Source organism: Meles meles, chromosome 2 (genome assembly GCF_922984935.1).
Source record: "Meles meles chromosome 2, mMelMel3.1 paternal haplotype, whole genome shotgun sequence".
NCBI lineage: Eukaryota > Metazoa > Chordata > Mammalia > Carnivora > Mustelidae > Meles > Meles meles.
The window spans coordinates 35,513,911-35,635,806 of NC_060067.1; the positions used below are offsets into that span (position 1 = coordinate 35,513,911).

General features: G+C 37.1%; 1 protein-coding gene across 9 annotated transcripts; it reads right to left on the reverse strand.

The window, feature by feature from the left end:
* Positions 1-15,979: 15,979 nt before the first annotated feature.
* N4BP2 (NEDD4 binding protein 2) lies at positions 15,980-105,202 on the reverse strand. Of its 9 annotated transcripts, XM_045997222.1 has the most exons (19): positions 105,068-105,202; positions 91,837-91,933; positions 70,408-70,747; positions 66,800-66,894; positions 65,748-65,896; positions 65,041-65,165; positions 58,729-58,817; positions 54,192-54,268; positions 49,540-49,695; positions 45,403-47,777; positions 44,704-44,789; positions 44,152-44,197; positions 42,696-42,892; positions 39,354-39,472; positions 33,861-33,999; positions 26,835-27,023; positions 25,622-25,790; positions 18,988-19,111; positions 15,980-17,766 (listed from the first exon to the last, which is right to left on the reverse strand). In XM_045997222.1, exons 3-19 carry the CDS (start codon positions 70,631-70,633, stop codon positions 17,721-17,723), a joined length of 4,407 nt encoding a protein of 1,468 aa, XP_045853178.1. In that variant the 5' UTR covers positions 70,634-70,747; positions 91,837-91,933; positions 105,068-105,202; the 3' UTR covers positions 15,980-17,720. The 9 variants fall into 9 exon arrangements, 8 of the variants coding, with proteins under 8 accessions (XP_045853178.1, XP_045853174.1, XP_045853170.1 ...); XM_045997218.1 differs by lacking the exon at positions 70,408-70,747 and adding an exon at positions 68,632-68,724 and having other exon boundaries at positions 65,748-66,894; XM_045997214.1 differs by having other exon boundaries at positions 65,748-66,894.
* Between the last annotated feature and the right edge of the window lie 16,694 nt (positions 105,203-121,896).

Below are 121,896 nucleotides of genomic sequence, written 5' to 3' on the forward strand. Positions count from 1 at the left end.
TTTTCTTACCCTCTGGTTCATAAGGGGTTATGGGGGGGGGGGTGCTTTTGATTTATTTATCTTTCTTTTCTAATGTCCTTTATGGTTCTTTTTCTAATTTATTAAGATGAACGCTGAATTCTTGTATTTTTAATCTCTGTCTGCATACAACTTTTTTTTTTTTTTAAGTAGACTCCACACCCAGCGTGGAGCTTGAAGTCACAACCCTGAGATCATGACCTGACCTGAGTTCAAGAGTTGGACGCTTAACCAACTGAGCCACCCAGGCATCCCTGCATACAACTTTCTTTGGGTCTTGTAGGTTTGGTTATGGTGGGTTTTCCTTTTTTACTTTAAAAAGTTTACTATTTCGGGGCGCCTGGGTGGCTCAGTGGGTTAAGCCGCTGCCTTCGGCTCAGGTCATGATCTCAGGGTCCTGGGATCGAGTCCCGCATCGGGCTCTCTGCTCAGCAGGAAGCCTGCTTCCCTCTCTCTCTCTCTGCCTGCCTCTCTATCTACTTGTGATCTCTCTCTGTCAAATAAATAAATAAAATCTTAAAAAAAAAAAGTTTACTATTTCAACATATACACAATGGAGTATTATGCCTCCATCAGAAAGGATGAATACCCAACTTTTGTAGCAACATGGACGGGACTGGAAGAGATTATGCTGAGCGAAATAAGTCAAGCAGAGAGAGTCAAGTATCATATGGTCTCACTTATTTGTGGAGCATAACAAATAACATGGAGGACATGGGGAGATGGAGAGGAGAGGGAGTTCAGGGAAACTGGAAGGGGAGATGAACCATGAGAGACTATGGACTCTGAAAAACAACCAGAGGGTTTTGAAGGGGCGGGGGGGTGGGAGGTTGAGGAACCAGGTGGTAGGTAATAGGGAGGGCACGTACTGCATGGAGCACTGGGTGTGATGCCAAAACAATGAACACTGTTATGCTGTAAATAAACAAATAAAAAATAAAAAAAATAAAATTAAAAATTAAAAAAAAAAAGTTTACCATTTCAATCTTAGTTTCTAATTTGATCCAAGAAATTATTTAGGAGGGTGGATAGTCTTAAGTTTCAAATAAGTGGTTAAACTAACTTTTAAAAATTTATTTCTAATTTCATAAAATTTCTAATTTCATCAGATAATGTAAACTGTAGAAGTCTCTGCTTTAAAATTTCTTATTTTTTTTTTGTGGAAAAGTTTATGATCAGTTTTGTAGATAGTCAATGGCCACTTGGAAATATATATGTAATCTTTATTTAAAGAATGTAAGATTCTGAAAAAACAATAAGATTCCATATATATTTATTAAAGTATATGTGTTGATTAGATGCCTTGGTATCATGTAATTTTTTTTTTTTTGGTCTACTAGGTCCATCTATTTCTGAACACAGTATAGTACAAATCCACTCTAATTTCATGTTTATGAAATTATCTTTACATTACTAATAATATTTTGGCTTACATATGTTTAGCTATTATGTTGTTTGATGCATATACTCATTATGTTATCCCCTTCATGGCAAATGTTCTTCTTCCTCGTGCTCATCAGCCACTTGGCTGATGTTAATACTGCCTCTTCTAGTTTTGTTTGCTTGCATTTGTGTGGTATTGTTTTTCCAATCTCTGTATTTTAGAATATTTCTTTACTATGTTAAGTGTTTTCTATGGACAACGTATAGCTGGGCTTGCTTTTAATCTAATGTGACATCTCTGTCTTTGGATGGGAAAACCAAGTTCATTTACATTTAATATAATCTCTGATACTCTTGATTTTATTCTTTCCCTCTTGTTTTTGCTTACTATTGAACATACTTTATCCTCCTATTTCCTTTAATTTATATTTACTAGTATGATCAAGTTGTAATTTATTCCATGTCCCCCCTTATTAATTTCTAAATTATATACTCTCCCATTCCATTAATGGTTATCTTCCTTTTTACTTTCTGGAAAGATGTGTTTCCCCTACATATTAGTCTATTTCCTGATACTTTCCCTCCACCTCAGTAAGATAATACTTCTAGAATGCTTTTACTTCCACTCCCCTTCTACCAACCCCGCCTTTTGGGTTTTGCTGAGAAATTTTGCAACTTTTACTTCCAGGCTCTCATTAGTAGAGTCACATTTATCTTAAGAGTCTTTATTTAACACATGTAGTACATATTCTCAGTCATTCCATTATTATCCACATATATTACAAGGCTCACTATTCACTCATCACCTTTCCCCTTCTACTTCACCTTCTCCTTCCTGAGATCTCTATTCTTATTAATTCATTGTTAGTTACAGCCCTCTTTTCACAGTTTTCTTGGATGGGGTATGAGTGATATATTCTTGGAATCCTTACATTTCTGCAGTCCTTTCCTCCTGGCAGGTGAATGATGTTAGGTTGGAAAGAGACCTACCTCTTGGGTTACATTCCTTTTCTCCAAATAGGGATAGACATTATTCCACTGTCTCATGCCAGTCTGATTCTTGTCTCTTTGTAAATTATTTATTCTGTCTAGAAACTTAAAAGGTTTTTCTCTTCAACCTTGGTACTCAGGAATGCTGTCAGAATATGTTTAAAGTGTGTGCCTTTTCTCATCAACTCTGCCTAAGACTTAGGGCACTTCCAATTGCAAATACAAGTTTTCATTTAGCTCAGGAAAATCTGCATCTATTACATTTGTTCTTCCCTTGTAATTCACTCTGGAACTCCTATTACCTACACATGAGATCTCTGGATTTGTCCTCTTTCTTCTAGCATGAAAGTATCCATTTAAGAATTTGAAAAGATATATTAATGTTTTTCGTGATAATACTGGATCATCACCAACATCTGCTAAATTATCTGGTTATAATATTTTGCTACTGATGAAGTTCTAGAACCTAGGTGAGGTTCGGTGGGCTGAGGTCCGGAGCCGATAACTAAGAAGGAATTCTCGAGACATCTTTGGTGCAAAATGGTGGTTTATTAAAACACGGGGACAGGACCCATGGGCAGAAAAAGCTGCTGCCCCATTATCCTGAGGAGTGGTTGATTATATACACAGGAGTTGGGTAGGTGAGAACAAAGGGGATGATGTTAGTCTCTAAGGAATTTTGGAAGCAAGGGCTCCAGGACCTTGAAGGGCTAGCTGTTGTCTGCGGAAAAGGTTATTCATTACCAATAACAAAAATCTTCTTGTGAGACCCTTTAGATGTATATCAGTGGGCCATATGCTTGGGAATGATTCTCAACACTATCTTGGAGATCTAGAGATAAAGTTTCACATTTCTCCTATCAAGTGTCCTTATTAGTGAGATTTGGGTTTAGAAGAAATTTAACTTTATTTAGGGCTTGAGGAACTGAGTTATTTGCCTCCGGAAATTGTGCTATTGTTAGGATAGCTTCTTTGTTGTAAATCTCCAGGACATTGGTAAACCAAAGGAGACTCCTATCTTGCAGGATTGTAATCTCTGCAAGTTAACTATTTGTTTCTCTTTTATGGTGGTCAGGGGTGCCTGAGGAATGTCACACATATTACCGAGGGGAGCGGGTGGAGAGGGGGTGCAAGGTGCCAGCTTTTGCTTTGTCCTCAGCCAGCCTCCTGCTCCCTCATCACTACTACACTGTAGCCTCAAGTGAAATATAATAATATGCATATCATTTGCATACTAGATAACTCACTCTATCAAGGTTGGCTTTTGGGGCGCCTGGGTGGCTCAGTTGGTTAAGCTTCTGCCTTCGGCTCAAGTCATGATCTCAGGGCCCTGGGATGGAGTCCCACATCAGATATGGGCCCTCTGCTCAGCAGGAAGCTCTCTGCTTCCCCCTCTCTCTCTGTCTGTGTGTGATAGCTCTCTCTCTCTCATCAAGTAAATAAATAAATAAAAATCTTTACAGTTGGCTTTTTTCACTATATTTTAAAATGTACATCTATTAATTTAATTGTCTATTTTTTAAAAATATATATTTAAAGCAATATACACACAGTCTTTTTAAAAATTTGTTCAGATAATGAAAGTAAAATCTTCCTCTCCTACCTCTGACTCCCCAGGCCCACTCATAAGGTAACCTGCTCTTCACAGTTTCTTACAAAACCTTTCAGAAATTCTTCATGTATAACAAAAATTATTACTATAGAAGTAGCCATACTTTTTTCCATCCTCCTACCTACTAACAAAACATTTCGCCATTTGCACCCTGATCCCTTCCCACCTCCTACATTCCTATCTCCCACTGCCTTATTATGTGGATGGGACAAACAGGAGTGGAGGACTTAAAAATAAAGAAGCAAAGAAGTCCAGGGAGGAGATTTATATCCAAAAAGCCCAGGCCTACTCACTACAGGGAGGAGGGGAAAAAAAAAAAACAGAAAAGAAATGGAAAGAAAGGTAGGGGGTGACAGACGAGGACTTGTACTAGCAGAGCTATCAGGGAGGGTTTTGGCAAAAGACGGGCTTTGGGGTGTGTATTGGATATGAGAGAGTGAGAGACAGAAAGATCATGTGGATATGCAGACTTAAAGAAGTGTTCATGCAAGTTATGTTTTATATAACTTGTGCTGTATAAAACACAAGTGTTTCAAATTCAGTTTTTGAGGAATACAAAGATTAGAATTACTTTCACTATCTTATAAGCACAAGACCCGCTGAGGTTGTCATTTGAGGCCGAAGATCTATTCCATTCATTCTATCTGTGGGTTTGCATTCATGTATGTATGTGTATATATAGGTATGTGTGTGTTCAGAAAGAGATGTATAGTATATAAATAGATTTATCTACAAATATCCTTTTTAAAAATTTTTATTATTATTTCTTAAGTAAGCTCTACATCCAACGTGGGCCTTGAACTCACAACTCTGAGATTAAGAGTCACATGCTCCATTGAGCCAGCCAGATGCCCCCCACATATATCCTTTCTTAAAAAAAAAAAAAAAAACACAAATGTGTAAATATACTTTTGCACCTTGTTTCTTTTCCCCTTAGACATATAGATTGATTGATTTCTATCCTGCCTACTTCCTAAAAAAATCTGAGTTCGTTTACAATAAAATCATAGGCAAATTTTTAATATGACTCCAAGGACAAAGACCAAAAAGTAAAAGGGCCAAGGGAGAAACTACATTCAGAAATTCTAGCCAATAGTTTCATTTCATGAATGTAATAAAAAGTTAATAAGGTACTTTAAAAATAGATTCCTAAGTAACCAAATGCCAAACATTATTTTTGATGGGAAGAAATTAATTCTACCTAAGAAAAGACCGAACAGTGAAAAGAAAACCTTAGCCCAGAGCTTAAGAAGACAGTGAGAGTTCCATTCACGTCAGAATCTTAGCAAAGAAATTCAGGAGAGTGCCATCAGTTCTCGATTGTTTATACAAGCAGAGAAACCAAGATAAACCAAACTAGTGGGTCATTTTTAAAGTATATTTTATTCTTTCATATATCCAGATGGATAAATGATCAGTAAATAAGTGTGCAAACAGAACAACGAAAGGTCCTGCTGCAAAGAACTGTTCCAGAAAGATCTGGGAAACTGTTCATTTCCCACAATCCTCTCAGTGACTGCATCCATTTCATCCCTCCAGTACATGCAAAACATTAGATTAAAGCAGGATAATCCTTATAAATCTTTCCTCAAAATGGAGCTGTGTTGAGTCAGATCCTATCAGTGTGAAGGATGGGGGCCACACAAATAAAGAAAACATGTTTTAATCCATCCATACTTTGGGCAGATGGCTTTCAATCTTCCCCTTCCACTTCATTGCTTGTCACCTTCCTGTGGAATACATACCTCAAATGGATGATCTAGGTATCTGATATCACTTCTGTGACCTTCTCCACTCTGATAACCTTCATCTCCATGCTCAGCCACAAATCAAACTATGTTGGGAACAAATATCCACAGTCCCAATATCTTGAACTCAGATATTCTCTCCCTTCCTACAACCTCCTTCTACCTTCTCTCTCTCTCTCCTCGACACTTTCTGAATCAGTTCTTTACCTCCACAACATCTTCACCTCCACTCCCCAATTCTACCAGCCCCCTCTACATTCTGACAATCACTAACCTTACTTAACCCAACTGATGTCTGTTTCTCCTCCCTTCTCAAAACTGGAGAAAAATCACTTAATTGATACAATAAGCAAGTACCAGGTATTGAGGATTGAGCTCTCAATCCAAATCCTGGTTCTGCCATTTATTAGCTGGTAAAGTTTGGGCAAGCAACATAATCTCCCTGAACATCTGTATCCTTGTCTGCAAAATGGGGTATTATCCATTAAGACACTTGCAGCTGTAATAGAAAATCCAAGCGAAAGTAGCTTATTGTCTCTCCTAATAAAGTGGTTAGGAATCAGTACCAGGGTTAATTCAGTGGCTCTGTGATGTCATCAAGAACAAAGATTCTTTCCTCTTTATGCTCCACCATCCTCACTACATTGACTGGGGGACTTAGGCATATCTCTTCCTGTTACTACGTTGGCGACTGTGCTACCAAGTGTCTCATACAGACCCCAAGTCCTGCTGAAGAAGACTGTACTTCCTCCCATGTGTCTCTCCGAATTAGTGAAGGAAACCTTTCCTAGAATTCTCCTTAGGTCCCTTTGGCTTGGTCAAATATTCACCCTTGAGCCAAGCACTGGCAAAAGGAAATGGGATTGCCATAATGGCCTTTTCAACCAATCATAACTCCCTTTTTGGGGCTAGAGAGCATTCAATACCACCAGATACCTAAACAAAAAAAGGCTGTGATAATAAGAATATCTGTTGTGTATGCCAACAACCTCTGCCATTTGGGCAATAACACCTGCTCCACAAGATGGCTGTAAAGATGATACTGGATACATTTGCAAAGTATCTGGGGATGCCCGGCACATGGCAGACATCATGGTTTTTAAAGACGTCCACACACTCTTGAACATTCTTTCAAAAAGTAGAGCTAATTCCCCTACCCTTGAATGCAGGCTATACTTAGTGACTGGGTTCTAATAGAATTTGGCAAAAATAATGGGTGTGAATTTCCAACACTAGGTTACAAAAGGCACCGCAGCTTCTGTTTTTCCTCTCCTGAGTGGCCCACTCTGGAGAAAGCTGCCATGTTGTAAGGACACTCAAGCAGCCTGTGGAGAAGCCCACACAGGGAGAAATTAAAGATTACCACCAACAATCAGCACCAATCTACAAGCCACGCAAATGAGCCATTGCCAATCTACAAGCCATGCAAAAAGGCTGGAAGTGAATTTCTCAACCCCAGTCAAGCCTTCAATGGACAGACGCACCAAGCCACATCTTGGATGCAACCTCATGAAAGACTCCGACCCGGAATGATCCCAGCTAAGCCACTCCAAGAATTCTGGGAACCGGAGAATACTAATTTTTATTGTATTAAGCCACTAAGTTTTGAAATTATTTTTTTTACACAGCAATAGATAACTAATATAGATTTTGGTACCAAATGAGGGTTCTGCTATAACAAAAACTTTAAAATGCAAGAGTAGCTTTGTAACATGACAGTAGACAGAAGCTGGGAGAACTTTGAGGAGAAATTTAGTGAAGACTTAAAGGGCCTTGAAGAGACTGCCAGTGAGGGAGGGAAGGTTCATGGATTTAACTATGACAGACCAGGTAAAAATGTATCTTGCTGGGATGCCTGGGTGGCTCAGTTGGTTAAGCGGCTGCCTTCGGCTCAGGTCATGATCTTAGTGTCCTGGGATCAAGTCCCATATCGGGCTCCTTGCTCGGCAGGGAGCCTGCTTCTCCCTCTGCCTCTGCCTACCTCTCTGCCTACTTGTGATCTTTCGCTCTCTGTCTCTCTCTCTCTCTGACAAATAAATAAATAAAATCTTTTAAAAAAATGTATCTTGCTTTTCTCCTCCATAAATTTTAATTCTGACCATTGCTGAGAGGTAAATCACATGCATCACAGATAAATGCACAGGCTTTGGAGTCTGCCTTGGTTTGAATCCTGGCTCCATCACCTTTTATCTATGTAATATTAGGCAAGTTGCTTAACCTCTTTATGCCTCAGTTTCCCTCAGGGGATTTTTATGAGGATTAAATAAGTTGCTGCATATCAACTATAAATAAATAAATAAACAAACAAACCAGGGTTTCTTTCTGTATCCCATGGCAGAGTTGATTATGGTTGAGGACCAGCAAACCAGAATTGGGGTTGAAGCCAAGGAACATTACCTTGACTAGCCAAAAAAAGAACAAAATCTTTGTGATGGGCTATCCCAACTAGGGTAGCATTTCTTAAGGTGTTGCCCTACCTGCATTAGAACCATTGGGGGTATTTATTTAAAAGTTGGGGCCCTACCACCTGAGATTGATTCAGGAAGTCTAAAGGAGGGCAAAAAGCTGGATTTTAACTGAAACTTTTGTGGATGATTCTTGTGTCCACTAAAGTTTGAATATCATTGTCCTAGGGAAAGGAGTCCAGGTAAATAGCCCAAAGATTAATCTCTTTGAACCCTACTGTTTTACCTTAAAAATGAAGGCAAAATTGCCCGTTCTTCTCCACAATTTATCCGTTTTTGTTTTACTGTACAAATAAGGTATATTAAATAATAATGCACATAATTTGCCATTAAGTGAAATTAATGTTCCTGAAAGATCTGCTACCTTTATCCAGGGCTTGTGGTAGACCCCGGCATACATCTACACACCCCAGTTGACATACAAGCTTTTGTGATTAACTGTATCAATCCATTTTTAGTATCTGATTTGACAAGTACCATCAGTATTGTAAATATGGACATTTGATAATTCGCCCTCTGCTCCACTTCCTTCTAATGAGCCTTTTTGTACCAGAGAGACTGAGAAGTTTAAAATTACATTTCCTAGACTCCTGTGGCAGGTAAAAACCTGGATATAAAAGAGCGTCCACCCATTAGATACAGTATTATGAGATGTGGGAGGTAGAAGTAAGTTGAAGGCACTCTGTCTACTGCTATGTCTCACTCCGATAAAATGTCAAGTTATAGAGAGGTCAGGGTTTTCGGCAACAGTTGTCTGTTACCAACTTTGGGTACACTGAGAGCAGGTATGGCAACGGTGCCATGGTGGCCTCTTCATTAGGGCAGAGGTGGCAGTAGGTTAATTCTGCAGTGTTTGGAAAGTCATTCTCTGAGCCAAGTCTAGAATTTACTCCTCTAGCTCTTCTACCAACTTTTTAAAAAAGTTTTTATTATAGTTTTGAATATATTCAGAAGTAGAACCAAAAACTAATAAAACCCCAGCTTCAACATTTACCAACTTAGGCCAATCTTATTTTATTTTTTAAGTACCCCTACCCACCCACTTCATCTTATTTTCAAATAAATCCCAGACATCATATAATTTTATATATTTTAGCATGTATCTCTTTTCTAAAAAGTAGACTAAAAAATGTGATCTCTGAGCTAATAGAACATATTGGTCTCTTGCCCCTAGTTCCTGGCACAGAACTCCTGAAACCCTTGTAGTAATTTCCAAAGTGATAAAAACACTAGGTGATCTCTTACTGTATTTGTCCTTGACCCCATCCCTGCCCGACATACAGCTCCTAAAACCCATTTCTAAGTGATTAGAGCACTAGAAGCATCTTTTATTCTATTGAGGTGACTCTAGTGAGGGCTCCTGGTTAGAGGCTGGTCACCATAAAGACCATGCATGATCAGAATCTCAATTTTCAGTCCCAGCCCTCATCCTGAGACAGGAAAGGGGCTGGAAATGGGAGTTAATAACTGCACGCCTATGTGAGGAAGCTTCCATAAAATTCCAGTACTATGGAGTTTGGAGAGCTTCCAGATAGATGAATACATCCAAATAGGAAGGGTGATGCACCCCAACTCCAAGAGACAGAAGCCCCTGCACTAGAGACCCTCCCAGATCCCAGGCCTCACCCGGTATCTCTTCATCAGGCTGTCCATTTGTGCCCTTTATCGTATCCTTTAATAATCTAGTATATGTAAGGTAATGTTACCCTGAGTTCTGTGAGCCACTCTAGCAAATTTTCAAACCATGAGGAGAGGGTTGTGGGAACCCCCGATTTATAGCCAAGATGGACAGTTGTGGGTAACCTGGGGACCTACTTACTACTTGCAACCAGCATCTGAGATGGGGTGGGCAGTCTTGTGGGACTGAACCCTTAACTTGTGGATGTTATCTCCAGGTAGATCGTGTAAGAACTGAGCTGAATTGTAGACACCCAACTTATGTCAAGAGAATTGCTTGGTGTGGGGGGGAAACTCCACACATTTGGTGGCCAGAGGAAGGTGTTTTGTGTGAGCAATAAAGAGACACAGAAAAGAAACACACAGGGGGAAGGATTGGGTTTTCCCTACAAAAGAGAGAAAGAGGAGGGGGGGGGAAACTGTATTTTTCCTAATATGACTACAGTATCATCATCCCTAAAATAAATAGATAGATAAATGGATAAATAAATAGATCTTTAATATAATTAAGTGTCCAGTCAATGTTCACATTGCCAGTTCTCGTTATTGTCATAAAAAAAACTCAAGTTTTTGCTGAACAAATAAAGTCCATAAATTGTAATTGGTTGATATGCCTCTTCCATCTTAATGTATAGGTTCCCTTTCCATCTCTGTGTGTTTTGTTTTTTTTTCCTTTTGTAATTTATTTGAAGAAAATTGTTGTTAGAGCATCCCACAGTCTGTATTTTGGTGGTCACATCCCATGGTGTTGATATATTCCTCTGTCCTCTGTAATTCATATAAACTGGTTGTTAGAGCTATAGGCTTGATCAGATTTAGGCTTTGTTTCCACTGATTTTTGAGTCCCCAGTTGTGTATTAGATACCTTTCTGGGATAGTAGAAGCTACCAAAAAAAAAAAAAAAAAAAAAAAAACAAAACAAAAAAACAAAACAAAAAGCATAATACTGTGCATTCAATCATACGGACAACCACAAGGCATACATAACTCATTTCACTGCTTTTGCTGTATTGCAGTTCACAGATACTGCATTTTTACAAAATGAAGGTCTATGGCGACCCTGTATCACGCAAGTCTATTAGTGCCACTTTTCCAACAGCATTTGCTCATTTTTATCTCTTTGTTGTTTTTTTGGTAATTCTCAAAATATTTCAAGCTTTTTCATTATTATATTTGTTATGGTGATCTGTGAGCAGTGTCTTAATGTTACCACTGTCACTGTCTTGGGGCGGGGAGCACAAACCATGTGCATATAAGATGGTAAACTCAGTTAGTAAATGTTGCATGTGTTCTGACCTCCATCATTGGCTGCGCCCCCATTTCTCTCCTTCTCCTTGGGTCTCCCTATTCCCTGAGACACAGTAATACTGAAATTAGGCCAATTAATAACACTATAATTGCCTCTATGTGTTCAAGTGAAAGGAAGAGTCACACGTCCCTCACTTTAAATCAAAAACTAAAAATGATTAAGCTTAGTGAGGAAGACCTGTTGAAAGCCAAGACGGGCCAAAAGCGAGATCTCCTATACCAGTTGGACAAGCAGTAAATGCAAAGGGAAAGTTGTCGAAAGGAAATTAAGAGTACTACTTCAGTGACTCCATGAGGAAGAGAGTGAAACAGCCTTACTGCTGGTATGGAGGAAGTTCTGGGGGTCTGGATAGATCAAACTAGCCACATAACTCCCTTGAGCCAAAGCCCAATCCAGACTCTCTCCAGTTCTGTGAAGGCTGAGAGAGGTGAGGAAGCTGCAGAAGACAAGTCTGCAGAAAACAAATAAACCAGCAGAAGCTGGTTCATGAGGTTAAAGGAGAGAAGCAAGTAAAGCAAGTGCTGATGGAGAAGCCGCAGCAGCTTCCCCGGAGGATCTAGTTCAGGTCATGAGCAAAGGTGGCCACATGACACAGACTTTTTTTTTTTTTTTTTAATATTTTATTTATTTGACATGACACAGACTTCTGATGTAGATGAAACAGCCTTCTAACAGCTAATGCAGCCAGAGTCTTTAAGTTGAGGCTTCCACTCACAGTTCCAAAAACCAAGGGCCCTTGACAATTACGCTAAGTCTACTCTCCCTGTGCTGCATAAACAGAACCAAGCCTGGCTGACAGCCCATCTGTTAAAACACGGTTTATGAAGATTTTAAGCCCACAGTTGAAACCTACTGCTCAGGGAAAAAAAGATTCCTTTCAAAATAGGACTACTCATCAACAACGGCACCTGGTCACCCAAGAACTCTGACGGAAATGTAGGAGATTACTGTTGTTTTCAGGCCTGCTAACATAACATCCATTCTGCCGTCCATTGATGGAGGAGTCATTTTGACTTTCAAATCTTATTATTTTAAGAAACGTGTTTCATAAGGCTATCCCTGTCATAGATAGTAATTCCTCAGATGGACCTGAAAGTCTTCTGGAAAGGATTCACCATTCTCAATGCCATTGAGAACATTCCTGATTCATGGCAAGAGGTCAAAATGTCAACATTAATGGGAGTTTGAGAGGTGATTCCAACCCGCATGGATGACCTGGAGGGATTCAAGACCTCAGTGGGGAAAAAAACTGTAGCTATAATGCAAACAGCAGGAGAACTAGAACGAGAAGTGGAGTCTGCAGATGCGACTGGACTGCTGTAATCTCATAAAACTCTAACAGATGAGAAGTTGCTTCTTCTGGATGAGCAGAGAAAGTGGTTTCTTGAGATGGAATCTACTCCAGGTGAAGATGTTGTGAAGACTGTTGAAATGACAACAAAGGATTTAGACTATCAAAAAAACGTCATGGATAAAGTAGTGACAGGGTTCAAGAGGACTGACTCTCAATTCTGAGAGGTCAGCTGTGGGCAAAGTGCCATCCAACACCATCTCATGCTACAAAGAAACCATCATAAAAAGAAGAGTCAATCAATGCAGCAAACTTTGTTGTCTTATTTTATGAAAATGCTACAACCAGCTTAAACATTCAGGAAACACCACCCTAATCAGCCACGTTGGTTAGTAATATTATTTGAATATTGAAGTTAAAATAAACTGTGATTTCCTTTTTTATTATTCCTAGCACAGGGTAATCGTCAACAAAGATGTTGACAGAACGCATCAAGAACTGATTTTCACATTATTTGCAACCAATGGTCAAAAATGATGTGGCAGAAACTGCCATGAATTCCCCTAATACGCATTCTCTTTCCTCCAAGAGAATGCCCAAATTTTAGCTGAATGTATAGTAAACTGAAATAAAGACAATTTCCCAGCCTCTCTTGCAGCTAGATATGACCACATGACTAAGTTCTGGCCAATAAGATGTAAGTGGAAGCATCGCATGGCAACTTCCAAAATTCTACAAAAGATCGCTGGCCCCTGCCCACTGCTCCTTTCTTCTTTGTCCTTCCTCCAACAGAATGCAGATATGATTATTAGAGCTCGAGGTACCCACCACCCTGGTTTATGAATCGATGACCACACCTGGGGTAAGAGTGGTGAGCTAAAATAAAAGGATCCTAGATCTCCAAAAACTTGGTGGAGAAGAGCACACCCATTGGTCCTGCAGTCCCTGCTCTGGAATTTTATATGAAGAGATAAATAAACTTTTATGTTTGTTATTGGGAAAAACCCACAATACCAGCTTCCTCTGTATAAGGGAGGAAGGCAGATTTATAAGCAGCAGTTTTGCAAACACATGTACTGTGTAGCCACATCTCTCTTAGTTGGGGATAATAGGATATTCTTTCTTTCCAAGTAATTATTTTTATTCTTATGAAAAATGTAACTCCTCTACAGTTGGAGTTAGAGAACCCAGGTTCAAGTCTTACCTCTGCCCTTAATGAGCCAATGAGTCACCTTCTCTAAGATTTTGTAAGATACAATGTAGTAAGATTCTCTTGAGCCTTAAAATATAATATATACGGAAGTGTTTCACAGTATAAGTAACTACACATGGATAGTTGACTACAATTATAAGATACCTGTGGGGAGAATCTGTCTCTGACTGTATCTCCAGTAACAAGTGCTCAATAAGTATTTGTTGAATAGATATTTTGAAGTCCTTGGTAAATGCGTGAATTGTTCTGCTTTGGAGTGAATAATGTTCTCAGGTCTTTGAATATTAATTTAAGTATTACTTGAGTTTCTTAGAGCCAATTCTTAATTTTGCTATCAATCAAAAGATACAAAGTTGTGAAAAAAACAAACCCAGCTAATGGACCCCAATTTGCTATAGCGAAATAATTTAAGAACAGAAGCTGTGGTACAGAAATAAAATTTTATGACCCTTTTCTTTCCCTTGAAATTATAAAGTTACACATAAAGACATATTTTAATATTTAAACCACTAACCCTACCACAGCAAATGAAGGATTTCCTCACACTGCACTGTGGCTGAAGTATTTTATTAAATTAAGTATGTAATTTGCAAATGGTTTCATAAGAAATTTTAAAAGCAAAGTTATAAAACATTTTCAATAAAAAAGTACAGAGTTAACAGCAAAATTACATTTTCTTTATAGTACAAATAAAAACATTTCATTTCTGATACACTATCTGAAAATCTTATAATATATTCTCCAACTGATAGCTGCAATATTATATTTTAATGAGAAGTTTCACCATTAATTCAATCATTTGCTAGTAACAGGTTCATCATTTGGACCATAAAAGTCAACTGCTCAACTTTAAGGAAAATAATAAAATTTGTCATTAGATAATGTTAAGTTACAAAAGGCTCTCCAGAATATACATGTATGCCAGCCTTGTTTCTCTACTAAATTCTGTAGAGGCATTAAGTAATATGTAAACTTCAATTACATTTTAAAAATAAGCACCATTAACATACATTCTACATAAATTTACTTTACCTTTTAAATGACACTTTTTTTGGCCACACAAACATTTAAATCTGTTTTCTTTACCATTAAATAAAAATACACAATATTTAACCACTCCACAGAAAATTACCAAACTTCACCTCATTGCACAATGGAAAAGCACTTGGAAAAAACACTTGGAAAAAAACAGCACACGTTATTTTTGTGTCTTTTTTATAGATTTTGTCATTTTCTTAAATTGAGAGCAGTTAAAACATTGTCAGAGCAATTTCCTGAGTCTCAGAGTTTCTAATTTCCAGCTCAGAAATAACCAATCTTGCTATTATACATGTTCTTTTTCTAAGAACACACACAAAATACTTGAATTTTAAAAAAGAAAGACCAAAATAAGGACTGGAAACAATCCAACAGAAGAATTGTTTAGCTTTTCTTTTCAAAATGTGTTATAATATGCAAGACACTTTAAAGTATAAGACACTATAAAGTAAAAAGATTTTCTACTATATAATATGTCCTATATTTAAAGGCCATAGAATTGCAAATAGTATAGAAACACTAATAAAGTGATGAAACCTCAACTTGAAAATAACACAGAACTATATGAACAGCCAATAAATCTAAGACAACATGCTTCCAAGTCTTATGTTGAAGTAAGGAAGTGGATGAATTGAAAATACTGTTAAAGAGTTTCCTCAGTCCAACCTACTTCCCCTGTGGTTTCCACATTAGCTCTCTTTTTTTCTCCTGGTAGATACAAGTGAGAGACTACTGAAAAGAATTAATTGTTACTAACACCTTCCAAACTACAGAAGTGTTATACTTTTACAAGATCGATACACTTGCAAAGAGCCATTTTAATGAGTCCTGTATTAGCAAAAATACACCAATACCTGAAAACTTCGTTAATCCCCACACTGTCTTTACTTTTGACACACAGGATTTGGAAAACAGGGGAAGAATTTGATAAGCCCCGAACCTTTGGCATGCGGGATTTAGAAACGGGCAAAACAAGAAAAGAGAAACTATAAAATTTTCTTTCATAATTATGTTGTTTAAACTATGCTAGACAGTGGGGTGGGAGGCCATTCAGAATTAAACAACTTCATAAAAACACAGGATGCTCAAAATTTGCCTAAATACTTATAAATGATGATTAAGAAAAATACCCTAGATCTACCAAAATAAAGCCTAAAGTTGAGGCTGGTACAGCAGAAAACGTAACCTCTTTCATTTGGTTTCTGCCCACAAAATACCTCACCCCTTGTTCTTTATGATTGCTCCCATGTTAATCGTAATTACAATAACACAAATAAATTTGTGCACAAAATTTATTTTTGTGCACAAAAGCGACACTTTTTTAAATAGGGTGAGGAACTATAAAAACATGGAAAGCTAGTACGCAGCTGCACACACTCGAGTAACTCCAGGTTTTAGCATTGTTATTCACATTTCCTAAATCATATTAATTTATACATAGAAATATTTCATTAACAACTGTAGTTTCATAATAAGTTCTTGAAATGAATTGCTTTATTTTTAATGTATGCAACTCTTCTAGATGTTACAAAAAATATGCTAAACTGTTGGTTTTTTTTAAACAAATTATTATCAAACATAAGAATAATATTTCAATACCACTCACTAACCACTTCTAAATAATAAATTTACTTTTATTTTTGTGGAAATAAATTTAATGATATAGCTCTTTTAAAAGCATGCTTTCGTGATATATAAAAACATGTTTTTGAGTTTTATTTTCATTAAAATGTCTGTTCTTTTGGGAAACCATTCTGTAAAATGGATTCTTTCAGGAGGAGCTCGACCCTGTAATTCCTGATCCAAATGATTTTTAAGTTTATCAAAAAGCAACACAACCATTTGTTAAATTACATATGTTGGAAACAGTCTCCATATCCAAAGTCAATAAGCCACTATTTCATGTTGGAAAATTATACTTTACCACATTAAACTTGTGGAAATGAAATTATAATTGACATACTAACAGGAGTTTTCAGCTCACACACACAAGAAGTCAATTAAAGTTTCCCTTCAAAAAGTTGGCTCATTTTAAAAACAAGGGTAAAAAACTTTCAAATTGTAAAGATTCCTTTTAAGATTATATCAAAAATGTTTTCTCTATTTGCTTTAAATAGAGGACTTTAACCTACTGCACTTTAGAAATCATATGCTTCAAATATAAAATATAGCTCTTTAGTACCGTCTTAAATACCATTTACACAGACAGCTCTAGAAGCAGTTCTATAAGACACCACTACTTGGTAGATTAACCATTTCTCCTTCTCTAAAAACTTTTCTGCCTACAGAAGTATAAAACTGTAATATAATCTGAGGCTCCAACTTTCCTCCTAGAAAATGCACACACACAGAACAAAAGGTAAGAGATCAAGATCATATACAAGACAGAGGAAAGTACAAACGGCATGACTTCCTTCCTGTAAGATATGGCAAAATGAAACTTTTTTTTGTATTTATTTTGAAATCAAAAAGTATTCAAGTGTTTTTGTTAGATTTTCTTTTCTTCGTTACTACTACTACTACTACTACTACTTCTCTTTCTACTTCTCCTTCTACTTCTTCTTCTCCTTTTACTACAAGGCTTTGATGGGCATGAACCAGGTCTCAAAGCACTTTAAAATACCTTTCAAAGATGCCTTTAGGATTTTACTAAATGTTAAACAATTAATACAAAGGTAACATTTTTTTCTCTGAGAAAGAGTCAGAGCACTTCAAAACTTCGAAACAGCAGCTAATACTTTTCTTAGACATTTTATAATCAATAAAAATTCTCTTTAATATAACAGACAACATATTTGGCATTTGATTCAGTAAAAAACTATTTTTTTGAGTTCTGAAAAACATCATCATAATGTTTTTATTATAACTGGACATTTCTAATAAACACATGTTTACAGTAAAAATGACTAAATTTACCGCAAATAAAACTAAGTTTAACCTACAAACCTTCACACGGCTAAGTCAAGGACGTTTATCTTACTTTAGCATGACTTTCAAGCACCCTGGTTTAATTTCAGAGAACCTACAGAAATGAGAAAAGACTTATTTTAGGTAAAAATTTCAAACTGGTTAAGGAATATATCATGCATGTAATCAACTCCAGGTGTCTATGCCAAATATAATATTTACTATCAAAGTATTCTCCTTTATTAAATCAATCATCCAGGACCAATATCTACGCTTATGTATCCTTCAATTCATTGTAAAAATAACGAATCCTAAGGCTAGGGGTTACTCCTAACTTAGTAGTTATTTAAGATTTTCAAAACTCTCGAGCCTGAATTTGACCTTCATGAAGAAGAGCATGCTGTCGGAAGGATAAGATGATGTCTGCATTACATTATTTCTACGCATTGAGTACTAAAAAGAAATATCTAACATAATCATAAGTCTGATTCATCAGGCCGTGAAATGCTTCCAAGCCCTTAATGTGAAATTTAAAAAACATTAGTCTCTACGATAGCCCATGAATCCCAACATGATAATGTTCTAGTCCAACTACTTTTTAACAGACACTCTGAAATGTCACCTGTTCGCATGCTCAGAATTAATGTTACCATTTCCTATAATGTAGCCAAACAACATTTTATTACATGGCATAAACACATAAAACTAGAAGTAGGGGGAGGTTGGTACCTAATGATAAACATCCTCAGGGAATCTATCCATCAACAGATCTTATTCTTAGACTTTTCTTGTCATTTCCTGTTATTGAATAATAATCACTTAATGAAAAAGGACATGTCATGTTTGTTAGTTAAGATCATTAACAACACTTGATTTACGAAGATGTATAAATCCATAGTGACTGGATGCTTCTGCTAAAGTTTAAACAAATCCAAATTATAATCATATTTTAGTAGAAACCCCCAACTCCTTCCAAAATCTATGAACGCATAAATAGTAATTTTAAACTATGATATGTATAATCTCACTATCTTGGATAATACATTATCAAAAAAAACACAATTATACTTACTTTCTGTTAGATTTTAAAGTTATGATAGAAATAGTTTTGACAAGTGATTGCTTCAACAAGAAACACATTTGTCTTTCATTTCTGGTTTTCTGAACATCATATATCCAGCAGGGAATGTTGTATCATAATTTAAGCTAAACTTTTGGCTAATACCAGATGGTTAAATTTAGTTAACTATTTTAATAAACCATCTGAGCATATTACTAGTGTTTACTATCTGCATATGGGCAATTGCCATTATCAATAACAGAAATCTATACTCACCTGAAGCTATGGCTTGTGAGGTATTTAATGACAGCTGGTTTGATGCGAGCAACTCCTCCTTGGCTGTGGTTTCCTCTCCCCGTAATCACAGACAGATAGGACTTCCCACCATTCTGCTTAAATTCTGTTACAACAGGAATTGGAACACTTAAAATTCATTTATCTTACATTCTCAACAGAAAACAAACCTGAACTACTCAAACACATATGAAATTACTTTCATGGGGATTTAGATATTTATAAATTCAGAAAGTCCCCAAATTGAGGTTTTTAAATCCATGTTTCATCTACACTGTTTAAGTACAGAAGCCTCAAAGCAACTCATCCACCTAAACACAAGTGAAAGTTCTTCCCCTGTGGGGAAGGAGATTTCTGTGTTCTACCAGAATTTCTTTCTAAAATAATGATAATGACAATAACAATATTAATGATATCTAACTATTATTACATACTTGGAGTGAGGCGCTGCTTTAAGCAACTTAATTTATTAACTAAGAATCTTCACAATGACCCTTTTAATTAAATATTCTGAAGCCAGCCAGCTTTGGTCTGATTAACAGCTCTAGCACCAAATGGCTGGATGGTACGACCATGGACAAGTTATTTAGCCTATCTGTGCCTGTTTCCTTATCAGGAAAATGGGATACAGTCTTACTGTTAATTGTTAAGAAACTCTTCTAAAGGCAACCTGGCTGGCTCAAGTTGGAAGAAGATGTGACTCTTGATCTCAGGGTTGTGAGTTCGAGCCCTATGTTGAATATAGAGATTACAAAAAGCAAAAAAAAACAAAAAAAAACCTTAAAGAAACTCTTCTAAAGAGAAATTTTTCAAATATTAAATGAGCCTAGGCCTCTTGTAAGAATACAGCTCCTGCTCTGGATATGACCAGGTGAAAATCAAATGTATAAATCCAAAAAGTAAATAACAACTACAGTAAAATAAACAGTGTTAAGTAAGAGTTGACTTAATGAATTTAATAAATATGTTCCTCAGTCATAAACAGCACAAATTTTACCTTTAGCATAAAATATACATAATATATATATTCTATATTCTGCTCATTAAGTTGCCCTAAGACTCCAGCAGATCCACAGTTTTTCAAGTCTCCTATCTCCAAGGCAATATTTAGCCTAGAATTTTAAGAGGGTATGTTGCCCTTGCATTTCTAATTCCTTCTTTGCTTAAGATCTCCATTTCTTTCTTTCTTTCCATTTTTTTTATTTTTTTATTTTTTTTGTTTATTTACAGCATAACAGTGTTCATTGTTTTGTCTTTCTTTCCATTTTTAAAAAGACATCATTTATTTATTTGAGTGAGAGAGAGTATAAGCAGGGCAGGGAGAGGCAGAAGCAGACTCCCTGCTGAGCAGGAAGCGAAACACAGGGCTCAATACCAGGGCCCTGAGATCATGACCTGAGCCAAAGGCAGACACTTAACCAACTGAGCCACCTACGCGCCCCAAGATCCCCATTTCTACTCTAGCCCATACCCATTACTTCAAGCAATATTTTGTTCAAAATTCAACTCTTCCTGGGTGCTACATACACAGAGTACTCACTTTGTAAAGAGTTTTTATGCTATACAACTACTACTTGTGCACTGTTCTTCATAGATGTGATATTACGAAGTTTACTTGAAAAAAAACCTCAACTCTCATAACTATCCATAATTCCCTCTCATCACTCCTTCACTGCTGCTCCCCTTATCAGTTAGGGCAGTCATTTATACCACCTCATTTTTAAATTCACTGCTCTGAAAATGTTCCACAGTTAAATTGCATGCTTCAGATAAAAGTAGGCATTAAAGGATGGCTACTGAATGAATTAATGTGTATGTTTAAAGGTCCCCAAATTTCACGCTATTCCTAACATTTATCACCTTAAAAAAAAAACTATTTAACTCATTTTTAAGCCCAGCTCAGATTTCTTATCATTTCATTTGTAAATATTTCTGTGTATATTTCAAAAAGGACTCTTAAAAACACATACACACACACAATAGCACCACCATATCTTATAAATAGCTCCTTAATATCATGCTTCTAAAAATGGCTAAAAGTTTCCCTCAAGAAAATGTTTTTACAGTGGTTTGCTTAAGTCACAGTTGAAACAGGTCCATACATTGCATTTGATTGATATATTTCTGAAGTAAATTTTAATCAAAATGTTCTCCCTCCTCCTGGGTTGTTCTTTACAATTTGTTGAAAGACTTGGTTTATTTATGGGACACCTGGGTGGCTCAGTCGGTTAAATGGCTGCCTTTGGCTCAGGTAATGATCCCAGGGTCCTGGGATTAAGTCCTGCCTTGGGCTCCCTACTCGGCAGGGAGCCTGCTTTTCTCTCTGCCTGCCACTCTGCCTGCTTGTGCGCTCTCTCTCTGACAAATAACTAAATAAAATCTTAAAAACAAAACAAAACAAAACAAAAAAAACCCTTGGTTTATTTATCCTAGATTTTCACAGCATGAATACTGTTGATTGTATCCTCATGGTACCATTTAACCTGTTCCTCTGTTCCCTGTAAATCCCTATAAAGTAGTAAAAACTTCATGGGTGCTGGTGATGCGTAGTCCAACCAGAAGGCACATAAAGGTCAGATACTTTTTTTGTTGTTCACTCCCAAGTTTGACAATCCCCTTTTATTACTAAAAGCAATGGAGGGCAGAGCCACAGATTGTCCCTTGGATGTATTTCTGTTCAACAATACTACCATCTGGTGGTGACTCGCTGCAACTACAGACTACCACAGGTGGCAACATGCACAAGGATAGGCCTGGCTTCAGAAAGGGTTTGTATCTTGGGTCTGACCAAGTATCACCTTACACAAGTTATTTAACTTTTTTTCTTGTAATCTTTTTTACTGAGATACAATTAATATAACATAAAGCTCATTATTTTAAAAATGTACAATTCAGTGGCTTTTAGTATAATATTGTACAACCATAAACACTAATTCCAGAACATTCCATCATCTCAGAAAGAAATTCTGTACTTGTTGAGCAGTCACTCCCAATCCATACTTTTTAGTCCCAGCAACCACTAATGTACGTTCTGTTTCTATTGGTTTGTCTATTCTGAACATTTCATATGAATGGTATTCATATAAAAAGGGGCCCTTGTGTACCTGGCTTCTTTCACAAAGCATGTTTACAAGCTCATCCATGTTGCAGCATGTATCACTACTTGATTTCTTTTTGTGGCTGAATAATATTCCATTGAATAGATACACCAAATGTTGTTTGCCCTTTTATCAGCTGATAGACATTTAGTTGTTTCTACTTTTTGGCTATTGTGAACATTCATGTACAAGTTTGTGTGTGAATGAATTGTGCTTTCAGTTCTCTTGTGTATATAACCAGGAGCAGAACCTGCTGGTTCATACGATAACTCTAGGTTAAACTTTTTGAGGAATGCCAACCTTTTCCACAGTGGCTACACCATTTAACATCCCCACTAGCAACATAAAGGTGTTAAGGGATGCCTGGGTAGCTCAGTTGCTTAACTGTCTGCCTTCAGCACAGGTCATGATTCCAGGGTCCTTGCTGCAGAAAGCTACTAGTTAATTACAAAGAAAAGGTACATTTACATAGAGAAACCTAGCAGAGTCCCACATTAGCTAAGAAATCAAACTTAACATCACCAATAATGGGCCAAAATGATCACATTATGTCTTTTGATGTATTCATCACGGATAATTCAACATCACCTATGTAGTATTTTTGCCAAAAAAAAAAAAATACTCTGAATCTGATCAGGAGGAAAGAATCAGAAAAAATTGTAGGTCAATCTACCAAAAGGTAGGAGTCTTCAAAATGTCAACACAGAAGACAAAAAACAGGCAGCGTAACTATTCCTATTTTTTCTTGAGTTATCTCTAAGCCCAAAACGGAGCTCGAACTCATGACCCTGTGATCAAGAGTCACATGCTCCATTTACTGAGCTAGCCAGGTGCCCCAAACTATTTCTATATTACTGCAGGCTACAGACACAGGGCAATCAGCTGGAACGTATAATGTCTGACTGGATCCTGGCTTAAGGGGGAAAAAAATGGCAGAGCTGTAAAAGACATTTCCATAGAGCTGGAGAAAAATGGATGTGGCCTGTATATTAGACAATATTATTAAAATAATGTTAAATATCTTAAAAGTAACAATGGTACTGTGATTCTGTAGGAGGATGCATTTGTTCTCAAGAGATAAACATGCTAAGGTATTTGGAAGTAAGGTACCACAGTGGTTAACAACTTATTTTCAAATAGGTCAGCAAAAAGCAGTTTTAAAGATTAAGCAAATGTGGCCAAAGGTTAACAACTGATCGATCTGGGTAAAAGATATACAGATGTCTATTATACAATTATTTCAACTTCTCTATGGGTTCTTAATTTTTCACCATAAAAAGCCAGGAAAAGGGGCTCCTGGGTGGCTCAGTGGGTTAAGCCTCTGCCTTGAGCTCAGGTCTTGATCTCAGGGTCCTGGGATCGAGCCCCGCATCAGGCTCTCTAAGCAGCGGGGAGCCTGCTTTCCCCCCTCTCTCTGCCTGCTTCTGCCTACTTGTGATCTCTCTCTCTCTGTCAAATAAATAAATAAAATCTAAAAAAAAAAAAGCCAGGAAAAAATATAGCAGTAAGAGTAACATGTTGATATGCAAAGTAAAGCTCACTGTGACATAATAATTAAATGTGAGTAGAGGAATGGATACATTACGATGCACTCAGAATACCATACAGCGGTTACAATAAAAAAATGATACTATCGGGCGCCTGGGTGGCTCAGTGGGTTAAAGCCTCTGCCTTCAGCTCAGGTCATGATCCCAGGGTCCTGGGATCGAGCCCCACGTGGGGCTTTCTGCTCAGCAGGGGGCCTGCTTCCCTTCTTCTCTCTCTGTCTGCCTCTCTGCCTACCTGTGATCTCTGTCTGTCAAAATAAATAAATAAAATTTTTAAAAAAATGATACTATCAACATGAGTATATCTTGAAAACTATGCTGAGTGAAAATAAACAGTTTGGTTGAAGGCAGTGTGAAACCATGTACATTCATTTCTTAAAATTCACAAAAGAAATACTACAGAATGATTATTGATGAATGTACATATAGTAAAGGTATTTTAAAAACTAGACAGGAACCAAACTGAACGATGTTGATTTCCACCAGAAAGAGAAGGAAGAAAGAAAAAATGATTGGGAAGAACAGAGGCACCTGACTGGCTCAGTCAGTAGAGTATGCCGACTCTTGACCTCAGGGTTACGGGTTCAAGCCCCACATTGGGTGTAAAGATTACTTAAAAAAAAAAATCTTAAAAATACCTGTAAAGAATACAAAGGGAAGAGTAAAAATAAGATGTAAAGCATACATGGTAAAATGTTATCACTTGTTACTTGGATTCATGGGGACACGGGTGTTTTATTATATTACTGTAAGCTTTTCAACATGGTTTTTATGGTAAACAGATGAATTTCCAACCTCTATATTAATCACATTTCATCAAGTATTTAGTTAATTACAAATGATACATGTTGAATTGATAAACCTGCATAAAGTACAAAGCCTCCCTACACATATTATATATGTAATATCATATACACATAAGTTAACAAGAATAATATAGCTATCAGAGACAAGGCAGGGTTATAAAGCTATGAGGTCATACCTGGGGCATGGACTCCCATGTCTCCACAATAAAACAGAAGATAAAGAAAAAGCCAAACTGAGAATTCAAAAATACTCTAGTAGTGGTAAATACTCTAGTATTGGAGTCTGGAGTAACTAAACTAGATGGAAAAAAATCCTCATCCAAACCCCTCGGAAGAGGTAGAACTTAGAGAAGAGGCAGGTAGTGGCCTTTCCTGAACCTGCAAAGACAAAATACAAGCAGAAAGGGAGAAAGGGAGCACCTGCATAATGCAAACACTCCGAAAGCCTGCCTTCTGTGATAGTTCTGTAAAAATCCTATCATCTTATTTATTTCCGCATTTTATTGAACACCTATTGAACAACTGGCATCTAATAAACATTTATTAGCTTTCATAAATGTCTACTGAACAAAGATGTCTGATACTCCTGAAAGGTCCCATTTATAAGTCACAGAGGATTCTCAGATTATACCATGCCCCCCCTTTAATAAATATAGCAAAGGAATACAAATAAAACTGAAGTAGGGAGTTACCTAACAAGAATTAAAATAAAAACTTGAAACAAAAAAGTATGAAATATGGAAACAAAAAGAAAATGTTAATGACTATGCCAATGAGGATTCTTTTCCAAGAAGGTCCCCTTGAAGCATGAACCTAAATACAAACATCTATAAATGTGACACAGATACCCTCAGCTGGTGAACTGAGAATCTCCTGAATTGGCAAGTTTACCAACATAAGCAAAAACATATTTTCTATTTTACTTTTTTTTTAAGATTTTATTTTTCCATATGACAGAGAGAGAGAGAGAGACAGCAAGAGAGAGAGCATAAGCAGGGAGAGTGGGAGAGAGAGAGAAGCAGGCTCCCCGCTGAGCAGGGAGCCCGATGCGGGGCTCGATCCCAGGACTCTGGAATCATGACCTGAGTCGAAGGCAGATGCTTAATGACGGAGCCACCCAGGTGCCCCATATTTTCCATTTTAAATTTGTCATTACAAGTCCTACCTTCAGTTTTCTGCTGTAAAACTGTCATCAAGTGTTCTATAGCTTCATCCACATGCAGCCCATGGAGGTCTAAAACATTCTGTGGCAGCAGGGAGGCATTGACTTTCTCAAAAATCTCCACAGCAGCAAGGTGATTAGCTTCTTTCATCTTCTGCTCATGGAGACTACCCTTTTATTTTAAACAGACCACCAGTAAACACTTTTGCTATTTGCTACTTAGAAGGCAAATGAGGAAATAAACAGTGCCCCCAAATAAAAGGTAAGACAAAAGAGGGAACAACAAATCTAAAATTTTAAATCATGCAATGGCCTATGCAAGAAGGCACCAAAGTTTAGGTGAATTTCGGTGAATCTATAACATAGTTCTTAAAATATTCATTCATCATTTCTAACAGATTTCCTAGTCCAAAAACCACAGAGGAGGAAGACTTAAATAAACATCGCCCATCTCAAGAGGGACTCCACTAGTCATCCTTCGATAATCCTGATCTCATTCAACATCTAGTGGTTACTCCTGAAGCCATCCCTCAAGGTATGTTATTGGGGCTCAAGAGGTTATACCAGTTTGATATCTTTCTCCACTCAATCACAAAAGGCAATCCATACTGGAACCACAAAGCTAAAAAGGAAATCAGATAGGTTTCTTATAATACTATGTCCAATAAGCCTGAGTCAAAATTTTACTTCCCTGAAAGATACTAATGCAACTTTCTTTTTCTGGCCATAAAAGTGATATATTACTAAAAATTCAAACATGCTAGAAAGCACAAGTCCCCTGTAATCCCATCCTGACATGGTCAATATTAACATTCTGTTGTCTTTCCTTCAGAAAACCTGTTTCTGTTTAGAAGTCGTGCTAAACGACAGATTTTATCCTAAAAGAAAATATGGACTGACAGAATAAACTGTAATTCATGTAAGCCATAAATGCAAAAGCAACCATAGAAACTGAGCATTTCAAAGGAGAGGTAATTCTCAGAACCATACATTTCTTATATATTAGGATATCTTATGTCATTTACATAATCTACATTCCCCAGAATAACTTAATCTAGTCACAATGAGAGTATTATCTGCTTTAAGATTATTCAGATATTGAATACTGTTACTCTGAAAAAATTAAAAAATAAAAAAATAAAGAGAGCAAAAAAAAAAAAAAGATTATTCAGATATCATAAATGACAAAGAAATAATAATCAGTTTTCCTCTTTACCTGTTGGGCATAAAATGTGGCAACGTGTTTTTTCCCCATCCGATAAGCTTCTTTTGCTTTGCTGTAGCATTCAATCCTCTTCTGTTGGTGCAGGAAAGCCTCTGCTCTGTAGTCGTTATACTCCGGGTACTCAAAATCCTGGAAAGATGGTTCACTTGGTATATCTTCAGTCTCTTTTGATTTCTTTGCCTACAAGATGTTAGACAATAAATAAAACACAAAAAGAGTAGAAAAATATGGGCTTTTCCTTCAGAAGATGTATTCGAAAACTGAGATCCACTATTTTTTGCCTTTTCTTTTAAAAGATTTTATTTATTTATTTGATAGAGAGAGAAAGCAAGAGAGCACAAGCAGGGGTTGTGTCAGAGGGAGAGGGAGAAGCAGACTCCCCACTGAACAGGGAGCCCAATGTTGGGTTCAATCCCAGGACCCTGATATCATGACCTGACCCAAAGGCAGCTTAACCCACTGAGCCACTTGGGCATCCCTATTTTTTAACACTTCTTCTCAGGAAAGGAGACTCTCCCTAGAGTCGACCTAGTAAGTCATGTATTTAGCAACTACATTAACTTTTTCATGGTAAAAGGTACCTCTTCTTTAACCACTCTTATCTTAAAAGATGTTGCAAAGTACTCTAAAATTATCAAAATATAATTAGGTCACAAAACCAAACCAAAAAAGAAAACACAAGATATTCAAAGAATAAAACTCATATAGCTAACGCAAAATTTTTCAAATTTTAGTTGTAAACCCAGAGAGTCCAGTCATTGAAGGTAGTAATGGCATATTTCAATTTTTATTAAAAAAAAAAAAAAATCAACAAAATAATTAAATAAATTCTCTTTGCAGGGACTCCTGAATGGCTGTCAGTTAAGCATCTGCCTTTGGCTCTGGTCATGATCCCAAGGTCCTAGGATCAAATCCACATCAGGATCCTTGCTCAGCAGGGAGTCTGCTTCTCCCTCTGCCTGCCACTCCCCCTGCTTGTGGTCTCTCTCTCTCAATGACAAATAAAATATTTCAAAAAAAATAAAAAAATAAAGCAGAAGGACATATGGAATGTCCACAGCTATTAGTTAGTAAAAATTATAGGTAGGTTTCAATTTTTCAATTGCAGTTTTTCAATCAGCTAACTACTACCAACTAGCCACTATGGTAGTGCTGACTTCTGAGCTTTCTAAAAAACCATCAATCAAGTAACTGTTATCCAAAATGGACCTTAAACAAGCAAAAGTAACTCTAAGACACAAAGTAATGAAAATAATAATTATGCTCTACGTTCCAATACTCCCCACTGAACAGAAAACTGCATGTTTCTGAAGATGTCTCTAAAATATCAAAAGTCAGTGTTTAAAAACCAGCAAAATATAGAGACTTCTACATCCAATTTGGTTTTCCTAAAGAGCTACTTGCAGAAAACTGCTTGCAAACAGCAATCTGATATATTTCTTAGCATGTCACTAGGGGGTGGGAGTGGGTATTAATTATTATGATTTAAGTGGATTTTCTTAAAAGCTTAAAAATAATTCCAAGAGGGCCCTGAGTGGCTCAGTGGGGTAAGCCTCTGACTTCAGCTAAGGTCATGATCTCAGGGTCCTGGGATCAAGCCCTGCATAGGGATCTCTGCTCAGCAGAGGGCTTGTTGCCTCTACCTCCCCCTCCCCCTCTGCCTGCCTCTCTGCCTACTTGTGATCTCTCTCTCTCTGTCAAATAAATTAATAAAACCTTTAAAGAAATAAATAAAAATAAAAAATAAAAGAATTCCAAGTATCAGGTGCCATACCAAGTAATTTAATGAACATTTTATGAAAACTCAATCCCAAAATTCCTCCAAAAATATAATTTTTAACTTCTTAAATAAATCCTACTTTTCTGATACAATTAATTCAAAGTAAATTAAATAGTGTAGGCTATTAAATTCCTAAAAGCTGAAAACTGTCATTAAACTGGAAATATTACCAAAGACTATAATTATAATGTATTCTACAATACAATCTTTAATAAAATGCCACTTTAATTTTTTATATATTAAATATTACATTAAAATTTTATGTATATATTATATAATACATACATTACTAATTGATCATTTTTTCAAATTGCTCACCTGTGAATTGAGTTCCGAAGTCACAAAAGGTTGGTTAAAAATACTGGTCAAGATGGGATTGGGAGGGAGACAAACCATAAGTGACTCTTAATCTCACAAAACAAACTGAGGGTTGCTGGGGGGAGGCGGGGGTTGGGAGAGGGGGAGGGGGATTATGGACATTGGGAAGGGTATGTGCTATGGTGAGTGCTGTGAAGTGTGTAAACCTGGCAATTCACAGACCTGTACCCCTGGGGATAAAAATACATTATATGCTTATAAAAAAATAAATAAAAAAAAAAATTTTTAATACTGGTCTAATATATAATAGTTGATTGTATTATCTTTTTACTCATTACATTACCCCTAGAATTCTAGAGGTTTAAAACAAGTTAAAGAATAAAATAAAGGTATCACCATATTCCTGACTCAAATTAAAGTCAAACAATTTATAAATAGGGTCACCTGGGTGGCTCAGTCAGTTAAATGGCTGACTCCAGCTCAGGTCATGATCTCAGAGTCCTGGAATTGAGCCCCAAGGCAGGCTCTGCACTCAGTGGAGAGTCTGCTTTACTCTCTCCCTCTGACCCTCACCCGCTCATGCTCTCTCTCTCTTTCTCTCTCAAATAAATAAATCTTAAGGGGCGCCTGGGTGGCTCAGTGGGTTAAGCTTCTGCCTTCAGCTCAGGTCATAATCTCGGGGTCCTGGGATCAAACCCCGCATCGGGCTCTCTGCTCAGCAGGGAGCCTGCTTCCCTCCCCCTCTCTCTGCCTGTGTACTTGTGACCTCTCTCTCTCTCTGTGTGAAATAAATAAATAAATAAATAAGATGTTTTTTAAAAATTTTTAATAAATAAATAAATAAATCTTTTTAAAAAAATTGTCTGTACAGTTGATTTACTTTCGCAACAAATAGCCAACCTATTTAATGAAAGAATACAAAGCTCTCTCTCACCTAAGAATATTCATAGACCCTCTGTCACTCTCACCAGTACTTAATCACAAGCTTGCTTCATATTAATGTTTAAATATTCTATGAGTATATGGTTTGCATCTGATAAAAATCGAAGATTTGGAAGGAGAGAATAATAAAAATGCTTTCTATGACTTTTGAAAAGCCACGGTGCTTAACAGTATGAACATAAATAATTTCATAGCATCAGAGTCTCTGTTGGTGTTCATACTTAAAAAATGCAAATCATATTTGGTTCTCTGGGAAAAGACCCTTCATTTCTTATTCTTAAAAAAGAAAAAAAACAGTATGCAATGAGAAATGCTTTCCCAAATAGCTATTCTCTTTCAAAATAAAACCAAGATTTATTTTTATAACCATTTCAAAGGGATGTGGTTTATTACTATAACCCCATTAACAAGGGCCAAGCGAAGCATGCTTGCTAAGAATTCTCCTCATTAATGCCACCCACTTACTCTCTTGAAAGTATAATGTCCTATAATACCAAAACCATTTCCCATGGTAACAAGCTTGTAAAATTCATTAAAGGCTAAAGGGGAAAATAGTAGTATTAACAAAACAACAGTTTTAAATGCTAGTTTCTTGAAAAGAGACAAATCAACATATTACTGGTTCCATGATACCCCTGTTTAATATCTGTGGTCCTTTAGGGTCCTAGGATATCAAAGACAGAGTATTCTGCTCAAAAATCTGAAAATATTTTTTATCAGTGTTATGATACCTGCCTATATTTTGTTCAAAAAGCTAAGAATAATGTCCAGAATAACTTAAAAGGTCTACATTTTGGCCAATGTTTACATAACTCATAAAATCCCCTTTTCTTATTCAAACATCTTCCAATCATCTCCCATTACCTTCTCTACCACCATAATGACCCACAGTGCTTCGCTCTATTATCAGAATAGAGAAGAAATAACCTTCATTCCTAAGTTGGTCTTGATGGTCTCATCATCATCTTGTATCCTCTCTGCATCTTATGAAATATTACAATACACTGATCTATCCATGATGAACAGAGGCATGGACAGCACTAACAGATCACATAAATACAAAAATGAACTGAGTCCTATATGTAAACAAAATGGTGAAATATTCAAAGAAAAAAGGGAGTACACAAGTTATTCCTGGTGGTCTCAATTAATAAGTAAGAAGAGCAGGATAATGAAGGTCTGTGGGGAAAAAAAAAAGCCTAAAGGTAATACAAAATTGATACATAAAATCAATTATATTTCTATGCATTTGCAATTTCAATCCAAAAATAAAACAATTTCATTTACGAAAGCATCAAAAAGAATAAAGTAACTCAGGAATAAATTTAACAAAAGACATGCAAAACTTACATTCAAAACTACAACATAACTCTTGAAGAAATTAAGACCTAACTAAACTGAAATTCATGAACTGGAAGGCAATAATGTTAAGATGGCAATACATCTCAAGTTGATCTACAGACTCAACACACACCACATAAAAATTCCAGCTGGGTGGCTCAGTGGGTTAAAGCCTCTGCCTTTGGCTCAGGTCATGATCCCAGGGTCCTGGGATCGAGCCCCGCATAGGGCTCTCTGCTCAAGAGTGAGCCTGCTTCCTCCTCTCTCTCTGCCTGCCTCTCTGCCTACTTGTGATCTCTCCCTCTGTCAAATAAAGAAATAAAATCTTTAAAAAAAAAAAAAATTCCAGCTGGCTCTGAAGCATCTGGCTAGCTCAGTCAGAAGAGCATGCAACTCTTGATCCTGGGGTTGTGGTTCGGAGCTCGAGTCCCATGTTACGTGTAGAGATTATTAAAATAAATAAATAAACTTGAAAAAAAAAATCCCAGCTGGCTTCTCTACAGAAATTGGCAAGCTGATCCTAAATTCACATGGAACTGCAAAGAAGGAAAACAATCTTGAAAAAAAAAGAACATAGTTGGAAGCTCATACTTCCCAATTCCAAAACTTACTACAAAGCTACAATAATCAAGGCAATGTGGTACTGGGATGATGACAAACATACAGATCAATGGAACAGAACTGACAGTCTAGCAATATACAGTCAATTCATTTTCGACAAAGGTGCTAAGAAAATTCAGTGGGGCAAGAACCGTCTTTGCAATTAAGTAGTTCTGTGACAGCTGGATATCCACATGCAAAAAAAATGAACTTGGACCCTTATCTCACACCCTATGGACGAATTAACTCAAAATGGATCAAAGATGGAACTTACAAAGAAATGTAAGTACAATGTAAGTACTAAAATTATAAAATTTTAGAAGAAAACATAAAAACAAAACCCAAAAAATAACTAAATATACAACATAAAAAACAAAAAAATAACCTCATGACCTGGATTAGGTAATGGTTTCTTAACTAGGACACCAAAAGTACAAGCAGCAAAAAAGATAAATTGTACATCATTAAAATTAAAACTTTGTACTTCAAATGAAAGACAACATCAAAAGAGTAACAAGACAACCCTCAGAATGGGAGAAAATTTTGCGACTCACATGTCTGATAAGGGACTTGTAACTAGAATATAAAAAGAAATCCTATGACTCAAGAATAAACATTTTAAGGGGCACCTGGGTGGCTCAGTCAGCTGAGCATCAAACTCTCGGTTTAGGCTCAGGTCATGATCTCAGGGTCATGAGATAGACCCCATTCATGTAAGGTTCCACACTCAGTGGGGAATCTGCTTGAGATTCTTTCCCTCTGCCCCTCCCCTTTTTCCTGTTCACATACATACACACTCTCTTTCAAATAAATAAATCTTAAAAAAAAAAAAAACAAGAATAAAAAAAATTTCTTAATGGGCAAAGAATACAAATAGACATTTCTTCAAAGAAGATACACAAATGACCAATAAGCACATGAAAAAGTGCTCACCATCAACAGTCATCAGGGAAGTGCAAATCAAAATGACAGTGAGATAACCACTTCTTCATTAACCGTTTATTTCCTGTTTCCTGATGCTTTGACATCTGGGTCCCTTGCTAACCCCTGGAGATAAAGTATCCCCAGCCCTGGGGCTGGCTAATTCCTAGAGATAGCAAACAACTCATTTGCTAGCATACCTTGCAGAAATAAACCAATCTCAAGCCCATATTCCCAAACATTTCCTTCATGGGGTTCTCACCCTCAGGGCCATCATCCACGTTGCCTAATCACATACACCAGAGAAGACAAAACCAGGGACAGTTCCTACGCTCCAGAGCCTGCCGCAACTGTTCAAACTGGCCTGTCCTAAACGTGTTGGCCCTGCCTCACCCACTCCTCTCCACAGAAACCACAGAAAAGGCTCTTGCTCATGTTTCCCCTCTGCTCAGTCTCCTAACTCTGGTGTGTCTCCATGTGGCCCTGGGTGGCAAGCCATATCTCCTGTTTCTAGAGATCTGTGAGTATAATAAACTTCTTCCTTCACAACATGCCATGACTGGGTATCTTATCATACCTGATTAAAACAAATCCCAGGTACCCTTAAGACAACTTTACACGCACCAGGATGGCTATAATCAAAATGACAGATACTAACAAGTGTCAGAGACAATGTGGATAAATTATAATCCTGATACATTACTGGTGGGAACATAAAATGGTACAGCCACTTGGGAAAAAAAGTTCGGCAGTTTCTCAAATGGTTAAAAATTTCTGCCCACGTATTCAACATACTTACACCTAAAACCCACCATATCATCACCCCCCTGCTATTCAATTACGCCTCATACTCTACTATATACAGATAAAGTATCTATAAAGAAAAAGTTAGACATTCAAGTGCTTGCCATACATAATGACATTGAAGAAAAAAAACAATCAGCTATAAATTCATTATTTTGAGCAAACAGATATCCTAAATCAAATATACTGCTGGTGGTTAAATTTCTAACGTAGGTAAACTGTTTGAGAAATAATCACTAAATTATATCAACAAACAATTACATTTCCATATACAATCATTTACCATTATAGTAAAATAAATAACTCCATACCTTTTTCTCCTTAGACTTCTGTGTAGTATGAGAAGGGACATTCTCATTTTGGTGAACAAACTCTTGTGCTACAACTGTTTTCACAGGGTCTCCTTCAAGGACACAGTTTAGAAACTGAACTGTGTGTTCTAATGAATAACTGTAGAGAGTTACAAACATAATGTTACTTTAAAAAGCAAAAGTTATATGAAAACAGTAACACAAGCAAACCTTCAAACATTTTAGAAGAATACGAAAAATTGGTTTACTTCTGAATTTTAAACATTGACACAATATGCTCATTACATATCTCAGAGACTCAAGAGCAACCAGAAGGAAACTATTAAATAATAAGCTCTCAAAAACTAATTTTTGTAAATGAAGACCAAAAGGTAACATACTGATAATTAATTCATTTTCTGATTTTTTTTTTTTCCAGGTAGATCATGCACAACAAATCTTACTTTCATCTTACCACCTTCTCAGGTCCCTTGTTGGGTTCACACATGGTTTCAGTTTCCTCCAAACATCAAACACAGACAATATATCTTCAAACTGACATTTTTATTGTGTGAAATTTCACTTTTTACTTAAACCATAAGGTTCTAATCAAACAAATTCTAAGTAGGGACACAGAAAGGAAAATAAAACACTGTCTTACCTCTCACCCCTAATTATTTAGGCATATTTCCATTGGTGATTCTATATTTTATGTAATATCAAATTTTACAAATTGACATAGACTTGAAATACTCATGTTCCAATTCCTAAAGAAACTCACTCCAAAGCAAATGATTTTATACTGCTATTATTTCAGGCTATTTATGCTTCTGATCGCTTCCAGTGACTACATATTGAAGAGCTGACCACAAAGGAGTATTTGTGAAATGTGCTAAACAGTGATTCAAAGTACTGTGATATTTTGCTATTCTTCTATTTAGTAGAAACAACCCTTGATGGAGAACCATTTTGGACACCGGTTTAGCCCTCTGATATTGCGGCCTCAGAAATGCTCCCCAAGGAGAGGTTCCTAGGGGCTGGAAGCTACCAGCAATTACCATCCTAAATGGCCCTTAAAATCACATGCTTGCTTACTCATGGAGCCAGAAGGCAATATCCACCAGTGGTGGTGGTAGAGTAGGATGGCCCTGGAAGATTACAGCACAGGCATGTCTGTAATCAGTAACTGAACCCACCTACCCTTCTGAAGGGTAAATGGGAAGCTACTGCTAACTGAAAAAATTATCCAGCTGCCGACAAACAAATGGAAGCAACTGACCACCTACCCTGAAGGGCCTGACTGACCCCCATCACTCTGGGCATCCCCAAAAAGGACTCACTCAGTCCCCCTTACCTTGCCCAGGGAACAAAAACTCTGGGTTGTTTCATATCAGGCCATCTTGTGCCAGGTCCCCACAAAAGAGAGTTGCCATATGTAAGTGCACACTCTCCTAATCCCCCATCCCCTTGGGAGATTTTAACATATAACTCTAAGAAAACAGCCAGTTAGGGAGCAAAAATAAATAGGAAAGTTGTTTATTGGAATAATACCATTAAAAACCTGATTTAAGTGACATGTTTAGAACTCTACATACTTAAAAGAGAATATTCTTTTTCAAAAGCCCCTTTCATTTAATACCTGTGAAAACTGATCAAGCTTAAACCACAAAGAAAATCTTAAATTCTAAAAAGAACTCTTCGGGCCACATTCTGGTACCTCAATACAACAAAACAAAATAAATAATAATCCTCACTCTACCTACCACCAAAGACATCAAACCATTTAGAAAATTCAACACTCTTTAAAAAAAAATTAAAAGCTTTTGGGGAAATGAGAAAATCAATCTGAGTTAGAGATTATTTTAAAAATAATGAAAATGAGGGATGCCTGGATGGCTCAGTCGGTTAAATGTCTGCGTTCACCTCGGGTCATGATCCCAGGGTCCTGGGATCAAGTCCCTCACCAGGCTCCTAGCTCAGCAGAGAGTCTGCTTCTCCCTCTGCCTGCTGCTCCCCCTGCCTGTGCTCTCTCTCTCTCAGACAAATAAATAAATATTTCTTAATGGAAAAAATAAGGAAAATGAAAATACTATATATCAAAATCAAAATATTATATATATATATATCAAAAACACTATATGAAGAAAAAGTCATATCCTTAAATGTATTTTTTATTAAAGACTGAAAGGAAACAAACTAACCAGAGTTGAAAATATATCAACAAAATATATCAACAAAAAAATAAGGAAAATGAAAATACTATATATCAAAATCAAAATATTATATATATATATCAAAAACACTATATGAAGAAAAAGTCATATCCTTAAATGTATTTTTTATTAAAGACTGAAAGGAAACAAACTAACCAGAGTTGAAAATATATCAACAAATTTTAAGAAAAAGGAACTATCAAAAACAGAATCACCAAAATTAAAAACAAAAATAAATGATGTGAAAACACATATCAATAAACCAAGAGCTTGTTCTTTAAAAGGGCCAATCTGATAAAGAGCAAAAACAGCACAGAGGAAAAAAAAAAACAGGAAAGGAAAAAGGGATACAACCAAATACAAAATGTTTTTAATTATCAAAGAATATCATATATAACTTAACAATAATAAACTCAAAAATTAAGGTAAAACTACCAGAAAAGAGTCATGAAAAAAGCAATCTGGATAAAGCAATAACCTTAAAAAGACAGTAAAGATTCTAAAGACCTTCTCTCTGAAAATGCTCAACTCCAGAACTTTCGAGGTACTAATTTACTTAAATTTTCTAGAGCATAGAGAAAAATGGCAGTCTTTCCAGATTATTTTATTAAGCCTAAAGCCAAATAAAACCCTGAAACCAAAATCTGACAAAGACGAAACAAGAACAGAAAATTACAGACCAATCTCATTTAATTACTGTTGTGAAATCTTGAAATCAATTCCTACACTGCATTTAGAGAAAAAAAAATCAGGGGTGCCTGGCTGGCACAGTGGGTAGAGCATGTGACTCTTTTTCTTTCTTTTTTTTTTTACGATTTTATCTATTTATTTGACAGAGAGATAGAGAACCCAAGCAAGCAGAGCAGCAGGCAGAGGGAGAGGGAGAAGCAGGGTCCCTGCTGAGCAGGGAACCTGATGCAGGGCCTAGGATCATGACCTGAGCCGAACGCAGACACTTGACCTACTGAGCCACCCAGGTGCAGCAAGCACACATGACTCTTGATCTTGGGGTTGTGAGTTTGAGGTCCACACTGAGTACAAAGATTACTTAAATAAATAAACTTAGAAAAAAAGAAAAAATAAATAAAAAACAAAAATCTGAAGGTAAAGTGGGTTTTATTCTAGAAATTCACTATTATGACTGAAATACACTAGATTATAAAAAGGCATGTATTTAAAAAACTTCTTGGGGCCTATGGGTGGCTCAGTAGATTAACCGTCTGCCTTCAGTTCAGGTCACAATACCATTGTCCTAGGATTAAGCCCCACATCAGGCTCCCTGCTCAGTGAGAAAGTCTGCCTCCCTCTCTCCACTGCCTCCTTCCGCTGCTCATGCTCTTTCTCACTTTCTAACAAATAAATAAAATCTTTAAAAAAAACAAAAACAAAAAACACACCTCTTGCTAAAATACAAATTTAAGAAATACTAAGATTGAAATACATATTCAAACCAGAAGTATCCCTAACATGCCAAACATCAAACACACTGTAATACTATGATAATTAAAACAATATAGTGGAGGGGGCGCCTGGGTGGCTCAGTGGGTTAAAGCCTCTGCCTTCAGCTCAGGTCATGATCTCAGGGTCCTGGGATCAAGCCCCGCATGGGGCTCTCTGCTCAGCAGGGAGCCTGCTTCTCCCTCTCTCTCTGTCTGCCTCTGCCTACTTGTGATCTGTCTGTCAAATAAATAAATAAAATCTTTAAAAAAAAAAAAACTTTTTAGCTATTAAAAATACTGAAGAGGGGTGCCTGGGTGGCTAATTGGTTAAGCATCTGCCTCCAACTCAGGTCATGATCCCAGGGTCCTGAGATCAAGTCCCAAATTGGGCTCCCTCCTCATCAGCGAGTCTGCTTCTCCCTCTCCCTCTGCCCACCCTCACTGGTGCTCTCTCCCCCTCTCTCTCTGTATCAAAAAAATAAATAATCAAAAAATAAAATAAAAAAATAAAAACACTTAAGAAATATTTTTATAATACTGCGGTAGGACAGACGTCCTAAAATGACATGAAACCAAAAAGGAAATGATTTTCTGATAAAACATATGAATTAAAATATGTTTAGACTCAAAGAGACTATCCTAGGTTAAATGATAAGTATCAGGGTAGGAAAAATAATTATAATCTATAGAAACAAAGATAACTACAGATAACATATAGTGAGTTCTCACGAACGTCAAAAGAAATACAAAGAACCAAACAAAAACAGGCCAAAAGTAATGACTAGAAAAATAAATTAATGAAAAAGGCTCAACCTTCCTAGTAATCAAGAAAATTAAAATTTAGGGCACCTGGGTGGCTCAGTGGGTTAAGCATCTGCCTTCAGCTCAGGTCACAATGCCAGGGTCCTCGGATCAAGTCCTGCACTGGGCTCCCTGCTCAGCAGGGAGTTGCTTCCCCCTCTGCCCTTCTCCCTGCTTGTGCTCGCTCTCTCTCTCTCTCTCTCTCTCAAAAACTAATTAATTTTTTTAAAAGAAAATTTAAATTTAAACAACAATGAACTATTTTATCCACTGGAATGGCAAAAATTTAAAGACTCTTAATATCCAGGATGGGTTACACTATCAGTACAGAAAGCCTCTATAAAAAAAAAAAAAAAAAAAAAAAAAAAGCTGTAAAAATTTTCAATACATACACTCTAAACCGGCAATTTCACTTTAGAAACTAGCATACAATAGCTTCCATCCATGTGTGCAAAAACATATGCTCAAGGAGGCTTCCTTGAACTGGTTTCCAATTTTTCTTGCAGTCAAAAAGGCCATAAAGAGGAGCATGTTCAAATTATAGTACTTCTGGGGGGAAAACATCCACCTATGAATGACAACTGGGAATGTTTTTACATGTCTTTTTTGTCTTTATAAAAAAGAAAAGTTGGAAAGACTGAAAGAATACATTTTATATCTGGATTTTTATAAAGATGGCCATTGGAATGAAAAATAAATACATAAATCTTTAAAAAAAACACTTTTAAGATTACTATGGAATATTCTATGGACTTAAAGCAAATTACTAAGTATGGACTAGAAAAATAAATACCAACAAAACTACAAAACAGTATATAAAGCAACCTATTTTTGGTGAAATAAATATTTTTACATAGACAAAAAAGCAAACAGATACACATGTAAGCACATACACATCAGTGGACAATGAAACACTTGTCAAAACCTGCTCACTTTCTATATTATGTACATTGCACTTAAGTGGTTTATAATATGCCTATTATGATTTGTTACCAGAAAAATTAAAATGATATGCTTTCAATGACATCATAATAGAACCTACAGATAATCCTATCACTCACTTGTGGTCCTTGAAAATGTCCACCAGAAAATTTTGGTTAATTGCTGGAAAGATCTTAAAGAGCTGCTTCTCCTTTAGTTTAGTGGCACAATCTTTTTCAAACAGAAGTGCCTCCCTTTTCTAAAACAAACAAACAAGAGAGACAAAAGTCATCCTTCAGAGGGAATTTATAAAACTAATCATGCTGATCCAAAAGCATGGTTATTTTGTTGCAAAAAGATTAGTCATTTAAAAGCAATCACAGACTTTCTTCACTGATTAAAGACTGAAATTAGTAATGTAAGTATTCTTGCATTATTTATTTATATCCCATTTTTTGCAAAGTATTTGAAGCTGTTCAATTTATATACATACACAATCACACATATACATATATGTGTGCAAGTGTATATAAATATATACATACTCTGACATATACACACTCAGCACAGTCATATTAAAAAAAGATGAAGATATATATTCATATACATACACACACACATATATAAACAGGATATAAATAAATGAAGAAGTCAGAGTAGAGGAAATAAAAGTAAGAATATAGGATAAAGCTAGCAAGTAAAATTAGTATATAAATGCATGCCATAAAATCTTGTACATTGCTGAAGGTGGGCCACAAATTCAGTTCTGAGCTTCTCAGTGGCCAAAGCAAAGGGGGAAACAAAGATTCTCAGTGTCCATAAAATAAAAACAAACCAGTTGCTCAGGAGAAGTACAGCTTTTTCTGGTACTGAGACCTGAGAGAAATTTCTCCCATGGGTCCTCATAAAAGGGACACTGTGAGATGCTGTGAACAACGTCCTCAAAAACATATTCTCCTCAATGGGCAGAAACTACAACGTACAAATAAGTTGCAAATTCAGGTTGATAGAAAAATCTTAAAATTCACAATTTAAAAAATTTTCACAAACATATTTACTCCAAAATAACTGTATGAGAACTGTCACTGATTGTTATTTTTTTCACAAGTCGTAAATTGGATCTGTTTAAATTGCCAACTTACCTAAAGAACTTACCTAAAATGTGCTTTTTAAATTCTAATCTAGGATTATGGTAAACATTCTTAAAGTTGATTTCTAAATCTAAAACAATTTGTTGACACTGTGATATAAGTACATAATATATTTGTTTGTTAAGAAGCTGCTAATGTTTGAAAAATAACTTCTTATAAAATTTCAAAGGTGACTCAAAAATATGAAAATTACAATAATCTAGGATAACTCTACAACAGTTATTGCTTTTAAAGCCTAACGTATTTAGGTCATTTATAACACCAAACAACAATAAAAGAGGATCCACAATAGGTGACAATCTGACCAGGAAGAGACTAGTAGAGTTGAACACATCACACATCACAAGAGTAATGGAAACAAGCCACCTCAAGAATTTAAAATATCTCCTTTTATTTAAGATATACATTATAATCTGAACCTAATAAAAAATTCAGTGATCAGATTTACTAGCACTCTACCAGGTCACAGAGTTTCTAAACTACAAATTCTAAGGTCTGAAAACTCATGACCTTCATCATCTTATAATTATTCTATTCATATATCATGCCTAATGTTTTATTTTATATTCTTTGCTTAAAAAAATACAAAGTGTATTTCTCCTTTGGAGACAAAGAGTGAAAAGAAAGCACCAAGAAATTCTTTTACTGAGGTTCTACCTATAGAGAGGTCCTTGGGACAAAATAAGTACAGCTTCTATCACCCAACCCATAGAAAGATAAGCAAAAATCACTGATGGAAAAAAAAAATGTATTATGGGAAGTCAAAGATACTCATCTGTTCACTATTATACTGAGAGATTAAAGGGAAGATTAGAACCACAAAGATAAGTTTCAGTAGTAAAAACTGGCATTTCAACAAAAGGTGTCACACAGGGGCGCCTGGGTGGCTCAGTGGGTTAAAGCCTCTGCCTTTGGCTCAGGTCATGATCCCAGGGTCCTGGGATCGAGCCCCGCATCGGGCTCTCTGCTCAGCAGAGAGCCTGCTTCCCTTCCTCTCTCTCTCTGCCTGCCTCTCTGCCTACTTGTGATCTCTGTCTGTCAAATAAATAAATTAAAAAAAAAAAAAAAGGTGTCACACAATTTGGGCCTAAGTTCTAAAATTTCCTTATTTCTTTAAGTAAATGCATTTCTCCAATTTCTCCAATTTATTACACATATAAATGAAGATGATATGTGAAACACCACCACATTATCAAAGAGATTATTCCTTCGGTTATGTAAACATGTAAAAGACCCTATCAAAGACCCTATCAAAGAGATTGTTCCTTAGGTTATGTAAACGTGCAAAAATGGCAGCATATTTCCAAATGATTAACAAGATAACTGGGGAAAATAAATACGAAGGTGGAGGAATCCCATCATTCTTCCAATGTCCCAATTCTATGTATTTCAGCCAAATGTAAAGATGCTCCTTTGAGCAGTCAAATGAGTAGGAAAGTAAAATGTTTTAAGATCACCATCTAAAAATTACTTCTTTTCTTTGAGAACTGGACTAAATAACTTCTAAGGTCTTTCCCTTTTTGATTTCTGAAATTCTCTAATACTAATTTTCAGAATTTAAAAAAAGGCTAAGAAGAAATAGAAAAGAAACCAAATTCACTTATGGCTTCATAAAACTTGATATGGTGAATAAGAAACAAAAATAAAGTTCAAAATAAAGTTTCTATTTGAACTTGTTTGATTAAAAAGTTAGAAAAAGAAGAGTACTTAATTTTTTTTTTAAGTTTCTAGATTTTTCTCTAAAAAACTTTGTTTTAGGGTGCCTACATGGCTCAGTTGATTAAGCATCCGACTCCTGATCTCAGCTCAGGTCTTGATCTCAGGGCCATGAGTTCAAGCCCCCGTCCCACCCCCCAGGTTCCACACTGTGCATGGAACCTACCTTAAAAAAAAAAATTGTTTTGAGGTTGGAAACGTCATTAATAGCAAGATAGAAGACATTTCTTTTTACTATTTTATGAATAAAATTATCTTTAAATGAAAGATTTCTTTCATGTTTTTCAAGAATTAAAAAATTATTTTAAAAAATTAAAAAATTATAGAAATAAATGCTAAAAGTCAAAAAATATATCTGCAGTTCAATCACCTGCAAAATTAAATCTAAAAAAATGGTTTAACAGAGACTGGCTTATTGTTATAGAATATCAACTAGTCTCCCGGAAGCAAAAAATTTCAGCTTCAAATTCAAAACAGTTTCAATTTTAACATTAACTTCAATCAGGTTAAATACAGATTCCAGACTAGGAAATACAGAATCGAATGAAAATCACAAAGTAAACGTATCATCAACCTAGAGTCGAGACAAAAGCTTAATATTGTACTAACTCATACCAAATCATGTTTTTCCTGTAAGGCAATCTCTTCTGACATTATTTCTCTGAGTGATACTTTTTTAGTCTGAGTGTTCCAATGATCCAATAGGGGTAGCATTTCAGGTGCTGCTAACGTCTTCAGTAATTTTTTGCCCGTTCTCTGAGACGATTTTTGTTCAGGATTATCAAGACCAATATGCCCAACCAGAGAAGGATCTACAAAAGCAGTATAAATAGAATCAGAACCTCAACAATAAACACACAATGCACTACTCATTCTGTTACAACTACCTCGGAAAAACCAAAGAAACATGATTTTTTTTTTTTTATTTCTAGCTTATAAATATAACTCTGAGGCTTCAAAATGTATCTTCATATAATTACAAGCAAGAAATATGTGTAAATGTAGGAATATTTCAAATGAGCAAGGATCTGGGTATCACTGTAAATCAACGCAATGGTCCCACTCCTTTCTACACCACACAAGCACAGAAAACCAATGCACACACGCTGGTGAACAAAGGCAGCTGTGGCCAGGCGGAAGCCACCAGCCGGAGCAGCTCTGCACAGCTCTGCTCAGCCACTCCAAACACTGAAAGGACCAATATTTTGGCAAACCCATAAACCCGTTAGAGGCACACAACACATACTGAACAAATGATATTCAACATAAGGAAGAAACTGAACATTCTAAGTTCACAGGAACAAGCTTTAAGTGTATACTATCTCAGCATCTCTAGGGGGTATCAGCACATTGTGATACACTCCGGTGCTTTCCCAGAGAGTGAAGACAGGAGATACTGCCATCCACATAACTCTGATACCCTTTCAGTACCTCTAGCTCTCAAACAGCTTTAGTTCTCGAAGCTGCAATCATACCCAAAGAACCTTCAACCAGGAGTCCCGGAGTGGCATGGGGGAATCTGAAGGCAACGTGCACAACAGGAGGTCTCTGTTAACAGCTCTGCCACCCTGCACTAATCACTGAGGACAATGCTACCTAAAAAGTCTTCTAGAATCAAATATTTCAATTTGGCAGATGTTCCAAAAGCAGGCTGACTTTTGTGCTCTAATAAAATTAACATCAATGCCCATTTTGAGTAACCAAGTAACAGCTGAATGATGCTCTCAATCAGACACACAAATATTTTATCGCTCTCAAACCAGAACAGTTTTCTTTCATTCAGAGCAAAATCTTAAACAGGAAACACCTTGACTATATGTACTAGCAGATACATAACCTAAGGCGTTCCACTGTACTCATGAAAGTTAATCACAGGCACTTTTTAGTTCTTCTAGTTTTATTTTACGTCAATATTAAATGTTAAATGTTTTAAAAACTTTTATTTGCAAATCAAAATGCTTGGGTAACATTTTGCGGAAGTATATTTAATAATGAGGTAAAATTCATACCATATACTAAGTTTTGATATCATGACAAGAACATCAGAAGTAAAAAAAAATATGTGCTTTACCTCTCATCAACTTGCCACAGGATACCTCTTCTTGTCTTTGTCGCTCCTAAACATAAATGCAGAATGGGCGATTTGCAAAGGGAGGGTGCATTAGAAAATAAGATTATATTATTTTTCTCTAGAAATCACTTTTCCTTGTAAAACTATCAATCATCCTTGCTAAATCCAAGTGAAACAATAAAATAAGCAAGATTATGAAGATGACCATATCAATATATTTTTTCCACTTATAGAGCTCTGAGGCTGTTTTTCTTTAGACTGTTTTTGAAATTTAATCGACGAGCACTGCAAGTCTTTAGAGAACAAAAAACTATGATTTTTCTCTTTTTTTTTTAAAAAAAAAAAAAGCCAGCAATCACATGTGGCCAGTCTGGAAATAATCTAAAATATTGGAAAGACAAAAAAATATCACTAATCTCTTTACTGGAAAAAGTTCATTCTCTCTCAAAGACAAAATTCAATAGAATTTTTTCCTACAACAGATTTTATTAAGAGCAAAGGTGAAGACAAAAGGAGCTCTTCATAAAAAAAAAAAAAAAAAAGCCTACCAACCATTACAGATTCTTTCCATTTCTCATGAATCACTTTAGCCAGATTCAGATCTATATGAACCACACAATCCTCAACTGTTAGAGACCCTTGTGAGGAGGGGAAAAAGAAAAGAAAATATAATCATTACTCATACGTTTTCAGAAAACATACTCAACCACCTTTTGTATCATTAAAACCAATTTATATTATTAATTACTAACCTATATTTCTAGTTCTAAATCTCTTGGAATGTTTTTGTTTATATACTTTGTTACTGTTTTCACACTTCCTGGCAGGTGCAATTACACAATACTTCATATATTTAAGTTATTCATGTCCATTAGTTTAAATGTATATATTCATTTCCACTAGTCAAGACTTTTCAAGAAGTGTGTTCTAAGAAAATAATCTTGCCTTAAGTATCTCTGGAGTAGCACCAGAGATTCAAAAAGGTTCATCTGTGCAAATAAATATGAGGTAAATACCACAGAAAATTTTCAATATATGGATGGGATGAACACAAACTCCATATAAATACTATTTCTTTAAATTACATGTTTTAAAAATCCTCTACAAACAGATGTGTCAAAAATAAGGTAGGCAACACAAATTTACTTTTATATTTTGGTTAACATACAATTTTAAAATTAAGACAGAACCCGGAATCTATATTCTAGTCACACAAAGACACACATACACGTAATGTACTTTTTTCTTTACCTGAATCAATGCCAACAGGGCCAAATAACTCATTGAGCTGAAAAGCCAGCTCAGGCGGTAGTGCCAATTCCAGACAGTCTATGGTCAGAGATTTGGGCATCACTGGCATGGGATTCAACGTCTCAGGTTTATCTTCTTCACTAACTCCAGCTGACAAAGTACTCTCAGACATTAGAATTTTTTCCATTTCCTGTTCATCTTCATTCATAAATTCTTCGGTGTTTGGAAATCTCACACAATCCTTTGGAAAGTTTTCATTTTTCTTTATTTCAAGAGAGTCAGTAAAATCAACTTCTTCATTTAATTCAAGATTTGAAGTGCTTGGTACAGAGTTTAAAATATCAGACAAACTCAAAGAAGAATGTATACTGTCTCCAGTCTCTGTGACTTCTAGGTGCTTCTCCATTTCACTCACATCTTGAGTACCAGTAGCTTTTGGAGTACCTGGGAAAGACTGCTTCATGTTATATAGACCTGGAAGTTCTGCCTGGCTACTGGGAAGTACTTCATTAGTGTTCTTTACATCTAGAGTGGCATTTGGAAATAAACCTGTTATTAATCCAGGTTTTTCAGTAGTGATAGCTCTTATTTCTGCCTGCTCTGAATTTCCCTCTTCTGAATCACAGGAGGACTGTACGTTAGTGTTACTGCCAGCAGTGCCATGGCTAAATTCTGGCACAGAAGAATTAGAACCTTCTGAAGTTCCTCTTTGGCTAATAATTTCCTTCAAATTTAATCCCAGAGAAAATGGCCCTATTTGTGCTTCATCGTATGATTTTTGGATATTCTCAAATTCAGTATCTTCGCATAATTTAGTTTCAGAATCCAACAAAAGGCTTGTGGCCCAAATAATATCTTTGTTACACCTCTCATATAAGTCTTTTAGGGCTTCTAATGAAAAGGATCCAAAGAGTTTACAAAGAATGTTAAGATTTTCAGATTCATCAGCACTGGTAAGCTCACTTTCTTCGACATACGTGCTTTTGTCATACATGACCCTATATGGAATTGTTTCTTGAACATCTAATTTTGTGTTGCTATTCAAAGCTTTTGGTTTAAACCCATCTAATCGTCCTGTTAACACTCTGACAGAATCTGAAACACTAATTTTATTCTTTTCTATTTTCCATAAAAGAGCAAAATGCCGTGGTTCAGTCTGGGTACACATGCCTTCTTCTACTCCAGGAACTCTTTTAGGTTTTCCTTCTGGAAATTTAGCTAAAGTTTGTGGTCCTACTACTCCAGGAATAGTTGGCCCACTATTGGTAAGAGACAGTGTATGCTGTCTGTGACAGTTTTTACTTGGACAAGTCTTACTCTCACAGGTCATTTCATTGGGCAGCATTTCAGAATTTCCTAGAGTGGAACTGCCCAGGGTTTTTAGTTCTTCAGGGCTTGTGCCCCAACAACAGGTCTCGTGGGCTGTGCAGAAGGGTGTCTCATTCATACCGTCATTAGTTCCAAATTCTAGGTTGGGTTCCTTTAAACTATCCTTTGGCATTCTTGATCTGTGCTCTCTCTGAGCTAAGGAATCAGATGAAGGCCAGTCACCCACAATGGTGAATGACTGTTTTTCAGTATTTTTACATGTATCATATTGACAGTTATTGAAAGATTCTGAAGCATCATCATACTGTGACTTCCTGTCATCTTCTGTACTTTCATATGGAAATTCTCGTTGCTGGATATGATCCATAGTCACAGATAGGGTACTCTCCAATCCTCTGCGTGACTGAGGGCGATTATATTTTTTGTCACTTTGTATAGAGGAAGCTTTTTCAGTTTTTCGGTTCCTTTTTGTCCTCTGACCAATAGTCTTATCAACTGGCCAGTCACCAACAAAACTTGACAGTTCATGTCTTGGGAACTTTTCCAAAGTTGACTTGCTTTTTTGTTTTCCGAAGGCTTTTTTCCTTACTGTGGCTCTTTCTTCCAATGTTTCACCAGGTGAAGATCTTTCATTATGAAACGGTGTAGTATTTGAAAGATCTTGGTCTTCCTGGTTATTTTCACCATAGCAAATACTTGACAACACTCTCTCTACAACACCAACTGCGTCTGATTTACTGCGCTCTTTTTCAGAAACCAGTTCGACCTGTTCTTCTTTTTTACTTTTTTCTGTTGCTTGTTTGCTTTCAGAAAAATCCATGTCTGAAACTTCCTGAATGAAAGCACTCTGAATGTTAGGATTCATAGCATTTATTTCTTTTCTTCCTTTGTTTAAATCTGCATTAGAAAGAGATGTAACATCCTTGGGTAATATAGTTTCTTTGGTCATTTCAAGCTTCTTCTCTTCAGTCAATTCTAGATGCTTCAAAGATGAGGATAAAACATTTTCTTCTTTTTCAGAGGTAATAACTTCATTGTCTTTTTGGCTGCAAGATTTTTTTTAAGTATTATAAGGAAGTCTCTTAATGTTGCCGTTAACATTATGATTTAAATCAAAGAAGCGTTCAACTGAAAAATAAGGCACTTAACATTCATTCTAAAACTTCTATAAATAAACTACATTAAAATTATAAAAGCTCATCCTGATCCTTCCCTGTACATTATGAATACATCCCTTTATTGTAACCCTAATACCTAACACAATACTTGGCATATAGGAAGCACTCAAACTTTTTTGAATTAAATAGTAAACATGAGATTTTCAGTTAAGGTGTTCATATGCATTAAATATTAAAGTTATGATTCTAGGGGTGCCTGGGTAGCTCAGTGGATTAAGCCTCTGCCTTTGGCTTGGGTCATGATCTCAGGGTCCTGGGATCGAGCCCTTTATCGGGCTCTCTGCTCAGCAAGGCTCTCTGCCTACTTGTGATCTCTGTCTGTCAAATAAATAAATAAAAATATTTTAAAGTTACGATTCTGAATTTGTTCCCAGAAGAGGACACCACCTCCCTGGCTTTTTTCAGAACTATTTTAGCTTAATATATGTGAAAAGAAGTCTGCCTCTATAACACCTGTCATTTGCTAGAGGGTAATGCTTAAGCTTCATTTACAAAGGCACAAAGGTCAACAGAATTTGCACAACTAAAAGAAATGAGAGAAAGGGAAGAGAGCCGTCATTTGAAATGTCACCTGTTAATTTTTTTTAAAACCATCCTCAATGTTAATTTCAGACTTCGAGCGCTTTTGCCTAATTATTACACTTTCAACTTCAGTGTTTTTTCCTTATATATATATCAACTCATCTTCCCCTCTTTCTTTATTCTGGAGCTCTCAAAGTCCCAACTCTCCCATGAAGCCTTCCTAAATGAAATCACATCTAACACTGAGTCTTCTATATGCCAGATGCTATTCTAAGTCTTCTTAAAGTATTCATAATCCTTATGAGATTCGCTTGAGCAAAGTGTTATTATTGCCATTTTAGAAATGAAGAGCTGAAGTATAGAGAGATTCTATAATTTGTCAAAGATTATAAAACCTTGGGATTTAAATCCAGGAAACACAGTTCAGGAGGCCGATGCCCTAAACCACTCTGCAACACAACTCCTCAATAAAAGAACATTTATGAATTTTCTCTCCCCAACTCCTTTCTAATAGAGCCTCGCCATTCCTTATTATCAAAAAGTGTGGGCAATTTAGAGCTCTATCTATATTTAAGGTTATTTTTTAACTCACCTATCTATTCAACTGTTTATATGCCTTAAATGTTTAATAGAATCAGTACTATGCTGGACTACAAACTTTCAAAAGGCTGTGACTTGTATTACTTAGACAAAGTATACCACTAATAATTTATTTTTATAATACTAACTTGAAAGAGTATTTTTACAAATACCTAAAGAAATTAAGAAGTGATGCAATTATATACAAAATAACGACAGCCAACAGCAGATACATACTGGAATAGTGGGAAGTTACTCAAAGAAGGCAGGAGTATTCACAGTATAAACACAAAACCCTGAGGACAATGGAAAAACTCCCATGTCACTGCATATGTAACTTCACTTCTCTTGCTGGCCATACACAACTTGCTAACCATATACATCTTGCTTCAGGTAAGACTGTATAAACCTTACGGATAATAAAAGTCTACTTTTATTTTTAAAGTTGTTTGGCAGTGATTTCACAAGCTCCAACATTATTCTTTTTATATTTCAAATTGAATTTGTGTATAGAGGGACTTTAACCTACCTAGTACTTCTGTCCTCACAAGAATAGGCACACAACTCAATACGTTCAATTTTCTCTGGAACTGAAGAACTCATGATTATTGGAACTGAAACAAAACGCTGATAATGTTCCAACATTCTTGATATTTTTTCTTTGCTTATACCATGAATATTACGCCTAAAAATTCCAGGGGAGAAAAGGGTAGAAGGGATATTGGTAATTACGTTTTTTTCAAAATTGGAACATAAAATGTCAAGAAAATCAGTATTATTTCTAATATGTAAAAATATCTAAGCTGGTTTATTATGACACAATACATACTGTTAGATTCTAATTTCATCTTATTCAGGATGTCTGAAATGACCATTTTTTAAATCACTGCATACAATCTTTTCTAAACATCATTTATCGATTTGGGAAAAGCCAGCAGATCCTAATAACTTTAAAAGAAGTTATTCTCAAACTCTGCAAAGAAACACTTCATAACAATATGACCATCACGTCAAGACTAATTATTAACTAGGAAATTTTTAAAAATTCCACTACAGTCTTCTACTTATGACACTATGGCAGGTTAGATGTCCAAAGGGCTCTCCTATTACAATAAAACTGGATCCCAAGTCAATTAAAGCACACATATATTTTAATACATTTTAAGTCCAAGCAAAGAAAAAAATTCCTAGTATACCAAGTCTCTGGATGACCAAATATGAAATTTGTCATATTTGTGCTTTCACTCATGGTAGCTTATTTGTGTGTCTTTATGGACTCATGTTTAGTTGAACCTAATATATGAGAATCCTTAGGCCTTAAACTGGGGTGCTTTCCTTCATGCAATATCTGGATTTGCATCTGCCAGGAGGCCAGATGATATATTTTAGTCCCTCAAGGATCCTGTCTTAATGAAAACATCTTAGTTGCAACATTCCTATCTTGGGTTGAACCAAGGCTTAGCGTCTATCCCAGAGCTAATATCAGTATTTGCCACCTGGGCAAATCTGGCTTTCATATTTACCTACCTCAATCTTGTCTGGTTTCAGATCACAGAGAAGCAAAGAGATAGAAAATATGAAAGAGAAGTTAAGAGTTATGACACAGAGGACAGAATAAAAAGGTAGTATACATCCAATCCAAGTCCCAGAAAGAGAGTACATGGGACAGAAGCAATTTAAAGAAAAATGGTTGAGGATTTTCCAGAACTGAACAAAGACATCATTGATGTCTCCTGATCTCAGAAGCCCAACAAATCCCAAACAAGGCACATATTAAGAAATCCACTAGAAACATGGTACTGAAATTGTCATTCACCAAAGATAAGGAGATGATATTAAAAGCAAGCAGAAATTAAAGGAAAAAAAACGAGTTATCTACAAGGAAAACAAGTATTGGAATCACAGCTAACTTAACTGGAATAACAGAGGCCAAAAGAGAATGAAATGTTATCTTCAGTAACAGAAACTGTCAATCTAGAATATACACACCCAAAGTATCTTATAAGAATGAAGGCAATAAAAGAATTTTCAGATTAAAAAAAAAAAAAGAGTTTGACATGAAGCAGAACTATACTGTAAAGAAAATCCTAAAAGATGAATGTCAGACAGAAGGAAATCCCAGATGAAATATCTATGACGAAAGAAAAATTAAGCACAAACCAATAACTATATGAGTGAAAACACACACTGTCTATACATTCTGGACAATCATAGTATTTAAGTCAGAAGGGAGGTAAATATCAGAGTTAAAATGTTTGAAAGTCCTTATATTTGTGAGAAGGAAGGCTAAGCAAATGGCTTGACTTTAAAGGCTGCATGATCTAAGTTTTAATGTAACGACTAAAAGGATAAAAATACTGTATATAATTTCTAAATTAAAAGGAAAAAATAAGAAAATCTGCATTCAGTGAAAAAAATCCAAAATAAGGCATGATAAAAAGGGAGAAAAAAATCAAATATATAATTTTCTGTGATAGGAGAAAAACAATCACAGGAGAGGTGAAATAAAGAGAAAGTACACAGAGTGAGATAGTAAGAAACAAGACTAATTATATGAATAACCAAAATAACCATAAAAGAATTAAGCTTAAGAATGAAAAGCCAAAGATGGTCAGAGAAGATTTTTTAAAACCCAATAATAGTTATAAGAGATACACCTAAATGTAAAGACACAGAAAAGTCAAAAGTAAAAGTATGGAAAAATTGAAGTAACACTCAAATCCTAAAAGGAAGCTGGTATAGTTCTATTAATATTAGACAAATTAGACTTCATAACAAAAATTAATATTAAGGGTAAAAAAATCACTTGACAAGGATAAAAGCTTCAATCAGACAGATATAAAAACTATAAGCTTATAAGCACATCAAAAAATATCCTCAGAATACATAAAGTGAAAACAGGTAGATTTACAAGAAGAAATCTGAACATACTTCACACAATAAAGGGAGATTTCAACACATCCCTCTCACATCAATTTCCTCATTCCTCTCTTATACATTAATCCATCAAGCAAAATTTTTTTTAAAGTAAAGCTAAAGAAGATGTGAGCAACAGAACTGATTTAATAATATAACATACTATAATCAGTATACATTGTTATCAAGCAAACATGAAACATTAATAAAAAAACAGACAATGAGGGGCACCTGGGTGGCTCAGTGGGTTAAGCCTCTGCCTTTGGCTCAGGTCATGATCTCAGGGTCCTGGGATTGAGCTCCACATCAGGCTCTCTGCTCAGCAGGGAGTCTGCTTCCCCCTCTCTCTCTGCCTGCCTCTCTGCCTACTTGTGATCTCTCTCTCTCCATGTCAAATAAATAAATAAAATCTTAAAAAAAAAAAAAAAAGACAATGAAGTGGGCCATAAAACGCATCATTTAAAATATCAGGGAATTAGTATCACACAAATGGCACAATCTTACCCACTACAACTAAGTTGAAAATGGATTTCTCAAAAAAGAAATATAAAAACTATCTGTTCACAAACTTAAAAACATAATTTTAAATAACCCAAGGGTTAAGAAGTGAAGTTAATCATAATGCAAATTAGAGGATAAATGATAAAAAGAAAGTATTATATATTAACATTACATATTAAAATTCTAGGAGCATCTAATTTCCTAGGGAAATTTATAGCCTCAAATGTTCATTTAAGAAAATAACCTAAACTTTCAGATGAATCCTTATAAAAATAAAAAACAAAGCAAAATAGATTTTTTAAAAAGCAAAGAAGGTAGAATAAAAGAGAAGCAGAAATGAACTAAACATAAAACAAATTTATAACAGAAAGATCAAACAAGCAAAGAGATGTTTACTTGAAAAGGCTAATAAAAAATCTTGTATCTGGTGAGAATAATCAAGAAAAAAAGAAGGAAGATACATATAAACATATCCAGATTAAAAAGAGGAACTTAAGTATGGATGAAACAGATATAAATGGTAGGAGAATATTATAATTGTTTTAATAAAATCTTAATAAATTTGGAAACTTTGGTATAATGGACAAATTCCGACAAACTTCTCACAAAGAAAACAGCAGGTCCAGAAGTTTCATAAGTAAATTCTATCAAACATTCAAAATTAGACAAACTCAGAAAAGAGAAAAAGAAGAAATACTTTCCAATTAATTTTATCAACCATGATACCAAAGCCAGGCAAGAAAGGGCAAAGAAGAAAAAAATTATTGATCAACCTTACTCATTCATACAGATGCAAAAATCCTAAGCAAAATATTAGAAAACCAAATCTAGTAATGTACCAAAAACATGTAAAAAGGAATGAAGTACTGATACATGCTACAATACACATGAACCTTGAAACATTATGCTAAGTGAAAGATGCCAGACACAAAAGGCCACAAACTGTATGATTCCACTTATATGCAATGTCTAGAATAGGCAATTTCATAGACAGAAAAGCAAATTAGCAGCTGCCAAAGGAAAGGGAGAACAGGGGGTGACCAACAGCAGGTATGGGGTTTCTCTGGAGGTGATGGAAAGGTGTGCTAATTAGATAGTGGTGATGGTTGCACAACATTAGGAATATACTAAAACTAGGTTGTCCTTTAGTTAGAACTGATATTAGTTAAAATGACCAAGAAAAAAATACCCTGACCAAAATCAAGTTAGGGTTCTCTCCAAGAGAATACAGAGCACAAAGCAAAAAACAGTATGTGTCCAGGTCCTCAGTAACATTTTTATTTAAGTCAAACAATTAAATAAAAAAGTAAAACCTTTGGGAGAAGGGCAAGGAGGCGGGAGGGTAGTGCAATAACTGGATAGCTGGACATGTGCTACCTTTTCCACCCATGCTTCCCTCGCTTCCGTTCAGTATTCTAAGTCACTAGGCAGCACAATGATTTGTTCCTCCCAGCCCGCGTCGCTCAGGTATGCCAAACCCCAGGATCTAATTGCAGATATTGACATTATACTACTACTACTAAGCAATAAAGTACTGACTATATAAGACAACTGGAATATTTGTTAATTAATTCAATTTTAGGAACAAAAAGATACAAACTTCATAAACTGAAAAAAGGTCAACAGGAAATACAAAATTTGTTATCAAAACCACAATCTAATCTGTTTTGTTTCATTCATTATTTATAGGGAGAAAAAAGTCTAGATGGACTTTCTATCACAGCCATAAAATTAAAAACATGTTAAACAGTCTCTAAATTTTACCTTGCAAGTTCCTTTGGTTTGAACTTCCACCATGTATCCGGTTCCCGGAAGAGGACTTTATATTTATGTTTTTGAGACTACATACAAAAAAGACAAATGTATTTTTTAAAAATATTACTTCCATGAAATTAAATGCATTGTTTCCAAATTCACAGCATGTAAAAACTGAAAGAACCTAAAGGTTATGTAATTGTGATGAGTTTGTTAAACTGGCAAAGATACAATCTCTTTGACCCAGCAATTAATTTCTAGAAAGTTATGCTAATAAATTATGTAAGAGTGCAAATACACACACACATACACACACAAACACGCACAAAGACACAAGCTATCCAGTTCACCATTATTTGTGGTTAAAAAAAAGAGGACCACACACTGACTATTAATACACAACTGGATGAAGGTACAACCATACAATGAAAATACAGCAATTTTAAAAATGCTGTATGTGTTAATGAGAAAAGGTCCCAATATAAACTGTCAAGAAAGTAAGATACAGAATTTTCACTTGGGTAAAAAAGAATTATTCACACATTTTTATATGCTTTCTTCTACAAAGATTCTCAAAAATATTACTAAAAACATCTACCTCAAGGGAGTAGGAATTTTGGCATTCTTTTTTATAATTTCAATATTTATCATACAGGTATTACTTTTATAATTTTAAAACTATTTTAAGTAATATTTCATTCTATTTTTCAAAACTCTAATATGGCTATAATCTAAAAGCCATGCCCTACACTTGTACACTAGATCCATCTCTACTCTGCACCTCAAGGATAACTTGAGTTTAGCAATTCAACCCTCTCTCTGAGGTAGTGTTAATTTCCTCACCACGTTGAACCAGTCTCATCATGTTCAGTTATTTCTCCCATGTTACTCTTAATCCCTTTTCCCCTGCCAGCAATCTCCCCATTTTCCTGCTCTTCTTTGCAGGAAAATGCCTCAAAATAATTATTACACTTTGTCTCCAATTCCTCACTCCACGTCTCTTAAACCCACTCCAATTGGGCGTGGCTACCCCACTGAAACTGTCCATCAAGACCACAGATTACTTCCACACTGAAAAATGCTCTGGTTAATTCTCAGTCCTCTCTTGACTTTCAGCAGCATTTGTCACAGTTCATCACTCCCTCTCCTGACCCTTTCATCCTGCCCCACTGGAAGGGTGTTCTCACTCTTTTTTGCTAGTCCTTTTTTGCCCAGACCTCTTCCCACTTAGTCCTTGGTCCTCTACTCTTGATCTATACTCACTTCTTTGGTAATATTATTCCATTCCCTGGCTTTGAGTATCACCCATAAGATAATGACTCTCAGATACTTATCCCTGGCTCAGATTTCACTCTTAAACTCCAAACTCAGATCCAATTACCTATTCAACAAACTTAATATATTCAAACCTAAACTTTCAAAATCCATTACCACACACCTGTCATAAAACTATTTTTTCTGAACCCTTCTCCCATCATTCTCACCTCATGACAACCTCAAATTACACAGGCCAAACACCAACCCTGATGTCACACTGAACTCTTCTCTTTCTTTCACATCCATTTTCAATCCAATAAGATCAGTTGGCTCTACTTTCACAGTACACCCAGAGTCTAATCAGTACTGTCACTTTCACTGCCACCATGTTGGTGTAAGCCATATGATCTCTTATTTAATTACCACCATACTCCTCTAATTACTCTCCCACTTCCACCCTTGCCACTCCGCCCTGCCTCTACCCCAACTCTAGTCGTCCTTACCCTGCTCAAAATCCTGTTATGGATTGAAAGTCTGTGTCCCTTCAAGCCCCACTATGTTGAAACCCCACGCCCACCATGTGATGACTGTGTTTGGAGATAAGGCCTTTAAAATGAGAACACAGGTAAGGCTCCTGTGTGACAGAATTAGTATGCAAATAAGAAGAGACACCAGAGAATTCATTATATACCATCAGAGAACACGGCAAGAAGGCAGCCATCTGCAAACCAGGAAAACAACTCTCACCCAGAAACCAACCCTCCCAAACCTTCACCTGGAACTCCAAGCCTCCACAACTGTCAGAAAATAAACTTGATGTTGAAGGCACCCAGTCTGTGGTATCTTATGGCAGCCTGAGCAGATTAATTCATCTTCCATGTCACTCAAGGTAAAATCTAAAATTCCACAGTGATCTATGAGCCCTTATATAATCTGCCCTACCATCTCCCCAACTACCATTACATCTCTGACCTCAACTCCCACTACTGATCCCTTCAAGTTTTATGACAAGATGCAAAGTACTCATTGCTATTTTCCATTATTCTGACAGAAAAGCCCTAAAATCAACCAAGGTAACAAGTGACAGAACACCCTGTAACGCGTCTACTCACTTCCAACTCATCTCAGTACCAAACCGTATATACTTTATTCAGGGGCTGGCAACAGCCCCAGTCTCTAATTACCTCAAGGAGTGTCCTATAGCTCTTAGATCAAATTAATTTTAAATGAATATAAACATACAGAGAGAAAAAAAAGGGACTATGAATTTAAAGACTTTTTCAACTCCCATATCAATAGGCAAATCTTAATAACATTTTATTACTTGGGAGGATTCTGATTTATGTTAAGCTGTATGATAGCTCACAAGGGAAACTATATATATACATATATATGTATGTATATATATATTTATATTTAATATATAATATTACATTATTACATATATATATATTTAAAGTAATAAGCTTTTGCCAGACGCCACTGAGCACACCTGACTGCTTGCTACTTATCCCCAAATCACTTCCAAACTACTGTAAATGAGAGTCATGTTAGTCATAGACGGTTATCTCCAACCTATTGCACTCCCCGATAGCTCTCATCATCTTGCTACCAAAAGGAGCAAAAAGCGATCCTCTTCTCTACAGTAATTGCTATATCTACTTCTTTTTGAAGAAAAAATAAATTTGGCGTTCTATGATAAGCACCAGTCCTTTATACTTCTAAGCAGAGTTGGGAAGAGCCAAGGAATCAATACTGGAAAAATAGCTTTATAATTTCAATTATTATATAAGAAAAAAAGGGAAAGAAAGATATACTATGGAACCCTGAAGGCTAAATGAAAATCAGTAACACAGTAATGCAGAGGCTTTTTTATTTTCTACATTAGGAAAATGGGTGTTAAAGAACTTCCCATATGACAGCAGGAAGCTAAGGAAAACACACAGAGAAGGCAAGTAAGGTTAAGGGAGAAAGCATTCCCCATGATAAATATGGTAGGCTAGAAACTGGGAACTCCTGAGGCCAGAAAGCAAACTGACTTTCAGTTGCCCAGGTACTAATATTGAGTCTTTCTTCCTCTACTGCCCCTTCATAGAAGTAAAATCTCATTTGTTCTCAAAGGGCATTAATTTTCTTCAGAAAAATGAAGAGTCACACCCTCAAAATTATACAAGTGCGTAAAGCACAGCAAAGGAGGTACAGGCTGGATATGCTGAGGACATTAAAGAAGTACAATATTCATTAACTGAAGAAACATAAATTGAGCTGTAACATGCCAGGCACACCTGTGCTAATATTGGGGGAATAAACAATACCCATAATCACAAAAGCTTCATTCGTTCACCATTTTAACCCAAAAAATATATATTTATCATATGACAAGCATAGTGCTAGGCCCTGAAGATTCAATGATGAATAACATAGATCTATCCTCAAGAATATATAGATGGCTTAGAGCCAAATTTAGGCCATCAGCCAGTATTTGTACAGCCTAAGAGCTAAGGACAGTTTTTTGTTATCTTTAAAGGATCATTTAAAAAGAAAAGGAAAAAAAAACCCACAAAAGAGACTGTAGGTGGCCCACAAAAACCTAAAACATTTACTACCTGGCACTTACAGAAAAAAGCTAGCTAACCCATGACTTACTGATAAAAGCAGCATGCTTAATGGTATCACAGAATTAAGTCAGGGTACCATGAAAACAGAAAGAGTACTCCACTCCGCTTTTTAGTAAGTTAAAGAATGTTAACTTCCTGAAAAAGGTGACATCAAAGCTGGGCCAAAAAAAAAAAAAAAAAGAATCTGGCAAATTTGAAGAACTGAAAAGAGTTGAATTTATAGAAGTCTGAATTTATCAGAAAAGCAGAATCCAAAGAAATTTGGTTACTAACAATGACGACCAATTTTGTTTCTGCCAAGTAATAACAATAAGGAAAAATATTTTGGGTTATACACATTAACACAGACACATATACCCATAAAAACATAAAATTATAATTTATTATCTATATACAAATATAAAATGATAATTTAATACCACTATTTTTTCATAAGACATCAAAAATGAAAATAATCACAGGATTTAAAAACTAAAGCTCAGAATCTGAAACTGATTAATTTTAGCTTTATGCAAAAACTATTCCTATTTTTCTCATTTCACTTAAGACCAGAGAAAGCTCAGTTATAGACAGTCCCAAAGACTGTTTGCTTGAGATTCGGTTGTGTAATTAACATCCCCCAACAATCTCAAACTTACTACCATAGACTTATGATAATTTATGGTACAAACCAACAAAACATATGGCTTCATTTCCCATGCCTGTAGGTTTGTATTGTCTATTATTACAGGAGATACCTTCTTCTCAAACGCTTCTTTCGCTGAAAAACACAAACAGAAAACGACAAAAATCACAGACATGTGGCAATTTTACTCACAACTCTACATCATTTTTTTTTTTAAGGAGGGGGAAGGGCAGCAGGAGAGGGACAGAAAGAATCCCAAGTAGATTCCACACCCAACTCGGACACCAACACAGGGCTTGATCCCACAACCCTGAGATCACAACCCAAGCCAAAATCAAGAACTGGTTGCTTAACCAACTGAGGCACCCAGGCCCCCCACAACTCTGAATGTTACTTTTGAGTGTATGAAAAATTAAAAGTACAGGTAAATGTTAGATAATAAATAATAAATAAATACTAAGTTATAATCAGAGAAAATTATAAAATAAAAACTGTCCAAATTTTATGTGTGTTACATGTATAAATGGCATAAATGGGGGAAAAAAACTATCATTAAAAACAATATCATGGGGGCGCCTGAGTGGCTCAGTGGGTTAAGCCTCTGCCTTTGGCTCAGGTCATGATCTCAGGGTTTTGGGATCGAGCCCCACATCGGGCTCTCTGCTCAGCGGGGAGCCTGCTTCCCCCTCTCTCTCTGCCTGTCTCTCTGACTACTTATAATCTCTCTCTCTCTCTTTGTCTCTCTCTCTGCACCAAATAAATAAAATCTTTAAAAAAAAAAAAAACAATATCATGCTAAAAGCAACATGGTATCCTGGATTATACATTAGAAGGGAAAAGAAATTAAGTAAAAAACTAGTATCAGGGTGCCTGGCTGGCTCAGTCACTACAGCATGCAACTCTTGATCCCAGGGTTGTGAGTTCAAGCTCCACATTGGGCATGGAGCCTAATTAAAATCAAAAATTGTAAAAAAAAAATAAATTAATTAAAAATTTAAAGAAAAATTAATCCAAATAAGGTCTAGAGTTTAGTTAATAGCAATATACCATTACTAATATCTTAGTCCTGATAAATTTACCACGATTATATAAGATGTTAACATTAGAGGGAAAAAAGTGAAGGGTATACAGAAACTCTACATTGCCTTTGCAACCTTTCCATAAATCAAAAATTATTCCAAAATAAAGTCTTAAAACAAACAAGCACAAATTTTAAACAAACACACACAAAAAGATGTTAATGATTTAAAATAAAACATTATTATATACTGTCGTGCAAGAGATTTTCTTTTAATATTTTTTTAAAGATTTTATTTATTTATTTGACAGACAGATATAAGCAGGCAGAGACAGGCAAAAAGAGAGGGGGAAGCAGTCTCAATCCCAGGACCCTGGAATCACGACTCAAGCCGAAGGCAGAGGCCCCAACCCACTGAGCCACCCAGGCATCCCTACAAGATATTTTCTTAAAAAACAACATTTTTTCCCAAGGACTTGAACCATTCAGGAAATTAACAATGAAGAACAATAAATATGCTTTACAAGGAAATTATGTTGAAGTTTTAAAGATTCCATGTACTCTCTTATAACTCAGTAATAAATAGGCAAATAATCCAATTTAAAAATAACAAATGATTAAGGAGCTAGAAAAAGACAACAAACAAAACTCAAACCGAGGAAAAGGAAGGAAATAATAAAGATTAGAACACAAATAAATGATATAGGGCACCTGGGTGGCTCAGTGGGTTATAATCTCTGCCTTCAGCTTGAGTCGTGTTCCCAGGGTCCTGGGATCAAGCCCCGCGTCCGGCTCTCTATTCAGTAGGAGCCTGCTTCCCTGCCCTGCCTGCCTCTCTGCCTACTTGTGATCTCTGTCTGTCAAATAAACATATAAAATCTTTAAAAAAAAAAAAGAAAGAAAGAAAGAAATGATACAGAAACTAAAAAAATAATAGAACCAATCAATGAAACCAGAAGCTGGTTCTGCCTCTCTGCCTACTTGTGATCTCTGTCTGTCAAATAAACATATAAAATCTTTAAAAAAAAAAGAAAGAAAGAAAGAAATGATACAGAAACTAAAAAAATAATAGAACCAATCAATGAAACCAGAAGCTGGTTCTTCTAAAAGATCAACAAAATTGATAAACCCCCAGCCAGCATCGAAAAAGAGAGGACCCAAATAAACAAAATTACTAAAGAAAGAAGAGAAAAAGCAATACCACAGAAATACAATTGTTACAGAATATTATGAAAACCTCTGTGCCAACAAACTGCACAACTTAGAGGAAATTAATAAATTCCTCAAAACATATAACCCACCAAAACTAAAGCAGGAAGAAATAGAAATATTTAACACACCAATTACCAGCATGAAATTGAATCACTAACCAAAAAAACCCTCAAAAACAAAAGTTCAGGACAGATGGTTTCACAAGCGAATTCTACCAAACTATTACCAAAAAACAGAAGAGGAAGGAAAACTTCCAAATACATTCTATGAGGCCAGCATTATCCTGATACCAAAACAAGATAAACACTACAAAAAAAGAGAACTACAGGCCAATATCTCTCATGAAAAAACCCTCAACAAAATATTAGCAAATCAAATGCAACAATACAGTAAGAAAATCATACACCACAATCAAGCAGGATCTATTCCTGGGTTGCTAGGACAGTTCAATATTTGCAAAACAATCAACATGATACATCAGGGGCTCCTGGGTGGCTCAGTGGGTTAAGCCTCTGCCTTCGGCTCAGGTCATGATCTCGGGGTCCTGGGATTGAGTCCCGCATCGGGCTCTCTGCTCAGCGGGGAGCCTGCTTCCCTCTCTCTCTCTGCCTGCCTCTCTGCCTACTTGTGATCTGTGTCTGTCAAATAAATAAATAAAATCTTTAAAAAAAAAAAAACAAAAAACCATGATACATCACATCAATAAAAGGAAGGATAAAAACCATAGGATCATTTCAACAGATGCAGAAACAGCGTTCAACAAAGTACAATATCATTCATGAGAAAAATCATCTGCAAAGTAGGTCTAGAGGAAAGATAACTCAACCTTAATTTGCAAATGACATACCAATAAAGGGTTAGTATCAAAATATATGAAGAATTTATATAATTCAACATCTAAAAAACAAATGATCCAATTTAAAAAATGGGCAGAAGACACAAAGAGACATTTCTCCAAAGACATACAGATGGACAACAGACACATGAAAAGATGCTCATTCATCGTCAGGGAAATACAGATCAAAACCACCATGACATACCACTTCACACCTGTCAGAATGGCTGAAAACGAAAACACAAGAAACAAGTGTTGGTGAGGATGTGGAGAAAAAGAAACCCTTGTGCACTGCTGGTGGGAATGCAAACTGGTGCAGCCACTGTGGAAAACAGTATGGAGATTCCACACACACACAAACAAAAACAAAAACAACAACAACAAAAACTAAAAATGGAAATACTCTATGATTCAGGAATCACACTACTGGGTATTTACCCAAAAAGTACAAAAAAATTAATTCAAAGGGATACATGCACCCCTATGTTTATTGCAATATTATTTACAACAATAAATCTACGGAAACAGTTCAAGTGTCCATTGACAGATGAATGGATAAAGAAGTGGTGTACACACACACACCCGCACACACAATATATTATTAATTCAGCCATAAAAAAATGAAATCTTGCCATTTCCAACAACATGGATAGAGCTAGGGAGTATATTGCTAAGCAAAATAAGTCAACAGAGAAAGACAAATAACATATGATCTCACTTATATGTGGAATTTAAGAAACAAGCAAAGGGAAAAAAGAGAGACAAACCAAGAAACAGATCTTCACTCTTAATAAACTAATGGTTATGAGAGAGGAGGTGGGTGGCGGGATGGGTAAAATAGGTGACTGGATTAAAGAGTACAGTCATCATGACGGGAAAAAAATACTTTTGCAAAAAAGAACACGAGACTTTAGAAAAAGTGCAATTTTTTCAAGGATATATTATTTTTTCATTTAAATATTTTTTAAGGGAAAGACTGTACCTGAATATAACTAATGTATTAAAAATTTTTAAATCACATCTTAAAAAAAAAAAAAAAAACTCAGATAACTCTCCAAAGAAGATAAAGTAATGGCCAAAAGGACACACCAAAGAATACTTAACATCATTACCCACCAGAAAAATGTAATCAAAACCACAGTAAAATACCACTTCACAACCACCAGGACAGGTATAATCAAATATACAGATAAAAACAAGTATTGGTGACAATGTAGAGAAGATGGAACCCTGATAAACCCCTAGCAGGAATGTAAAATCATGCAGATGCTTTGGAAAAACAGCTGGTAGTTCCAAAAAAGTTTAGACATAGACTTGCACATTCATACCAACATTATTCATAATAGGCAAAAAGTGGAAACACCCCAAATGCCCACCAACCAATGAAAGAATAAATCAAATGTGGCATATTCATACAATGGAATATTATTCAGCCATAAAAAAAGAATGGATTACTGATACATGCTACAACATGAGCCTTGAAAATGTTACACTAAGTGAAAGAAAGCCATTCACAAAAGACCATGTATGATATGATTCCATTTATATGAAATGCCCAGAACAGGCAAATCTATAGAGACAGAAAGTAACTTAGTGGCTGCCTAGGGCAGGGAGAAATTGGGGAGAAATAAGGAGTGACTGTTAATGGGCAAAGGATCTTTTTTGGATGATAAAAATGTTCTAAAATTGATAAAAATGTTCTTAAAAGCGATGGTTGTAGAACTCTGAATATGCTTAAACCCATGTGATTCTTCTCTCAGTAAAGCTATTTAAAAAGAGTTCTGCCTATTAATTTAATATTACTATTGTTATGGCTATTGCAGTAGTGAGGGCATGCTGAACCACTGCTGAACACTTATTTTTCAACCTTAACAATCATGAGGGTAATTTTAAGCCCTTTTACAGATGAAGACAATGAGCTCTGGAGAGTATAAATCCAAGATTATTCTTCACCACATCCTATTGTTTTCATTTTTTGTTGTGTTAGTATTTTCATATTCCTGAGTTCTCACTTTAATATTCAATTCAAGAAAAAAATACAGAAAAATTTAATAATGTCTGAAGATGGCAAAATCAAGAATCACTTTCATGTTGCCTTTATCATAAAATAAAGGCTAACATAGTGTCTATGTGTATTAAGAATTCTTCACGGGATGCCTGGGTGGCTCAATCAGTAAAGCTACTGACTCTTGATCTTGGCTCAGATCTTGATCTCAGAGTCCTGAGTTCAAGCCCCATGCTGAGCTCCACATTGGCGATGGAGCCTACTAAGAAAGAAGAGAAAAGAAAAGAAAAAAGAAAGAACAAAGAAAAGAAAAAGAATTCCTCATATGAAATTCAAACTATTTATAACTAAATATTTCATGATAAAACCATCTTCAGTGAACAGATCATTGCACTAATAAAAGCAGGAAGGTCAGTTTGAGGAGAGCCATTTTTACTCTCACACTGTCCCCCCATAACAATAAAATCAATCTAGGGAAGAGTAGGGGTTAACAATACAAATTCCATTCTAAGGGGCACCTTAGGACTGGGTGGCTCAGTGGGTAGAGCATCTGCCTTTACTTCAGGTCATGATACTGGAGTCCTGGAACTGAGCCCTGAATGGGCTCCCTGCTCAGCAGGGAGTCTGCTTCTCCCTCTGCCCCTCGTCCCACTTGTGCTCTCTCTCTCTCAAATAAATAAATAAAATCTTAAAAAAAAAAAAATCCGTTTTAGGAAATAGAAACCGAAGCATACCAGACAACTGGAGACATATTTAGCTATTCTGAGACCCATACAGAAAATCTGATACACTTTTGGCAAGATCTCCATTGATTAAATAAAACTTAAACATGCCGTGATGTTCTAAGCATTTTACAAAAGTTAACTTGTTTAATCCTAACAATTCTGTAACATAAGACTAACCTCTTTCACCTCTTACTCTGTAATGTAACAATTGTTACAATTTTATATATTATATATAGTTAAGTAAATAATTCACTTTAGTAATTAAAGTAGGGGGGCACCTGGGTGGTTCAGTCAGTTAAGCAACTGCCTTCAGCTGGTCATGATCCTGGTGTCCTGGGATCAAGCCAAGCATGGGTTGCTCCCTGCTCAGTGGGGTGTCTGGTTCTCCCTCTCCCTCTGCCCCTCACCCCACACTCATGAGTTCTCTCTATCAAGTAAATAAAATCTTAAAAAGGAGAAATAAATAAAGAGAATTATACCCTTCTTAAAAACTGTCTCCCTCTCAAAAGACAAATATTTCATATTGCTCTTAATATTACTCAAAATCTAATGTCTATTCTTACCACGATTCTGGTTCCATTCATGTGCTTCTCCTAAGTACTTTACATCAAACTGGTACTGTCCATTTATGTAAAAATAATCATCAGTACTCAGAATAACTCCACTTGGATTATCCTCTTGCAAAGTCCTGTGAAAGATAAATGAATTATTTTCATTAATTTTTCTCCTAAATTCTCTCTCCTAATTTTTACAAGGTCATAATCCAAATAAAGAATTCAAGTATTGGTACTTAAAAGTGAGAATACAATAATATCCAGACAACTCATATCGGGATTCCTCTTAGCAGAAGTTTGACTCCCAAGAACATTGACCTAAAACAAGTCTATTTTATTCCTTGAATTCAAAATCAATTATGGCTTTGTAACTCTATAATCAAAGTTGAACTTCTTTTTTTTCCCATTCAAATTAGTTCTCTTTCATATAAAGCTATTTCTACTGATTTCAGAAGCTCACAGTCTTGGAATTATTTTTGAATTTTTCTTCTCTTCTATCTCCCAGAATGACAGTCTAAGATAGAAGACTTCAATAAAAACTTCTGGAGAAAAGAGTACTGCTATTAGCTACAAATCAAAACAAAAAAATGAGTAAAAGAAAAAATTTTAGTGATTACTAAACATCTCTATTAAGCAATGCATTTCACATAGTCATACTCTGTTAATGTTCACGTTCAAGCACTATACTGTTTTGAAAACTCAATTAAACCTCATACCTTGCCAAAAAGGATTTTCCTGATCCTGGAAGCCCTCTGAGAAGAACAAGAACTAGTCCAACATAAGATGATGTCTTCTTTCTTACAATCTGAGAAACTGGGGCTTCTTGCACTTGATAAGCACTGGTTCCCTCTTGATTTCTCCATACCTTTGTTGGGGAAGTGTGAGAAATAATTGGAGGGGGAAACGTGTAGTTGACTGGTCTCCAGTGTGTAGTGGTGGTTACAACAGGAGCTACAAAGCCATGATTTCCTTGAAAGAGGTCAAAAGCAGGAATCATTGGATTCCACATTGGTGGAGGTGGAGGAGGAGGCAGCAGTAGAGGAAGAGGGGTAAGTATAGGGCAGTAATTCACATCCTTCCCCTTTGGCGGCAGTTCAGTATGTTTCTGTGGCTTGAAACCAAATTCTTCAGAAGGTACAAATGCCTCAGGGACAGAAGTAGATTTCTGATCCCCACTTGTACCTAGTAAATCAAGCCCCAGATTTTGCACCGGAAGGCTTAAAGGAGCCTGAGGTTCGTTGGCATTCAAATCTACAGGGGCTGGAGAGAATGGAGTCTCGACACCCTCAGATTCTAAAAGCTCTTTCTGTCTCTGACTGAGATTGCCACCACCCACCAGAGTGTCATTTGCTACATTTAAAGAACTACTGAGAAGAGAATCTTCCAATGCCAATGTGTCATCCTTTATAAAACTTTTGGACTCATTAGAAACAGAATGTGAAATTAAGGTGTTTGAACTTAACGCAGAGGCAGAATTCTCTAAATTTTCACTGTTCAAATCCACATTTTGTGCTGAAAGAACGGGAGTCATACTATTTGAATCGGAATTTATAAATGCACCCGGGTCACTAACACTATTAACATCTTGCAAAGGCAAAAATGAGTATACTTGGTCATCAGGAGAAGAATTCAATTTCTCAAAAGCATTCTGTATCAAAGAATCCAAGTCTTCGGTTAGCTGCATGTCCAAAAATGAATCCATTTTTGATTCTTCACTCTCTTCCTCAGGAGGATACTCTTCCATTATTTCACGTCCCACAACACTTACTTGGTTCTCAGAAGCAACAAAGCTTTTTGAAGATGATTCTTCTACCTTGTCATCAGTGGCAGATAATTCTAATAGACAATCCATTGCATTTTCAACTGTACAACAACAAGAGCAATATACATGTGTATTGAAAACAGTAAAGTATAATTTGATTAAAATCTGGGTAAATTCACACTTTTGCACTGAATGGAATATAGAAATTTATAAATATTCAAGTCATTTTTTAATTAATATTTTACAAATATACCAGTCTCTATTAGTGAAAGCTTTGAATGATGAAGTCATGTAATGCTGTTACTATCAGACAAACTGTATTAAAGGAGGACAATAAATTGCCATCAAGAAGATAATCTCTGACAACTGTGAATAAACATAAATATCTATGAATTATATCTAAAATATCTGTAAGTTGTATCTAAAAATTATCTATAAGTTGGTATCTAAAAATATATATATAATTGCATATATTATGGTTATTTATAAAGACCCAAAACCAGTTAATTCATTCAACAAGTACTTAGCTACTGCCTATCCTTTTAAATATTAAGCATTTTTAAGTACTCTCCTATAAACCTGTTTATATGGTTTACACTATAAATTTCACTTAATACAAAAAATAGGCATCAGCATATCAGACATACTCTGTTCAAAGTAAATAAGACATAGTTTTTACTATACTTTACTACTATACTTAGTCTATAAGTATAGTTTTTACTATACTTACTATACTTTACTTATATAAGTATACTTATATACTTTTACTATACTATATTTTACTATACTTACTATAGTATAGTAAAAACATAGTTTTTACTATACTATACAGTTTAATGAAGTAAAGGTAATTAAATTAGAAAACAATTACATTATAATATAATCTAGATTAAATAATACACACTTTTAGTAATACAGAAATGCCATAGCAGCCTTAAAGGAGAATAAAGAAAGATTTCACATAAGGTAATAAGTGAACTGGGACTTGAAGATTAAAAAGAAACTTGTTAGACACAAAGGGAAAAGTGAAGCCAGTCTTGAAAACACAAAGGATGTTTAAGGTATTAACAGAAGTTGGTTGGAGCATGAGCACACAGTAGGTATGGAAGATAAAAAGAGACAAAACTGGAAAAGATCAAGTAGAATTGGAAAAAGTGCTACATGTCATGGTAGGACATATCAATTTTACTTTCTACGGAAACTACCTGTCACCATATTTGAGCTAGGAGCTTTTTTTTTTTTTTAATTTCTTTTCAGTGTTCCAGAATTCATTGTTTATGCACCACACCCAGTGCTCCATGCAATATGTGCCCTCCATAATACCCACCACCAGGCTCGCCCCACCTCTCATCCCCCTCCACTCCAAAACCCTCAGTTAGTTCCTCAGGGTCCACAGTCTCTCATGGTTTATATTTATCACCTCAATGAACCATCGAATAAATCTATGAGGTATAGTATTTCTAGCAAATAGATGAAGAAAATGGAAGTTCAAAAAAGTGTATTAAGTTGGCCCAAGTCACACAGACATAAAGTGACAGAGTCAGGACTGGTATGTCTGATTCCAATGCTGAGCTCTTCCTATTATAATACAAATGCAGAATTAGAATTGTTAAGCATTTGAAATTGGGAGTTTTGCTTATTTTTGTGTTGTCCTCTTTTGTTTTATGGAAAATAAATATGAAAAGGCAGCAGAGCACAGGAGGTAACAGCTCTGGTCTAGAGTCAGAAAACCAACACCTAAATCTCCGCTTGCTGCCTATGACCCTCTGAACAAGTTACCTAACTTTCCTAAGCCTTAATTCTCTCATTTGCAATATGGGGATAATAAAAGTACCTACCTCATAGGGTGGTTGTGAGGATTAAATGAGATAATCCATGAAAATGTGCTGTGCACAAAGACTGGCACCTAGTAAGCACCCAATTAATGTTTCCTTAAGAAGAAAAACAAAGAGGAATTGGAGGCGCAGGCCTGGCAGAGATTAGTTAGGATATTATAGCAATAGTACAAAGGTTAGAAGCCCTAAACAGGGGGTGGGGGGGAGAAAGAAAGAAAGCACGCAAGCAAACATAGAAGTTGTTCTACGAAGAAAATCTACATAATAGAAAAACCACAAGGTCAATCAAAAAATTATTAATTATTCATGAAAAACTTACATATAACTAAAAAAATAAGAGTTCAACAATTCAGTGAAATATTAGAAAGCTATTAAAAATAGTTATAAAGATCACAGCAACACTGGAAAAATGCTTAGGTTAAGTTTAAAAAGCAAAATACATAATTTCATCAATACTATTATTCAAAATACTCGAAATATCGGTATTTATGAACAAGGTGTAGAGAAGATCCTGGAAAAGAGAAATGTTTTTTGTTAGGATGTAAGGATATATTTTTCCTGTAATTCCTCATTTCTATGTTAGTGCATGTGAAACAAATTTTAAAATACCACAACATCAGGAAATAAATATTGAAGTTACACATAAAATTCTGCACACTATCATTTCTGAGCATCATGTGGACTGCTGAAAACTGGTTTTCTGCATACATATCATAACAGGATAGTTAAAATATGCTCACATCACAGTCCATGTAATAAGTAAAAATGGAATTTTCTCATGCATTAGCAAAACTTCCCCAATCTTGAATAATTTTATCTTATACTGATCATAGCCAATAGCAACACTAAGCATTAACATTTAATTTACTCTTTTAGTCAACTTTGATTGCTTGTCCATCTGCCAAAATACTTCCAAACAATTTATTACAAGTTATTAATAATACTAAAGATAAAGACTTTACCAAAAAAAAAAAATCTCAATTCTCACCAAAAAAGTCACATGAGACACATATTATTATTTTTCTCATTAGCAGATAAGTAAACAGTGGCAGAACTAGAAATCTAACCCAGGTTTCTTGACTCCAAAGCCAATATTGTGAAACACTACCCTATTAGCATCAACTCCTAATCAGCTCTTATTCCCACAATTACAATTATCTTTTCATTCAATAAATATTTACTGAGGTCCTATCTGAATCATTTGCTATTTTAGGGGCTGGGGATACAGTGTAAAAACAGTTTAGAAAAATCTGTCTTTATGGAGCTTACATCCTAAGACAGTGGTTCTCAGTTGGGGATGATTCTGGTCCCCAAAGGAGATATAAATATATATATATATATATATATATGGAGGCATTTTTAATTGTCACAACAGGCTGCTGAAGGTTGTTACTGGAATCTACGGAGAATAGGCCAGGGATGCTGCTAAACATCCTATGATTTACAGGAAAGCCACTCACAACAAAGAATTATCCGGTCCAAAATATTAATAGCACCCACCTGTTCTAGAGGAAAGATAAAAAGAAATAAAACATAAAATATGACATCTACATATACATCTTACATCTAGAACTGTATTATTTCTCAAAAGCAGAAAAAACTATGCTTTCTTCTTCATATCACTCACAATACCAACTTAGTACCTTGCCCATAGCAGATGCTCAATAAATTAACAAAACAGAAATAAGGCAATCATTTTTCTATATTACTACTAGTCATGGCACAGTACATGGAATCTTCTTATATGATGCAAAGGGTTCAAACTAAACTTTTTCTCACCTTTGAAATCACATTCAGAAAGCATCAAATACACTACATCGGGATCCAGATCAGAAAACATCTCTGAGATACTGGTGAAGAGTTCCTCCTGATCAACTTTTGTCTCACACATGGAAGGAATAGTAGTTGGCTCCTCATGACTAGCAACACCGGATACGACAACTTCCTTAGAGTTTGCAGTCTTCCGAAAAGGATTTCCCCCAAGATTTTTCCTTCTCCTTGGCATTCTGACTTCCAAAACTAAAATGTTTCCCTTGTCTTATTTAAGATGTTTGATATTTAAGTCATACCTCAAAGAAAACATGGTTAAATATCTTGCACAATCCAGCAGTAATAGGACCTAAAACAGAAAGCAAGTAAAAACACTCAGACTATATAGTTACATTTCCATTTCTAAAATCGGAATGACATCTTTATTTAACTCTAAGAAAGTACCACCAACTCTGGTAGCAAAGCCAAAAAGCAGTCAGACAACTTCTCTCTCTTCAAAATACTCAAGTTTTGCCAGGATTGAACATGTTAAAACTCAAGATATTAACAACTATAATCGATTTTCACAACAGTGTATACACTGCTTTAATGTCATTATTTTTGAAAAACATAAAACAGTATTCACAATGACAATGCCTACTAAACACCAAATCTGGATGTCTAACAGGCATTATAAATTTAACATGTCCAAAACTGAGCTCTTGGTCACTTCCTTCACATCCACTCTTCTCAGTCTTTCCAGTCTCAATTAACACAACTCTATTCTTCCAACTGCTCAGATCAGAAATCTGATCTTAGAAAATTCCTAACTCCTCTCATCCCACATCCAACCAGTAAGCCAACTTTGTTAATACAATGCTCAAAATGTATCCAGAATATGACCTTTCCTCACAATCTCACTGCCACCACAGCCTGTTGCCTGGATTACTATAAAAGTCTCAAACCAATCTCCTTGTCCCTTCTCCTATTTATATGGAGCACAGCAATCAATAGTGATTCAGTTAAACTATAAGTCAGATCATACAGATCTGCTTAACTATCTACTGACTTCCCATTTCACTCAGAGTAAAAGCCTGAACACTTAAAACCCATAAAAAGTAAGAGCCCATAACTCAGACATGTGTTACTTCAGTACTGTCATCCCTAAACCTCTTTGCCTTGCTCAGTGTCGCTCCAGCCACACTTCGCCTCCTTGTTCTTCTCCAAACACACCAGCCATGTTCCCTGCAGGGAACTTTTACATTTGGCTCCCTCTACCTAAGCTACTAGTCTCTCAGATATCTATAAACATTTCTTTCCTCAACCCCTTCCTATCATTACTTAAACATTACCCACTCAAGAAGTCAATCCCCCAACACCACTTATCCGACTTTCCTTATTCGAATTTTCTCCTAAGACTTATCATCTTCTAACACAGTGTATGTTTTACTCATTTTTTATTGTATTTACTACCCATAATTAAGAAAGTGTAAGTAAGCTCCACAAGGGCAGAGACTCATTGATCTAGAGAACCCTAGATAGTCTACTTGCTTTCTCTACTTGAATGTATCTAATAAACGTTTCAAATTTAACATATCTAAAACTAAATGTCTGATGTTTTCCCCAAAATCTGCTCTAAACACTTGGTCTAGCTACTGTCCTCATTCACTCATATTCCAGGATCCTAAATGCTCTGCTTCCAACCCTGGTCTCCTACAGTCTATCTTCAACACACTAGGCAGAATGATCTTTGTACAAAATACAACATACATATATACAACAAAATACAAGTCAGAATGAATCAAGATCTGCTCTAAATCCTCAAGTGGTTCTCCACATCACTCAGTAAAAGCTAAAGTTCTTACAGTAGCCCATCTCCCTGCTGGCCTCTGATAAACTCTTACCCAAAATATTTGCAACTCCTTCAAATCTTTATTCAAGTGTCACAGTCAATGATTTCTTCCTTGATTACCCAATTTAAAATCATGTCCCCCCAATCCCTCTGCCCCAATCTCCCTTTCTCCAAACCAACCATTGGCCCTTAACACCCGTACTATAAAATTTACCTTTTAATTAAATTTATTGTGTCATAGCTCTCTCCGTCTTCCAGAACTGCACTGTCAATATGGCAGCCACTGGCCACATGTGCTTATTTAAATTTAAATTAATTTAAATTAAGTTAAATTGCACTTTTCTATATTAATAGCACATAAAGTAGAATGTGGAGGGGAAAAAAATTATCAGAGACAGAGAAGAACATTATATGATCATAAAGGATCAGTGCACCAAGAAGACATAGCAACCCTAAATGTGTATGCACCAAACAAAAGAGCCACTAAATAAGTGAAGCAGAAGCTGACAGAACTGAAATGAAATGGACAGATCCACAATTAGAGAAATTTCAAACCCCTCTCTCAACAACTGATAGAATAACTAGACAGAAGATGAGCAAGGATACAGAACACAGTAACATCATCAATTAAGAATAATCAACTTTGGAGGAGGAGTCAAGATGGCAGAGAAGTAGCAGGCTGAAACTACATCAGGTAGCAGGAGATCAGCTCGATAGCTTATCTAAACATCGCAAACACCTACAAATCCAACGGGAGATCGAAGAGAAGAACAGCAACTCTAGAAACAGAAAATCAACCACTTTCTGAAAGGTAGGACTGGCGGAGAAGTGAATCTAAAACGACGGGAAGATAGACCGCGGGGGGAGGGGCCGGCTCCCGGCAAGCGGCGGAGAAACGGAGCACAAAATCAGGACTTTTAAAAGTCTGTTCCACTGAGGGACATTGCCCCAGAGGCTAACCCAGGGTGAAGCCCATGTGGGGTCAGCGTGGCCGCAGGTCCCGCAGGGTCACAGAAGGATCGGGGGTGTCGGAGTGTCGCAGAGCTCGCAGGTATTAGAACGGAGAAGCTGGCTGCAGAGACAGAGCCGAGGACTGAACTCTCAGCTCGGGGTTACCTTGAACTGGTCGCAGGCTGGGTGAGCTCGGAGCGCGACTAGAGGCTGGGGATATGGGAGTGATTGGGTGCTATCCTCTGGGGGCGCACTGAGGAGTGGGGCCCCGGGCTCTCGGCTCCTCCCGGCCGGAGACTAGGAGGCCGCCATTATCATTCCCGTCCTCCGGAACTCTACGGAAAGCGTTCAGGGAACAGAAGCTCCCAAAAGCGAACCGGAGCCGATTACTTAGTCCGGCCGCAGGTAAGGGCGGTGCAATCCCGCCTCGGGCAAAGACACTTGAGAATCACTACAACAGGCCCCTCCCCCAGAAGATCAACAAAATATCCAGCCAGGACGAAGTTCATCTATCAAGGAAAGTAGGTTCAACTCCTAAGAAAGCAGCGCAATTCCAGAGGAGGAGAAAGCAAAGCACGGAACTCATGGCTTTCTCCCCATGATTCTTTAGTCTTGCGGCTATTTCAATTTTTTTTTCTTTTTTCTCTTTTCAATTTTTTTCTTTTTTTTCTTTTTTCTTCTTCTGCTAAATTTTTTAAAACTTTTACCCTTTTCTTTTTTAACGTTTTTTGACTAGTTTATCTAAATATATATATTTTTTTCTTTTTTATATTTTTTCTTTATTTGTTTTATTTTTTAAATTTTTTTTTTTCTGAACCTCTTTTTATCCCCTTTCTCCCCCCCACAATTTGAGGTCTCTTCTCATTTGGTTACAGCGCATTTTTCCGGGGTCTTTGCCACCCTTTTAGTATTTTATTTGCTCCTTCATATCCTCTTATCTGGACAAAATGACAAGGCGGAAAAAATCACCACAAACAAAAGAACAAGAGACAGTACCGAAGGCTAGGGACCTAATCAACACAGACATGGGTAATATGTCAGATCAAGAGTTCAGAATGACGATTCTGAACATTCTAGCCGGGCTCGAAAAAGGCATGGAAGATATTAGAGAAACCCTCTCTGGAGATATTAAAGCCCTTTCTGGAGAAATTAAAGAACTAAAATCTAACCAAGTTGAAATCAAAAAGGCTATTAATGAGGTGCAATCAAAAATGGAGGCTCTCACTGCTAGGATAAATGAGGCAGAAGAAAGAATTAGTGATATAGAAGACCAAATGACAGAGAATAAAGAAGCCGAGCAAAAGAGGGACAAACAGCTACTGGACCATGAGGGGAGAATTCGAGAGATAAGTGACACCATAAGACGAAACAACATTAGAATAATTGGGATTCCAGAAGAAGAAGAAACAGAGAGGGGAGCAGAAGGTCTACTGGAAAGAATCATTGGAGAGAATTTCCCTAATATGGCAAAGGGAACAAGCATCAAAATCCAGGAGATGCAGAGAACCCCCCTCAAAGTCAACAAGAATAGGTCCACACCCCGTCACCTAATAGTAAAATTTACAAGTCTTAGCGACAAAGAGAAAATCCTGAAAGCAGCCTGAGAAAAGAAGTCTGTAACATACAATGGTAAAAATATTAGATTGGCAGCAGACTTATCCACAGAGACCTGGCAGGCCAGGAAGAGCTGGCATGATATATTCAGAGCACTAAATGAGAAAAACTTGCAGCCAAGAATACTCTATCCAGCTAGGCTATCATTGAAAATAGAAGGAGAGATAAAAAGCTTCCAGGACAAACAAAAACTGAAAGAATTTGCAAACACCAAACCAGCTCTACAGGAAATATTGAAAGGGGTCCTCTAAGCAAAGAGAGAGCCTAAAAGTAGAAGATCAGAAAGGTACAGAGACAATAAACAGTAACAGTCACCTTACAGACTAATAATGGCACTAAATTCATATCTCTCAATAGTTACCCTGAATGTTAATGGGCTAAATGCCCCAATCAAAAGACACAGGGTATCAGAATGGATAAAAAAACAAAACCCATCAGTATGTTGCCTACAAGAAACTCATTTTAGACGCGAAGACACCTCCAGATTTAAAGTGAGGGGGTGGAAAACAATTTACCATGCTAATGGGCATCAGAAGAAAGCTGGGAGGCAATCCTTATATCAGATCAATTAGATTTTAAGCCAAAGACTATAATAAGAGATGAGGAAGGACACTATATCCTACTCAAAGGGTCTGTCCAACAAGAAGATCTAACAATTTTAAATATCTATGCCCCTAACGTGGGAGCAACCAACTATATCAACCAATTAATAACAAAATCAAAGAAACACATCAATAATAATACAATAATAGTAGGGGACTTCAACACTCCCCTCACTGAAATGGACAGATCATCCAAGCAAAAGATCAACAAGGAAATAAAGGCCTTAAATGACACACTGGACCAGATGGACATCACAGATATATTCAGAACATTTCATCCCAAAGCAACAGAATACACATTCTTCTCTAGTGCACATGGAACCTTCTCCAGAATAGATCACATCCTGGGTCACAAATCATGTCTCAACCGGTATCAAAAGATTGGGATCATTCCCTGCATATTTTCAGACCACAATGCTCTGAAGCTAGAACTCAATCACAAGAGGAAAGCTGGAAAGAACCCAAATACATGGAGACTAAACAGCATCCTTCTAAAGAATGAATGGGTCAACCAGGAAATTAAAGAAGAACTGAAAAAATTCATAGAAACAAATGATAATGAAAACACAACAGTTCAAAATCTATGGGACACAGCAAAGGCAGTCCTGAGAGGAAAATATATAGCGGTACAAGCCTTTCTCAAGAAACAAGAAAGGTCTCAAGAACACAACCTAACCCTACACGTAAAGGAGCTGGAGAAAGAACAAGAAAGAAACCCTAAACCCAGCAGGAGAAGAGAAATCATAAAGATCAGAGCAGAAATCAATGAAATAGAAACCAAAAAAACAATAGAAAAAATCAATGAAACTAGGAGCTTGTTCTTTGAAAGAATCAATAAGATTGATAAACCCCTGGCCAGACTCATCAAAAAGAAAAGAGAAAGGACCCAAATAAATAAAATCATGAATGAAAGAGGAGAGATCACAACTAACACCAAAGAAATACAGACAATTATAAGAACATACTATGAGCAACTCTACGCCAACAAATTTGACAATCTGGAAGAAATGGATGCATTCCTAGAGACATATAAACCACCACAACTGAACCAGGAAGAAATAGAAAACCTGAACAGGCCCATAACCAGTAAGGAGATTGAAACAGTCATCAAAAATCTCCAAACAAACAAAAGCCCAGGGCCAGACGGCTTCCCAGGGGAATTCTACCAAACATTTAAAGAAGAACTAATTCCTATTCTCCTGAAACTGTTCCAAAAAATAGAAATGGAAGGAAAACTTCCAAACTCATTCTATGAGGCCAGCATCACCTTGATCCCAAAACCAGACAAGGATCCCACCAAAAAAGAGAACTACAGACCAATATCCTTGATGAACACAGACGCAAAAATTCTCACCAAAATACTAGCCAATAGGATTCAACAGTACATTAAAAGGATTATTTACCACAATCAAGTGGGATTTATTCCAGGGCTGCAGGGTTGGTTCAACATCCGCAAATCAATCAATGTGATACAACACATTAATAAAAGAAAGAACAAGAACTATATGATACTCTCAATAGATGCTGAAAAAGCATTTGACAAAGTACAGCATCCCTTCCTGATCAAAACTCTTCAAAGTGTAGGGATAGAGGGCACATACCTCAATATTATCAAAGCCATCTATGAAAAACCCACCGCAAATATCATTCTCAATGGAGAAAAACTGAAAGCTTTTCCGCTAAGGTCAGGAACATGGCAGGGATGTCCATTATCACCACTGCTATTCAACATAGTACTAGAAGTCCTAGCCTCAGCAATCAGACAACAAAAAGAAATTAAAGGCATCCAAATTGGTAAAGAAGAAGTCAAACTATCACTCTTCGCAGATGATATGATACTATATGTGGAAAACCCAAAAGACTCCACTCCAAAACTGCTAGAACTTGTACAGGAATTCAGTAAAGTGTCAGGATATAAAATCAATGCACAGAAATCAGTTGCATTTCTGTACACCAACAACAAGACAGAAGAAAGAGAAATTAAGGAGTCAATCCCATTTACAATTGCACCCAAAACTATAAGATACCTAGGAATAAACCTAACCAAAGAGGCTAAGAATCTATACACAGAAAATTATAAAGTACTCATGAAAGAAATTGAGGAAGACACAAAGAAATGGAAAAATGTTCCATGCTCCTGGATTGGAAGAATAAATATTGTGAAAATGTCCATGCTACCTAAAGCAATCTACACATTTAATGCAATCCCTATCAAAATACCATCCATTTTTTTCAAAGAAATGGAACAAATAATTCTCAAATTTATATGGAACCAGAAAAGACCTCAAATAGCCAAAGGAATATTGAAAAAGAAAGCCAAAGTGGGTGGCATCACAATTCCGGACTTCAAGCTCTATTACAAAGCTGTCATCATCAAGACAACATGGTACTGGCACAAAAACAGACACATAGATCAGTGGAACAGAATAGAGAGCCCAGAAATCGACCCTCAACTCTATGGTCAACTAATCTTCGACTAAGCAGGAAAGAATGTCCAATGGAAAAAAGACAGCCTCTTCAATAAATGGTGCTGGGAAAATTGGACAGCCACATGCAGAAAAATGAAATTGGACCACTTCCTTACACCACACACGAAAATAGACTCCAAATGGATGAAGGACCTCAATGTGAGAAAGGAATCCATCAAAATCCTTGAGGAGAATGCAGGCAGCAACCTCTTCGACCTCAGCCGTAGCAACATCTTCCTAGGAACAATGGCAAAGGCAAGGGAAGCAAGGGCAAAAATGAACTATTGGGATTTCATCAAGATCAAAAGCTTTTGCACAGCAAAGGAAACAGTTAACAAAACCAAAAGACAACTGACAGAATGGGAGAAGATATTTGCAAATGACATATCAGATAAAGGGCTAGTATCCAAAATCTATAAGGAACTTAGCAAACTCAACACCCAAAGAACAAACAATCCAATCAAGAAATGGGCAGAGGACATGAACAGACATTTTTGCAAAGAAGACATCCAGATGGCCAACAGACACATGAAAAAGTGCTCCATGTCACTCGGCATCAGGGAAATACAAATCAAAACCACAATGAGATATCACCTCACACCAGTCAGAATGGCTAAAATTAACAAGTCAGGAAATGACAGATGCTGGCGAGGATGCGGAGAAAGGGGAACCCTCCTCCACTGTTGGTGGGAATGCAAGCTGGTGCAACCACTCTGGAAAACAGCATGGAGGTTCCTCAAAATGTTGAAAATAGAACTACCCTATGACCCAGCAATTGCACTACTGGGTATTTACCCTAAAGATACAGACGTAGTGATCCGAAGGGGCACGTGTACCCGAATGTTTATAGCAGCAATGTCTACAATAGCCAAACTATGGAAAGAACCTAGATGTCCATAAACAGATGAATGGATAAAGAAGATGTGGTATATATACACAATGGAATACTATGCAGCCATCAAAAGAAATGAAATCTTGCCATTTGCGACGACGTGGATGGAACTAGAGTGTATCATGCTTAGTGAAATAAGTCAATCAGAGAAAGACAACTATCATATGATCTCCCTGATATGAGGACATGGAGAAGCAACATGGGGGGTTAGGGGGATAGGAGAAGAATAAATGAAACAAGATGGGATTGGGAGGGAGACAAACCATAAATGACTCTTAATCTCACAAAACAAACTGAGGGTTGCTGGGGGGAGGTGGGATTGGGAGAGGGGGAGGGGGCTATGGACATTGGGGAGGGGAGGCGAACCATAAGAGACTATGGACTCTGAAAAACAACCTGAGGGTTTTGAAGGGTCAGGGGTGGGAGGTTGGGGGAACAGGTGGTGGGTAATAGGGAGGGCACGTTTTGCATGGAGCACTGGGTGTTGTGCAAAAACAATGAATACTGTTATGCTGAAAAAAATAAATAAAATGGGAAAAAAAATAAAAAGAATAATCAACTTTTATAGAACACGCCACCCAACAATAGCAGAATACATTATTTCCAAGTGCCCACCAAATATGTACCAAGAAAGACCATATCCTAGGCCTTAAAACAAACCCAGAAAATTTAAAAGGACTGAAATCATACAAAGTGTATTCTCTGACCACAATGGAATCAAAGCAGTAATCAATTAACAGAGATAACCAGACCTTAAGCAATATACCTAATAACCCATGAGTCAGAGACAAAGTCTGAAGAAAAATTTAAAAATACATTGAAATGAATGAAAATGAAAATAAACCATACCAAAATTTGTAGGACACAGCTAAAGCAGCAATGCTGGAAATTTATAGCAAATTTATAACCAAATGCATACAAATCACAAAAGAGGAAAAGTCTCAAATCAATAACCGAAGCTCCCACTGCAATTACCTAGAAAGAGCAAAACAAATCCACAGCTAGCAGAAGGGAATAAATAAAAATAAGAACAGAAATGAATAAAACGGAAAACATAAGAGCAAGAAAGAAAAATCAATAAAACAAACTGATAGTTCTTTAAAAATAAAAATGACAAACCTCTAACATGACTAACAAAGAAAAAAGGAGGAAAGACACATAGTACCAATATCAGGAATGAAAAAAAGGATATCACTACGGAACCTTGTATGCTGAAAACTATAGAACACTGATAAAAGACATCAAAGATCTAAATAAATGGGAAGACACAGGATATTCACGGACGAGAAAACTGAACGCAGTAAAGATGTTAATTTTCCCTAAACTGATAGAATTCCTATCAAAACCCCAGCAAGAGTTTTTGTGGATATGGACAAGATTATTCTCAGATTTTTTTTGTGGATACGGACAAGATTATTCTCAAACTAAATGTAAAGACAAAGGAACTAGAACTGCTACAACAATTCTGAAAAAGAGGAATCAGTCAACTCAATTTCAAGATTTATTGTATCACTACACTAACCAAGACTGTATGGTATCAGTAGAGGGACAGACAATATAGATCTGAAAACAGATTACAGACTTGGAAACAGAAGAGAGAACCCAGAAATATACCAACGCATAAATATACCAATTTATGCTTCTGACAGATGCAAAAGCAATTTAATGGAGAAAAGACAAGTCTTTTCAACAAATGAAACTATAGCGAGTGGGCATCCACAGATTAAAAAAAATAAATGTTGACCTCATTTTCACATTTGATAGAAAAATTATCTCAAAATGGACCAAGAACTCAAATCCATAAAACTATAAACATCTTAGGAAAAGAAACAAGCAAAAAAAAAAGAAAAAAAAGAAAGAAAGAAAATCTCTGGGACCTACAGCTAAACAAAACACCAAAAGCATGATCCATAAAAGGAAAAACAGATAAACTGTACTTCATCAAAATTAAAAACTTTCGCTCTCTGAAAGACCTTGTTAAGAAAATGAAAACACAAGTTACAGATTGGAGGAAATATCTGCATACCATATATCCAACAAAGGACTAATATCTAAAATATATAAAGAACATACCAAAACTCCATAGTAAAAACCAAACAATTCAATTAGAAAATGGGCAAAAAGCATAATACCAAAAGGATATATGAATGGCAAATAGGCACATAAAAGATGTTCAACATCATTAGGGATTAAGTAAACGCAAAATTAAAGCTACATACAATGAGATATTACTTACATAGCTATCAAACGAGCTAACCTAAAAACTAATGACAACACAAAATCCTGGCAAGGTTACAGAGAAAATGGATGGCTCATACACTCTGCCGGGAATGTAAAATGGTACAGTCACTTTGGAAAAGAGTTTGGAGGTTTCTTTAAAAGCTAAACACGCAACATCATACAACAATTCAGCAATTGCATTTCTGGGCATTTATCTAAGAGAAATTAAATATTAAGTTCACCCAAAAACCTGTACACCAAGTTTATAGCAGCTTTATTCATTATAACCAAAAACTAGAAAACAATTCGGATGTCCTTCAATGGGTGAACTATTAAACAAATTATGATACTTCCATCCCATTCCACAAATTACTAGTTAGCAATAAAAAGGAATAAAGTAATGATACTCAAAAATAACCTGGATGAAATTCCAGAGTTATGCTGAATGGAAAAAATCCAATCCCTAAAGGCTATATATTGAATGATCCCATTAATTTAAATTAAAGAAATAGAGAACAGATTAATGACTGCCAAGAGTTAAGGAAAGGATGGGAGAGGAGGGCAAGTGGGTGTGGCCATTTAAGGGTAAGTTGGGGGATTCTTGTAGTGATGGAAATGTTCTATATCAATGACAATATCCTGGTTGTGATACCATAGTACAGTTGTACAAAGATGTTCCATCGGGGGAACTGGGTAAAGAGCACAGGAGATTTCTCTGTACATTTATTTTTTTTTTAAAGATTTTTTATTTATTAATTTTGACAGAGAGAGATCACAAGTAGGCAGAGAGGCAGGCAGAGAGAGTGAGAGGGAAGCAGGCTCCCTTCAGTGCAGAGAGCCCGACATGGGACTCGATCCCAGGACCCTGAGATCATGACCTGAGCCGAAGGCAGCGGCTTAAACCACTGAGCCACCCAGGCGCCCTCTCTGTACATTTATTAGAGCCAGATGTGAATGTATAATCCCAAAACAAAAAGTTTAATTCTGAAAAAAAGCATGTTAAATTAAAAATTCATTTCATCAGTAATACTACTCGTATTTCAAATGCTCGGTTACTACATGTGATTAATGATTACCATATTGGAGAGCAGAAATAGTAAGCTTTTCCCATCAGTGCAGAAAGTTCTATTGGACAGCACTGTTCAGTAATATAAGATCCATGGAACAAGTGAATATCTTATCTTAGGAAAATAAGAAACTATATAAGCAAAAAAGTACAAAGAGGAACTCATAAGGAAAAAAAATACTAAGAGATCTAGCCACATTTAAATGTAAAAGACCTATGTATCAGAAACAAAATTAGGGGAAAATATGTACAACATACGGCAACTGTTTTCAATTTTTCTCTTTTGATTCTTTCATAGAGTTTTGCCTCCACCATTTCTACAACTACCCTAAAATTACTCTTATCTACCAACAGTGCACAAAGGTTCCTTTTTCTCCAAATCCTCATCAACACTTATTATTTTTTTGCTTTCAATAATTCTGATAGGTGTAAAGTGGTATCTCATTGTGGTTTTAATTTGCATTTCCCCAATGATTAGTGACATTGAGCATCTTTTCATTTGTCTCTTGCCTATCTATGTTTTCTTTAGAAAAATGTCTATTCAGGTCCTTTGCCCATTTTAATCAGATTATTTGGTTTTTAGGTATTGAGTTATTTGGAGGTTCCTCAAAATATTAAAAATAGAATTACCATATTATCCAGTAATTCCACTACTTGGTATTTACCCAAAATGAAAACATTGATTCAAAAAGATACATGAACCCCTATGTTTATTGAAGCATTATTTACAATAGCCAAGGCATAAGGGTGCCTGGATGGCTTAGTCCATTAAGTGTCCAACTTTTTTTTTTTTTTTTTTAAGATTTTTACTTATTTATTTGACAGAGAGATATCACAAGTAGGCAGAGAGGCAGGCAGAGAGAGAGGAAGGGAAGCAGGCTCTCCGCCGAGCAGAGAGCCCGATGCGGGGCTCGATCCCAGGACCCTGAGATCATGACCTGAGCCGAAGGCAGCGGCTTAACCCACTGAGCCACCCAGGCGCCCCAAAGTGTCCAACTCTTGATGTCAGCTCAGGTCTTGATGTCAGGGTCATGAATTCAAGCCTCTATGCCCAAGTATCCAACAATAGATGATTAAAGATGTGGGATGTGTACATATACACATACACAGTGGAATACTACTCAGCCATAAAAAAGCCATGAAATCTTGCCACTTGCAACAACATGGGATGGACCTAGAAGATATAATGCTAAGTGAAATAGCCAGTCAGAGAAATACTAATATCATATGATTTCACTCCTATGTGGAATTTAAGAAACAAAACAAATGAACCAAGGTGGGGGGAAAGCCAGACTCTTAAATACAGAGAACAAAATGGTGGTTGCCAGAGGGGAGGTAAGTTGGCAGATGGATGAAATAAAGGAGATTAAGAGTATGCTTATATTGATGAGCACTGAGAAATACACAGAATTATTGACTCATTATACTGTATACCTGAAACTAATATAACACTGTATGTTAATTATACCTGAATAAAAAAATAAAAATTTTTTAAAAGGAAAAAAAAGTTTTAGAAATCTTAAGCAACCAAAGGTTCTGGTACCTTCTCCCATATTCATTTCAAAGTACAAGCCAATCTAAACTAAAATAAAGTGAAAAAGAAGCCCAGAAAGGTTCTGATTTTCCCTGTGATTTATATTGTTCTTTTTACATCAAATATTAAATCATTTTCAAAAAAAATAAAAATTGCTCTTATCTAAATCACCATTGATGTACATGTCAATGATAAAAGTCAATGATAAAATTCACCAGGAAGATGTAACTATTCTACAATTCTAAGTTTGTATTCAACTTGTAAAAACACTCCCTCTGTAACTGTAAGAAAAAAGAGCACCCCCAACAAAATCAAAAAAAAAGAAGGGAGGAACAATAAGGACAGAAAAGATCAATAAAAAACTTGGCTTAATAGCTATACAACATTGGGCCAAATAACCACAGAATATACGTTATTTTAAGTACATATGGGATTATATTAAAATTAGTAACTAAAACAGAACTAGAAGACACAGTTGTTTGAAAATATACTCCTGTACTTAAGTCAAAGAAGAATTCCACTATGTTAGTGAAATGCTAACATCAATTTAAGATAATAGTTAAAGGGCACCTGGGTGGCTCAGTGGGTTAAGCATCCAACTCTTGATTTTGGCTCAGGTTATGATTTCAGGGATGTGAGATCCAACCCGGGGTCTGGTTCTGCACTCAGCTCAGAGTCTGCTTGTCCCTGTCTGTCGCTCTGCCTTCCCCACCCCCCACAAGCCCTCTCTAAATAAATAAGTAAAATCTTTTAAAAAATAAATAAATGAAAATTTTAAAAATAAAAAAATTAGTATTAGAAAATATTTTAACCAGGGTGCCTGGGTGGCTCAGTGGTTTAAGCCTCTGCCTTCGGCTCAGGTCATGATCTCAGGGTCCTGGGATCGAGTCCAGCATCGGGCTCTGCTCCTCAGTGAGGAGCCTGTTTCTCCCTCTCTCTCTCTGCCTGCCTCTCTGCCTACTTGTGACCTCTCTCTCTGTCAAATAAATAAATAAAATATTTAAAAAAAAAATAAAAGAAAATATTTTAACCAAATAAATATATCCAAATTTGTGAGATACAACTAAAGTCATGCACAGAAAAAGACGCATACAAATACTGAGCCTGGGTGGCTCAGTTAGTTACATCTACCTTCGGCTCATGTCATGATCTCAGGGTCCTGGGATCTAGTCCCACCCAGCATCAGGTTCCCTGCTCAGCAGGGACTCTGATTCTCCCTCTCTCTTTCCCCTCCCCCCATTCATATTCTCTCTCAAATAAATAATTAAAATCTTTATTTAAAAAAAAAAGATGCACACAAATGCATATATTAGAAAAAAAGAAAGGCTGAAAAATCAACTGTCTAAACATTCAATAGGCAATTTGGAGGGGGGCGGCAGCAAATCAAACCCAAAGAAACTAGAAAGGAAATAACAAACAGCAAATACAAAATAGAAAACAAATACATAGTAAATGGGATCAACAACATCAAAAGACAGTTCTCTGAAATCTAGTTGTTTTTTTTTTAAAGATTTTATTTATTTATTTGACAGAGAGAGAGATCACAAGCAGGCAGAGAGGCAGGCAGAGAGAGAGGGGGAAGCAGGCTCCCCACTGAGCAGAGAGCCCGATGCGGGGCTCGATCCCAGGACCCTGAGATCATGACCTGAGCCAAAGGCAGCGGCTTAATCCACTGAGCCACCCAGGTGCCCCAAATCTAAACTAGTCTTAAAAAAAAAAAAAAAAAAACACTATTAAAAATAACAAATCTCTGGCAAGAGCGACCAAAAGAGAGAGGAGGTACAAATTACCAATATCAGAAATGAAAAAGGGGACATCATTATCAAGTCCAGAGACTGCAGAGTTGCACAGTGGAAGCGTGCTAGGCCCATCAAGTCCAGAGACATGTGTTAAAAGAGGGAGAGAGATCATAAATAATTTGATGCCAATTTTAAGCTTTAAGTGGAATGTACATTTTTAAAAAAACATACATCATACCATATCTGAAATAACAAGATCTGATAGTCCTGTATCTATTAAAGAAATGGATCTTTAACTTAAAACCTTCCCACAAAGAAAACCCTAGGGTCTAGATGGCTTCATAAGTAAATTCCACTAAATAACCTGTAATATCAATCTTATACAAACTCTTCTAGAGACTTAAAGAGAAAACACTTCCCAACTCATTTTATGAGGTCAACCTAACCTTGATACCAAAACCTTACAAGGATATTAAAAGAATAAAGTTCCAGGCCTATTTCAATCATGAAAATAGATGTAAAATTCCAAAGCAAAATATTACAGTAGTAAGACATAAATTATGAATATGTTATACAAAACACAAAAATATTAGTTATTTATAAAAATAATGTATCACAACTAACCTGAATTTATTTTTAGATTATAAAGTTGTTTTAATGTTTGGAAAATTAATCAATGCAATACCCAGTATTATCAAAATAAAGAAGAAAAATCACATAATCAACTCAATATACACAGAAAAACTATTTGAAAAACGTCCACTCATGATAAAAACTCTACACACTGGGGCGCCTGGATGGCTCAGCCATTAAGCATCTGCCTTTGACTCAGGTCCATCCTGGGGTCCTGGGATCGAGCCTCCCACCCCTGCCACCGTCCGGCTCCCTGCTCACCAGGGAGTCTGCTTCTCCCTCTCCCTTTGCTGCTTCCCCCAACTTGTGAGCGCTCTCTCTCTCTCTCTCTCTCTCTCTCGCTCGCTCCCTAACAAATAAATAAAATCTTCGGAAAAAAAAAAAAAGAAAGACTATTCTTTCTCCAATGAATGGTCTTGGCACCCGTGCCAAAAATCAACTGACCATAACAATAAGGGTTTATTAAAAATTCTCAATTCTGGGCGCCTGGGTGGCTCAGTGGTTTAAGCCGCTGCCTTCGGCTCAGGTCATGATCTCAGGGTCCTGGGATCGAGTCCCGCATCGGGCTCTCTGCTCGGCAGGGAGCCTGCTTCCCTCTCACTCTCTCTGCCTGCCTCTCTGTCTACTTGTATCTCTCTCTGTCAAATAAATAAATAAAATCTTTAAAAAAAAAAAATTCTCAATTCTACTTCACTGGTCTATATATCTACTCTTATGCCAGTATCACATCATCTTGACTTGTAGTTAAGTTTTAAAATCAGGAAAAGTAGGGACGCCTGGCTGGCTCAGTCAGTTAAGCGTCTGCCTTTCAGCTCAGGTCATGATCCCAGGATCCTGGGATAGAGTTCCACATCCCGCTCCTTGCTCAACAGGAATCCTGCTTCTCCCTCTGCCTGCCAAACCCCCTGCTTGTACTCTGTCTCTCTGTATCTCTATCTCTCTGACAATAAAATCTTTAAAAAAGTAAAATAAAATCAGGAAAAGTGAGTCTTTGAACTTTCCTCTTCTTTTCCAAGACTTCTGACTATTCTGGGCCCTTTGGATTTACATGCAAAATTTAGAATTTGTTTACCAATTTCTGCAAAGAAGCCTTTTGGAGTATTGACAGATTCTGTTGAATCTGTAGATCCTAAGTCAAAGGTTTGATTTAAATCTCCAAGACCTCTGCATTTCATATAGAGTAAAAGCTCAAATTCTTAAAATGGCCTAATTAAGATACTAATCAGTCTGGTTCCCTAAAAACTCTTTCAAATCATTTCTTGGTACTCTCCCTTTTGCTCTTTCTTAAATTCACCCAGTATTCTCCTGTTTCACTGCCCTTATACTTAATTCATAGCCTGAAATTCACTCCCCCAGATACCTACCTGACTCACACCTTACAAGACTTAACTTATGGCACCTTTGCAGCAAGGCTTCCCCTAACCATCCTATGCAAAACTGTACACACGAATGTTCTCTCCATTTCCCTCTCATTATTTTTTCCCTCCAAATCAATTACCACTCTGTAATTTCAATGTTTATGTTGCTTAATGCTTGTATATACCCTGACACTAGGAAGTAAACTCTTTGAAAACAAAGGTTTTTGGCAATTCTGTTCACTCCTGCACTGCCATCACTAAACCAAATAATAAGTACCAAAACTATACACCAATACCAAAACAATGTCTAGCACATAGTAAGCACTCAATAAATTCCTGCTAGATAAATAAAGGATTAAGGCAAGGAAAAAGAAATAAGAACAGGAAAGTAATAGGTATAGAATTCTAGAAAGAAATAGTAATACTTAATAAAAATTTAAAAGTTTAACCCCATTAATAAAATGAAGTTAAAAGAGGGATGCCTGGGTGGCATCATCGGTAAAGCATCTGCTTTTGGCTCAGGTCATGATCCCAGGGTCCTGGGATGGAGTCCCATATCGGTCTCCTTGTTCAGCAGGTAACCTGCTTCTTCTTTTGCCTGCCGCTTCCCCTGCTTGTGCTCTCTCTCCTCTCTCTCTCTCTCTCTCTCTCTGACAAATAAATAAGTAAATAAATCTTTTTAAAAAAAAGTGAAGTTAAAAGAATATTACTGAGGTGCCTGGGTGACTCAGTTAAACGTCTAACTCTTGATCTCAGCTCAGGTCTTGATCTCAGGGTCCTCAGTTCAAGCCCCACATTAGGCTCTGCGCCCATCCTCTTTTTTTTTTTTTTAAAGAGAAAGAATATTATGGTTATGTTAGATATTACTGTTATGTTGCTTAATAGATAAAAAAATAATTTTTAAATAATAATAGCCATTGTTGGCTATTAAGAATTTTACTGTTACAGTAAACATTACTGTTATGTTGCTTAATAGATAAAAAAATAATTTTTAAAATAATAATAGCCATTGTTGGCAAGGCTATAGTGAAATAGGAATTCTAATACACTGTAATGAGAATAAACTAGTAGAACCTTTCTAGAAAGCAAACTGGCACTGTGTATCAAGAAATCTCAAATTACAGTTGACCTTTGAACAATGTTGGGGGAGGTGGTAAGAACACCAACCAGGTAATCAAAAATCCACTGCTAACTTCTGACTTAACTACTAACAGCCTATTGTTGACTAGAAGCCTTACTGAGAATATAAACATAAGTCAATTAACACAAATTTTGTTAATGTATTATATACTGTTTTTTTACAATAAAGTAAGCTAGAGAAAAGAAAATGTTATTAAGGAAAAGATAAAGAGGAGAAAATATATTTGCAGTACTATACTATAAGAAATCTGCATGCCAGTGGATCAGGGCAGTTTAAACCCATGTTGTTCAAGGGTCAACTTATATTCTTTGATCAAACAATTCCACTTTCAGAAATTCATGATAGAAAATAATCAGATTTACATATTTAAATAGATACTTATACAGAAATATTCAAAATACAGTAATTTTTTTACAAAGAAAAACTAAAAAAACAACAAAGTAATGAGAAAGAAATGACAAAATAATTTCTGGTGATAGCAATTATCATTTATTAAATACTTAACATACGTCAGCTAGAATGTTATGGCCATGGTTTTACTTACCTTTTTTTTTTTTTTGGTTTTACTTACCTTTTAAAATGGTAAGTAACATTATGCCTATTTTGCAAATAAGAAAAATAAGAACTAGAAAAGCTTGATACAAGATAAGTATCAAGCTTAAGGCTCTCAAGGAACAAAACTGGGATTGAACCCAAATTTATTAGATTCCACTAAGCACAATATCCCTTTAAGATTCCTAAAATGGAATTTTATACAGTCATTAAAGACTATGTATTGGATAATATTTGAGAGGTTTGTTTTTTTTTTAAGACAATGTTAGAAAAGAAAGCAAGGACACAAAACTAAATATAATTTATACAGACACCCAAATGGGACTAGTTTAGATTACAATATTAGATTGGAAAAGAAATCTCTGGATTATGGGATTATAAGTAACTTTATGTTTAGCATACTACTCTTTTTAAATACTACTTTTGCATTTTCTAAATAATCTATACTATATACATACTTTAATAATCAGGAGGGAAAAAACAACCACTATTAATAAAGCTGAATCTCAGATTTCCCCTATACTTCCTCCACCTGGCAAGCCATACATCCCTTCCACCTCTTTTTCCATCGTGTCCGTTTATACTGAAAAAGATCTAAACATGTAGGCAGCTTAAGTGTCCAACTAATACTTAGTATAGTGAAGCACCTCAATGAAAACATACACTACCACCAAGTACCAGTTTTACTTTATGTACCCAGATTATTTCAATCCCATTTATCCCCCTGAGTGATCTTCAACTCTTTTATCAACTGATCCAATGCATCTTCCTTCTTCCATAAAGAGAGCCTTATTAATAGTTCAAACAAGTTTAAACAAGGTTATGTAGCTTCTTCACATACATACCTGACCTAGAGAGTGTATTCTAAAAGGATGTGGGAAATAAGGATGGGTAAGTAAGGTTTGATATATTATGGAGAAATGTGAAACTGGCTCAAATGAAGAACCTAAAAACAAATAATATATATTTTTATTAATAACGAGACCATGAAAATTTAAATTTCATGAATACACATTTTCTAAGCTCTTCTACCTCTATTATTCAATTTTAACCTGATAGAGAATCTAACCAATATATATTTGCTCACTGATTATCATCAGAATATTCTAGTAGGAGGCCTTAACAACTCAAGGTTTTTTTTTGTTTTTTGGTTTTTTTTTAAGAGATAAAGATACATGTTCTTTTAAACATTAAAAAAGTCTGGGTTAACATGAAATTTATAAAAGTAGAGTGAACACAAACTCTAACATTGATATGGCAATAGTCAGTACTGCCATTAAACTGAATATACCAATAAATACCACTTCAAAAAAAACCTTCCAATCGAAAGCTACATCATGAACACAATACTAAAACACTAAAGAAATTCCCCATGTCATTTACAAATAAATCTGCTATATTTATACAAAGACTACTAATTTTAAAGAACTTAACTTTATAGAACAATATCAGAAAATAACAAATTTCTGTAACAATCAAGAAAGATATTCTATTTAATATATGCAATATCAACCATCTAGAAAGAAGAGGCCTAAGAAAATTGATACTAACAATCAAATTTATTAATAATACTTTAGCCCCTTAAAGTCATCAAAAAAGAAAGAAAAACGAAAACATCACTCTATAAGGAATATATATGGAAGTCACAGAACTCAAAACATTCTATCATCCCAAACAAGATGAAGAAACATCTCTTTCAGAAACAAATGCTACCCAAACCAAACAATCCATCTTTACTGGGGATTAAGTTACCTACAAAATGATTTTAAGTGTATCACTATGATAAGGATAAGATAAATACTAAATCTCATCAAGGTACCAAAAGGTGTGTCACTTAAAAAAAAAAAAAAAAAGGGGCGCCTGGGTGGCTCAGTGGATTAAGCCGCTGCCTTGGGCTCAGGTCATGATCTCAGGGTCCTGGAATCGAGCCCGGCATCGGGCTCTCTGCTCTGCAGGGAGACTGCTTCCTCCTCTCTCTCTGCCTGCCTCTCTGCCTACTTGTGATCTCTCTCTCTGTCAAATAAATAAATAAAATCTTAAAAAAAAAAAAAAAAAACCACCAGCATTTATACCAAATGTAATCAAATTAAGGTGACCAGTAATCTCAAAATGTATTTATCTGACATAAGAACTACCATAACTAATCACTGAAGACATCCTAAATATCAATGGATAAGACTACGGCTAAATAAATTATGGTAAAAGTCACCCTTTAGAATACTAGGCAACTATTAAACAGTTTAAGATAAAGAAACCAGACGTGTGTAGAAACCAAAAAGACCTCTGAAACATATTTTTAAGGGAAAAATCCAGTTGCTAAATAATACACAGCTTTTGGTCAAAAAACCCAGGAAGATCTAATTCTCTAGAGTTCTTCAACACATTTTATAATCCTCCATTACATACTGCCAGTATTAATCTTGCTTGGTTATTTTAGGGCCTCACACTGTTGGTTTTACCAACATATTTTCATCTATGTGTGTATATTTCCCCATTAGCCATGTTCCTTAGTAACACAGGTAATGATACATATTCCAGTCTGACAGTTAGCTGTAGTCCCATACATAAAATAGGTGCACAAATAATATTTGCAGATGGAGAATATATAAAATATGAAGAAGTATTTTAGAAGCAGAGACACTAAAACATTAAAGGGGAAACATTAAAGAGGAAAAGAGGACTACAATAGTTTTTTTATACAACCACAAGCTCTTTGAGAAGTTCTAGTAACAAAATCCATGGTTACATTTTCTTTCTGAGAGATTTTTTTAAATCACTAAAAATGCTTGAGGACCTAAGTGAAAAAATTCATACTCTATGACTCTAATAATACTTACCATCTGTCTGACATAGACACTAAGAATGTGCTTATTAAGGCCACAGTTGATATCTGCAAACTCTACAGCTCTTCCTGTTATCCAACATGTCTTCTCACTACAAAAAAATAAAATATTAATATATTTTATACATACAATAAAGGCAAATCTACATCAAAATATAATCCTAAAAGAAACTGAAGTTCAAAATATGTAATACTTATAAGTATATATGATATTCCACAGAGAAAGCCACAAAAGTAATAGCCAAACTGTGGAAAGAGCCAAGATGCCCTTCAACAGACAAATGGTTAAAGAAGATTTGGTCCATATATACAACAGAGTATTATGCCTCCATGAGAAAGGATGAATACCCAACTTTTGTATCAACATGGACTGGAGGAGATTATGCTGAGTGAAATAAGTCAAGCAGAGAGAGTCAATTACCATATAGTTTCACTCACTTGTGGAGCATAAGGAATAACATGGAGGACATTAAGAGAAGGAAAGGAAAAGTGAAGTAGGGGAATTCCCGGGGGAAGACAAAGCATGAGAGACTGTGGACTCTGAAAAACAAACTGAGAGTTTTGGAGGGGAAAGGGGTGGGAGGTTGGGTGAGCCTGGTGGTGGGTATTAAGGAGGGCACATATTGCATGGAGCACTGGGTATGGTGCCTAAACAATGAATCGTGGAACACTGAAAAAATAAAATAAAATTAATTTTTTAAAAAATAAATAAAAGTATACATTGGTGGGGAAAAAAAAAAAGGAAAGAAAGCAAGCCACAAAAGTAAAAAACAAAAACAAAAAAAAAAGACAAAGAAAAAAGACCCAACCTCATTTGTCACCACTCGGAGGTAACTGTAACCCTTCAGAAAAGGCTATATTGAAGGAACAAACTAAGCATTTATTCTCCAGGTAGAACATCATTTCAAGATAACAAAATAGCCCTAATTGATGAGGGAAACTTCTTCACAGAAGATGACTATGCAAAAAGAATATGAAAGGAACAACAGAATCTTAATATTTATAACTAGTAGCTGAACCAGAATCAGCCATCACCAAAGAAGGTTAAAATCATTAGGTGAAACAGGTTGATGGAGATTTACCCGGTGCTGAAGTGCCATTCACAGACGACTTACAGGTGCAAAAAGAAAAAAAAAAAAAAGATAACATTTCAATAAAATGATCTGGTTGTCACCACCTCAGCCTGGTGATGAAACACAGCATCAGAATGATGGACAACTAAACATTATGTGTTCTTCATATGAAACAATATGAATACAAAGCATTACTAAATAAAGTACTCATCCAAAAACCTTTTTCTTTCTTTTTTTTTTTTTTTATCTATTTGACAGAGATCACAAGTAGACAGAGAGAGAGAGGAAGGGAAGCAGGCTCCCTGCTTAGCAGAGAGCCCGATGTGGGGCTCGATCCCAGGACCCCGAGATCATGACCTGAGCCGAAGGCAGAGGCTTCAACCCACTGAACCACCCAGGCGCCCCCATCCAAAAACCTTTAACCTGAATCTGAAACACTGAGTCTGCTTCTCCCTCCCACTCTCCCTCCGTGTCTCCCCTTGGCTTGGTCTCTTTTTTTTTTTTTTTAATATTTTATTTATTTGACAGAGAGAAATCACAACTAGGCAGAGAGGCAGGCAGAGAGAGAGGAGGAAGCAGGCTCCCCGCAGAGCAGAGAGCCCGATGTGGGGCTCGATCCCAGGACCCCGGGATCATGACCTGAGCCGAAGGCAGAGGCTTTAACCCACTGAGCCACCCAGGCGCCCTGGCTTGGTCTCTCTTGCTCACTCTCTCTCTCTCTTACTCACTCTCTCTTTCTCAAATAAATAAAATCTTAAAAAAAATAGTAACTTTCACTTGCCACCATTAATTTCCTTTTAAATGGTGCAGAAAATTTAGATGTACATAAATAGATATGTAAAGTAAATATGGCAAAATTATTAAAAATTATTCAATCTAAAAGGTGGGTATACATGAGTTCAATGCACTATTCTACTTTCCTATATGCTTAAGTATTTTCCATTTATATAAGTCTTTAAATGTACCATGCTTCAAGTAAACTAGTCTGTCTAATCTATAAAGAAAAAATTCTTTTTAATCCAAGTACCAACACTTAATTTGAAACTTGTAATTCAAATACGCCAAGTTTTCATAAGGCAGAGTAAAGGTTATATCTGGTTATCTACCCATATGTATTCTGAGAAGAAAAATTCAATCACTCTGTAAGTAATGGGATGGAAGAAAATGAAAGAAAAAATCTTTCTTTTTTTAAAGATTTAATTTATTTAGACCAGGTTAAGGGGCAGAGGGAAGAGCAGACTCCCCGCTGAGAAGAACCCCCCACCCCCAACACCCAACCCAGGACTCTGGGATCATGACCTGAGCCAAAGGCAGACGCTTAAAGGACTGAACACCCAAGTGCGCCTGAAAGAAGAAATCTTAAAGGATAAAACTGAAGAGGGGCTCCTGGCTGGCTCAGTCAGTGGAACATATGACTCTTTATCTCAGGTTGTGAATACAGAGCCCAGAAATAAAACCTCACATATACAGTCATCTTTATTTATTTGAGAGAGAGAGAGAGACAGAGAGCCAGCGAGCAAGCACGAGTCGGGGAAGGTGCAAAAGGGGAAGGAGAGGAAGACAGAAAGAATCCCAAGCAGACTCCTCACTGAACACAGTGCCTGATGTGGAACTCAATCTCATGACCCTACGATCATGACCTAAGCCAAAACCAAGAGTCGGTCACTTAACCAAAGGCACCACCCAGGCACCCCTACCTTCAAGTAATCTTTGACAAGGATGCGAAGGCTACACAATGGGGAGAGGATAGTCTTTTCAACAAATGGTGCCTAGAAAACCAGGTATCCACATGCAAAAGAATGAACCTGGAACCTTACCTGACACCATATACAAAAATTAACTCAAAATGGGTTAAAGACCTAAACATAAGACCTGAAACCATAAAACTCTTGGAAGAAAACAGGGGAGAAGGCTTCATAACACTGGACTGGCATGACTTCTTGGATATGGCACCAAAGCACAGGAAACAAAAGCAAGAACAAACAGGACTACATCAAACTTAAAAAAAAACCTTCTACACAGCAAAGGAAAACAATCAACAGAGCAAAAAGGCAATCTACAGAATAAGAGAAATATTTGCAAACCATATATCTGATAAGATGTTAATATCCAAAATACATACATCTGGGGTGCCTGGGTGGCTCAGTGGGTTCAGGTCATGATTCCAGGGTTCTGGGATCGAGCCCCACATTGGGCTCCCTGCCCAGTGGGGAGCCTGCTTCCTCCTCCTCTCTCTCTCTCTGCCTGCCTCTCTGCCTACTTGTGATCTCTGTCAAATAAATAAATAAAACCTTTAAAAAAAAAAAAGAAAGAAATTGATTGCTAAAAAAAAAAAAATACATACATCTTACAAGTCAAAAAAACAAAACAAAACCTCAATTTTCAAAATGGGCAAAGGACTCCAATAGTTATTTCTCTACAGGTGATATACAAATGATCTACAAGCATATGAAAAGATGTTCAACATCACTAATCATCAGGAAATGTTAACCAAAACCATAATGAGGTATCACTTAACAACTGTTAGGATGGCCACTATCAAAAAAGGGGGGAGGGGGCAGGGACAAGTGTCAGTAAGAATGAGAAGAAACTGAAACTCCTGTGTACTACTGGTGGGAATGCAAAATGTGCAGCTGCTGAGTAATATAAAGAATTGCTGAATGACTATGTCGCATGCCTGAAACTAATTTCACACTGAATATTAACTATACTGGAATATAAATTTTAAAAATAAAATAAATAAAATGTGCAGCCTCTACAGAAAACAATATGGAGGTTCCTCCAAAGTCAAAAATATATTATGATCCATCAATCCCACCTTTTGGGTATATACCAAAAAGAAAAGAAAACAAGACCCCAAAGAAACATTTGCACAATCATGTTCAATGCAGCCTTATTCACAACAGCCAAGAAGTAGAAGCAACCAAAAATGTCCATGCAACATAAATGTTCTTTAAGAGAAAAATGGATAAAGAATAATTGGTGTACACACGAACACACAATATGGAATGTTATGCAGCCTCAAAAAAGGCAGGCAATCCTGTCATATGCTACAACGTGGATAAGCCTTGAGGACATTATGCTAAGTGAAATAATCCTGTCACAAAAATACAAATACTATACAATTCCACTTATATGAAGTATCTAAAGTAGTCAAACCTTAGAAACAGCAAGTAGCATGATGGTTGCCAGGGGCTGGAGAAGAGGGAGAAAAGGAGAATTCTTTGGGACTAGAGTTTCAGATCTACAAGATGAAAAAGTTCTAGAGATCTACTGTATTAACAACGCACATATACACACCAACAAGACAGAAGAAAGAGAAATTAAGGAGATGATCCCATTTACAACTGCACCCAAACCATAAGATACCTAGGAATAAATCTAACCAAAGAGGCGAAGAATTTGTACTCAGAAAACTATAGAATATTCATGAAAGAAATTAAGGAAGACAAAAAGAAATGGAAAAACGTTCCATGCTCATGGATTGGAAGAACAAATATTGTGAAAATGTCCCTGCTACCTAGAGCAATCTACACATTTAATGCGATCCCTATCAAAATACCATCAACTTTTTTCCAAGAAATGGAACAAATAATCCTAAAATGTGTATGGAACAAGAAAAGACCCCAAATAGCCAGAGGAATGTTGAAAAAGAAAACCAAAGTTAGTGGCATCGTAATTCCAGACTTCAAGCTCTATTACAAAGCTGTAATCATCAAGACAGTATGGTACCAGCAAAAAAACAGACACATAGGTCCATGGAACAGAATAGAGAGCCCAGAAATGGACCCTCAACTCTATGGCTGACTAATCTTCGACAAAGCAAGAAAGAATGTCCAACGGAAAAAGACAGTCTCTCTTCAACAAATGGTGTTAGGAAAATTGGATGGCCACATGTAGAAGAATGAAACTGGACCATTTCCTTACAACACACACAAAAATAGACTCAAAATGGATGAAAGACCTCAATGTGAGACAGGAATCCATCAAAAAACCTTGAGAAAAACACAGGCAGCAACGTCTTTGACCTCAGCCGCCACAACTTCTTCCTAGAAACATCACCAAAGGCACGGGAAGCAAGGGCAAAAATGAACTATTGGGACCTCATCAAGATCAAAAGCTTTTGCACAGCAAAGGAAACAGTCAACAAAACCAAAAAACAGAATGGGAGAAGATATTTGCAACTAACATATCAGATAAAGGGCTAGTGTCTAAAATCTATAAAGAATTTATCAAACTCGGGGCACCTGGGTGGCTCAGTGGGTTAAAGCCTCTGCCTTCGGCTCAGGTCATGGTCCCAGGGTCCTGGGATCGAGCCCCGCATCCGGCTCTCTGCTCCGCAGGGAGCCTGCTTCCTCCTCTCTCTCTCTGCCTGCCTCTCTGCCTACTTGTGATCTCTGTCTGTCAAATAAATAAATAAAATCTTTAAAAAAAAAAAAAGAATTTATCAAACTCAACACCCAAAGAACAAATAATCCAATCAAAAATGGACAGAGGACATGAATAGACATTTCTGCAAAGACGACATCCAAATGGCCAAGCAGACACATGGAAACAAACACATCACTCAGCATCAAGGAAATACAAATCAAAACTTCAATGAGATACCACCTCAAACCAGTCAGAATGGCTAAGATTAAAAAGTCAGGAAACAACAGATGTTGGTGAGGATGCAGAGAAGTGGGAACCCTCCTACACTGTCGGTGAGAATGCAAGCTGGTGCAGCCACTCTGGAAAACAGTATGGAGGTTCCTCAAAAAATTGAAAATAGAGATACCCTACAACCCAGCAACTGCACTACTGGGTATTTATCCCAAAGATAAAAATGTAGTGATCCAAAGGGGCAAATGCAGCATCCACAATAGCCAAATTATGGAAAGAGCCCAGATGTCAATAAGCAGATGAATGGATAAAGATGTAATATATATATATATACACACACACACACGATGAAATATGATGAAATATTATGCAGCCATCAAAAAATGAAATCTTGGGACGCCTGGATGGCTCATTGGGTTAAGCCTCTGCCTTCGGCTCAGGTCATGATCCCAGGGTCCTGAGATCAAGTCCCATATCAGGCTCCATGCTCGTCAGGGAGGCTACTTCTCTCTCCGCCTCTGCCTGCTTGTGTGCTCGCTCTCTCTCTCTGACAAATAAATGAAATCTTAAAAAAAATAATAAGATCTTGCCATTTGCAACAATGTGGATGGAACTAGAAGGTATTATGCTAAGCGAAATAAGTCAATCAGAGAAACACAACTAATATATATCACTGATATGTGGAATTTGAGGATCATGGGGGAAGAGAGAAAAAAAATGAAATGGGATGAAACTAGAGAGGGAGACAAACTATAAAAGACTCAATGTCAGGAAACAAACTGAGGGCTTCTGGAGTGGAGGGGGCTGGACAGGATGCGGAGGCTGGGTGATGGACATTGGAGAGGGTATATGCTATGAATTGTGTAAGACTTGTGCGCTATGAACTGTGTAAGACTGATGAATCACACACCTGTACTCCTGAAATAAATAATATGTTATATGTTAATTTAAAAAAAAAAGAAAATAAAAGAAGCAAAGTGATTAAAAGAAGGTATTTCTTTTAATATTGCTTCTTGCCAGTAAGATTGCTAAAGCTGTTTAATAATACATAATAAAAACAAATGCATTCACCAAAAAATGCAGATATAGTTAACACTACTGTGCTTACTGTTCATCTAAAAATGGTTAAGATAGTAAATTTTACGGTATATGTTTACCAACTTTTTAAATAAAATTATAAGGGGTTTAACTACAAAGGGAAAAAAATAAGAGAAGGTGATTTAGCAGGGAAAGAAAATGTTCACTGAAGAGAGTTGGAGTCAGAACACAGAAGAAAATCACAAATAGAAATCCTGAAAAGTGAACTACATTGGTTACAACTACATAATGAATTATCAGCTCTGAGTCCCGGGACAGAATAGACCTCCTGGATCTTTATCGCTCCAAAAACTATATGCGAAACACTCTACTATCTATTAGGATTGTACATATGCTATATCCATATCCTACTCAACCATTTTCTTTCCCCAAAACCCCTTCTCCTCTCCTACTCACCAGGGGTCTGTTTTCTGCTAACAGACCCCTGACACATAAACGAGCACATTACATGATCTAAACTAAACTAAGCATAGCACCTCAGCTCTTTAGCTGCAGGCATCGGTCAAGGTATGGACATGTGACCAAATCTACCCAAAACCTCGTAAATAAGGCTCTAAATAGAGCTGTGCTGGGAGGAACCAGGTCCCACCACATGAAGTATAGCCACAATAGGAGAAATGGCACCAGTATACACAGATTTTAAGTATAGGAAGGACCTACCTATGGGCAAGTTCCTACCTTAGCCCATATGGCCACTTCTAGCCATACCGTTTCTGTTCTATGGTTATTAAACCAGTAACTTCTCCTTTGAAATAGGCTATTTCTAACTGTATCTCTGTTCCTTGCAATCCAAAAAGTCCTAACAGAGAAACTGAATATATGGAAATTTTACGTAAAGATGTATTTCACTGACACTATAAAAGGGCCTACCTAGTATCCCTTTCCTAACCGAGAAAACTTTCATCTGGGGCACCTGGGTGACTCAGATGGTTAAGCATCTTTCTTCAGCTCAGGTCATGCATGATTCCAGGATCCTAGAAAGGAGCCCCGCATTAGGCTCCCTGCTCAGCGGGGAGTCTACTTCTCCCCCTGCACACACGCTCTCTCCTCCTCTCCCTCTCTCTTGCAAAAATAAAATCTTCCCAAAGAAAAAAAAAAAGAAAGAAAACTTTCGTCTATCACATATAGTGTCTTCTTCCCTTCTCTACTAGGTAAACCCCAAAATAACTACTTAATTCCCTCCATGCAAATCACATCATTTTTTAAGATAGCCAATTCACCTCTTTCTTTCACTAAACCTAAACACTACAGGGTGAGATGACATATAAGCAAAGTAGAACAATGTGATAATACAGAGTTGGCTAGAGAAACAAACAGAAAAAATAGGACAAACCCAAAAAACCAGGCCTTGAGATATCAAAAAAAGCTTCCCCACAGAGGTATAATCCTGACTGAGACCCAAAAGACAAGCACAAGACAACGAAACCAAAGGGAAGGGAAGTGGGGAACCAGAGAAGGCAATGCAGAGGGAAGCTCCTGCACTCAGGCTTAGATTGAACGAACCTGGCATCCTAAGGAAGAAATGCTGTAACCAATATGACTAGCACACTGAAGGCAAAGGGAAAAGGTGAGAGAGGATGAAGATGAAGAGGTGAACAGAAACTAGATCATGAGGATCCTGAAAGCCAAATTAAGAAGCTAACTTTATCCTGGGCGCCTGGGTGGCTCAGTGGGTTAAAGCCTTTGCCTTCGGCTCAGGTCATGATTCCAGGGTCCCGGGATCAAGTCCCACATCAGGCTCTCCTCCTCTCTCTCTCTCTCTGCCTGCATCTCTGCCTACTTGTGATCTCTGTCTGTCAAAAAAAAAAAAAAAAAAAAAAAAGAAGCTAACTTTATCCTAAAGATGATGAAAAGCCACAATAAAGGTTTTTTAGCAGGGAAGTAAAACGTGCAGCTGTGCCAGATAGATGACTGTGGCTACAATGGGGGTGGGGGGTAGGCAACACTGGAAGCAGGGATACAACCTTAGAAGACTGCAGCAATCCGTGTGAGAGATGATGCTAACCTTGAGCAGGATGGTAGCCTTGGGGATAGAAAAAAGGCAGGCACAGAGTCAAGAAATATTAAGAAGAATCCAACAGGGCTCAGTGATCAAAGGTTCAAAGGTTAGGGGAAGGAGGACAGAGAAAACAATAAAACACTCTAGGCAGAAGAAATAAAATCCAAACACAGAATTTTTTTTAAAAAGATGCCCTGCTTTGGGGTGCCTGAATGACTCAATTGGTTAGGCAACTGACTTGATATCAGCATAGGTCTCAATCTCAGGATTATGAGTTCAAGCCATATGTTGGGCTCCACTTTCAAATAATTAATTAATTAATTAATTAATTAAAAAGTATCATTAATGTCAGTTTCCCAAAGTAATTCTTAAATTTAACAAATAGAAGATGTACAAAAATGTTTTTCTTAAAAAAAGTAACATGGGGAAATTCCCTCTACCAAATACTAATGCATATCATGAAAGGGTGCCTGGGTGGCTCAGTGGGTTAAGCGACCAACACTCAATCTCAGCTCAGGTCTTAATCTCATGGTTGTGAGTTCAAGCCCCACACTGAGCTCCACACTGGGCATGGAGCCCACTAAAAAACAACCAAGCATGTTATGAGAGTAACAATAAAATTAAATGGTACAATCACAAAAGTCCAATAAAAGACTGAGGAACTATTATAAAAAATGCAAGAATCCAGAAAAAGTCCTAACTATATCTCAAAATTTACATGTAATAAGATAGGCTTTCCAAAACACAAAGATTAAAGTTTTTAACAGTGATAAATGATTTAATAGTAATCTGTAAAACAATTAAGGTGGTATTACCTTAGAATTATGAATTTATGCTTCAAATTTATCCTAAATTCTGATTACAAAGTTAATTTTAGGAATATTAGGGAAAAACTGATTATCACATCTGCAGAACAATGAAATGTTTTAATTTAGAAATGTGAAACAATGGGGCGCCTGGGTGGCTCAGTTGGTTAAGCCACTGCCGTCAGCTCAGATCATGATCCCAGGGTCCTGGGATCGAATCCTGCATTGGGCTCCTTGCTTGGTAGGGAGCCTGCTTCTCTCATTGCCTCTGCCTTCCTCTCTCCCTGCTTGTGTGTACTTTCTCTCTCTTTCTGGCAAATAAATAAAGTGTTTAAAAAAAAAATGTGAAACAATGACAAAGGAAAAGAATGATGGATTCATGTGTGAACATTTTAAACTTCTGACAAATAAAAATAACCAAAAAGTAAAACCCCAAGCTAGAGAAAAATATTTCAAGAAAAAAAGACACCAATAACCATGTATTTGGACCATTCTCAAAATTTTAAGAGAAACTGATGTAATAGATGATCAAAGGATATGAACAATCCATGTTTAGAAAAATGGTGTCCACTATCAGTCTAGCGGGGTTTAGTGAGACTGGTACACCCAGAACCAGTGCTCAGTCAAGTGCAACATGTGGGTTCTTCCTGCTACTAATTCCACTAACAGTCATAAAAACCTAGCTGGCATGGCTAGTTTCCTCCTCCATGGAAATTAATAAAACGATTTTTTTAATTTTCAAAGTTATGTGAGTTTGGATAGCACAAATTAATTAACCTGAACCTAGATGTACCACTGAAATAATTTCTGGAGAACAAGGCTGAGATTCTTCCAACAGTCCCCCACCTACACATATTTTAAAACTTCAGTTCAGTGGGTAGGAAGGTACTTAAAAGAAACTTCAATAAACCAAAATTCAGAGTAATGTTAAAATCTGTATATGATTTTATATAAGCAAGCTGAACTGTAATGTAGAGGGAAAAAATGTTTATGTGACAAACCAATATACCTTATTTCACCAATTTTAAGACATTTTTACATTGTATGTGGTAAGGACAACCCTAAAATCAATGGCATATCACAGTTACTTGGGAGTTTTTTTGGTTTTGGGGGGTTTTTGTAAATGTATATAAAATAATCCATCTTATAACTGATACGAGGAATGGTAGATATTTGGAAATGTCACGATTTACTTGATATCAAAGGTTTTGTTTCAGAGGGCCACAAAAAGAATATTCTAAGAGTAAGGTTTGGGGTCAGAAAGATCCAGAACTGATGGAATCCTGGCTCTGCCAAATACCAATTGGCTGATGTTGGGACAACTTTCTTCGCATTTCTCATATTGTCTGTTTCCTCATCTGTGAAATTGTACCAGTAATAATGCAAATCTTATAGAACTGTGAAAATTAAATACAGTAGCCTATGTACAATGCTTAAAACAGTGCCTGGCATATACGCACATACACGCATGTACACATTTATATACACAAATATATGCACAAATACGAACAGGTATTATTGGTAGCCACTTTTACTACTGTAAGGATGGGGTGATTAGGCTGATAATGACTTTTGGTTTATTCACTGGCTGGCATGGTAAATATTTTTCCAATCATTCAATCTCTTCAATTCCTAAAACTACTTCTAAAGGCACTTAGTAGGGATCTATTAAGATTCAATTATTTGGCCTGACTTATTCTTCACAAGACTTACAACATGAGTTTGCATATAAAAAGCTGAAGGAAGGCAGGCAAAGAGGATAGCTGTTTCCTAAAACTCATAGTGACGACTAAATGGTTACTGTTTTGCGTATCAAAAGGCACCCACAATCACGGATAATTGTGAAGCCAGAAAAGGAGATTTTAAAAGAAGGAAAATCCTCAGATAGTTAAAAAAAACATGCACCTACGCTGATATTTATTTAGCCTCTACTGTGTACAAGATATTATACCTACTTCAATAAAGAAAAAATACTCTTCCGTAATAACTTAAGCCCACTTTTTCTATTCGGTCCAACGCCTGGTCCTCTTTACTCTTCCCTTCAAAGCTATGAAAATCAACAGGTACACAGACTGACATTTCATCAGTACTGTATACTGGGTTTCTGCACTGGGATTTTGCACTGTTCTTACCCCCCCCCCCGCCCCCATTAATATAGTAGTCTTTTTTCATGAAGTAAATTGTGGGCTCCTGGTACAAAAGCAACCATTTCTCCCCTATTCTTCCCACCATCTCCACCACTGCAGCCCCCCTATCCGGACACAACCACTTAAATGATAAAGGCTCTATCTTGCATAGGACCTAGAAATTGTTGACTTAATTCCTGACCTTTAAAAACGTACAATGTTAGAAAACTGAACCACGCCGAGCATCAAAACACATGACGTTTACATTTCTTAAAGCGTGTAAGGATTCTTTCATTGAAAATCGAAGGATGGTCAAAATGAGTTACAAAAGAGAGCTCGGTGTTTAAGAGAAAAAGCCATAGGAATAATAAAAACGTGAAGAAAAAGCTGATGCTAGGATAAAAGGTAATATGTTTTTGTTTTTTTTTTTTAAGTGAGAGCAGAGAGGCCATCTGCAAATCAGTCATTGTTTTCCCAGAGACGAGGTTGATCACCAGGATTTTCTTCTCTGCGCTCACCCAATCCCCACCTTTTCTGAGTTAACCAGTCTCCAGGCAAGCAGCGCTTCTTGATTGGCTTAAAGATGTTGTGTAGAAAAACCAGCCAATCCTGCCTGCAAGTCGGAACTGTGCTATGGAGACATTACAACCACTGCATGGCGAGAATGTGTACAAACCTGTCCCTGCCACAAATACCAGATTCCTAGTTCTAAAGGCTGTTGCGGAATGGAACATTCTTTAAAGCGACACCAAGCGAGATCTAGCATCTACACTTTATTACTCTAGCTCTCTGGGGCGGGGGAGGGGGGGGCTGTTTACTGTAATCAAACGAGCTTAAGGAATAAACTGTGCCCCCGGTCCATGACTCACTCTATCAAAAACGGATTTGCAAAGGGACAGCTCAGAGGGGTCCGGATGACAGAAGGGTTCAGGCAACGTCCCACAGGGGATCAAAGTTGCGGTGGGGGAGGGGGGCGCGGACGAGGGTCAAAGAGGCACAAATACCAGGGACCTGGGGTGTCTCCCCACGGTGTCCAAAATCGGAACGTGCGGAGTGAGAGGTTGTGTTTGGATACGAAGTGAGTAAATAAGCGGCTTTGCTAGGACTACGGGAAGGTGGCCCGAAGTTCCGAGAAGGCTTCGCCTGGGAAACGCCGAAGGTGCTCGGAGAGGCACGAGGTCAAGTGCCGGCAGGAACCCACGGGGAGGCAGCCCCAGGGGGTCGAGAGGGGTGTGTCTGGGGCCTGGAGGCCCGCCCGGGACTGGGAGGCCGGGGAAGCGGCCGCGGCCCCCGCCTTCGCCTGGCCTCGGCGGCACGCCAGGACCCGCCTCTCGCCGACGCCTCACTTCCCTTCCGTCCAGGCGGCCAGGCCCGTGGGCCCCGCGCCGGCCCCCACGTTCAGGGATTTGGGCTTCGGTCGCAGCGCTGCCCGCCGCTGCCTCAGGCCCTTCGCTTCGGCTCGGGGCCCCGGAATCCCTTCCCTCCCGGACCCGCCGCCCCGCCTGCCACCCGCCGCCTTTACCTGCTCCGAAAGCGGGTGGAGGGCGTCGAGGCCGGGGCCGCGTCGTCGAGTGCGCGACGCGGCGCCGCGGGTCCGCAGCCCTTTCCCGCCGCCGCCACTGCGCTCTCCCGCGCGGCGCTGGGCTGGCGAGCGGCGGCGGCCGCGGGGCGGGGGGGGTGCTGCGGGGTGGGGGGGGACGCGCGGCGAGTCCCGGGCGGGGAGACACTGCCGCTCTCTGTCCGGCCCGGGAAGAGCAGCCTCGCAGCAGCCAGCCGCGAGAGGGCGGGTGGGCGGCCGAGTGGGGAGGGGTCTCGGGAAGTAGGGAATGGCTGCCACGTCGTTCAGGCGGCTCGCTGCCCTCCGCCTCCCCCCACACACACTACGGCTCCCCGCCGCGACCTCTGGTTCGTCCCCGAGTCCGCCGTGGCGCATCGGCCCGCCCTGCGGGGCCGGCTCCGGAGACCCGGTCCGCGGGCGCTCGCTCTCCTGCTCCTTCAGGAGAGCGAGTCCGGGCCTGGTCGATTCTGCCATCGGACCCGTGCTTTCACCACCGCCACCACCAAAAAGCTCCCCCGAAATCCTGTGTTTCCCCTTTTCCTGGTGGAGCGGCCACAGGGAGGAGCAAGCCCTTCTCCAAGTGTCGAGTTTTCGGGGAAGGCGGGCGCTGTTTTGAGCTCGTGAACGTTATCGATAAGGGGCCCCAAATTTTTGCCGAAGTAAACGGCGCGGGAGACCCCGGCTGTTTCTAGCCCTCTGCACGCTCCCAACCCGAAAAGCAAGACAGAAACCCAAGGTCGTACTCGGTGCTGGTCGAGGCGGGGGAGGAAATGACAGCCGGGGCGGGCCCGCCAGCGCGCGGGTCCCGGCGGCAAGTTGGGAGGGACAGCGGGGCGAGCCAGACCGCCTCAGCATTGCCTCACTGGGCTGTTGACTCGGGGCGCTGGGCCACGGCGGCGGCGGCGGGCGCGCGAACCCGCAGTTGCGCGCGCGGCGCTGCCTGCGTCGGTTTCCGGGCCGCGCCGGCCGCCTAGCCGCCGGGAAACAAAGGGGTAGACGGCGGCGGCGGCCGGGACGGAGGTTGCCGGCTCCCACCCCGCGCTGCCCACTTGGGTCCGAACACGCTGGCGGAAGCACCGAAACGTGTGCTTGTTTGCAGTGGTGGACTGCAGGGACTGACCTTGCCCTCCAGTTAGAGCTTCAGTTTCCAGTTGCCAAGAAAAAAAAACGAGGTTTTTTCCCTTATGCGATCACTCTACCATGAGCCTGTCGCCTACGCCTGCTCCGTTTCTTCCCCCTAAACTCTGCTTTCTTTGGTTTGTTTCTTCTATGTTGGGACGTGAAGTCAGTGTTTTCAGGTGCATGAGTTTTTCACGCTTGCTTTCTGGAGGGGATGGTGGTTTTGCTGATCCATTTTTTTTCTCTTTCTGTTCGACTCCCTTTGCGATTGCTTTTTATTACATTTTCCATTTTTCATAGAGAAACAAAACAGCCTCCTGACAAAGTACTCCTTTGCGTCGAAGAGGCAGACTCTCCATGTTGTAGCAATTGCTTTAAAGTGAGTGGAAATTTGGGAAAAGTTCAAGTGAATTTTTATCTTCATCTGGATCTCATTGGAATACCTACTCACACTCAATGGAAATATTCTAGTGGGGTTTTTTTAAGAATCAGAAATATTTAAGCAGAGACCTCTGGATGGTAAATTTTCTAATGAAGCCAACTATACACATTTTTTTTTACTTTTGTATGATTTTTTCTATTATTAGAGATCCTTCCTTGAGTCCCAGTTAAGAAACTACAATACAAAATCTTTACTAATGCTTTTATTAAATTTCAAAACAGCAAAAATTTTAATAAAGAACCCAGAATCTCAAGATATAAATAGCTATTGCTGGGAACCTAACATTAACTCTGTCTCTGAACAGCCATTAAAAGAGGCTAATAACTGTGATATATGCCACTTTAGAAATGAAAGAACCCTAGTAATTATGAACTTCAAACAAATCTAGCAAATTAGTATCGATTTTGTTCGTATGAAGTATGTTCACCACGATAATAAAAACACATTTAAATTCTTGATTTTCCTTTGAACATTGTTAAAGATTCATCACTTCTCGTCTGAATAAGAAATAAAGTGTTCTTAACATTGGAAAATATATTTGAAGGCAAGACATCGTCCAGCTTGAATTTTTTAAAAAATGAGTGCTTCCTACACCAATAAGAGAAAAACATCGATATTACAAAATTCTGAAAATCAGACTCAAACGAAGAACAAAGCAATCTTTACTCAATATTCACAATGCCAGCCTTCCTTTGTGAATATTTATAAAAATGTTCTCCTTCCTTATTGGTTTAAATTCTAAGCCAATAGCAAAAGTACAACACATCTTTGAAAGGATGAGACATTAGCACTGGCTTAAAACATTGGATAAATAGATTGTTTATCATGCTCATTCTCATTTAAGATCATGTATATTTTAATTTCAAAGAAGAAATTTAAGAATATTTGAATGGTTGAATATCTTGATGTACCTTAAATACCAAATTGCTACTCTTGATCACATTCTGCTCTCTGTAATCTTCCAATGGGTTACATTACAATTTGTTAAAATATTTTAATTCTCTAAAATGCCAGATGAATCTGAAGAATGACTAAATGCCTACAACCTAATACTTTAAGATGAACACTGCCATTTCTTTCTACGAAAGAAGACCTTTAAAGAAATAATAGTTTCTCTTTTAGAAAATGTCTTGGGGGGCCGCCTGGGTGGCTCAGTGGGTTAAAGCCTCTGCCTTCAGCTCAGGTCATGATCCCCCGGGTCCTGGGATAGAGCCCCACGTCAGGCTGTCTGCGGAGAGCCTGCTTCCTCCTCTCTCTGCCTGCCTCTCTGACTACTTGTGATCTCTTTCTGTCAAATAAATAAATAAAAATCTTTAAAAAAAAAGAAAAGAAAGAAAATGTCTTGGATTTTTGTAAATAAAATAGCCAATGCATCATAAGTAAATCTTTTATTTTTGTCTAAAGCCATCTTTGGCCTATTTAATGGCTAAATACTAAACCTGCTTGTTGATGTTTATATTTATGTTTAGAACATAAGTATGATTTCCTCCCAATCAAAAATAATCTCTGCTTTCACATTCTTTGATTTTAACTCAGCATTCTGCTTAATTATAATTATTTACATATTTATAATTTCCCTCAGTAATTCATCAATTCCTTGAAGATAGATTCCATTCCCCATTCAATCTTTTATTCCTCAGAACCTTGTACAATATAAACAGTCCATGGATATTTGCTGAATGAAAGAATGAGTGAGCATTGCTCTACAACACAGCATATGGCAAATCAAAGAAAATCTGTCTCGGGACTTTTTCCTCCTGTACATAATAGCTGATAAATACTTGTTTCATTCCAATTAAACTTAGAGTAACATTGTTTCATTGTTGTTAAGTGGGCTCTACAACCAGAGTGGGGCCCAATGTGGGGCCGAACTTACAACCCCAAGGTCAAGACCCAAAGATAAGATGGTGAGCTAAGATCGAGAGTCAGACACTTAACCATTTAACCACCCAGGCGCCCCTAGAATAGCATCGTTGCAAGAAAGCTACTGAAAGAAAATAGGACCAATATATGCTGGAGCACCTGTATTTTTCAATTTTAAATCTGGTGGAAACTGGATAGTGGGTAATATTGCTGTTATCTAAAGTAAATAAGTATCAGTGGACTTATCTTTATAAAGGACTGCTTTACCATGCTTACCAATAGCTGCGAGTTCTGTGACTTCAGGAAAATTACTTTAAGCCCTCTAAAACTCACTCTCTCATCTCTCATGCATTCATTATATTCACTTTCTGATTAAAATAATGAAACCATGTAAAAATACTCAATAGAAAGTAGTTACTATTACTTGCAGATATTAGTGGGCTCAATCATGAATAAAAATGACTTTTTGTGCAATTATCTATAAAAGGCAGGCATAAAGTGGTGTTTAAAAGATTTTTAAGGGGCGCCTGGGTGGCTCAGTGGGTTAAAGCCTCTGCCTTCGGCTCTCGGTCATGATCCCAGCGTCCTGGGATCAAGCCCCACATAGGGTTCTCTGCTGCTTGGAGCCAGCTTCCCGTCCTCTCTCTGCCTGCCTCTCTGCCTACTTGTGATCTGTCTGTCAAATAAATAAATAAAATCTTAAAAAATAAATAAAAGATTTTTAAATGAGGAAACAAATATCCTGAGGGGAGGAATAGAATACTAACCACATCTACTAATGGGAGATAACTTTTGAGAATTGAAATTTGCTAGGAGAATAGATCTTAAGTATGCTACGCACATGTGCCCCCCACAAGGTAATCGTATGAGGTGATGGATCTGTTTATCATTTCACAATATATGTTAAATCACGTTGTACACATGGAAGTATGTACAATTTTATCAATTGTATGTCGGTACAGCTGGGTGGGGAGGCAGGAGGAGAAAAGAGTCAACCTACTATTGAGAAACCAAAGAACAATAACAAAAAATAAGCAAAAAACAAAAATAAGCAAACTGAAACAAAAAAATAAAGAGAAAGAGGGCACTGCAGACTGCATGAAAACTTCATGAAAAACTAAATCTGACTGCCTCAGAAACTTCACAGCTCCCCACTATTTATTTTAGTTTTCTCAAATTTGTAAGAAACACTGTGTGAGAAAATCTGTAAATGAAGGGTAAATAAATTATACATTTCTTTTAAACTGGAAGGCTTCTCATTGCATTCTGTCCTTTGAATAAATTCCGAGAGATTTTAATATGACATGGTACACTATGAAAGGGAGGAATAGCATTACATATTACATATTTCCATGGAGAGTATATCAGGGCATAAAATTTTATATCATGCTTTGGGAAGAAACACTCATTCATATATTTAAAGATAAAATCCCAGCTCCTCAGCCCATACATCCAAATCCTGCCACTAATTCTACAGATATGGACTTCAAATGGACCCTCAAGCCTAGAAACACTGAGGAATACTCTTGAGAAATGTATCCCGGTTTTACCCAATTTCTCCATGAATAGGCAGGCTGGCATGAGGCAGTCTCCAAAGCTGACAGAGAAGGGTAGAGAAAGGATTGGCAAAGAGAGTATTAAAAACAAAAAACCCTAAGAGAACCAGAACTGCAGTATAGCAAGGATAGCTTTCTCATGCCTGGGAGAATCCTGTGGGTTTGATAGCGACCACAGTCTGTCTTTGTGGGGGATTTTTACAGGAAGCCACGCTTCAGTCCAGAAGCATATTGTGGTAGCTCCAGCTTTATGTAACTGTTAAGATTTTGTATCACTTAGGGGCACTTGGGTGGCTCAGTGGGTTAAAGCCTTTGGCTCAGGTCATGATCCCAGGGTCCTGGGATCGAGCCCCACATTGGGCTCTCTGCTCAGCAGGGAGCCCGCTTCCCCCTCTCTCTCTGCCTGCTTCTCTGCCTACTTGTGACCTCTCTCTCTTAAAAAAAAAAAAAAAAAAATTGTATCATTTACCAATAAGGAAATATTACATCCCATAACCATTCCTGGTGACATCTTTCTGTCAGTCATATCACTCTTCCATTTATGACAATCATACATTTCCCAATATAACCTACTTTCGATGATGTTAAGCCCTTGGCCAGCAATCATTCATTTTCACTTATTTCTGTCTTTACACACCCGGCTCAAATTCCTTTTCTCCTGTAAAGTTCTCCCAGATACCCCAAACATAATGAACTGCTTCTTCTTCTATGCCCACAGCAATTTATATATCCGCTTTTAAGCCATTGCAGTGGTGACTATGTGTCACTGTGCATCTTCCCTAAGCTGTGAGCTCTCTTCCCCTAGGCATGAATATGTATCCCCAGTTACTAGAAAGGGTTCTTTACACATTGAAATTAGTAGACTCCTTTTAGGGTACCTTCCTCACTCACAATTTCCCCTTAGTTTTATTTACCCCCATTCCATAAAGTGCACTCCAGGATTTAAAAAAAAAAAAAAAATGACTACCTCCCCAGCCACAGTGAATTAACCAAGAGTAGGTGTCTTTATCCAATTAGCCCTTCCTGGGAAATTTTAGAATTAGGACGAAGACAAAAAACATCATTAGTAAAATCAAATGATAAACAAGAAAAAAATGCAATTCAAATTGCATTTGAATTGATTTCTCTAATATATAAATACATAGAAATCAATAAGAAAAAGACCAATAATCCAATAGGAAAAAAAATAGACAATGCATAAAAAAGATTGCTCACAGAAAAAAGAAAAATTACTCTTAAATGTGTGAGTGTTCCAGCTTTTATTGCAACATTGTTTGTAATAGCAAAAAAAGGGGGAAACCTAGATGTTTATCAACACAGAAATGGTGAAATATGTTACATCACAACGTCAAATCCTAGGGCATTCTCTAAATGCTGATACTGTACAGTTTCCAGAATAAATTGCTCAGTGAAAATGTGTGTATGTTATACTGCCATTAGTGGGGAAAAAAATGGGGAGAGAAGAATACCTAGACATAGAGATAGATAAATGTGTTTTATCGCATATACATAAAATAGGTCTGGAAGGAGCTGGAACAAACTGGTACTATTGGTTGCCTTGGAGAAACAGAAATAGGTAACTAGAGGGAAAAGGGCTGGAAAGACTTTTCACTGTACCTTTTTGGAAACAAAAGAATCTATTTACTATTTTTTAAAAATACCATTTAAGTAAGAATAAAATACTCTAGAGAGATTCAGTTTCTTTGTGCAGCTAAGCCTGCTAGAAGATTAACTCGGAAGTTGGGGCCAGATATATTCTGCAAGAAGGCTGGGGAGCAAAGGAACCTGTCCTGGAAAGAATGAAGCAGAGGAAGCAGAGTAGACGGACTGAGAGGTGGACGATTTGGTTGTAGTCTTTCCTGGGGCTAGCTGCAACCCTCTCCTTAGTTTCTTTTTTCCTTTCTTTTTTAAGGATTGTATTTATTTATTTATTTATTTATTTGAGAGAGAGAGCGCGGGCGCCCAAGGCAGGGGGAGGGGCAGAGGGAGTAGCAGACTACCCACTGAGCGGGGAGCCTGCTGAGGGAGGGGCTCGATCCCAGGACCCCAGGCTAATGACAGGAGCTGAAGACAGATGCTTAGCCAACGAAGCCACAAGGTGCCCCTCTCCTTGTTACTCTCTTTTTTTTTAAAGATTTTATTTATTTATTTGACAGACAGAGATCACAAGTAGGCAGAGAGGCAGGCAAAGAGAGAGGAGAAAGCAGGCTCCCTGCAGAGCAGAGAACCCAATGTGGGGCTCGATCCCAGCACCCGGGGATCATCACCTGAACCGAAGGCAGAGGCTTTAACCCACTGAGCCACCCAGGCGCCCCTCTCCTTGTTTCTCTTAAAACATTCCTTTTATCACAATAAACCTCCCCTTTGTGGGCCTACGTTAACTTGAGGTGTTTTCTAATAGTGGTGTCCAACAGAGTTTAACTATTTAGTAGGTTTTTTGTGAATGCTTGTGAAAATGAACTATAGTGTTCTCTATAATGAAATCCATTTGGGTTCTCAAAATGTGACTGTATCATTTAACAATTAAAAAAAAAAGAAGAAACAAAAAATACCTACTACCTCTTTCAAGTTGAGAGAGGGCTAGCTCAGCAGGCATTCTAAAAGATATTCACCCTAAGTAAAAGTAATGTTTGATGGTGGAAAATATAACCTGGGCCTGGGGCCAGTTGCCTGGGGCCACATTCCACCTACTAGACCTTCCTCTCCAATCCTGCCTAAGAGCTGAGACTTCTCAGTGAATGTTTGGTGATAACATTTCTGAAACATGAAACTTCTTGAATTTTGCTAATTAGGACAGTTTGAGGATTGAGGACAAGTTTGTTGGTTTGGTTTAAGCTGATTTGTATTTTAGGAAAGCATTAGGGAACAGAGCAAGAAAAGCACCAATCCTAACGCAATTATTTAAGCATTTTCAAATATAAATTTCCAAGACCCAGAACTACTTAACACTTTGAAGCTAAACATTTCTGGAGATGGTATCCATTTCTTTCAGCATTTTTTCAAATCTGTGGATAGTACTATTTATTTTACATCATCCTTCCCGGTACTGAAAAGGTGGGAAGTACTTGGGAAATTCCTAGAAGGTCCCGAGTGAACTTGTAAAGCGTCTGCTAGAGTTAAAACAGCCTACAAGTGAAGTTACAGGTATTCTGTATGAGCCTGGTATTGTAATGCGCATTTCAAGAACCGTAGCATAGAAGCTTCATTTGTGTTTATAACCTTTTTTTTTTTGAAAGACAGTGAGAGAGAGCTCGAGCTCCCAAGCTGGAGCAGGGAGAGGGACAGAGGGAGGAGAAGCAGACTCTCCGCTAAGCAGGGAACCTCACTCGGGGGCTCGATCCCAGGACTCTGGGATCATGACCTGAGTGGAAGGCAGACACTTAACTGACTAAGGCACCCAGGCACTCCTCTACACTTTTTATATAAGGTGAATTTAAACAGGATGATGAAATGATATCTGCTGTAAAGTAAGTCAGAATAATTGCATGTATACGCTAAGGGGTAGAACAGCACAATTTATTTGTATCAATTGAAATCCCATTGACAAATTAAATAACACTAAATAAGTATCAGGAGCTATTCTTTCTTCAACCAGTATTTCTTGAGAATTTAGGGATATTGTAAAAGTAAAAGACACAAACCCCGTCTTTAAGGAGACTGTGGCAATTTTTCTGAGATAAGACATACATACAAAGCATCATCATCATTGTCATTTTTACTAAGGGGAGTAGGATAGTGAAATGAAAAATAATATTGGCTTTTAGGTTTCTTTTTTTTTTTTTACGATTTTATTTATTCATTTGACAGACAGATCAGAAGTAGGCAGAGAGAGAGGGGAAAGCAGGCTCCCTGCCGAGCAGAGAGCCTGATGCGGGGTTTGACCCCAGGATCTTGGGATCATGACCTGAGCTGAAGGCAGAGGCTTTAACCCACTGAGCCACCCAGGCGCCCCTAGGTTTCTTCTTAAAGATTTTATTTATTTATTTGAGAGAGAATGAAAGAGAGAGAGAGCAAGAGGTGGGGAGGGTCAGAGAGAGAAACAGACTCCCCGCCAAGCAGGAAGCCCGATGCGGGACTCGATTCCAGGACTCCCGGATCATGACCTGGCCGAAGGCAGTCGCTTAACCAACTGAGCCACCCAGGCACCCTTTCAATGGTTTTGAGAATCAAAATTTTATTGCTTTAAAGCTAAAACTAAAACATGCAGTGTTTTTTGTTGTCGTTGCTTCAAGATTTTAATATTTATTTTAGAGAGAGAGAGAGCATGCACAAATGGAGAGAAGCAGAGGGAAAAGGAGAGAGAATCTGAAGCAGACTCCCCACTGAACACAGAGCCCAACACAGGACTCAATCCCCTGAATGCAAGATCAAGACCTGCGCTGAAATCAAGAGTTAGACACTTAAATAACTGGGCCACTCAGGCACCCCATACAAAGTATTAATCAAGTAAACTAGGTAAGGAAAAGATTAAGAATATAATTATCCTCCTAGAAAAATGATATTTGTAATTCCAACTTGCTCTTTGAGTAGAATAGTATCACCTAACATAAGTGCTTTTTTAAAAAAGATTATTTATTTATCTGAGACAGAGCATGAGAGAGAGAACATGCACAAGCAGGGGAGAGGGGCAGACAGGGAGGGAGAAGCAAACCCCCCACTGAGCGGGAAGCCAGAAGGGGAGCTCAATCCCAGGATCGAGGATCATGACCTGAGCCAAAGGCAGACACTTAACTGACTGAACCACCTAGGCGTTTCCATAAGTGCTTTTTAAATATGTAAAACAGTTCCAGATTTCTGCTATAGATACAGGTGTTTCAAAATATGTCCTTCATTGAACATTTGTTCATGATAGAGCATAGGAATTTCTCATTGTTTTGCTGCTCAAAAAACCTGTTTGAAAGAGGAGAAAGACCTATACTCTGAAAACTATAAAACACTGATGAAAGAAATTCATGAACAAAGAAATGGAAAGACATTCCATGCTCATGAACTGGAAGAAAAAATATTGTTTAAATGTCTATACTCCCCTCCCTAAGTAATCTATACATTTAATGCAACACCTATCAAAAGATCAACCAGCATTTTTCACATAATTAGAACAAACAATTCTAAGATTTGTACTGAATCACAACAGATCCTGAATGGCCAAAACAATCTTGAAAATGGAAGCAAAGCCAGAGGCATCACAATTCTGGAATTCAAGGTATATTAGCTGTAGTAATCAAAGCAATATAGTACTGACAAGAACAGACACATAGATCAATGAGACAGAATAGAAAATCCAGAAATAAACCCATAACTATTGGTCAATTAATCTTCGAGAAAACAGGAAGGAATATCCAATGGGAAAAAACTGGTCTCTTTAACAAGTGGAGCTGGGAAAACAGGACAGAAACACGCAGAAGAATGACACTGGGCCACTTTCTTATGCCAAACACAAAAGTAAATTCAAAATGGATTAAGGACCTGAATGTGAGATCTGAAACCATAAAAATCCTGGAAGAGTACACAGGCAGTAACTTCTCTGACATCAGCCATAGTAACTTCTTTCAAGACATGCCACTTGGGACAAGGAAATAAAAGCAAAAATAAACTTTTGGGATTACATCAAAATAAAATAAAATGCTTCTACACAGTGAAGGAAATAATCAGTCAGAACAAATGGGAGAAGATATTTGCAATGACATTATCTGATAAAGGGCTAGTATCCAAAATACATAAACAACTTTTAAAACTCAACACCCAAAAAACAAATAATCCGATTAAAAAGTGGACAGAAGAGATGAACAGACATGCTCCAAAGAAGACATCCAGATGGCATACAGACACATGAAAAGATGCTCATCATCATTTATCATCAGAGAAATGCAAACCAAGATTATAATGAAATATCACCTCACACCTGTCAGAATGGCTAAAATCAACAACACAAGAAACAACAGGTGTTGGCAAGGATGTGGAGAAAAAGGAGCCCTTGCACACTGTTGGTAGGAATGCAAACTGGTACAGCCATTGTGAAAAACAGTATGGAGGTTCCTCAAAAAGTTAAAAATAGAAATATCTTGGGGCGCCTGGGGGGCTCAGTGGGTTGGGCCTCTGCCTTCAGCTCAGGTCGTGGTCTCAGGATCTTGGGATCCGGCCCTGAATCGGGCTCTCTGCTCAGCAGGGAACCTGCTCCCCTCTCTCCCTCTGCCTGCCTCTCTGCCTACTTGTGATCTCTCTCTGTGTCAAATAAATAAATAAAATCTTTTAAAAAATAGAAATATCTTACGATCTAGCAATCTCACTACTGGGTATTCACCCAAAGAATACAGGAACACTAATTCAAAGGGATACACGCACCCTTTTGTTTACTGCAGCATTATTTATAATAACAAATCTGTGGAAACAGCCTAAGTGTCCATTCATGGATGAATGGATAATAAAGATGTTGAGTGTGTGTGTGTGTGTGTGTGTATAAATATATGTGTGTGTGTATTATTATATATTGAACATTTTTCCTTTAATCATTTTCTTTGATTGGGATGCCTGCGTGGCTCAGCTGGTGAAGCGTCTGCCTTCAGCTCAGGTCATAATCTCAGGGTCCTGGGATCCAGCCCTACCTCAGGCTCCCTACTCAGCTGGAGTCTGCTTCTTCCTCTCCTTCAGCCTCTCCCCCACTCACACTATCTCCTTCTTGCTCTCAAATAAATAAATAAAATCTTATTTTCTTTTCTTTTACCTACAAGTTCATTTTTTTCCTTCTGATTTTAAATTAAAACATTTTACAGACCTCTGAAAGTAGGTAGACCCTTGACATTGATTCTACTGTGTCCAATGGAGAAGGTGGCCCTGGGCAACACACTGAACCAAGTAAGTCTTACATCCTGAAAAAAGTGTGTGCTCTCTGAGTGCAGACTTACTCAAGAAAACGCAGGAATGAAGCAAGATGCCTAAGTCATTCTTCCTAAATTTACCAATCAGATATCACTCTCTCTTCCCTGGGATGGGCAAAGGGATAGTGAGAAGCTAAGGGTTATACCATCATAGCTCAATCTACATAAAAGAAAACACCAGTGGAGAAAAAGCAACTCTCCCTTAACAAGTCTGTCCCTACCATTGAAATGGTTGTGTTCAGTTATCATAATGTGATAATCCTGGCCTTTAAGATTACATATCTAGGCGCGCCTGGGTGGCTCAGTGGGTTAAAGCCTCTGCCTTTGGCTCAGGTTATGATCCCAGGGTCCTGAGATCAAGCCCCTCATCGGGCTCTCTGCTCATTGGGGAGCCTCCTTCCTCTCTCTCTTACTGCCTAACTCTCTGCCTACTTGTGATCTCTGTCTGTCAAATAAATAAATAAAATCTTTAAAAAAAAAAAAGATTACGTATCTAACTCTTCTTGCTCTAGATTCCTTTTTATTAGAAAACTTTCTGATTATAAGTATATGGCTTTCCATATAGATTTTCCTACAAAGAAAGGGCATCAAGCAGCTGATAAAACATACAAGCTGCTCTTTGGTTTAATTTATTATCATAAATTAGTAAATTAGCATTCTGATTTACATATTATTCTCACAAGAAATTGGTTGGCATGAGAATCCGGGGATTCATTTAATTCATCTAAGTGATGTGACCGTGTGAACTGATCCAGAAACATCGAGATTCAAAATCTAAACCATAGATGGCTTAATCTAAGGTATACAACCCCAGGGGACCCTACCTCAGTGGTGAGCAAGTTTTTGTTCACTGCAATTCTTTTTTCCCATTCTCTAACCACAGCGTACCCCTCCACCCTCACACTGTTTCTAATAATAGTGTGTCCTCAAATTGGATGAGTGGTGGGGGGGAAAAAGGGAAGAAATGATCTGTAAATATTTCCCACAACTGTTATTTCCTTCCAGGTCTATCCAAAATCAGAGGATTAAGAATACCCGGCTTTTTTCCATGACTCATAATTAGGGAAGAATTAATCGTTAGCAGTTAGATCTGTGTAAAAATCATATTCTTTACAACAAATTATCCATTGGAAATTTTCATTTTGTCTTTTTTTTTTTTTAAGATTTTATTTATTCATTTAACAGAGAGAGACACAGCGAGAGAGGGAACACAAGCAGGGGGAGTGTGAGAGGGAGAAACAGGTTTCCTGCCAAGCAGGGAGCCCAGTGCAGGGCTCGATCCCAGGACCCTGGGATCATGACCTGAATGAAGGCTTAACGACTGAGCCTCTCAGGTGCCCCTCATTTGGTCTTAACCACCTCCATGGCCAGACAAGATACTCTGTTGGACCAAGATAAAGAGTAACTGGTAATACAACAAAGTTTTGTTTTGTTTTTTAAAGATTTCATTTATTTATTTGAGAGAGAGTGAGAAAGAGCACAACCAGGGAGGAGAGGGAGAGGAGTTCCCTGAGATCAGGGAGCCCGACATGAGGTCATGACCTGAGCTGAAGGCAGACACTTAACTGGTTGAGCCACCCAGGTGTCCCCACAACAAAGTTTATAATGGAACATTTCAGTAGTTATGATCTTTCATTAAATATATATTGAAAGCCAGTGATGTGTGAGTCAGTAGGCATCTACCATAATTGGAGGCTGAAGCATATCTAGCTATGTGTCCAGGAAGGAAAGGAAATAGACCTTGGTAAATACATATTAATTTCTAACTCAACAGTTGGGATTATCATCTCCATTTTCAGAGAAAATGGAGGCACAGAGAGTAAAGAATTTGCCTAAGATCATATCTAGAAATCATTTCTCAAATCCAGGCTTGTTCAGTTTAATAAACACTTGTTGTGTCCCTGCTCTATGGTAAGCCCTTTGGTGGACATTGAGGGGACAACCCTGGTCTTCTCTTAAAGAACCCCACCAGTTTGCTGACATCAATTCAATAACCCTACTTCCATGACCACTCATGCTTCCTGCCAGCTCTCTTGGTTCCATGGGAGAGCCATACCTCCTCCTAACCAGGAGTGCCTTTTACCCTGTGCTCTGGATCCCACCCCTCACCTTCATTCTTTTTCTTTTTTTTTAAACTTTTTGTCCTGAAATTGTTTTAGATTTACAGAAAAACTACAAACATAGTGCAGAGTTCATGTATATCCTTCACCCAAACTTTTTCTAATATTAACAATTTGCATAACCATGGTATAATGATCAAAACCAGAAAGTGAACATATAAAACTATTAACTAAACTATAGACGTTCTTGAGATTTTACTGGTTTTTGCCTTAATGGCTTTTGTACCCTATCAGAGGGTACATATCAGAGGATACATCAGGTCAATACATCTTACTACTAGTGGTATTAATCCTGATCACTTGGTTAAGCTGGTATCTACCAGGTAGCAAAATTACCACTTTTTCCTTTGTATTGATAAAAATCTTGAGTTACTTGGAGATTTTGCAAAAATCCTGTTTCTCCTTGAATTGTCACTCACTGATTCTACCACGCATCAGTGGATCTTGCCTGCACCAATTATTACTGTTGCGTTTGCCTAAGAGAGATTGTGTATTTCCCTCATTCATTCTACACTTACTAATTGGAATTCTCCTGTGAGGAATAGTTATACCTTCTCCTTAGTTTATTTGTTTAATTATATTTGTGTCAGTATGGACTTACGGATATTTATTTTATTCTATGGGTCATAATTCAATATTATTATTGTTTTATTTCTCAAATTGTTCAGCTTTGTACAGGCTAGTTTCTGTATTCTTTTGACATGTCCACTTCTTTTTTTAAGCACTTCCTTATTTTCTTGTGCCAGAAGCTATTCCAGGCTCCTTGAAATCAACAACTTTTCCAAGAAGTCCCCTGGTTCCCTTTATTAAAGAATGGCATTTAGGAGCCAATCTGGGTGATTGATGTGTTCATTGCCACTAGGGTATCTTAATAAACAGAGGCCCTCTTAGCAAACAGAGTTAAGGAATTACATGTATGTGTATTAATGCACACATGTATATATATATTCATATATGTATGACTATATGATATGAATATGTGATATATATATATATTCATCAGTTTTTGCTGACACCATTGATTCCAGATCACAAAGTTTACTCCAGCCTTTTCTCTTCCTTTATTTGTACCTTCTTCTTTCTCCAACAATGAGAAACCTGGCTCTCATTATCCACAATATATTTATTCATATGTTTAATCCTAGTATATACATAAATTAATTAGAGAATGTTAACCCATGTCAATGTGAGAAACAGGTTTACTCAGCACAATACTTGTGTGGGGTTTTTGTCTTTAGTCTTCAGTATCTGGTCCATATACTATTCATTTGTATTTTTAGTATCTTTTTTCAACTAACATCTTTGCTAAGATGTTAAAGTGTAAGTAGATTTCATATTTTTTTAAGTTTTTATTTAAATTCCAGTTCGTTAACATATTACTTAGTAATATTAGCTTCAGGTGTAGGCTGCTACTTAGAATAGGAGAGTAAAGATTTTCCCAGACGAATAAAAACTAAACCAGCCTGGAAGAAATATTAAAAGGGAGGGACTCTTTGAGTGAAAAGAAAAGACCAGAAGTGACAAAGACAAGAAAGGAACAGAGAAAATCTCCAGAAACAACAACAAAGCAAGTAGTAAAATGGTACTAAATATATTTTAAAATATCTTTTCATTTTTACTTATTTTTTTAAAGTTTTATTTATTTATTTGACAGAGAAAGAAAGAGCACAAGCAGGTGGAGCAGCAGGCAGAGGGAGAGGGAGAAGCAGGCTCCCCGCTGAGCAGGGAGCCCCACGTTGGGTTCCATCCCAGAACCCTGGGATCGTGACCTAAGCTGAAGGCAGTCACTTAACCAACTGAGCCACCTAAATGCCCCTTTAAATATCATTTTAAAAAAGACTTTATTTATTTGCTTATTTTTTATTTATTTGACACAGAAAGAGAGCACAAGAAGGGGGAGCACTCCTGCTGAGCAAGGAGCCCAATGTGGGGCTCGATCCCAGGACCCTGGGATTGTGATCTGAGTCAAAGGCAGTTGCTTAATGGACTGAGCCACGCAGGTGCTCCTAAATATCTTTTTAATGCCTTCTTCTTATCAGCATTTAAACACCTAAGCCCTCTCCTAAATGAAAAACGCTGTTCTCTCATTCCACATTCTCATTCCACTACAGCCCTTAGAACTGAAGGGAGTTGAATAGTAGTTCTTTATTCACAATCTCCATTCCCTCCACTTACATTCATTCTTGAACTCATTGCACAGACTTCTGTCTTTACTACTCCCCTCAAATTACTCTTACTAAGATCACTTCTAATCTCTGTATTCCTATAATCAGCAAATTTTTTTCTCAAAAAAGTATTTCACACTGTCTAGCTCTCTTGAGCTTGACCTTGACACCCAGGACAGAGACTCTCCCCATTTTTCTGCCACCTTTCTGGCTAATCCTCCTGTTCTTTCCAAGTTCCTCTTTCTATGCCTCAAACAGTGATGCTTCCTTGATTCTTTCCAGCACCTTCTTCCATTCTTACTGTTCAGTTCCCTGAACTATCTCAATATATCCAATGTTTTTTAGTTACCATCTGTATGAAAATGATTCCCAAATCTAGAACTACAATTTAGATATTTCCAGCAGGCACCAGAATCATACATCCAAAGGCCTTTGAGCCAATCGTTACTTGAATATTTAAGAGAAACTTCAGACATAACATGTTCAGTTACCAACCTGTCATCAGGCCTGATCCTCCTCAATAAACCCACTTTCTTTTTTTTTAATAAGCCTATTTTCAAACACTTTTTATTTTTATTTTTTAAAATATTTTATTCATTAGATATAAATGAATTAAATTTCTTTTTTTAAAGATTTTATTTATTTATTTGACA

What these genes read in the sequence shown, in the direction of transcription:
- N4BP2 (XM_045997214.1), bottom strand. Translation starts at nt 70,633, where the DNA reads ATGCCAAGGAGAAGGAAAAATCTTGGGGGAAATCCTTTTCGGAAGACT. An exon ending in GGAAAATCCTTTTTGGCAAG is followed by an intron (nt 65,166 to 65,747) that starts GTATGAGGTTTA and finishes TATCTTTCACAG; the next exon opens with GACTTTGCAAGAGGATAATC. An exon ending in TGTGAGGACAGAAGTACTAG is followed by an intron (nt 47,778 to 49,539) that starts GTAGGTTAAAGT and finishes AAAATCTTGCAG; the next exon opens with CCAAAAAGACAATGAAGTTA.